A 144179-nucleotide genomic window follows, 5' to 3' on the forward strand; every position below is an offset into this window, starting at 1 on the left:
ATAACCAATAACTGTACTTGCCATCACATCGATTAACTCCATGAGGGTCTATGACACGTCGTGATACTATTTAATCATTGGGATGAGAAGCTTACAGTTCCTCTTCGTTCTTTCCACATTCTTGATAGGATTGAATACTAGTTAGATTGAATAGATTCAAACAGGTAAAGTATAAGAGAAAGTTAAATAGATCAAAATATGTTGAATGACTATAAGCCACAACCTCAGAAGAACTCGATGAAGAATTGCTACTGTAGAGGCGTGTAGGGTTACAAGACTATTTCCAAAGTTACAAAACACGGTGCATGCATGCACCTTAAATACTATAACCCTAATAATAAATGACGGGTGGACAAGCCCATGCCCGTTTACAAAGTAGACTAAATAAATAATCATAATGACGCAAGACATATTCCCAATAATCTCCACCTTTGCGTTAATTGAGGTGAGAGTCCATCAAGGCTGAGTTCGCTTCTGCACTTCAAAAACTTTCGGAATGACACTCAGCAGAACCTTGCGAACTTGGATGTACCATTGAATCATATCTGAAAAACACTTTTAGTCTCCCTTGTTGTTGCCCTTGTATTTGTTGACTATGTCCAAAATATACTCCAGGCAAGAGGTAGTGTACAAATGTTTATTAGGGATGAAGAAACAGGCCTTATGAAATTCTGCATCATTTCGTTCTCACGCCTGAAATACCACATACCATCCTTCTTTGTATATATTCCCAAGTTTCAACTTCTCAAAACCTTCTGGAACTTCTTTAGGGAGAACGGAGGGCTTCCTTCATAGTACACTAACAATTTCCACATCCATTTTGCCGACCTCTTGAACATACGAAACTATCATCAGTTTGAGGTGAGCAATAATGGGCTCGTACTTCTGTCCGTCTCTCAGCAATAAATTGTAAAGCATGATCCAATCATAGGGATTGAGGCAAGGTAGGTCTGCGAGAGTGAATTCGTGAACCTGTCTAGATGAACCTCTAACAACCTTAAACTTCGCAGTTGGGAAGCTATCGGTTTCGATTAGACCTGTGACCTTCACTGTTGTAATCTTGCTATCACTCCATGTTTCTTATTGTGGCTTCAAATGCTTGAGATAAAACGAGAAGATCAAATGATCAACGCCGCTATCAGTGTATGGGACATTCGCTACTTTCACAAAGGAGCAAAACTTGAAGGCTTTTGTAGTTATTGGCAGGTCCAACTGCGAATCTTGTCTATTCTGAATCTCAAATGACACAACTGGTCCCAGCCAATATTGACTTGGCATATCCACAGCTTCGTTCTAAATTCGCTTCAGAGTCCACTTTGGAAATAAAAGCTTTCGGCTTTCCAGTGTGACCTGAGCTTCGCGTTCTGCTTTTTCTTTCGCTTCAGCCTCGCGAATTATTCATTGATGCTAGTCCATTTCAGCTTCACGTGCTTTTCTTCTATTGAGATCGTTTTCATTAGGCTTTTCATCTTCGTTATTGTTAACAATTGGTTCTTCACTAAAAAGTTTTTCTTTGCCTTTAGGCTCATATTCGGTTTTGACAGTGTGCTTGAATGAAGGTTTGGGGTCTTCCTTTTTATATTGTGACACACCTTCTCCCCTTGTTTCAGAATAGAGCTTGATTCCAGAACACCTTCCAGTCTGTGAAGCATGGCGAAGACAGACCTTAGTTTCTCAGAAAGAAGCTTTTTCACTGTGATCGTGATCATTGAGTCTCGAGTCTCAATGATATCCAAAAGCATGCCAGTGATGTCTGCGATACAACTTTTCATAGCTACTTTTTCAGATAACAAATCACTGACTTGTTTTTCAGCATTCTCGAGTTTGACTGTCAAGACTTTCACCTTTTCAATCTTGACAGCAAGAACATCCATTATTTTTCTCTCCATAGCTAGGTCATCTTGAATCTTAGAGATTTGCGAGGAGATGAATGAATTGAACTGATCATGGTCAGTTTTAAGACCAGTGCGAACATCTTGAAGTTTTGCCATCTTAGTTTTAAGGGTTGAGCCTAGACTAAAATGACTTCATTAGCCTTCGTAGTGTTGGACTCAAAGGAGCTCTGGAACTTCTCCATGAATACCCTTGCATCCGTAATTAGTTTATTGACCTTTTTGGTCGTGTTGTTGCAAATAGCAGCATAATCATCTACCTCCTTGTTCATCTTTTCAAGGTTGGTGGAGTGCTCTTTTGTAAGGGTCTCTAGAAGGGAATTGACAGTTTATTGAGAATAATAATCATTAGATGATGCCTTTGAAGCGTGAAGCAACGAGTCCAGTTTTTCGTGTATTTCCTTGAGTTTCCCTCTCGTGACGGGAGCTTCGTCATCACTTTCATTCCTGATGTTGAATGGACTGTAGGTGAATCTTGCGAAGTCATCTTCATCATCACCGTATATCATATCTGGGTTATTTTGGCGAAGAGGGGAAATGGGTGGTGTGGAATGACCAATTGTGAAACATGAAGTTCCTGCCCCCGCATCAGATAATTTGATAGAAACAGGAGGCTCAAAAATTGTTGGTGTGGTGGTAGAATTAGTGACAATAGGTAGGTATTGCGAAACGCCCAAAGTGACAGGTGAGCATGGAGCTATAGTGATGGGTATGGAAATGGTGGCAGTGGGAGAGGGAATGGAGACATTCTCAATGAAATCAGTAGAAATTGGAACTGAGACAAGAATCTTAATAGTTACCTCAAGATTCAAAGAAATCGGCTGCGAAACCTCAGGTTGTGCAGTTGTTGCAGTGTCTTAGTTTTGTATAGGCTCATCCCCTTTAATGCGAACTTCTAATGCAGACTTCGAACCTTCTCTATCACTTGGAGTTAGATATCTGGGCTTGCGAGCTGCGTTCTTTATCTTTTGCTTCTTTGTTGAAGTAGGAGCTGGTGCAGATGAGCCAGCTTGTGCCTTTCGTTTCTTGGGGGGTTTAGCAGGTTCAGACGGACCCTCTTGAGCACTTTGTTTCTTTTCTCCTTTCTTACATCCTTTTTGCCCTCCTTTCTTTGGTTTGTCAGCTTCATCGATGATTTATTGCATCTCTAAAGTCAAAGGACAAAAGCCTGAAACTGGAAGTTTTCTATAGGCTTCAAGAATTTTGCTTGTTGTAGGAACATTACGAAACATGGCTTCAGGAATGGAGCCAACAAATAAGAACTTGGATTTGTCAGCAAGGATGATGTCGTTAGTGGGAAAGATTGAGATGGCAGACATGAAGGAGTCTTGCATCACATGAATTTGGAGCTTGTCGATTCCCCTTTGAACAAGGATTGTCCAGAAGCGAGCACTAGAAATTTCACTGTGTCGAGTTGTAGAATGGGTACTTTGGACCAATTGAGCCCAAAGAACAGCCCCAAAATCGATGTTGATTCCACTGTAGATCCATACATAATGGTCATAAATAACTTATTGACACATTCCAAGCCAGTCACATGCTTCAAAAAACTTTTGAACAAAAGAGTGAAGAGCCCATTCCATTGCGGTGGCAGATTGAGCTTCCTGAATTTTGAGATGCTAGTTAGGCTTTCTTTGTACCCCATTTGGTAGAACATCTCCATGATGGCAGCGATTGAGTTGGAATCAGGGTCTACCATATCATCTTTCTGAGAAAGCCCTAGTAAGGAGCAAATCGGGACTTGGTGATTGAGGTTTTCTAGTTGTGAACTTCAAAGGTGATCCTATGTTCTTCCTTGATGTAGCAAGCAAATAAGTAAGCCTTTGACATGAGAGACGTCAGAACAATCTCCGATGTGGTCAAAGCTTTAACTAGAGGTGAGTATTTCAAGCACTCGACAAAGGGTAGCAAAAAGTTGTCATACTTGAGAGGATCGAGATCAAGAATCAAGTTTTGATTTGGCTTGATCGCAAGAAGCGACGACTGAGCATATTGATCTTGAACTGAAGGGGTTTCTGATGAGGCGACCATGGATGCTTGTTAGAGAAGATGATGAACAGTAGAGAGAAAAATATCCTTGAGAGATTCTCAAATCTTTTGATAATGGTGAGGAACGATGAAGCGTCGAAAAACCCTAAAACCATTAACCAAGAGAGAGAAAATATGGTGATGGTTGCGTTTTCTCCTCTGAAATGTCGCCTAAAAAGACGCGATGTGACAACTGTTACATCAGAAAAAGGTGTCAGGAGGTGGATAATTAGGTGTCATTTCAAATGTCATGCGCCCATTTGAAACTCACTTAATGGGTCCCAACTTCCAAAATAACCATTAAGACTCTCTTAAATCCTCTTAACACATGCATGAAGAAGTCTAGATAACCAAGTTCTCATTTTTATTAATCAAGGCAAACCAATACACTTAAAAGGACAGGAGATTTGCTCTGGAGTTCACCAAACTCATAAAGTTCAAATGTTGGGACATACAACCCTAAAAAAGGACCCAACACAAGAACTAGCACAACAATGAGTAAGTTTCGCACTTTATACCTCTGGAAGATGCACCAACAAGGGTAGAACTCGGATCCACAAGCTAGAAGCACAAGCTATCCTCTTTCAATACTCCTTCTTCACCAAGAGCTTCACCAAAAACACTCAAATGAGCCACCACACTTACACAAGCCATGGAAACGAGATTAGGGTTTTGAGAGGAGTTGGAGGCTGGAAATGGTGGCTGAAAATGAGGCCATCATGTTCCTTAAATAGGTTCACCTGCAAAATACTTGGGTTTATATTCTTTGCCTAGTACGCCCAGCGTACCCTCTGGTACGCCCATCATACTAGATGGTCTTCGCGTCCATGTTACGCACATAAGTACGCTGAGCGTACAAATACTTGCACCCTACGTACTCATTTGCCACCCATTTCTCAATAAGGGCCAAACTTGCCAAAACTTCAAACTATCATAGCTTCTTCGTTATAAGTCCGTTTCCAATGAACCTCTTATCCACATAAAGGTGGCGAGAAGCCCTATGCTTCTAGTAACTCGTCGCAACCTAAAGGCTCCCTCATGCTCAAGTTACAGCCCATGAACCCAAAATCACAAACGATTCGAAATAGGATGTTACAATTCTCCCTCACTTAAATTTAATTTCGCCCTCGAAATTGCTTCTTATCATTACTCAGATCCCATTAATTAGCCCGAGAAGCGCAGCCGAATATTCGAAACATAAATGATCTTCCCAAGACAACCGAAACCAATCAGAACCCTCCGACCCGAAGAAGAACGAACCCTTCGCCATTGCAGAACAAACTCTGCCTCTCCAAAACTTGGAATCTATAGTGGTATGTCTCCCTGACTAACCACCCATGCGGAATATCCCCATGTCATTCGTTGATCGAATAACAGACCCGATAAAACGCGTCCAACTCTGATTACTTTGTCGCGACTGATGGAACAAGTCGTTGGCCATAATGAGCTGCCGAACACTTATGGCCGACATACCAATTGATTCTGACCGAAACCCAAAGAAACAGGTGTCGCCTCGCACTAAGGACCAACCACCGATACTTCTATCACAACCTATCTGAAGAGTGAACGTCAAAACTCTGCCCTCAACACTAAATGAAGACCAACCGATCCACATGGAAACCGAAACTCTACACTATGTCCAACCTCCCGTTAGACAGAATCATTTCACTACTGACCCCATGATGATTCAGCTCCGGCCCTGAACTCGATGACCATGCCTGACCGAACTATCCACTGATATCTGAAACATAACTCCAGCTGACTCTCAATGTTTGACACCAAATCCGAAGACAAGATCGACTCCCGACCCACTAGTTGGACCACCAAGGCTACTATAGCACATCCAACGATACGACTCCACAGTCGATTGATCCAACCGAGTTATCTCAACCAATCACACAGTACACGCAATCACTAAGTTCGATTTACTCCAAGCAAATATTACAACCAATCTGCAGTCACACATCACCTCCGACCTCTATCGTCTACCACTTACTAATTTCGGGCGTGGTGTGGTCCTCCTCAGGGCAAATGAACCAACTCAACCTAGGTCTAAACATCATATGGGGCCCATAACTGCTCAAAATGGAATCCATATGAAATCCGAAATTCTCAAATAATCTATCAGTCAAACAGGCAGAGCCAACTCAAACACAAAAGTTTGGCCCGACACAGAATTGGAACCACTCGTATCCAATCTGTTACTCAACTCAAAACCTAAGATCTGTGAATCCACATGTGCATTAATCCTCCTATCCTTTTGATTTGTGACAACTTCTCCCTCAATCGAGATAATACAGTTTCCTACCATCACAGAGACCCCAATCTCGCCCCTGGTCCAGCCACCAGGTTCCCGCAGACTCATTTGGCAAGGCTACACAAGCCTAAGAACCCCTTTGCACCATACCGTGACTAGTAAACGCTACGGCTCCCTATAGTTTTATAACAATCCTCACTAACTAACAAGTTCTACAGCTCCCCATATTTTTATGACACTCTCTTACTGACTAACAAATGCTACGGCTCCCCGCAGTCTTATGACACTCTCTCACTGACTAACAAGTGATACGGCTCCGAGCAGTCTCACGATACTCTCTTTCGCTGACTCATGAATGCTATGGCTCTCCATAATCTTACGATACTCTCTCTCTCTCTCTGTCTCTCTCTCTCTCTCTCTCTCTCTCTCTGACTCATGTATGCTATGCCATGGCTCCCCACAGTCATACGATACTTTCTCTAACTCATGTATGCTACGGCTCCTCGCAGTCATACAATACCCACTCTTTGACTAATATATGCTATGGCTCCCCGCAGTCATATGATACTCTTACTCACTGACTCGTGAATGCTACGGTTCTCTGTAGTCATATAATATTCTCTCACTCGCCATGGGCTCACCCCACGGTTTTTCCCTGACAGTCCTAAGTGATTACTCCCACCCGGATTTGCTCACTCTTTTATCACCGCACAATCTCATCATCAAGTTGTCACCACATTGAGTTCACTATCTCATGCTCCGCGGTCCAACATAGTTAGGTGCACATACCTACCCAGATTATGCATCACTACTCTTGACGAAAGTTCTCGTAGACAATGCATTTTCCTCAGTAAAGTCACACCCTTCATTAATCCCCATCTGGTGACAATTAATTGAGGGTCTCACATCTGGAAATATAGTTGCTTGATGTTCCACTTGCCGTCTAACAAACCCAAGTCTCATAGTAATCTAACAATTTAGGGCATCATACTCGGATACCTGGATACACCATCATAGAATCTCACGATGTCTTGCCACGACCACTAATCTTCTACCCACACAACTCGAACCCTTGAAGTACTCCTGTAATGTCGTGATTTTCACCATATTTTTTTTCTTTTTAAAACATTTATTTAAAACATTTATTTAACAGAATACGTTAGCGGAAGACTTAGTTTTTGTTCAAAAAAATTTCAAAACCACAACGTTACTTCAAAATTTCAAACATAATTCCAAATCATTTAAAATGTAAACAAAAGTAATTTAAAGTAAATAATCAAAAACATGTCCAAGAGTGGTATCCTTAATATAAATCTACTATCCATAAGAACCCCTCTCACCAAGGCTAATCTTCTAAACTGCCTACACCAATCATAAGGCACAAAAGAGAAAAGATAAAAGTGTCAGCATAAGCTAAGTGAGTCAATATTGTACAATGTTAAGAGAACACACATATCCCAAAAGGGTCAATCAAATATCATATAACGGACCATATAGAAGCCAACATCAAACCATTTGCATCATAATTCATTTCAACCATTTACAATACACCATTTCACCATATCATTTTAATTTCAATTCAACCGAATATAGTTATCAACTTAATGCAACCAAATATTATATATAATTCAATTCATCCTTTATTATACGTAATTTCTTTCAACCGATTATCATATACAAGTTCAATTCAACAATTTATTGTATATAATCACCTTTCAACCGATTATCTACTTTGGGGTTTCTTAGTGGCAGCCTACCCAACAACTTAACCTCGTTCACTACTCGTGTGTTCAGTCAGTTTGTGCTCTAAGTAGCTCATGAATTCCACCTGTGTTCAACAACCCCAAGACTTCTACTTTCGCCACTCTAACTTTGCAAAGTATAAGTACTTCGCGTTGTCGTTTAGGATCGGTACAAACGGAGCCAATTCTACTGATACACCTCCCGATTACCACATGATGCTTGATCCAGCCACACCATAAATCCAGCACCACTCCAGTCCTAGTACCCCGGGGAGCAAGCAAACCTCGTGTCACACGACCGTTTGGAAAGACCATGTAACTAATCACCATTATGGCTTAAGCTCTTTCAACCGATTAAACTTGCAAGGTCCTACCCATAACACCATTCTACCAAGCAAAACAAGCATCCACCAAAATAGTCATGTTACTCATACAACTTTAACGTGCCATAAACATTTAATAAAAATTCATCCTATTATCACGATACTATAACATACGACTATCAATTCATTAAACACTATAACCGAACTCAATTACAACTAACACATAACATGCATATATCAACCGATTCTAAGGCATAACCATACACAAGATGCAAACAACATATTTTGGAACAATTATCACAAGCATTTTTAATTCTTGCATGATTCCTAATTTGCATCAACAACCCACTTATGAGATGTAGTTTTCGGTTATGCACTAGAGCCAAGAAAATTATCGAATCACACCAAAAACTAGTTTGTCATATCAAATTCGTTAGAGTGAAAGCATCATAGCAAATAACTCATAATATGGAAATAACACAAAGCATACGGTTGCATCACAAATATCATACTATCATCAAGCACAAGTAATAACAAGGTCATCATAATGTGAATCAAATCATCATTTGTGGATTGCACGTTTAATTATGCACCTTGGTAAATTAAAACTATGAAGTTATTACATTTTACATCACACACTACTTTCATTCACAACACTTGAAAAATGATTATACAACACTAGCATGCTTTTCCTAAAACATCTTAAACAAATATTTTCAACATGTATTAACATGCTCACATTACATAGTATTTCATACACATCACTCAATCTAGCATGACCCTAGCCCACATCTCCTATCAAACAAAGAGGAATCTAGCATGCAACATCCTAGATATCATTACACATAAAACATTTCAACACTAATGACATAACAATCAATAATCAAAAGGGGCACATGCATCCTAGATAAGTAGGTTCATCCCTTTCCATTAAAAATATAAGATACTCCTAACAATGTACTTTTAAAACCACAAAGTTGACTCACCTTGATGTCGATTGAACCGTCAACATGAAGCCCTCATAAAGTCATTATGTCATAAAAATGTAGTGTTCAAGACCTCATCCTTGTTCGTTAAAACATTCTACGAGACCAAACACATATAAATATGACGTCTCGAATGATGTCATTTCTACCATTTGATCAATTATCGAAATCACTAATAATTGAATCCATTAATCCCATCACGTAGTTCATTCACAAAATAAAACTAGATAATTCCTATTAATTACTACCATATAATATTATGCCTTCCAAACATATCCGGTTGAAAGGATATAATAATTTTACATTAGTTAATATAAAATCATGTAGCTTCCAATAATATATAACCGAGCAAAATAAATTATATTAAATCTTCCTAATATTTCCTCACGTAAAAAAACATATTCATGGTTATATGTTTGTTTATATGATCTCATAATATTTACATAAAGCCTAAATCCCCTTACAGATTGCAACTTGATGTATAGTGATTTCAATGATTAATTAAATGCAAAAGCCAATTCTCATAATTAATACGTGTATCATATAGGTTAAAATTAGCATAAAATTTATGCCTTTTGTGATTAGTTCAAGCATGTAATGCATTGTCATCAATATGTTAAACTTAAAAGGACTAACAGCATGGCAACTAAACCATGACAGTAAAATACACCCTACTGAAGGCTAACAATAAAAAAGAGGTGTACCTTCACTGTAACCAAGTCATGCCAAGATGCTATACATAACCCCCCATGCAGTCGTAGAATCCTAGCACGACCACATAAAGAAAACACACACACTTCATTACATCAAAATATTTGGTCATGTCTTCAGCATGCATATTAAACCCTCATACCGAAACCTAAATCTGAACCTTGTCGGAAACTGGGTGCAACCAGTTGAAGCCTCAGCCATGCCTATCACCTTTGCACAAGGAGGCCCAGTTCCTCTCCCCATAGTGACCTGCCATATTTGAGTCCCTCCCTTGTTTCCTTTTTTGCAGCATAATACGACAACAGTCGGCAACTCTCTAACCCAAAGGAGAGATACGATCTATATGATGCAACCATAAAGAATCGAAACCACTCTTCTGTTGCGGCGAGAAAACCAAGGACGCCCTATCTCCTTGGGGGTTATACGTAATTACTATAGTCGAAGAAAACGGAAGAAAATAAGCTCATAAGTAACCGTTAGGCCTGGCAATGGAGCGGGTTTTGACTCTGATCCGATCCAAACCCTTAACAATTATACGGGTTTGGAGCATAGTTTTTGATCTGTTTACCCGTTAATGACCCGTAGCCGCTAACCCTTTTATTAAAAGGATCGTGTATGGATCATCACCGATCCGCCCCGTTTATAACCCGCCCCATATAAATTTTAGAATTATACATTTATAGTTTATATTGCCTAAAGTTTACATTAAATTCCAATCGGAAGTCCAAAGAGAAAAGGCCAAAGACTAAATTGTTTTTACATAGGACTCGAGGACTCAACTTCTAAACTTCCAGTTTTCTCTCAAGAGTCATGATTTCATTTCATTTATATTTCATCATGTAATCACCAATTTCATTTATAAATCAATAAGGTCATTTATCAATCGAAAGAAAGTTTGTAATTTCTTTTATCTATCAATGCAATCGACGGTCAAAAATCAATCGGAAGTAACTAAAAATAATGATTTTAATTCCAATAGAAAGTCCTCGAGTACATAATGTGTTTTCTAAATCAATACTTAGTTTTACTTAATAAATGTGATTTTATGATTTAAGTAAAATGTGTTTGATTATTCAAAAAACTTACGGGTTACGGGGCGGGTTTGGATATCTGTTGATTTGGTGGACAAAACCCTATGGGTTACGGAGCGGTTTTGGATCGGATTTTGAAATTTGTTAAAAGGGTTTGGATCAAGGTTGATTCGCTCCAAACCCGCCCCATTGCCAGATCTAGTAACCGTCGGTTGAATTGAATTCACAAAAGAGATGTTACATTTTAAGTACTTCAATTTATTTCAAAATAATTCTTTTAACCCTTTTAACAATTTATTTAATAAATCAAATTTCATCCAGTGACATTTTAACCTCTCTATGTCATTTATTCGTTTTAGTGAATTATATATATATATATATATATATATATATATATATATATATATATATATATATATATATATATATATATATATATATATATATATACCTTATTTTCTACAAAAATCAATTAATTGAATTATATACCCGTTAAATATGTCGATTAATTAATTTAGGTATTTATTGACACCCTTTTTGTTTAGTTTATTTCATTCTATACCCTTGCAATCGAAATATCTTTACAACAATTAATTTTCGGGTAAAAGAAAGCTAACATCGTTACCGAGAGGTTTTTCAGGTCGTTACAACTCCAACTCACAATCTGAAGCACGGAGGAATCGTCCATGACTGAGAACACATTGACGACCATCCAAAGCCCCATCCTCTACTGGTCACGCCCATGCGTAGCTACTCATACCGACTCTGAAGTTGATTGACAAATCAACTACTGCCCTTCTCGTAGTACAGATAACAATCTATACACCGAACTATCAATCTCTCAGCAATTGAATCTCGACCTCAGCAACCCAACCATCTCGAAACTCAAACATTGACACACCCGAAGAAACACGGACCCTAATCGGATTCCTGTCCAACGACCACCTGTCGTGAAAACACTCATTCTATCCTGAGCATGTGCAACATGCATCATCTCGCTCTGTATGTTGGCTTGACTACCACATGGTCCCAGTCTCATATACTCGAGTTGCAGATCCCCATAACCCAAACTTCTGTACCGCATCAGATTGAGGATCCTCCCTACATAATACCCATTTCTCCCCCACTTAGGGTTCGAACCATCGTCCATTGACATACCAAACAGACCACACTACAGACTGGCCCACCAGATGTACCCTTCCTGACCTGGAACGTACCACGTAGCACTCGATGACCTTCCAGATAATGACCAAATAACTCTAAGTATCTCGAATCTCAGATGAAAACCTCAGAATCCTCCCACTGTGACTGCCTCTAGTCACCCAAAATTTTCGTACTGACACACCACCGGACATCTCGACTGTCCCGAATTAGTTACGACTCTCAACCCTTATCGTCGATATACAACATAGACAACGAGGGCAACCGCCCTGATATACTAATCTTGATTACCTGAACTGCTGCTAAAATACGCATTACTATACTCACTAAGGCATATCCTTGTCCTCGTCCATCTCAGTCCCCTCTGATGACTCTCTCACGATATAAGAAATACCTCGCAGCAGACATACCACAAATACTCTGGTGAAAATATTACAACTACATGCTACCCCATGGGGTTTACCTCCAAACTTAGAAAACAAAAGCTCGCTATCTCTTTCGCTCCACAAAGAAAGCGAAAATAGTGTAATTCTCGTCACAAAAAGTGACATCTCAACCATCGTCCGTTCACTCAACCCACACCGCAATCCTCCACAAAGCATTATCTCCACTTCTGCTTGAGTCCTGCGACTCCAACTGGCAGCTCACCATTCAGACCCCTCGAGATCTAAACTCAATTTTCCTCGCAAGGTACACTTTGTTGAAGCCAGACCGACCTGGCCCTCTAGCTCCACAACTACCATATCCACTCTTAGTTTGAACAACCTCAGTGGGATAACTGGTAAGGACGGAAGCACTCTCTGCTCCACATCATGGTACCTGAACCATGTTATCCCCCCTCCATCTGCTACTTAGAACCTCTCTAATTCTCCTTATTTCGAGTATGGGTCCTCTACTTTCAGTAGTACGGGCTCATACTACCTGCCACATCTACTTATACTTTCCACACGGATCGTCCCATATTTCCTAAGTAGTTGCTCGACCTCCTAGATCACCCATCCCCTTGCACATGCTCGCTCTCCAGCAAATACTCACCTCTAAATAGCGTACTCACCACACTATAATTACTCCCTAGGATCTCCTAGATTCTCACACTTCCCTACCATCAGTTGCTGAAGAACTCCTCATGACGTCAGCCATCTACCTCATGAATATCGTCATATTCACTTAGTAGCTGACTCCCATCATCAAGAGTTCTACAAAGCACAAAGCAAGCAGCATTCAGGCATCAAATATCCTATACCAGCACATAAAGCCAATCTAGCTTACAACTCCACTTGCTCTATCCACAACTCAAAAGGCGTCAACGAAATCAGGCAACCCTACACCTTGTGAGTATCTAACTACTCTTTCAGTAGATTCCTCAAATGCACATCTAGGTATCTCTCTTAGATTACTCCTCTACTCAAAGCTCTCTCTAAAAGATTCCTGCTAGGCACTCATACTCATCACATACATAGAGCAAATAGCAGATGATATCAATCAATAGCATCCCCTAGGCTAACACATCATGAATCATGCAACTCTAGCTCTAATTTCTAAAATACCTAACCTATCCTTTAGCATGAAACTCTAAGATCTCATAATGTAAACAAGTAATGGTATTTTAGGAAATCACCGCTCGGGTTCTAGCTGATTGTACACACTGCTCCGTCTCATTTTCTCTTTAAACTCTTACTCATTTTAGAAAAATCATTTCTTTTAAGAAAATTTTCTCAAATCCTCAGTTTGAGTCCAGACATACCCGAGAGTACATCTGAATCCCTCAAACCAAGGCTCTGATACTAACTTGTAACACTATAAATTTTCAAGTATATTTTTTTTTTTCATTTTTAAAATCACATAAACTAAATATCACATTTCGCAAGAATCACAAAATGTATATGTTGTCAAAACACAAGTCAACAATGTTTGATAAAATCCTAGAATCCTCAAAATCATGTTCTCTAACTGGTGTATACAATCAAGCCGGCGCCTTCCCAAGATCCTGAAAATTACCTGAAACATATATCACACAACATAGTAAGCATGAAGCTTAGTGAGTTTCCCAAAATACCACACACACAAATAGTAAGCCTCTCATGACTATAGCTGGGCATGGACCCTCCGGTCATGCGTCTCGGTGAGGACCCTCCGGTCTCACGGCTTGGTGTGGACCCTCCGGTCATGTGTCTCAGTAAAGACCCTCCGGTCTCATAGCTCAGATTGGACCCTCCAGTCCTATATCTCAGTAAAGACCCTCCGGTCTCACAACTCGGTTTGGACACTCCGGTCCTAACTCAATAAGGCATAGAGTAATATAGCATATATCACAAATACAAAATGCATAATATCACATAACTCAGCATAAGCACATAGGACCCTCCAGTCGATAACTCAAATAGGACCCTCCGGTCACACAGTATTACCACTCAGGTAAGTATATTGAGAAGACTCACCTCAGATGATGAACAACTCCTATAAATGTTGTTGCTGCTGCACACCGACCTCTAACACTGGCCCAACCCCATAATTAACCCAATTAGGATCTAAGACCAAACGCTCACTCATTAGGTCTAAAGATAGTCGACTATCCGACCCATAAACAACCCAAGCCCATTGGGCCCACCAAGGCCCAATACTAAATGGGCCATCCTAGGGCCCAACCCTTAAACTTAAGTCCAAATGGCAAGACTATCACAAGGGCACAATACATATATATTCCTCTGATCCAAAATCTCCAATACAACAAGCCCAAAATCCAGGCCCAACACGAGATTTAGCCCAAAAAGCCCACAGCAAGATTACGCGGGGCGTACCTCCCTTGGTACGCTCAGCTTACACACAAATCCTGATTAGGGAAACTAGATCAGTACGTGGGGCATACTAGGACTTACGCTGGGTGTAATGCTCAGGTCCCGAAACTCCATTTTCGACTTAACCACTTCAGCCCAAAGCATCCAAACCTCAGGGAAGCTTCGTTACAAGCTCCTAACTGATGAAGTTGGCGACTTTATTAGTTTGCATGTCTTAATGGGACCTAACTTCCCAAATAACCATTAAGACTCTCTTAACTCCTCTTAACACATGCATGAAGAAGTCTAGACGACCAAATTCTCATTTTTATGAATCAAGGCAACCCAATACACTTAAAAGGAAAGGAGATTTGCTCTAGAGTTCACCAAACCCACAAAGTTCCAATCTTGGGACATAAAACCCTAAAAATGGACCCAAAACAAGAACTAGCACAACAATGAGCAAGTTTCCAACTTTATACCTCTGGAAGATGCACCAACAAGGGTAGAACTCAGATCCACAAGCTATCCTCTTTTAAGACTCCTTCTTCACCAAGAGCTTCACCAAAAACACTCAAATGAGCCACCACACTCACACAAGCCATGGAAACGAGATTACGATTTTGAGAGGATTTGGAGGCTGGAAATGATGGCTGAAAATGAGGTCATCATGTTCCTTAAATAGGGTCACCTCCAAAATATTAGGGTTTACATTTTCTGCCTAATACGCCCAGCATACCCTCTGGTAAGCCCAATGTACTAGGTGGTGTCTGCGTCCATGCTACGTACATAAGTAGGTTGAGCGTACACATACTTACGTCCTGCGTTGTCACAACTAGGAATTTTGATGCTTTGTAAACATTGAACAATGATAACATGGTGATTAAAACTTGAAATCATGTATGATGCTTATTCAATGACAACAAAATTTCATCAAATGCTCTATACAAACACTTCAAATAGTCAACAAAGAATTGGAAACCCTAGAAATGCCGATTTAGGTCTATTATGGACTAGGATTTCTTTATTGGGCATAATGGGCCAATAAGCTTCCAATTTGACTATTTTGGGCTTAGAACTCTTAAATGGGCCCTAATTGGACCCACATTCATGAAACTTAACATTTTGGGCCATAATGGATCTAAAATGAACTAGTTTATCTCTAATGGGCCTTATTGGGCCATAACAAATCTAACTAGCCCAAATGGGCCATAAAACTCATACTTTAATTTACATTGGGCCGAAAACAATCTTATTAGGCCTCATACTATCGAAATCAAGCACAAAAGGCGCAAAGCACTTCTCCTCTTTCTCACTCTCGGCCCAAAGTTTTAAAAAAAAAAGAGAGAGATTAGTGGAGGATTAAGGGGGAGATGACACCTCATCTTTGTTTAGGGGACAACCAAGTTTAGTATACAACATATAACTATGTAATCACACGTATCTATGCAAAATCCCTCTTTTTCTTCCTCCTTCCCCTACTCTCGGATGATACCAACTCAAGAGCACCCATACACTCTCAAAAATCTCTCTCAAACACATAAGAACACCCTCCTTCTTTTCATCCAAATTTTTGAGAATTAGAAGCATTCCAAGGAGTTTTTCATTCAAAAATCACTTCAAGTTACATTCTAATGGTAAGATCTCACAAACCTATATAACATATTTTCTTTCTACACTTATCACTCCTCTTACCACCTAAAATTCGTGATTTAGCCTCCTAGAGCTTGTTGAGTTCGGAATCCACTCAAGGAAGCTTGCTAAAGGCCAAAATCTCTCCATTTCTTCCTTAAAAATCGAAACAACAAAACCAAGGTGATTTCATACCCCTCTATTTTCTATTTTTACAAGATTTATGGGGGAGAATACAAGTAAAATGTGTAGATCTATGTGTTTTTGTATGATATGTGTGATTTCTTGAGTTTATTTGATAAATATGTGTGAAAAATCATGATCTAGCCGAGATCCTTAACCATGATTAGGAAATATATGTTCTAAGACATCTTAAACATGTTATTATCAAGACCAAAGTATTATACAAGTTCAAAATAAGCAAAACAAAACACAAATCCAAATTATGAACCATTTTTGACAAATAAGCAAAAGATGGGAAATAAATGTCATTTATGGTTTTATAAGGGTCAAAAAGGTCAAATCAGTTAAAATATGAGTTATTATAACAATCTTGATTTTTAAAGGACTAAAAATGTAAATTTAGCCTAATGGGCTAAACCTTGGGCTTTTTGGCCTTTAGGCCCAAAATTGCGAAAAAGGTGTTTTTCAAGGGGTTCAAATGGTAAAATTCTCAAAACCAGGGGAAAAAGGGTAAACAAAACCAATTCAGGGGTTAAAATGATATTTTTCCAAACAAGGATAAAAAAATGTAAAGTTTTTGGATTTTGGGCCAAAATTGTAAAAGTTGCAAAAAGTTTGGGCTTTAACTGAGAAACACTTCCAAAATTGTAAAAGTTGCAAAAAGTTTGGGATTTAACTGAGAAACACTTTTCTAGAAGGGTTGAAACTGCCAAAGAATAAATTTTAAGTTAAAAACGTCACTTGAACAAGTCTATGGTTCAAAAGTGTCAAGAAAATGGTTTAAGGGCTTAAAATGTCTTTTTTTTATATAAAGGACAAAAATTGTCATTTTTACTAAAGAAGGGCTAAAAGGGTTCAAACCAATATTTTTGAGTCAATTATTTTATTTTTATGATATTGAGTCAAAAACACCAAATTACAACTTACGAAAATAGAAAGACGAATATACATATAATTCTAAATATCGTTATAAACAACCGACCGGCCTCGTGGCGTTAAGAATCTAAAAATCAATCTTTCCGACAATTATACAATACCTAAAACAAGTAAATATTCAAATCTTTGGGCTTGAGAGTTCCTAATCATGCTTATTGGGCCTTTGTGACCCATTAACATGACTTTTGGGCCCAAATGATAATAATAAATGTTTATTGGGCCTTCTATGACCCAATTTCATACATAAGGGACCCTCAATGGCTTTCAAGTGCTATTGGGCCTTAGTGGCCCATTAGCATTGCTAGAAAGGTCCAAATAAATCAAATACGAAATGGGCCATCGTGCCCTTCGTATACTCAATAGTCATAAATAATACGTGGGATTAGTAGGACTTTGTAATCCTCTTCTCCTCGTTTATTAGGCCTACCTTCAATTCAGTAAACATATACAGGTCGTTAATCAATGGTAATCAAGTTCATGTTAGATTCAGTGAGTAATAGCGGGCGACACCTGTATGGGTCGTTTGTAATCTGTAGTTATAATCAAAGTCCCCTGGAAGGAGAGCGAGAGTTTGTGTATAGATCTATATGGGGGTGACTCCCCCACACCTCAGCTGTTCGCTACAGTTAGACTCGGTCAGTCTAGGGTGACAAATTCTTAAGATCAATTTCGGCGTTCGTTAGAATGCCAAGACAGACGAACTAGTCATTATCATGCATGGTTATAACGAATCACATAAAAAAATCTAATATTATCTGAGTAACCAAGGAAAAATCATAATCATTCGTTGTGACGGTATAACAATTTGAAACAATTATATTTTCTGATCGGAAAACATCAGGTTTTTCGAGGAAATCAACACCATTCATTTGTACTTTTCAATAACCATAATGCAAAACTTTTCATTTATACATGCTTTGAAATCATTCATGCATAAACCTATGGATCTTCCAACTTTGGTATAAACAATTGTCTTTTTCAGAAAATATCGGATTTTCTGGGTTTTATAAACTACACAAAACATTTTCATAACAACCATGCTTATGAACCCACGAACATTCTATATGTTGAGGTTTTTCAAAATAACTTGTATTCTCAGGTATCAGGTAAGCTGAGAAGTAACACCAAGTATGTTAGGGTATTATGCTTTTGGAAAACTATCAAACAATTTATGTTATGGATATGTAATGTTTAAACAATGTACTTGATGTTAACAATATCAGTTGTAATGTATTGATGCATGGTGATGTTTATATTATGATTCATGTATATTCATTGTGATGATATTCAATTTAAGTCACGCGAGACCTCAGACGTTTCCGCCGTCTGGTTCGGGGGTGTGACAAGTTGGTATCAGAGCTCTGTTTATAGTGAACTTGCATATCTAACCACATATTGATATGAAACTATAAACCAAAGAGGGACTAAAACAACTCTGAACAAAACAAAAAAATAAAACACAACGATAAAACACCTCTACTTGTACGATATAGGAAAAATAACCTAATACCAAATCAAATAAGACAATGTTGACATCTCGGTTAAGTCGGGACTGTTTATAGTTGTATTAAGGGGTGAATGTAGCCTGATCAACTACATTTCCTCCGAAGAACAACTATCACATGCCCCGAGGAAATCGCGATAGTCGGTAAACCTAAAAACATACCCCTTTGATTTCCAAGAAGAGAACATCAACTCAATTTATACAATAATTAAAACATCTTAGGAATAATATTAGTATATTTATACACTCTCGCAGACAGTATGGTCGGCTTCCATCACCACAGAGATCCGTATTTCCCTAATCAGGGGAATAACGGATGGTTGGAGGAGTCTGAAAAGGAACCTGAAGAAGACCCCGAGGAGGAATCGGAAGAGGAACCTGAGGCAGAAGTCGAGGGTAGACCTGCTGAGCCAGTGGTGGACCTGGAAGAAGAGGAAGTCGAAGAAGACCTCAAGGAGGAACCCAGCGATGACGATGACGGTGATTCGGACGCGGAATCCGAAGTCATCAACCCCTTACCTGATTAGGGTGCCCGCTCATCGGATGGGCCCAACTGGTCCTACACCCCGCTGAGGTATAGACCTTTGGAGGTGGAGCAGACAGCAGGGACAGTGACCCCCATTTGGCATGTCACGCGAGTTCTACAACTTAAGGGACGGAGGACCGGCTGATCACGTGCTTCCGGTCATGGTGAGATGATTGCGGAACACTGGCGACCTAACTCAGAGCACCGCCGATCAGATGCACCAGATGCGGACTAGATTTGAGCGTGCAGAACAAGAGATGTGAGAGGGTATTCGAGAGTTCCACATGAGGCAGGAGAGGTGGGAGGCTCGACTCTGAGATGTGGAACAACAGGTGGCTTGCCTTCTGGGAGCGTCCACTTCCTCAGCACCACCCCCTAGCACATCCCACCATGAATAGGACTAGTCGTACCCGTCTTTACTATTATGCTACTATGATCTATGCTATGTACCATCGACTCTATGTTTAAGTGATTACACTACTCATAGAGTCGTTACGCTGCCGAAGTTGCACCACTTATGTATGCTCTTTTGAGCAAATTTTCATGTATCAAAGTACGGATATTATTAGTGGAAAAATATATTTGTTCTATTGTGATGTTGCTATCTGTTATGTGCTATGATTGTATGTTAATATGTGAAACTACTTAAGTACATGCAATACCCTTAGTTTATAGGACCACAAACTCACAAAAATCATAGGCGCTCAACATCTTTCCGTTTCATGACAGAAAGATGCCTCAACGACCAACCCGTGGAAACCCTGGACCAACCTCACCCGAAGTCAACTCAGTTGCATTCCAAGCATCTGTATCTGCTGCGGTCACCGCAGCCATGGCGCAAATCCATCAAGGGATCAATAATGGAGGCAATGGACAAGGGGCTGGAAGTTCGAACAACGGAATGAATCAAGGACCTACCAAGACATGCTCTTACAAAGATTTCACCAACACCAAGCCACGAACCTTGGCGGGAAGTGCGGCAAGGGACATGATGGGGTCTGTCGATCGGGTGCTTGCTACAAATGTGGCAAGGAGGGGCATATCGCCAAGGATTTCCCCAAGGGATTTATGGTTTGCTTTCATTGCAACCAGACTGGCATCGGAAGGTCGAGTGCCCGCAGTTACCTCAGGGATCAGCACAGGGATTTGCACCTACTAAGGTTACCGAGGTTCGGCCAGTGAAGGCCGAGGCACCAAAAGCTCACGGGAGAGCTTTCTAGTTGACAGCGGAGGAGTTCCGCACAACGCCCGATGTTGTGGCTGGTATGTATTCTTTATTTATTTATACTGAGTTGAGATATTGTGATTATATGATGATATGCGTAGGTACTTTTCTTGCGAGTTCTGTACCTGCCTTAGTGTTATTTGACTCGGGTACGAGTCGATCGTTTGTGTCGATAGCGTTTAGTCGGCGCATCAGTAGTAGACAAGAGGCGTTGAGTCGACCTCTGTGAGTTTCCATAGCTAACGAGCGAGCGGTATTTGCTACGGAGGAGATACGAGGATGTGTACTCGAGATCTTCGGTGTTGAGTTCCCGATAGATCTGGTCCTGATAGCAATGGGGGACGTGTGTGTTATAGTGGGCATGGATTGGTTGAGCTGATTTGGGGCTGTGATAGACTGCGAGCGACAGTTGGTGACGATACGAGACCCTAGTGGGGGAGTACTTACAGTGTACGGCGAGGGTACTCGATGTGGGTCGACGTTCTGTTCGGCTGCCAGAGCGAGATAGAGTTTACAGCAGGGCTGTAGTGGGTTTGTTGCCTATGTGATAGACAAACGAGAGGCCGCTGGGAAGCCTAGTTCGATTGGTGACGTTGCGATAGTGCGTGAGTTCCCGGATGTTTTTCCCGAGGAGTTGTCGAGCATGCCTCCCGAGAGGCAGGTAGAGTACCGCGTTGATTTGGTCCCGGGGGCAGCACCTATCGCCAAGGTGCCTTATCGTCTTGCGCCGCCAGAGATGCAGGAGTTATCCTCGCAGCTTTAGGAGCTGCTGGAGAAGGGGTTTATTAGAACAAGTAGTTCCCCGTGGGGAGTGACGATCCTTTTTGTTAAGAAAAAGGATGGTTCACACCGGATGTGTATTGATTACTGGGAGTTGAACTAGCTAACGGTCAATAACCGTTATCCATTACCGAGGATCGACGATTTGTTCGATCAGTTGCATGGAGCGTCTTGGTTTTCCAAGATTGATCTGAGGTCTGGATATCATCAGATGAGAGTGTGTGATGAGGATATCCAGAAGACGGTGTTCAGGACTCGTTATGGACATTACGAGTTCGTGGTGATGCCTTTCGGGCTCACCATTGCACCGGCGGCTTTCATGGATCTCATGAACATAGTGTGTAGGTCGATGTTAGATCGGTCGGTGATTGTGTTCATTGATGATATATTGGTGTATTCGAGATCCAGAGAGCAGCATGAGGAACATTTGAGGGAGATCCTCGGAGTTCTGAGATCGGAGAGGCTGTATGCCAAATTCTCTAAGTGCGAGTTCTGGTTACGAGAGGTCCAGTTCTTGGGGCACCTCATTAACCATAATTGGATTTCGGTCGATCCGGCCAAGATTGAGGCGATCATGAGGTGGTAGGTGCCGAGATCGCCCACCGAGATCTGGAGCTTTCTAGGATTGGCCGGCTACTATCAGAGATTTGTCAGGGATTTCTCAAAAATCGTTGAGCCACTCACCAGGTTGACCCGAAAGGGTGTTGCTTTTTCATTGGGTCCAGAGCAACAGACCTCGTTTGATACACTTCGCCAGAAATTATGTGAAGCCCCTATATTATCCCTCCCGGAAAGGATGGAGGATTTTGTGGTATATTGTGACGCATCGATATCAGGGTTGGGTGCGGTGCTTATGCAGAGGGGACATAGGATAGTGTATGCATCGAGTCAGCTGAAGCCTCATTAGGCGAGATATCCCACCCACGATCTGGAGTTGGGGGCAGTGGTGTTTGCCCTCAAGATTTGGTGTCATTATTTATATGGGGTTCGGTGTACATATACACGGACCATAAGAGTTTGAAGTAGCTGATGGATCAACCCAACCTGAATATGCGACATAGGAGATGGTTGGATGTGGTAAAGGATTATGATTGTGAAATCCTGTACCACCCAGGCAAGGCTAATGTGGTAGCCGATGCGCTGAGTAGTAGGGCGTTGAGTGCCCCGATTCGAGGCACTTGTATGAGATTGACAGTGATGACCCCGATGTTGGACACCATTCGGGAGGCCCAGGCAAAGGCCGTGATACTGGAGAACCGCAAGAGGGAGCGGGTGATTGGGCAGGTGTCCAAGTTTGTTACCGATAGTCGAGGGCTGATGTTAGTCCCAAAAACTATAGATCCAAATCAGTAATCAGTGAAGTAATAACAATCAAAATAGAATGTAGAAGAAGTAGAAGAGAAATAACATCAAGCATGCACACATCTATTACAAATAAATGTCAAGTACACCTTGAAAGTACACACAGATAAATAACTGTTCATTCGTCACTCAGTTCTGACACACTGACACAAACTAAAGCTATTTATACCACCTGTAGCAGCACACAAGAGTGCAGCCGCACACGTGTGTACGGCCGCACACACCGTGTGCGGCTGCACACACAGGAATGGCAGCACACACTCACAGCTAAGCTATAACACACCAATCATCCTATCAAGACCAATACAAAAGAATGCCTAGCCCAAACCATAAAATCATAGACCATCGATCTCCCCCTTGGTTTGAGGCTAGCATGAATTCAGGTCTTCATTCTTCAGGAGCTTTGTACAACTTCATGTATGCTCCTCCCATAGCTCCCATCCATAGCTTTCCATTTATGATAGAGGCGACCATTCTAGTGAGTTCCTTCGCAGCAACCTCCATGACATCTTTTCTGCATATAATTTGGTGATGAGCTAGGGTTCAAATGTCTCTCTCCCTAAATCTCAGAAGATCCTTTGTACAGACGAGTCTCAGAACAGTGTCTCTATTTTTGAACTTGATAGCTGCAGTTGCAGTTTCATCATCAAAAGCCCAAAACTCCATATCATTAAGATATCCCTCCTGAAAATGTTGTGAAATGTGAATCTCTTTGACTTGATTGGTAGCGGGCCACAACATGATCTTCATTGGATGGTTAGTCTCAAGATCAAGAATATCTTTATCCTTTACAATCATGGCTTTTGCTGTCTTCATTGATGGGAAATTATCCTTAACCTGTCCGATCAGGAACTAATGGAAATTTGTAGCGCTTTGATTATTGGAGGGATTGATATCACCCTACATACATACACTTAGAAAATTATTCATGGTTTATATTGATTGTTATTACTTCACTGATTACTGATTTGGATCTATAGTTTGTGTTAGTGTGTCAGATTGCCGTTCCTGTATTCATGAAAATTATAAGGTGTACTTGTTCATCTACCGTGGATTAAACAGCAAATGACGGAGTGGTTAACATCCATAATCTTCTAGTCTCTATCAATGACATTAGCTATGAGATCCCTACACGCATTCAGCGCGACCATCAAATAGAGAACGTCATTGGACAGCTGGGCGATGGTGTTCAAACGTGAAGTCAGAGTGGAGACGTTAATACGTGTCTCTACTCTTGCTTTATTTCTCAGATAGAGCCCAAAAATTTCGAAATGGCTTTGAATGAGCCCAGCTGGGTTAACGCCATGCATGAAGAACTTAATCAATTCGAAAAGCTCGGGGTTTGGAAGTCGGTGGAGCTGCCAAAAGGAAAGAAATCTCTTGACACCAGATGGGTCTTTCGGAACAAGCAAGATGACTCAGGTGTCATTGTGCGTAACAAGGCGATATTAGTGGTTCGCGGGTTTCGGCAAATTGAGGGTCTTCATTATACGGAGGTTTATGCACCGGTGGCGCGATTGGAGGCTATTCGTATCTTCCTCGCATATGCTTCCTATATGCACTTTACAGTATACCAAATGGACGTTAAGACGGCTTTCTTGTATGGCAAGATCAAGGAGGATATTTATGTTGACCAACCGCCCGATTTCGTTAACTCAAAGCTTCCCAGCCATGTCCACAAGTTAGACAAAGCTTTGTATGGGCTACATCAAGCTCCTAGAGCTTGGTATGCTACCCTAACTCAGCATTTGCACAATCATGGCTATTCCCGAGGCACCATTGATCAAACCTTATTTATCAAACATGTCGGTCCGGATCAAATGCTTGTTCAAATCTATGTGGACGACATTATTTTCAGGTTAACAAGCCAACAACTTTGCAAGGAGTTCGGAGCCGTGATGAAGAAGCGATTTGAGATGAGTTCACTTGGGGAAATGACCACATTTTTGGGGCTTCAGGTCCAACAATCTTCAACCGGAATCCTTATTCACCAAGCAACGTATGTGGATAATGTATAAAATCCAAAACAAAAAAAAAACCAAACAAAAATTAGAAAAATTATAAAATCAAAAACATCAGAAAAATAAAAATCAAAAATAGTTCTGTGAAGTGATCATTTGGGAAGTGATATCAAGAAGTGATAACGGGCAATCTGAGTCTGTGTAATGTACCGAAGCTGAATTGTTTAGGCTCTGTGTTCGATGCGTTGGTAGGCACGAAGAATTTAATAGACTTGACTAGGTGCAGATGAACTTAAGGAATCTAGAGACTTGATAAATCTTGACCTAGATAGATCTGTTTAGCCTGACAATACGACGCTTGGATAGGTTGAGCAGGGACATATACAAGAGAATCCACCAGTCACACTAAAGAACCCATATCTAGAACTGTGGTTTTACTTTTCCTCGATGTATGGATTTTGTCGTTAATTCCGGTATTGACGGAGCGACTGGGGAATTCCGATAAAGTAGGTCTGTAGAAAATCATTTTCTTTCTCTCTTACTGTTAGTCATATGTTGTGTCCTCTGCGTGAATGGAAGAGATCCAACCTGGACTGCAACATATGCAACTCTGTCTAAACAAAATTTTATATATGCTATTCTTCCTGTCTGTTAGCCATATGTTGTCTCCTTGGCGCGATTCATAATCCGACCTGGTACACAACATATGCAACCTTCTACTTCTAAATCACTCTAAATCTCTGATTAATAATGAATATTATAGATCTATCCTCTCTATGAATAATAGTCTATTCACCTAAAGTAAGGAGTATCTCGGAAGTTCTTGATTATTGGGATATATCAGGAAGCAGGAAACATGTTCTAGTACATTTGAAATTGAACAATTCAAGATTGTCTGTAGATCTCGTTGCTCAATTTAGGTGGACAACAATATCCTTGTCTGTAGATCTCGTTGCTCAATTTAGATCTCGTTGCTCAATTTAGATCGACTAGATCTATTCATGAAAGGAAGGTGCTGATAAATTGAAAACGATTGTCTAACAACTTTGATCCCAAAAGATTAATCAAATTCAAGATAGAGGATTAAACTCTATTAAAATTAAAAAATTTAATTTTTTTTTTATTTTTTATTTTTATTGTTATTTTTTGTTTTTATTTTATTTTTATTTTTTAAGTCTTTAAATTTTTAAGGCTAATAATATTTTGAAAATTCTAGTCTATTTTATTTTTATTTTCATTTTGATTTTTATTTTTGAAATTAATCCCCAAAATGATTTATTTCAAAAATTTTGTCTGGCACTAAATCATTCGACCATATAAAAGGAGGAATGTGCGGTCATAACTCATTTTTACCCTTACTCGACCGCACACTCCTCTGATTCTCTCTCTTTCTCATCTTCACGATATCTCCTCATTTTCATTGAAAATTAAGGTTAATACTCATTAATATCATAAATCGACTGCCATAATACTGTTTTGGATCAAAATCGACATTAAAAAACGATATCATATGTACATGTGCGGCCGCACACACCATGTGTGGCTGGCTGTGTGCGGCCAACCGTGTGCGGTTGGTCTGTGTGTGGTTGCCACGTGTGAATTTGATTTGTGTACGGCTGCACCATCCGTGTGTGGTTGGACACGTGTGCTGTTAATCAAAATCTGATTTTAGTATGCAACCGTACACCGTGTGCAGCTGCACACCATGTGTGTGTGTGTGACTGAATCTAGGTGTATGGTTGTGTATATAATGATTGATTTTAATTTTTTTTGGAAATTTCTTAATTTTCTAATGTTTTTATTTTTTTATTTTTAGAAAATCATGGGAGACTCTGAGTTCGCAAAAGTGCATAACTTGGCCATCTTACTAGAAGATCCTCCTATGGCCCATCTCAATCTCAAATTTATTGTTGATGGTCTGAGAAGATGGTGTTTGGTCTCTGCTTTCACATTCAGTCCAACAATTTATCAATGTCTGATTAAAGAATTCTGGGGGAGCGCTTCTGTAAAGAGGAACAACAACGATGAAGATTATCTTGAGGCATATATACAAGGAAAGAAAGTGTTAGTTATAGAAGACATCATTTGAGAAGCCCTACAAATTGATGATAAGCATGAATATCCAAGAGAGATTAGTGATAATCAGATTAAGGAAGTTCTTGGACAAATGGGCTATGAAGGAACCTTTCCACTAACTCACAAGAAGCTATTGCCACCTTGTTGGAAATATTTGGCTCATGTTTTTGTGAGCTGTATTTCAGGACGCAGATCTGGTGCTAACGAGATATCTCTGGCAAATACTGGTGCCATCACTGCTTTGGCCTCTGGAGTAAACTTTACCTTTTCAAAATTTATCTTACATGAGATGATTTTGAATGTTGAAGGAAACAAAAGGGACAAGTTTCTGATGTATCCAAGATTTATCCAACTGATCCTTAACGCCATGCATCCACAAACTGAAAGAAAAGGAGAAACTCTGGATATCAAGTCAGTTGGCCCAAGTGCTTTTGGTTTAATGAAGCAAAAGAGATCAGTAAAGCTCAACTTTGAGGAAAATTTCCTTTAATCAGATTTGGTATCTTTGCCGAGGAGAATGATGAATCAGAACCCAATGAATCTTCTTGTCCTATAGAGACTGACAATGTGGTCATCTCTACTTTTGAACCTGAAATTGAAGGAGGTTTAAAATCTCTTGTGGCCAAAGTTGCATCAGAACATGATATGATATAGATTGTGGAAGATGAGAGTGATTCTGATGGAGATAGAGAAGAACATGAAGGAAATGACGAATTTCTAAATGAAATGGACTTCTCAGGCCTTGACAATGTTTCCATTCCCTCAACTTTGATTTTGAAAAGGAAATTGAACTTGACACAGATCTGGACCTCTCTGATAGGTTTTTCAAAAAGGTCGATGAAGTTGCACAAACTACAACCAAGACTAGGGCTGCAAAGAAGACTCTCAATCCTACGCCTCCTTCGTCTACCTGAATGGAAGAAAATTCAAGTCAACGGGATACAGATTCAAGGATTCCTCCCCTAGACTCTGCTACTCCTTCATTTATCTCGACACATGCACAGACCTCACTGCCTCCCGTACAAGGAATGGATCAGAGTTTGATGCAGGGAGTATTCACTCAAAACCAGTCACCACCTGTTTCAGCCACTATTATTACCACAGCTGCTGCAACACCACTTCTCCAAGCTCATGAAGGTCCAAGTACCGTGCATGACATAGGGGGACCATCTAGTATTCCAGCTTATTCTCCAACAAGACAATCGCTTGATGAGGCCTCTATCAGACTCGCCAAGAATCTTGCTCAACACAGTCCAACCTCTTCCTCTCGTGGCAAAGGTATATCTTTCAGAGAAGAGCATTTAGGAGATGACAAGTCTACAGTGTCAGAACTTTGAGAAGAGATTGGTGTTCTCAGGCAAGAACTGATTGAAAAGAACATTCAAATGGATCAACTCACTTCTCACAATGAAGTGATTAGAGAAAAGGATGAAGAGAAGTCTAAACAGATTAAGGATCTACACATGAATCTTGGCTCTATGACTGCCTTCTACTTCAATTTGAAGAATGTTCTGTATGATGCCTTTGGAGATAAAGTTAAAGCATTATTTCAGCAGCCACACAAAATTGAGGATCCTCCCGTAGCTCCCACACAATCTACTTCTGGCGACCTTCCAGTTGATCCACCTCCTCTTAGAAGAACTACTATTGTCAATAGATTTGAGAAAGAACTTGAAGGCAGCAGAGCTCGCATCACAATCAAACAGGGAAAGAGGACTGTTACGGCTAACAAAAGCGAAGGGTTGCTCTTCATGAAGAATTCAAACGAAAATTGGAAGTCACAGGATCTTGAATTGACAGTGACAGATCTTAAAAAACGAAAATTTGGTGACGAGTATGGAGATCGCTCTGGGATTAGAATGTGGGGTTATGATCCTGAGTCCAAGCTATGGGTGGTTAAGAGGAATTCTTGTCACTCAGAAAACTTCAACAACATCCATGATTTTCACTCATGGAAAAAAGTCGATCTCTCTGAACTCTCTAGAGCCCCATTCCACAATCCCTCCAATAATCAAAGCGTTGCAAATTTCCATCAGTTCCTGATCAGACAGGTTAGGGATAATTTTCCATCAATGAAGACAGCAAAAGCCATGATTGTAAAGGATAAAGATATTATTGATCCGGAGACTAACCGTCCAATGAAGATCATGTTGTGGCCCGCTACCAATCAAGTCAAAGAGATTCCCATTCCACAAAATTTTCAGGAGGGATATCTTGATGATATGGAGTTTTGGGCTTTTGATGACGAAACTGCAAATGCAGCTATCAAGTTGAAAAATAGAGACACTGTTCCGAGACTCATCTGTGCAAACGATCTTCTGAGATTTAGGGAGAGAGACATTCGAACCCTAGCTCGTTACCAAATTATTTGCAGAAAAGATGTCATGGAGGTTGTTGCAAGGAATTCACTAGAATGGTCGCCTCTATCAAAAATGGAAAGCTATGGATGGGATCCATGGGAAAAGCTGACATGAAGTTGTCCAAAGCTCCTTAAGAATGAAGACCTGAATTCATGTTAGCCTCAAACCAAGGGGGAGATTGATGGTCTATGATTTTATGGTTTGGGCTAGGCATTCTTTTGTATAGGTCTTGATAGAATGATGGGTGTGTGATAGCTTAGCTGTGAGTGTGTGTTGTCGTTCCTGTGTGTGCGACCATACACACGTGTGCGGCTGCACTCTTGTGTGCTGCTATAGGTGGTATAAATAGCGTTAGTTTGTGTCAGTGTGTCAGAACTGAGTGACGAATGAACAGTGATTTATCTATGTGTACTTTCAAGGTGTACTTGACATTTATTTGTAATAGATGTGTGCATGCTTGATGTTATTTCTCTTCTACTTCTTCTACATTCTATTTTGATTGTTATTACTTCACTGATTACTGATTTGGATCTATAGTTTTTGTACTGAATATAAATAGAACCGTGTGATCTCTTCCAATCACATGAGTCCAACCGCACACGGATGGTGCGGCAGTACACAGATCAAATTCACACGTGGCAACCACACACAGACCAACCGCACACGGTTGGCCGCACAAAGTCAGCTGCACACGGTGTGTGCAGCCGCACACGTACATATGATATCGTTTTTTAATGTCGATTTTGATACAAAACAGACTGTGGAGTCTTTCGACGTTCGTTGGCTTGAAGAAAATGAGAAAGACGCTAGAGTCGGTCCAGATTGGTTATTTGATTGCACATCTCTTTTCAAATCCTTCAATGTGTCATCAGATAATCAAGCAGGGTCTGGCTAAACGGATCTATCTAAGTCAAGATTTATCAAGTCTCTAGATTCCTTTAGTTCTCTGCACCTAGTCAAGTCCATTAAATTCTTCGTGCCTACCAACACATCGAACACAGAGCCTAGACAATTCGACTTCGGTACATTACACAGATTCAGATTGCCTGTTATCACTTCTTGATATCACTTCCCAAATGATCACTTCACATAACTATTTTTGATTTTAATTTTTCTGATGTTTTTGGATTTTATAGATTTTCTAATTTTTGTTTGTTTTTTTTTTTTTGTTTATTTCTCCCCCTAAAATTATGCATGGGTGAGAATGAAATTAAAATGCGCAAATTTAAACTAACCTAAAAAAAATTAATCCTCAAAGCGAATCATTTTTAGAAAATTAACCAGCACATCAAATCGAGCTTTGTTAAATGGCTTTGTGAACAGATCCGCTACATTATTATCAGAGCGGACCTATTCTAGCCGAATGAGCGAACACTCAAAACATTCTCTGATGAAATGAATTTTGATGTCGATGTGCTAGATTTTTGAGTGTTGGACCCGATTTTTGGCAATTTGGATCGCAGCCTCATTATCACAAAATATACGGGTTTCTTGAAAATTCAAACCGTAGTCCAACAGTTGATGTTCGATCCATATCACTTGAGAACAATAGGCAGACACATTGACATACTCCACTTCTGCTGTTGAGGTGGAGACAGTATGCTGCTTCTTGCAATGCCATGAGACCAGTCTATCTCCTTGAAATTGGCATCCTCCTGAGTTCGATTTTCTATCAAGCTCACACCCGCCATAATTGTTGTCTGCAAAAGCGTAAAGATCAAATTCTGGATTTTTCGGATACCAAAGACCCAGTTTTGGGCAACCTTTGAGGTACCGAAAAATCCGTTTAACAACATTGGAATGAGAAAGTTTAGGATTAGCCTGGTAGCGAGCACATTGACAGACCGCAAACATTACGTCTGGGCGACTAGCAGTTAGATACATTAGTGATCCGATCATTGATCGATAGTACGTCTGATCTAAGGATTCTGCTTCAAGATCAGGAGTCAGTAAAGGTCTCTCCGCCATGGGTGTAAGAGCAGGTTTCGCATCTCAGAACCCGAACTTCTCTATCACATCATCCACATACTTTGCTTGGTAAATAAGGACTCCGGTTGAAGATTGTTGGACCTGAAGCCCCAAAAACATGGTCATTTCCCCAAGCGAACTCATCTCGAATCGCTTCTTCATAGCTGATGTCATTGATAGAGATTGGAAGGTTATGGATGTTAACCACTCCGTCATTTGCTGTTTGATCCACAGTAGATGAACAAGGTTCGTTTGTCGGATCTGCTACAAACTCTTCAACAATGCTTTCTGGAAAGAGAAGTCCCATCAGATTTGAAGTTACAGCGGAAGTCTCTTGGTTCATGAACTCTCTTTCCATCGGAGTTAGAGTAGTAGAAACAGCATCAGGAGAAGATTGTTGAGGAGAGGACTCAGAAGAATCACTGTGAACAGAGGACACCATTGGAGGATCAAAAGAGACCAGAGGTGGTCTATAGACAACTTCCTCCTCTTCGTCTTCAATAATGATCTTCAAACTAGACGCAGACCCTGATTGATTATCTGACGACACAATGAAGGATTTGAAAAGAGATGTGTAATAAAATAGCCAATCTGGACCCACTCTAGCGTCTGTCTCATTTTCTTCAAGCCAACGAACGTCAAAAGACTCCACAATATGGTTTTTCTTCTTATTATAAACCATGTACGCAGTTCGAGCAGCATATCCAACAAAATAACAATCATCGGCTTTTGCATTAAATTTGGGGTTGGATTCCAAGTGGAGAAGGGTGCAAGGACAGCCAAAAACTCGGAAATGACTGGAAAATGGCTTGTGTCCGTATAGAATTTCGTACGGTGTTTTCATTTTTGCTTCGTTGACCAGCACGCGATTCTGAACGTAGCACGTCGTATTCAGTTCAGTTCTGTTCAAATCCTTCAAATACGCTATTCTAGACCATTTTGCGCTGAGAAAGGGATTGTGCGTCAATTCAGTTATGTTCGTACACCACAACAAAACGGTGTTGCCGAACGAAGGAATCGAACTCTTAAAGACGCTGCAAGGACGATGCTTTGTGATTCCAAACTTCCTGTGTTCTTTTGGGTGGAGGCGATTAACACGGCGTGCTACGTTCAGAATCGCGTGTAATTTGATTAACCAATCTTGAAAAGAGATGTGTAATCAAATAACCAATCGGTGTAATCAAATAACCAATCTGCCGACACATACGCTATTCTAGACCATTTTTGCGTTGAGAAAGAGATTGTGCGTCAATTCAGTTCTGTTCGCACACCACAACAAAACAGTGTTGCCGAACGAAGGAATCGAACTCTTAAAAACGCTGCAAGGACGTTGCTTTGTGATTCCAAACTTCCTTCATTCGGCAACACCGTTTTGTTGTGGTGTGCGAACAGAACTGAATTGACGCACAATCCCTTTCTCAGCGCAAAAATGGTCTAGAATACCGTATGTGTCGGCAAATTGGTTATTTGATTACACCGATTGGTTATTTGATTACACATCTCTTTTCAAAAATGGTCTAGAATAGCGTATGTGTCGGCAGATTGGTTATTTGATTACACCGATTGCTATGAAGAAGTGATTCGAGATGAGTTCGCTTGGGGAAATGACCACATTTTTGGGACTTCAGGTCCAACAATCTTCAACCGGAATCCTTATTCACCAAGCAAAGTATGTGGATGATGTGCTGGAGAAGTTTGGGTTCCGAGATGCGAAACCTGCTCTTACACCCATGGAGGAAAGACCTTTACTGACTCCTGATCTTGAAGGACAATCCGTAGATCAGACGTACTATCGATCAATGATCGGATCACTCATGTATCTAACTGCTAGTCGCCCAGACATAGTGTTTGCGTTCTGTCAATGTGCTCGCTACCAGACTAATCCTAAACTTTCTCATTTCAATGCTGTTAAACGGATTTTTCGGTACCTCAAAGGTTGCCCAAAACTGGGTCTTTGGTATCCGAAAAATCTAGAATTTGATCTTGACGCTTTTGCAGACAGCAATTATGGCGGATGCACGCTTGATATAAAATCGACTTCAGGAGGATGCCAATTTCTGGAAGACAGACTGGTCTCAAGGCAGTGCAAGAAGCAGCATACCGTCACCACCTCAACAGAAGAAGCGGAGTATGTCGCTGTGTCTGCATGTTGTTCTCAAGTGATATGGATCCAAGATCAGCTGTTGGACTACGGTTTGAATTTTCAAGAAACCCCTATATTTTGTGATAATGAGGCTGCGATCCAAATTTCCAAAAATTCGGTCCAGCACTAAAAAACCAAGCACATTGACATCAAAATTCATTTCATCATAGAATGTTTTGAGCGTTCGCTCATTCGGCTAGAACAGGTCCGCTCTGATAATAATGTAGCAGATCTGTTCACTAAGCCATTTAACAAAGCCCGATTCGATGTGCTGGTTAATTTTCTGAAAATGATTTGCTTTGAGGATTAATTTTTGTTAGGTTAGTTTAAATTTGCGCATTTTTATTTCATTCTCACCCATGCACAAATTTAGGGGGGAGAAATAAACAAAAAAAATGAAACAAAAATTAGAAAATCTATAAAATCCAAAAACATCAGAAAAATAAAAATCAAAAATAGTTATGTGAAGTGATCATTTGCGAAGTGATATCAAGAAGTGATAACGGGCAATCTGAGTCTGTGTAATGTACTGAAGTTGAATTGTCTAGGCTCTGTGTTCGATGTGTTGGTAGGCACGAAGAATTTAATGGACTTGACTAGGTGCAGATGAACTTAAGGAATCTAGAGACTTGATAAATCTTGACGTAGATAGATCGTTGGATAGGTTGAGCATGGACATATACATGAGAATCCACCAGTCACACTAAAGAACCCGTATCTAGAGCTGTGGTTTTACTTTTCCTCGATGTACGGATTCTGTCCTTAATTCCAGTATTGACAGAGCGACCGGGGAATTCTGATAAAGTAGGTCTGTAGAAAATTATTTTCTTTCTCTCTTACTGTTAGTCATATGTTGCGTCCTTTGCGTGAATGGAAGAGATCCGACCTGGACTGCAACATATGTAACTCTGTCTAAATAAAATTTTATATATGCTATTCTTCCTGTCTGTTAGCCATATGTTGTCTCCTTTGCGTGATTCATAATCCGACCTGGTACACAACATATGCAACCTTCTACTTCTAAATCACTCTAAATCTCTGATTAATAATGAATATTATAAATCTATCCTCTCTATGAATAATAGTCTACTCACCTAAAGTAAGGAGTATCTCGGAAGTTCTTGATTATTGGGGTATATCAGGAAGCGGGAAACATGTTCTAGTACATTTGAAATTGAACAATTCAAGATTGTCTGTAGATCTCGTTGCTCAATTTAGGTGGACAACAATATCCTTGGTCGTCGTCAGATGAATAGTCCTTAGGAAGTTTTATCTAGGAATATAGGATCATCTTGTCTTGTCATTTATAGCATGTCCAGGATTTGTCATAATTTTTCGCGCTTAAGTGGACCACAATATCGGTGATCGACCATATCTATTCGTGAAAGGGGAGGTGTTGATAAATTGAAAACGATTGTCTAACAACGTTGATCCCAAAAGATTAATCAATTTCAAGATAGAGGATTAAACTCTGTTAAAATTAAAAATTTTAATATTTTTTTTATTTTTTATTTTTATTGCTATTTTTTATTTTTATTTTTTTAGTCTTTAAATTTTTAAGGTTAATAATATTTTGAAAATTCTAGTCTATTTTATTTTGATTTTGATTTTTATTTTATTTTTGAAACTAGAAGGATTTCCCCCGCGTTGTGGGGGTTGGAAAGTGTCACTTTTGTGTGAAACTATAGTACGTAGGCCGAATTGGTAGTCACAGTAAAGTATGTTAGTATTCTTTACTACTGAAAACCACACACTATATAAAGAAATGTAAGCATTAACGAAATGAGTGAACTGCTATGTACGGATATTACTTAAAGATTGTAACCCTCCTTCAAGTTTCATTTAAAAGTGGTAGAAAATACAACACAAAATTCTAGCAAGTAAACAATAAGGTATTTCCAAAATCCCTGGTTCCAATACAAAATAAAGAGTCAATATTGAGATAAGATGACAGTTCAGACATTTCTCATAAAGAAATTACGTCTTTCTTTTGAGGATCAAGTGTAGTAAGCGCTTGCACGTGTATTTTGCATTTCCGTCAAGCTGGAAAGCATAACAATGAATAAGCATAACTCTCACATGGAAATCATTGTCACTAATATATTCTCTTTTCAATGAAGTTCAGACTGCAGCTAAAGAAAACTATTTACATTAATTAATTTTAACAAATAGATATTTTAAAAAATATTTCTGGGAAATCTAACCTTCGTTAATGCATTGGGTCTCCTAATCCCCTCTTCTATTAAAAGAACTTCATTTTACAGATTTTGTTGACTGGGACGTTTCATCAAACACATGCCGTGCAAAACAAAATACAATTACAAATAATGACAATTTCTTTGAATAGAACCAAAGCTAAAGGATGAAATTCTAAAACCTGAAAGAGATTATGAGCCCAAACCTATCAAAAGATATACTCCTAAGAACACACAAAAATACAATGACAAATATTTTCAATAGTCAGACAGAAAAGCTAAACATCAAAAGCTTATAATGGACCGTCATTAACCATTATCCAACAAAGGGAAAGATGAAAATTCAGAAGAAACACTAAGAAAAATACAACTTTTTCTCTCTGTACTCTGAATACAATTTGAAAGAGAGTTCTTATTATCTTTCATAACTTTCATCAAGAATGGAAAGTGTAGAAACGTGAATAAATAAGAGCTCCACTTCAAATTTCAACATCTCTACTCTTCCAGTTGTTTTTTGGATGTTCTTGGACTATTTTACCCCTGCTTTGTAGTGGCATTCCCACGCGTTGCGTTGGAGAGAAGGTGTTGTTTTTGTTGCTGTTATGGTTTGTCTACAGTAAAATGAATAGAAAGTACGTCATAAAATATATTTTCAATGTACAAATACAAGTATGTGCTATAAACTGTTTTGGAATCTGAAGGGCCAAAAGGGTAAATGGGTAAGCCCTTGGTGGTAACACATGAATTAAACACCAAAAAAAGCCCACGCCTTTGTTATAATGTCCCCCTATGCTTTTGAACTCAAATTCGCCAATACTCTCTATCCTTCTACCCATTTGTCCCCGAAAGTTGAACTCCAGCAGCTATAACAATCACATTTACCGATTTACTTGTTATTTCTACAAAATAAAATAAAAATGTGATTCTTAAATGTTTACTTTTTATCAATGAAGCCGCCACTGCAACACTTCCTGCAGCTATCCAACAACAAAACTACCACCTCCAATGACCAGTATAATGTTGGTGGTAAAGCGGTAAATCATGCAATAATTGTTGGAGCTGCTAAAAGGATTTAGGATATACTACAGTTATACTAACAATAATCGCCATTAAAGGTCACTGATTTAAACAACTCCAATAATACCTTTATGTCTCCAGTTAGCCCACATGTTTTTTGGTGGTTGCTTCTCTTCCTTTGCTTCACCTTGTTTCAATACAACAATTGCAGATAAAGCAACCATAATCTCAATGACTTAAACATTATAAGCATTAATATGTATGTGTAACTATAAATTTAAACATTATAAGCATATGTAGATTAAAATTTAAATATATAGTTGAATCAACAAACTAAAAAATTTACCTTCTATGTTGAAGTAGCAAATTCTACTGACACATTATATATTTGTAAAAAATCTTTTGCCCATATTCTGTGAGCTGCATCGTAAGCGGCAAACACCGCCTCCGTGTTTTCTCCCAATACATCAGCTCTGTTAATCACAAATTTTCCATTGTCAAAAAATTGTAACAAAAATTTCCTACAGTCAACATATGTAACAAATAAACAAATTCAATGGCTTTTTAACCTCACCAGATTGAAGTACGTGTGTCTGCATTCACTAATCGAATAAAAATCAAATTAAATTATGAAACAAATGAGCCCTACATTTGCCCTGCCAATGCACAAACTTTGATCCTTCCTAAATTAAAGTGCATAAAACAATCAAAATCAAATATCATAATACAGGTACCGTTTCTAGATAAGCATAGGACTCAAAACAATCAAAGACCAAATATTCTAATTAAATCAATAAAACGGATGGGGATACCTAGTGAACCTGTTTTGTTAGAGACGATGGAAAGAGGAATAAACTTTGATGACTTGGATAATATGAACTTCTGTAAATCGAAGTGCATAAAAGAATCAAAATAAAATATAATATAAATCTAATACAACTACTAGTCATAGTTAAGAAGATAAATAAAAAAAATAATCAAAAACACAATATTTTCAAATAAAACTAACATATGGGGATACCTAGTGAAACTCTTTTTTAGAGATGATGGAGAGAGGCAGAGAGTTTGATGATTCAAGGTGTGGATTTATTCATAGTTTTGGTCGTCTTCTCATTGATATTGAAAAAAAACGTAAAGTTATAATTATACACAGAATAAAAAGGTGTAGCTTTTGTGTTAAAGTATAGTACATTGCATTACAAACACATAATAGTCAAAGTAAAATGTCAACGAAATATTTGCCTTTCAGTAGGTCAAAGTGTAAGAAATCCATAAACATCTACAACTCTTGTTTGTAATCTCTGCAAAGTGAAAAGTATAATGCAGTAAAAATGCATTCATATAACTTTATGTTTTAGACTGATGAAAGACAGAGACATGGAAGGGGGTATTTTGGTCAACTATTCACAAAGCATGGCAACACATATCAATAATCTAAACATTGAAGTATTTGTGAATCAATTTGAAAGATATCCATTTTTGCAAGAAGCATCATAATCTTCATTAAACAGAAAAAAAAGCTCTGGAATTTAGTGAAATAAATTTTAAATACACAAACCACCTGATAGTAACTAAGTTGCAGCAACACCAGAAACAAATCACACAACTTTTGGCTGAATGTGTCAAGATGAAAAGTCAAATGAGGCAATGAACAGGTTATAAAAGTCTACACAAAATGCATCAGAAATTTAATTCTTTAACAATATCAAAACCAAAGTTTTTCCACTTTTCAGTAATTGAAGGATATTCATTACATTCATAAAAAATTTCTTACGGGTGAAGAAAACAAAATTGAAATTAATTCGAAATTGAAATTAGTTCATTCTGTCATAATTAAGAACCTAATAGAATACTAATGTTGGTGTTAGAACATACAATATTTCTATGTTACAATTAATAAATTTCTAAATTCTACAAATAAAACCCCTTACTCGTTTATTAGATGTCAAAATGAATGAACATATGAAACTAAGACTGTGAATTATTAAAAAATTAAAACAACAGAAGCCCTAAATTCTCCAGACCATCAATTTATCAATAGGAACATGAAATCGATCAGGAGAGGGTAGTAGAAAATGAGACCTGGTCTTTTACATCTTAAACGTTAAAGTAAAGAGTAAGTGTAACAGTAACACCCTGTAAAAAAAGTAAAGTATACAAAATATAATTTTTTTTGCCACATGCTTTAGAAAAAAGGTAGCAAAAGAGTACACTTTGAGTTAAAAATTACGGGTAGAATATTGTTTAAAGGAATTGCATTTACCTTCAGTGATCAAAGGAGCTATTTCCTCTGGAAATTATGTAAGCTTACGCCTGTAATTGATAAGCTAATGATTTATTCAAAAAGATTTGTGTGACAACCCAAATTGTTCCGTTACATTTCCCCGTTACCGTTAACGGAATATTCCAGTTTATAAAAGATCCGTTAATTAGAGGTCATCAATTAAATAAACATTTCAGTTGTTTATGTTTAATATGCCGTTAAGTCGTGATAAAAGGAAATAAAAATACATAACACACATTTCCATTTATTTGGAAAATAAGTTTTATTATTACGACCACTAAATCAGGTGCGACTAAAAGCCCCGTTTAACGGCAGTATTGGGTAAAATTCCACTGAGCCCCGACTCAAAACCCTATTTATAGATGAGTGGAGTCCTTTGGAGACTTTTTACACTCTCTCCCTATACTCTCTCTCTAGACTCGTTTTCGCCCCGAATCCGCAACCAAACGCTTCCAAATCGTAAGTCCGCTTACCCTAGCTTATTCTAAACATATTGATTTGTGTTTATAGCTAAAAATTCGGACTTAAAAGCTGTTAGAATGGAGTTTACGGCCTAAGCTCCTCCTTAGGCCGTAAACCCCAAAATAAAGGCCAAAATGACCCCCAAAAGTCCCTATAAGCTTGGAAATAAATAGAGGAATTAGCCTAGGAGTGTTTGCACATTTAAAACAATCATTTTGAGGCTTAAAAGAGAGTTTACGGCCCAGGCATATGCCAAGGCCGTAAACACCTCTTAAACATGTCAAAAAGCCCCAAAAACACTCCCAAACCACCCTTAGGCTTCATACATAATTTAGGGACTTGGTATTTTGGGTTTAAACCATTTAAACACATCAAAATGAAGGGGAAAAAGGAGTTTACGGCCCAGGTAGGTACAAAGGCCGTAAACACCCCTAAATGTGCCAAAAATGTGGTTTTTGCCCCCTAAATGGCCTTAGATATTTTTATAAAATGCTAGGAATGATTTAAGGGCTTAAAAATTAAGAGTTGTGGGTGTATGAGAGTTCATGGCCAAGCCATAGAGCTTACGGCCGTAAACTCTGAAAGATTGGTCATTTGGACCATAAACTCTAAAGGAATGCACTCTTGGAACCCCAAACACCCTTATAGCCTTGAATAAATTACTAGAAGTGATATAAGGGCTTGAAACTTCACAAAACTCAAGGAATGAGGGTTTACAGCCGTAAACTCCCTTAGGAGTTGTCCCTAGGCCGTAAACTCCCCTAAAATGCCCTTAGAAGCCTCAAACCCACTCATGCCCTTTTAGAATTGTACTTAGAAAAATCCCACTAACAATATTAAGCTTTGAAACACACTAGATACCCTCACCATGATTTTACGGCCTTAAACTCATGGTGAGATATCCCTGGGCCGTAAACATAGCTTTGAGAGTTTACTCTTAGAGAGTAAACTCCATTCCTTAGCCATACACACCTTTAGACGCTACCCGGGACACCCAAACGCTTAACCAAAGTGTTTTCCGCTCCTTTGAGTGCGTATATTTGTTTAATTAGTATTAAATATACTAATTGTATGTGAACATATGTTAACATATGTTAAATAGGTCATTGAGTGTGTTCGAGTCCTTGCATGACACCGAACGCCCAAACGGCACCTTCGTCGGACCTACTTACACCAGGTGAGTTCATACCCCTGAATGAACCTTTTAATGTTTTTACATGTTTTATAGGGGGAATACAAGTTAAACATGCCAGTTATCATATCAATCACATGTGATTGATAACCCGCATGCACAAGATTTTACCAATGTACACTGTTTTTACCGAGTAGGATGCTATAAATGGTTTTCCAAAAAGATTTTCACTTGTTCAAAACGCTTACTTATACTGTTTTATCTAAAATCATTTCAAACTGGTTTATAAAGGTTCCAAAGATTTCTAAAGGTTTTCACACTTATTTTACCAAAGAATATAAAAGGCGATTTTGCTGAATATAAAGGTTTTCCAAGGTTTTCATCAAATTCTCTTTCACGTAGAATACATTTACATGTTAGTTACTGCTACTTCGCTTATACTTATTTTATACTCCTACTTAGTAACGCCTTCACTTCTTGAAGCGTTTATACCTGTTATTGTCTCTATTTCACTTATACTTGTAGTCGCTTATACCTGATAGACGCTCTTACTTCACTTAATGTCGTCTTTACTTCGTGATACACTTATAGTTGTTCGACACTCCTACTTCACTTGCGACCACTCCTACTTCACTTTTTATCGCTTCTACTTTGTGATACACTTACTTTTGGCACACTAATACTTCACGATAAGAATCCACTTGTTACACACTCAAGCGTAGTTAGATGTATGTTTGTGCTTGTCTAGATGCATATAAGTAATGATTGAAGGACTTATGAAGGCTTGTCCGCCATATTTCCTTTTCTTCGTTGAGATGTGGTCTGGTGGGATCGGATGGCCGTCCGAAGGTCTTTGATTCATTAGTTATATATTATGTATACGAGCATAGCCATACAGGAATTCTCTAGTCAGTTCAGTTAAGAGTCTCTACCTCTAGTCTACACTTACATTAGAAACACACTACCCACTATTTGGAAGTCTCTACCCACTATTTGGGATGCATCTTCAGGACACGACCTTCTCCGTCGTCTAGTTGGTAACCAGAATCTCCTGTAGGGAGAGCGGACATTGTGTGTATAGATCTATACAGGATTGACAACCCCGCACCCAGACTGCTAGCTACAGTCCCGGCCTACCAAGCCAACGGGTGACAAATGTCATATTTTAGACGCTTGCAGGGCGTCTGGTACTCTAGTCAGTACGGTTACGAGTATCCCAGGTTACCATATAATTCTTTGGCTTTAAGGTAACGGTAATTCACCGGCAATTTACATTGTATGCTGGTAATTCATTTTCAGAGTCACACTGTTTTGACCTTACAAGACGTATCTTTCATTTGATACTGTCTGGGGTCTGTTTTCTCTATTTTGACCTTACAAGACGTATCTTTTATTTGATACTGTCTGGGGTCTGTTTTTCACTGTTTTAGACCTTACCAGCTGTACCTTTTATTTGGTACCTTTTGGGGTCTGAGTCTCTATTTGTTAGACTGAACCAGACGTGTCGTTCGTTCGATACTCTCCTGGAGTCTATGATTCCTTGCCTTAGTCAGCAGTCCTCACTGCTGAGGCATATGTTATTCCATGATGTCGTTTGCTTTCCTCAATAATCAAATTCAGTATTTTGATAATGATAGCAATTTAGGGAAAATGACTTTTTACCACATAACACTGACCAGTCTTGGTAGAAGGCTGCTTTATTAAAGAAAATATAGGATTTTCTGGAAAGAACTTTAATACACAGTAAACACTTAAACTACTACTTTATAAATTTATTTGGATAAATGTCACTAAATACTTATGAACTCACCACCATTTGTAAAAATGCTGATACTCGCTTTTCAAATAACTTGTATTCTCAGGTTAGCATTAGACAGGTACATCCCCAGAGCTGTTGATGAAGACGGCTTAGTACCTTGCTGTACTTATTAAATTTGTTTGTATACTTTGAATTGTTGTAATGTAACCATGTAAAACTATTACTATTAATGCAATGTATTGTTGTACTTTGATTACTATAATGCATGTGTTCTGATACTTGACATGACGTCATCCACCCCCAGAACGTTTCCGTCATTCCGGTTTTGGGGTATGACAGATTGGTATCAGAGCATTGTTTATAGTGAGCTAAGTATATCAATTCATAAAAGATATACAATCTATAAACACAAAGGGATAAAACACTCTGACCAAGAATTATACTTTAAAATATAACCATATTTTACCAAAGTATAATAACATCCAGAATCTAAACACTCAAACACAAGTATCACAAGAAGAACAAGAATAAAAGTCTTCGGATGTTGAACATTTCCGTCAAAGCTGGGCAGTTATGTAATCGTAAGCTGGAATAAATGTAACATGATCAACTATATTTATTCGAGATGCGATGAACGTGTGCTCGGGAGTGATAGTGGTGTGCAGCAGGTCCGAAACTTACCAACTAGGAATGCTAGAGCCAAACATAAAGTTAAAATACTATAGGAGTATTTTAGGAAACTAAAAGATCCACACTAATCCCAGAATGAAACTCAGAAGATAAGAATCAAACAAGAATTAAAATACCATAGGGGTATTTTAGAATCCATAAACAACCTTGTGTGAAGAACTAAAAAGATCCTTATTGATATACCTACAACTACAGAGGGTGTACTCCCAAGGTTATATATAATAAGGATCCCATAGGCTAAGAATGTGTGGTTTCACTCTATTTCCTTTTCCTCGTTGGGATGTGGTTCTAGAGTAGTATCACATATTCGAAGGCCTATCAGATCTAAGCTATATATGATTTGTATACCCTGTGTAATCGTAGCAGGACTCGGTATGGATCATCCAGTGAAATGTTAATAATCTCTTAGGATTCTTTAGACATTTCCATTCTCGCACGAACCCTGTAGACAACCCTATCCACTTCAGTGCTTGACAGAAGGGTTGATGCAGACCCAGAAGAGGTTCATTGAGAAGATTTCCTGTTCGGAAATAAATGAACTGGGTTGAGACTATTGAATTCACCAAGTGTCTATATCTTTTAGGGACAACGGTGAGAAATTCGCCTAAACTTCGGAGATTTCCAGTCATCCATCATGAAGTGGTGACACCCATAGTTGGAATCAGAAGGAAGGCGGAGTAGAAATTCAATATGTCCATACGAGGAGTGAACCCTAGGAAACTACCCGAAGGAAACCAACGCCGATTCCAGTCAAAGATACGAGGCAGACCGAGGGAGCCAGTACATGGAACCCGGGAATTGTCTATTCCTCGTGTTTGTCACGCTAATACACCCATAAAATAATTCAATTTAGTGAGTTAGTGGCTACACTACTCACGCTATGTGTTAGGTAAATCGTCGTTTCCCGTTGCCAGATACACGATTAGGGCGGATCCCCGCATATCTATTGAGAGAATATAGTCATTTGCCCTTGTGAGCCCTTCTTTTTGCAGTTTTGTTCCGAACTGTTCTCAAATCTATCCAGGCCGGAGAGTGAAACCTTTTCCAGTATAAAGGTAACTTAGTAGGAACGACTCGCATCTTATGGATTTTTTTTCCGATACTCATACGCCCACTTTGATTACCAGAACTACATCATAGGGATGTAGGTTGACACTCAGACGACCAGTACCCAAGGCACGAGAAAATTTATGCCTAATACGTTCAGGACAGAAATGTACGGGGTTAACCATCGTCTCTCATTACCTTGTATTTCTTTCCGTGTAGGAAAACCATGCCACCAAAGAAATGCAACCAGTCCACAAGCAAGAAACCTACACTCTTATTCGATGAAGCTACGTTCCAAGCTGCAGTCTCAGCAGCCGTAGCAGCTGTCATGGCTCACCTGAATGCTAACACCGCCAATGTTAGCAAGGGCCCTGTCGGGATTTCCAATCCTGGCAATGGACAGCAGCAACCAACACTTTCATACCCAGTCACCCAACAACCTTCACCGAACCCACTAAAGAGAAAACTCAAGATTGAGGAGGGAAGTACCTCGGCTCAAGGACCTTTCGAAGGGCAATGAGCTGAGACAGTTAAATTCCCTGCCAACCCTTCCGTCTCTACATCTAGGAGACCATACTTAGGAGACCTTCCCCACTGCAGCAAGTGCAGCTACCATCATCATGGTATCTATCAGGAGCTCTATTGTGCTAGGTGCCACATGTTGGGGCATACTGCTCGCGTCTGCAGAACCCCGGTTGACTTCATTACATCAACCACCAATGTGGCGACCCGTACAGTTTGCCACCTATGTGGTGAAATGGGACACTTCAAGAAGGACTGCCCAATCGAATGGAAAGACAAAGACACAAGAGGAGTCTAACTCTACTGCTTAGAGAGAAGCATCAAGGAACTCGGTAGATTTTGGTACGTCTCTCGATCTTAGATAACTTAACTAAATACATTAAAAGATTAATTCAAAATGTAAATTCTTCCCAGTAAGGCGAAAGTCGCAGCACTGTTATAAAATTTAAAAATTCATCAGGTAAAACTATAATGGCTAAACATATACGTTACGACCATGTATATTTAAGATGGACAGACCTAGAGTGAGCAAATGTCGCCTCATTTCCTGTTCCTCGTTTGGTTGTGGATTTAGGGCGGGGTCGCTCAATCAACAGTCCTCCCCACCTTAAATATACATGACTAGTATATGTGAGGCGATTATAGAAATGCCTTGTGAGAATCCATTCATGAAAAGATACTCTACTCAGAAACACTTAGGACTCTCTATAGTTCCGCATGGACTCTATCGGTCCAAGTATCTGCGGTAGTGATACATAGGATGAAACCCGAGATGCCTAGAACTTGTGTGCCTGTTCGGCACATGACTCTATCGATCTTCACTTTATATCATGTCGGAGTGTGCCAACTTCGACGACTCTATTGATCACGGTTTGACTCGTGTAACCGTGTGTACATCCTTAGTGTTGTGTAAAAAGAACTTTCTCCGTAGCCATGTCTGCGCATAAAGGTTCTCCCGAACCTAAACCTAACACAAATAATCAAACCTAATGCGATCTGTCAATCATCCCTCTTATCTCAATCCTTCCGAAGTACCCAAGAGAGGGTACCACACACCGTCAACCGACCCCTCGTAGCTAGATGAACACCGAAGCGAAGGACACTATAGAAACTCTAGTGGACGACAACCATCCGAATCATACTTTGTAGATTCCCCAGAAAGACCCTTCCCACCTCGCACGTCAGGTTCGTAAGCATAGAGATAAGAACTCATAAGGAATGACCACTATAACCAGGTATATGCATAAAGGTGGCATATAATTGAGATAAAAAAGATTTAAGGTGTGTGTTTCCTCCCTATTCCCTGTTCCTCATTGGGTTGTGGGTTTGGGGTGGAGTCGCACAGCTGAACATCCTGCCGACCTCACTTGTATACTGCTTGCATACACCAAGTACTGGTGGTTAAGCCAAGCATGAGCTCTACCACGAACCTCTTCGCAAAACATTTTCACCCTATTCCATAAAATAGGAGTCGGAGTCAAGAGAATCACTACGGGTTAAGCTAGTAAAGTTCCAAGTGATGAGCCCCTATACTCACTAGAATTGACCTAGACCGAGGAAACTCAGAACCTTCGGAAGAGTAGTTGCACTAGATGCTCTTACTACTCAGGCACCTTGCCCACCCTGTTATAGACAGGTAATGCCTATCACCCTCCCCCTCTCGCATGGAGGAAATCGTCGTCGCCCTGTAGACGATGAAATACACTCTCCGAAGTGAACACTAGGATACCGAGAACCAAAGAATAAACCAAAGTCTTAGAGGTTAATTGGACTATTAGGTGTTACACGAATACCATCTCACGCAGAGATAGTAGAACCACCTCTCGAGATAGTCCAACACTCGTCTGGTGAAACCCTATCTCCCCGACCCTCAGGGTTTCCGTATCTCAAGGATCGTTAGTGTAGGTTGATTTTGCACGAGCTTGAGATAGACACTCTACAGCAGACAGATAACCGCAGATACGCAATCCACTCGACGATCTAGAAAGTCTCTATCCAGGAAACGCAAAACCGAAACACGACTCGAGATTCCTAAGAACCAACCTGAAGGATTACACACACAGTACGAGTGAGAACGTTAGGAACTTCGGAATGGCGATCATGCCAGTGATGATCTTGCCATAGAAGTACACTATGTTCTGAGTATTGAAAAGCTCTACCATTCCGAGAGCTTAGGACCATATGAGAATTCTCATGGAGACTTGGTCCAACCCTTTTCAGGCCGCTACTACCTTCGGATATACCACAAGATTCACACTCGATCGATCCACTTCTTAGACTTGATATGTGATTTCCCGACAACACTCTTCGTGCCTCACTCATCTTGATAAAATCCATTGAGAACCCTAACCTTGTGGATACACCAGTTGGAACCCACTAGCTACACGAGACGAAATCCGCATCCCGTACGTGAAGGTCTGTTGGAATGACAAACACACACTAGAGTTCACTTGGGAATGCGAGGACAAATAGTATAGGAAGTACTCTCTTACCTTTACTTAACCATTCATACCAACTTCCTTGCCTAGACCTGAATTTCGGGACAAAATTCCCTCTAACGGGGGGATGATGTGACAACCCAAATTGTTCCGTTACATTTCCCCGTTACCGTTAATGGAATATTCCAGTTTATAAAAGATTCGTTAATTAGAGGTCGTCAATTAAATAAACATTTCAGTTGTTTATGTTTAATATGCCGTTAAGTCGTGATAGAATGAAATAAAAACACATAACACACATTTCCATTTATTTGGAAAATGTTAAGTTTTATTATTACGACCACTAAATCGGGTGCGACCAAAAGCCCCGTTTAACGGCAGTATTGGGTAAAATTCCACTGAGCCCCAACTCGAAACCCTATATATAGATGAGTGGAGTCCATTGGAGACTTTTTACACTCTCTCTCTATACTCTCTCTCTAGACTCGTTTTGGCCCCGATCCGCAACCAAACGCTTCCAAATCGTAAGTCCGCTTACCCTAGCTTATTCTAAACATATTGATTTGTGTTTATAGCTAAAAATTCGGACTTAGAAGCTGTTAGAATGGAGTTTACGGCCTAAGCTCCTCCTTAGGCTGTAAACCCAAAAATAAAGGCCAAAATGACCCCCAAAATTCCCTATAAGCTTGGAAATAAATAGAGGAATTAGCGTAGGAGTGTTTGCACATTTAAAACAATCATTTTGAGGCTTAAAAGAGAGTTTACGGCCCAGGCATATGCCAAGGCCGTAAACACCTCTTAAACATGTCAAAAAGCCCCAAAAACACTCCCAAACCACCCTTAGGCTTCATACATAATTTAGGGACTTGGTATTTTGGGTTTAAACCATTTAAACACATCAAAATGAAGGGGAAAAATGAGTTTACGGCCCAGTTAGGTACCAAGGCCGTAAACACCCCTAAATGTGACAAAAATGTGGTTTTTGCCCCCTAAATGGCCTTAGATATTTTTATAAAATGCTAGGAATGATTTAAGGGCTTAAACTCCAAGAGTTGAGGGGGTATGAGAGTTCACGGCCAAGCCATAGAGCTTACGGCCGTAAACTCTCAAAGATTGGTCATTTGGACCATAAACTCTAAAGGAATGCACTCTTGGAACCCCAAACACCCCTATAGCCTTGAATAAATTACTAGAAGTGATATAAGGGCTTGAAACTTCACAAAACTCAAGGAATGAGGGTTTACGGCCGTAAACTCCCTTAGGAGTTGTCCCTAGGCCGTAAACTCCCCTAAAATGCCCTTAGAAGCCTCAAACCCACTCATGCCCTTTTAGAATTGTACTTAGAAAAATCCCACTAACAAGATTAAGCTTTGAAACAAACTAGATACCCTCACCATGAGTTTACGGCCGTAAACTCATGGTGAGATATCCCTGGGCCGTAAACATAGCTTTGAGAGTTTACTCTTGGAGAGTAAACTCCATTCCTTAGCCATACACACCTTTAGACGCTACCCGGGACACCCAAACACTTAACCAAAGTGTTTTCCGCTCCTTTGAGTGCGTATATTTGTTTAATTAATATTAAATATACTAATTGTATGTGAACATATGTTAACATATGTTAAATAGGTCATTGAGTGTGTTCGAGTCCTTGCATGACACCGAACGCCCAAACGGCACCTTCGTCGGACCTACTTACACCAGGTGAGTTCATACCCCTGAATGAACCTTTTAATGTTTTTACATGTTTTATAGGGAGAATACAAGTTAAACATGCCAGTTATCATATCAATCACATGTGATTGATAACCCGCATGCACAAGATTTTACCAATGTACACTGTTTTTACCGAGTAGGATGCTATAAATGGTTTTCCAAAAAGGTGTTCAGTTGTTCAAAACGCTTACTTATATTGTTTTATCTAAAATCATTTCAAACTGGTTTATTAAGGTTCCAAAGATTTCTAAAGGTTTTCACACTTATTTTACCAAAGAATACAAAAGGCGATTTTCCTAAGTATAAAGGTTTTCCAAGGTTTTCATCAAATTCTCTTTCACGTAGAATACATTTACTTGTTAGTTACTGCTGCTTCGCTTATACTTATTTTATACTCCTACTTAGTAACGCCTTCACTTCTTGAAGCGCTTATACCTGTTATTGTCTCTATTTCACTTATACTTGTAGTCGCTTATACCTGATAGACGCTCTTACTTCACTTAATGTCGTCTTTACTTCGTGATACGCTTATACTTGTTCGACACTCCTACTTCACTTGCGACCACTCCTACTTCACTTGTTATCGCTTCTACTTTGTGATACACTTACTTTTGGCACACTTATACTTCACGATAAGAATCCACTTGTTACACACTCAAGCGTAGTTAGATGTATGTCTGTGCTTGTCTAGATGCATATAAGTAATGATTGAAGGACTTAGGAAGGCTTGTCCGCCCTTTTTCCTTTTCTTCGTTGAGATGTGGTCTGGTGGGATCGGATGGTCGTCCGAAGGTCGTTTGATTCATTAGTTATATATTATGTATACGAGCATAGCCATACAAGAATTCTCTAGTCAGTTCAGTTAAGAGTCTCTACCTCTAGTGTACACTTACATTAGAAACACACTACCCACTATTTGGAAGTCTCTACCCACTATTTAGGATGCATCTTCAGGACACGACCTTCTCCGTCGTCTAGTTGGTAACCAGAATCTCCTGTAGGGAGAGCGGACATTGTGTGTATAGATCTATACGGGATTGACAACCCCGCACCCAGACTGCTAGCTACAGTCCCGGCCTGCCAAGCCAACGGGTGACAAATGTCATATTGTAGGGCTGAAGTTTTATTTGTTGTTGCGTCTTTTGGGCTCGATAGTTTAGCCTTGTACTCTCCGGTTTGGGCCTGTCCAACCGTGAGCCTTTTATGTATTGTATATAAGTTAAATGCTTGCATGCATATTAGGTTAAGATTGCTGAGATTATCGATATAGCGATTCATCCAGAGTATAACATTTTTCTTTAATCGTTCTGGTAATCTTCTAATCCTCTACAGTTGATGTTCTTAATCGAGCTCTTCTGAGGATTTTATTTAATCATTCGACACGTTTGATTCAAGCTGTTTTGTTCTTATTATTGCGTTCTTGTTGTTTTATATTCATATACTTGTTCAAGATCTAATCGATCTTCATTGATTAAAAGTTGTTTTAATCCCATCAATTGGTATCAGAGCAGGAGGCTGTGTAATCGATACACATCTTTTCTGTGAAAAAGATTTCCATTAGGGTTTTTCGCAATCATTGACATTTATTGAGCCGTCATCTTAATTGACGTATCTTAATATTTATTGTTTTGCCCTAATCTGCTTTATTACAAGTCTGATCTTTGAACAGGTTTTTACGATCATAATGGACACAACGCAATCAAACCCTATTAATATTTCCAACAGCATCGGTTCGACGACAAAGATTCCAATCTTGTACACCCATGACTATGAAGTATGGGCGCATCATTTTGAAGATTACGTGATTGGATCGGAGGACAATGGTTATCTCATCTGGGAAGCCATCATCAATGGACCGTTTTCTCATTCTGCAACATCCAGAATCATTAAGACGCAAAAGGAGTACAACGATCTGCTTAAGGACGTGAAGGATATTGCACAAGATGAAAAAGACAATTCGGCTGATGACATCAAGTACTTCAATGATATGATCAATTGGTACATCCGGTTTAGACAGACCATCCTCTCCATAACCAAGTGTCTGTTTAGCACTGTGAAGAAGAAGGTACCAGCTTCAGCTGCCGGCCCAAGTAAGAAGTGAAAGTCTCGCTCCAAATTGACGCAAAGGGGGAGATTGTAGGGCTGAAGTTTTATTTGTTGTTGCGTCTTTTAGGCTCGATAGTTTAGCCTTGTACTCTCCGGTTTGGGCCTGTCCAACCGTGAGCCTTTTATGTATTGTATATAAGTTAAATGCTTGCATGCATATTAGGTTAAGATTGCTAAGATTATCGATATAGCGATTCATCCAGAGTATAACATTTTTCTTTAATCGTTCTGGTAATCTTCTAATCCTCTACCGTTGATGTTCTTAATCGAGCTCTTCTGAGGATTTTATTTAATCATTCGACACGTTTGATTCAAGTTGTTTTGTTCTTATTATTGCGTTCTTGTTGTTTTATATTCATATACTTGTTCAAGATCTAATCGATCTTCATTGATTAAAAGTTGTTTTAAAGCTCTAAGGTTGATCAGATTCGCTCTTCAGTCCGACACATTCAGACTGGTCAGCTCATGTACTACGGCAAAGGAAGTATGGGATAGACTTCGCGAACTGTATTCCACAGACGAAAATCTTGAACATTCTATCCAAACCTTGCTTCTATCTGAGTTTGGAGAATTCAGGCAAGGAGCCGAAGAAACGGTGACCCAGACGTTTGATCGCTTCAATCATCTTCTCAGCGAGATGATCAAACACGACATTGAAAGGAAGCTCATCGAACAGAAGGTTACTTTCTTGAACGGACTAAGATCTGAATGGAGAGCAGTGGTTTCCATAGTCAAAGCCCATGAGCAGTTTAAATCATACTCTTTGGCGAAACTGGTGGGTATTCTAAAGTCCCAAGAGAAGATTGTGGTTCAAGAGAAGAACGTTGTTTCTAGTCTTGGTTCGTTGGCCCTCCTATCTAAAAGTAAAGATGTGATGGAGGATGAAGAGCTCAACTTGGAGGAATATGACCTCACGACTGAGGATTATGCCATGATGGTATCTAATCCTAAGAGGTTCATAAAGAAGAGATTCCCTAGCAACAAAAACCAAAACTGGCAGGGGAGTTACAGCTCTGAAAAAGCGAACAATGAACCGAAGGCTGAGGAGCCCAAGAAGGAACCGAAGGCTAATAGCGATTCCGGAGTAAGCTGTTTCTACTGTGGTGGCAAGAACCACTATGCTAAGGACTGTGTTCTTAAGAAGATGGCTGAAAAGGACGATGGAAATGATGAGGAAGCCGTGCTGCAGAAGAGATTGGATGAGTTGAGAAAGAAGAAGTCTACAGCTAACCCTTCTATTAATGCTCTTATTGTGCAGGGTTCGGTTAATGACGATGAGTTCGGTAGCACAGAAGTTTGGTCTACTGACTCAGAAGACGAAGAAGTGAGGAAGCCTACTCATGGAAAGGCTTATGTGGCTAAGGAGGAAAGCAGTGGTGGAAAATGCTTCATGGTGACTGACGTATCTCAAATGAGGGGATACAATACAGATGGAGGAAGCGATGGACCGAAGGTACAGGAGGATATGTGCTTTACGGCCAAACCACTCAGCCAGCAGTTCAATGAGCTCGATGAACTGATAAAGAAGGTACAATCTGTTTTTATTTCATCTAAAGTACCACCATCCTCATATGAGAAAGAACTAAAAAATGTTAATACAAGAATTTCTCATTTAAATAGTAGCTTAACTCAAACTCGAGTCACCAATTCTAACCTGACTGATCAATTAAGCAGGGTGGCGTCGAAGAGTGAGGAGCGGCAAATGTGGATTGAGTTAAAAGAGTCGGAATTAGTTAAAGTTAAAGACGAAAACATTTATTTGCAGAGAGACAATCTGAAATTGTTAAAACAACGAAATGTTTTTTGTTTAATAGCTAAACGTTTATATTCCAATATTACTCAACTTCACTTGGATTGTGAGATAGGCCAAAAGATCCATCGCATGATTTTGCCCTTCCTAGAATTTAAGGAGGATGAAATCGATGTCGAAGCCTACAATTGTGAGAGTGTGATATCGTCTGATGATGTCAACCCAACCTATATGTATGGACTGGACAAAATTAAGTCCTTCATCAAATCCAAAGACCACAAGGACATGCTCAAAAATCTTTTGGATGAAAATGACAGACTTAAACTGAGAACCGAAACCATGCAAAAATTTGACTCTCTAAACGCCAACGTAAGCTCAGAAAATAAAATCGATGTTGAAAATGCATCTGAGCTTAACGAGGACGAAAACATGAGTGAAATTTCTGTAGAGGATATGGTTGACTGCTCAGAATTTGTTAAAAGCGAAACTGAAAACCACAAAAATCTAATTTCTGAAAATTCTGTGGAATTCGCTAGATTGTCCCAACAAAAGTCCCCGAAATTAATAGAAAAAGCAGTTGTGTATCAAAAGGTCAGGACCACTCCGAATCAAGTATACAAAGTGACTGGAGTAACCGAACATCAAACAGCTGAGCTCACAGATATTGTAAACGAAGACAATGCAGATGGCTGTGATGAGTACTTCTGGGAAGCTCCAATAGATAATGGAAACGAAACCGTTGGTCTATCTGAAAGAACCTCCTGGATGAGAAAAAGGAGATACATACCTGAACCATTGAATAAGCCTGATAATTTCAGTGAGCCAAGCACCAGTGGTACGAAAGATATTCCTCAGGAGGATGGGAGATCAGCAAAAGAAGACATTCCTTCCACTCCCTCAGCTCAAAGTGAAACCTCTTCAGACATTCCTTCTACTCCCTCAGTGCAAACTGAATCTTCTTCGGATACTCCCTCTGCTCCCTCGGCTCAAAGTAAATCTCCTGAAGTTCAAAAGGAACCAGCCAAGGAGACAACAAAAACGAAAGCAAACGTTCATCATCAACCTAAGCAGATGAGGGATAAGAAGATAGAAAGGAACCAAAGATACAGGAAAAACCTTTCTGAAAGGAAACAATTTTGGCACTCCCAGAATGCATACTACTCACACCAAGACAAGAATCTGAAGTATGAAAACAACCCTGTAAGAAAGCCTGAAAGTTCCAACAACCAAAAGCCAAGGTTCGGTTCACAAGAAAATACCAATCGAAAGCCAAGGTTCGGTTCACAAGAAGATACCAACCGAAAGCAAAGGTTCAGTTCTGAAAAGGATTTCAACCTAAACCAAAGGTTCGGTTCGAAGAACAACTCCAACCGACCACAGAGGTTCGGCTCTGAAGTCAAGAGAGAACAAGACTCGAAGGTCAGCCCCTCCAATAATCAAAAGCAAAAGGGTCACCTAGAGTCATCAGCCAGGAAATCCTCCCCATCCAAATCCTCTCTTTCTAATTCTTCTCGTTCTTCTACTTCCACCCATTCATCTCCATCTTGCTCTAAAGCTAATCTCGCTTGTTCTCAAAAACCTCATTCATCAGCTGAACAGAAGGGAAAGCAGAAGGTCGATGAATCCAAACCAGAGTCCAAAGCGAACACACCCAATCCTAACAAAATAAAAGTCTTTACCATTAAAAAGAAAGATGAAACAACTCTAATAAAACGAACATATCTAGTTGACATCTCTCTTACTATTCCTGTTTCCATGAAAAGCTCACATGGACCCAAGAAACTTTGGGTTCCTAAATCTGCTTAATTTTTGCAGGTTATAAGTGACGAGCAGTTTGACGAAGAATGGTACATCGATAGTGGCTGCTCGCGTCACATGACAGGGAGGAAAGAGGAGCTCAGAGAATACAGATCTCTTGCAAATGGTGGCAACGTTAAGTTTGGAAATAACTCTTTCGGCACCATAAAGGGATACAAGATGATAACGAATGGTGACTTTACAATAAGGAAGGTGGCTTATGTGGAAGGACTCCAACACAACCTCATCAGTGTATCTCAGCTTGTTGGAGGTACAGGTCTCAAAGACTCATTCGATGATGAAGGTTCTGAAATCATAGAGAAAAAGACAAAGAAAGTGATTCTAAAGTCAGAGCGAAATGGTGAAATGTTTCCTCTGAACATGAAACCCATCAAAGGAAACCCAACCATATGTCTGTTATCAAAAGCTCAATCCGACGAAAGCTAGTTGTGGCACCGAAGACTCTCTCATCTCAATTTCAAAGATATCAACCGACTTGTCACTGGAGGTCATGTTAGGGGTCTTCCATTGCTCAAGTTCGACAGAGAGCATTTGTGTGCTGCATGCGAAATGGGAAAGCAGAGTCGTCAAAGTCACCCATCCGTAATCAACACAAAAGTTGTTGAACCACTCGAATTGCTTCATATCGATTTGTGTGGTCCTTCATCTATCGAAAGCATCGGTGGTAGCAAGTATATTCTTGTTATCGTTGATGACTTTTCACGATTTACATGGGTGTTCTTTCTAAAGCTCAAATCTGAAGAGACTCAAAAGCTGAAAGTGTTTATCAAGCAAATTGAAGTCCAGCTCAAGAAGGTTGTTCGCAACATCAGGAGCGACAATGGTCTCGAATTCAAGAACAGAGAGTTTGAAGAGTTTCTTGCAGAAAAGGGAATTAGTCACAATTTCTCAGCTCCCTACACACCACAACAGAACGGAATAGTCGAACGACGAAACCGTCCTTGTGTGAAGCTCCCCGAACTATGTTAAGTTTCGCTTCCTTACCTCTTTATTTTTGGGCTGACGCTATTTCTGCTGCTTGTTATACACAGAACAGGTCCTATCTCAATAAGCGATTCACGCTAACACCATATGAGATAATAAATAACAGAAAACACAATGTGAAATTTTTCCATGTGTTTGGCTCAAGGTGTTTCATCTTTAACTCTAAAGAACACCGCAACAAGTTTGATGTCAAAGCCGATGAGGGAATCTTTCTGGGTTACTCACTCACATCCAAGGCGTACAGGGTCCTAAACAAACGTTCAAGAAGGATTGAAGAGACATACTATGTGACATTCGACGATAACTATGTCAAGAAGCTACAGGCCATAAATGATACTGCCAAGGAAATCTTTCCTCAAACTGGCCAAGTCACAGTCTCAATCGCCAATTTATACGAGAATTTTCTGGAACTCTTTGACGAACCGGAAAAAGCTTCTCTCTCAGAAGCAGGTGCAGCTGACAACAAAGTTGATCATATGAAGCAGATTGTCGAAGATGCTGCAAGAAGAATGCATGAAGGAGAATCGCCCACTGATGAATCTCCATCCAACAATGCTTCAGTCGAGGGGGAGCCAAGTTCTCATGTCGAGGGGGAGCCAAGCTCACAAGTCCAAGGGAAGCCAAGCTCTACAACTTCAACCGAAGGTCCTTCTCCAACCGAAGATGCCCCTCCAAACGAAGGTTTTTCAACGCCTGAAAGTCCAGCACCACAAGAAACCCCTGAACCTCATGTTTCTCAAGACTCATCAATTGAGGGGGAGCATGATGATATGACGCTTGATTACGATAGCCAATCTGAGCCAGAAGAAATGATCAATGCTGACCTTGACCCAACCTTTGATCCGAATTACCCTCCTCTTACCAAATGGACCAGAGATCATCCTATCTCTCAAGTAGTTGGTGATGTATCTGAAAAGGTTCTGACCCGATCTCAACTGAAGGCAAAATAGACATCCTTATTTTCAAAGGTTGAGTTTTGTATGTTTAATTCATTCGTATCAAAAGTTGAACCGAAGACAGTGAACACTGCCCTCGATCACTCTGATTGGGTTCAAGCAATGCAAGACGAACTGAACGAGTTTGAAAGGAACAAAGTCTGGCGCATCATTCCAACTCCTCCAGATGCTTCGGTTGTTGGTCTTAAATGGATTTTTAGGAACAAAATGGACAAGGAAGGTAATGTCATAAGGAACAAGGCTCGTCTAGTGGTCAAGGGATACTGTCAGGAGGAAGGAATAGACTATGAAGAGACTTTCGCTCTAGTAGCTAGGCTAGAATCTGTTAGAATATTTCTGGCCTATGCTGCTCACAAAAACTTTGAGGTTTTCCAAATGGACGTCAAGTGTGCATTTGTCAATGGAGAACTTGAAGAAACTGTGTATGTGGAGCAACCTCCTGGGTTTGTAAACGAAAAGTATCCAAATCATTGCTATATTCTGGATAAAGCTGTGTACGGCCTCAAACAAGCTTCGAGAGCCTGATATGAAACACTTACAAAATTTTTAAAGATGTCTAAATTCAAACAAGGTTCGGTTGACCCAACCTTCTTTCGCAAAAAGGAAGGTAACCACCTTATGATAGTTCAAATTTATGTCGATGACATCATCTTTGGCTCCACGAATCCCAGCTTAACAGTTGAATTCAGAAAGTTGATGGAGACTAAGTTTGAAATGAGCTCAATGGGTCCTATTAACTTTTTCCTTGGTTTAAACATAAGACAGGGACCCGAAGGCATCTTTATCAATTAGGAAGCTTACACGAAGACTCTCCTAGCGAAGTTTGGAATGATGGGCGACTCAAAAGTCAAAGTCCCAATGGCATTCGGCACCAAGCTTACCCCTTCACTAGATAAACCGGTTGTCGACATCACGCTCTATCGTCAAATGATAGGCTCACTGATGTATCTAACTGCTAGCAGGTCTGATATCATGTTTTCTGTGTGTTATTGTGCTCGATTTCAGGCTAACCCACGCGAACCTCACATGCTGGCAATGAAGAACATCCTACGCTATCTCAAGCGAACCACCTCCTTAGGTCTTTGGTATCCATCCAACTCAGGCTTCTTCGTTCAAGCCTATTCTGATGCTGACCTTGGAGGATGTGGACTCGACAGAAAAAGCACAACGGGTGGCTGTCAATTCCTTGATGGGAAATTGGTCAGCTAGCAATCCAAGAAACAAACATACGTGTCGCTGTCTACTGCCGAAGCGGAATACATTGCCGCTGCATCCTGCACATCACAAGTGATTTGGATCCAAAGTCAACTTCGAGACTATGGACTCAATATGAAGAAGATCCCACTATATTGTGACTCTGAAAGTGCAATTAGGATCTGTCATAACCCAGTGCAACACTCTAAAACCAAACACATAGCACTGAGGTATCACTTCATCAAAGATCATGTGGAAGATGGAAATGTCGAAGTTCACTTCGTAAGAACCACTGATCAACTGGCTGACGTGTTCACCAAAGCTCTTCCAGAAGCATCATTCAATAAAATATTGCAAGGGCTAGGTATGATGGAATCAGAGTCAGTACCTCACACTACCTCTCAAACTCAAACGTAAGAAGCGAAACCAACCGAACGTTCGGGTTCGGTTCAACCATCTGACTCGCTCATTACTTCAAAGGTAGTTTTTCTGAGTTGTATATTTTCTTTGTACAAAATGTGTTTTTCTTGTGTAAAAAGTTTTTCCAAATTGCATATCTAAACTCCTTGGTTTCTTAAAATTTTCGAAAACCAAAACCTCCAGAAGGTTCGGGTTCGGTTTTTCAAAATTCTGTGGAACCGAAACCTACCAAAGGTTCGGGTTCGGTTTTTCAAAATTTTGTGGAACCGAAACCAACCGAAGGTTCGGGTTCGGTTTTTCAAAATTTTCTAGAACCGAAACCAACCGAACCTTCGGGTTCGGTTTTTCATTTTTTCCAAAGTTTTTTTTTAAGTCTTATTTTTATTTTATGTCTTATTTTTATTTTATGTCTTATTTTTTTTATTTTTTTATTTTTTATTTTATTTTTATTATAAATTTCAAAAACTCCAAAAATATTTTATTTAATTTTTTTTTGTGCTCATTCGTTTATGGGGATATATTTAATGACTTACTTAAGTGTCCCTAGAAGCATGCTGCTGTATGTGTCCCAAGCCTCATAAGATTTTGAATAATAGCCTTCATGACCTGGTATACACAAACCTTGTCTTCCAAATAAGGCTAACTCATTTATTCTAATCGTGAGCTACCTCACTCTCTTCTCACATGAGTTAAGAGTCTCCTGCTTGGTCCTTATTTTCGCAGCAGAGGTACTATGTTTTCTTACACCATCCCTATTACACTTCTCCATTACATTCGTTTCATCACTGTAACCCTTGAGACTCTCAGAAACTACCACTGAGGTTTATGGTTACACAACATCTGTGTTTATGATCTTAGTTTCGTGCCACTACGAGCTGAGTGAAACCCAAAATTCAACACCAACGAATTGACGGTGACCAATTAATTTGATCAAGTTTTCACCAATGAATTGACGAATGTACCTTCAAGGAATCTCAATTTTTCTTTTGCGTGATTCCAATGAAATTGTTACTCACCATAACATTTCATCCCAAGGGATCCAGTTTTAAATTTTTATCTGAGATTTCATATTAATCCAAGCCACTATAAAATCAACTCCTACCTACTTGTTCAACAGACTACATCGGTCTCACAAGTACTTTGTTCACTTTCGTTCTTATATCAAGAATTGAATTGATGAATCAAAGCGAAACCACCCTTAATTAACCTAATTAAAAGAAGCCTTTCAACATTTATTTATAAATGTTTGATCGTAATTCAACAGGATACCACACTAACACTTTGAGGTCTTTCTTGACCTTGAAGGAAGAGATTCGTGCCCGGGATCATCAGTTTCGTTTCATTATTGACATCACAGATTATCCTAAAAAAAGTTGCTTTATTTCCTTTTCTTTTACACTCTTTGCACGAAAATCCTAGATTTTCAAAAACTCCGTTACTAATTATTTTACAGGCTGGATTATTACTGGATGGTTACTAATGAAGTTGTGGTCAAAAATTAGCCACGTGGGTCATTAATTGAAAACAGCCGTTTAAAAGGGGATAAGACAAAAGTTGCTGACTCGGCGGGAGTTAAAAGGATAGAAATTCAAACGACGGTACAAAGGAGGGCGCGTGAATTTTAACTGGCCGTGCTTTTTCTGACACTTATAGACGCGTGTGCGATATCGAAGAGTCATCACTCTGGCATTAAAGGCACGTGTGGAAATGGAAACGGTTCCTCTCTCTGAACCGGCGCTTATTGGGCGGCGTAATCCTAGGAAACTGACACTCTCTCTCCTACGTGATCATCGCACGCCCCAACTGTCACCAATCAGTCACTCAAAAAACCTGTTTCGTATTTCCATAAGAGATTTGAAACGATTTTTCTCTCTCTTATCACCCACTATAAAAGGCCGTCTACACCATCTTTTACCTCTTTACTGCCTCCATAATTCCCAAAGCAAAAATACTCCCACACTCTCTCCCGTTCATCTTCTTCTCCAAACCTGCAACAATGGCTGAATCTTCTTCTGTTCATGCAACTTCTCAGATTCTTCCCATTCGACCCCAACAATGCCTAGTCATTGATCTGAACCCACTGGCGTATGATTCCTATATGTCGCCAGTCATAGAATGCCTCAAGTACTCCCAGCTTGCTCCTGCATTGTCAAGAATTGAAACGGTGCCAATGGTGGCCTTATCACAGGTCTATGCGACGGCTTACTACGACAAGGCCGTCGACCGGGTATTCTTTAAAGTGGCAGAACACAAGACTTCGATTTCTCGCCCCCGTTTCTGCACTATGTTAGGGTTTGCTGCTGACCCATCGTGAGTTCACCCGGAGACGATTCCGGTTGGGATGTTGTACAACATGTTTTACAACATGGGCTACACAGAGGTTCTCACCTCCGTCGCCAAAATTAAGAAGTCCTGCCTACCGCCCCAGTGGAATGGGTTATTTACAGTTCTCTTCAAGGGACTGTCAGAGAGGAGCTCAGGATCTGACGGTGCAAGTCGTCTTTTCCTTTCGATAATGTATGGGGTGTACAACGGGATAAACCTGGACTATGGGTTTGTCCTATGGCAACAGCTGATTCAGAGCCTCTCTTCCTGATCCCGACACTCTGAGGTGTCGTTGGCCCGGTTCTGGATCTTGATCACAAGATGGGCCATGGACAAGTTCAATGTTCCAACAGCCGATGGTGCATCGATGTCTTCTATTGGTACGATTCATACCAAGAAGATCATCGTATCCGATGCATCAAAATTCTCATTCATTGGCTCTATCCCGGAGTCGATGTATGCCGATGTGCCCGCCGATAGCAGACTGATCAGGACGATCAAGGAGTTTAGGCCAACTGGTCCGAGGGAACTGACACCGGACATGCTGCGATCGATTCATGATGCCGATAAACCGGTGGCCAGGGGCAAAAAGGCAGAGAAAGGGAAGCAAGTGTCCAAAGCTCCAAAGGGACCTTCTCCCAAGAAGCGAAAACAACCGAAGACTGCTTCATCCCCACAGCCGAAAAGGAGGAAGATCCAACAGAAGCGAAAGCTCGTTATTCCCTCCTCTTCAAGCGAATCCGAAGGTGGGAGTTCGGACTCTGAAGGATCACAAGGAGACGAATCTCCTCAACGAGGCAACACACCACCTCGGTCCCCAACCCCAGAGATGGAACTTCATCAATCTCCTATTCCTTCACCTCCACCAACAATTCCTATTTCCATTCCCACCATAAACCCCACTATTCCCCCAACCTCTATCCCTATACCTCCACCCATATTCACCACATCAACCGAAACACCACCAGTTACCGAAACCCCTCCTGTAACCGAACCATCACAAACTCAAACACATACAACCGACCCTACCCATACACAACCACCACCCGAAACTAACCCCCCACCCACTCAACCTGAACCAACCAAACCAATAACACCCCCAGCTTCACCACCACCTCAATCTCCAGAAGACGCCTCCGATGGCGGTGATCAGTACCTTGGTGGTGATCACATGAACTTCGATTCGGTCTACTATAGTCCGTTTCAAGTTCAGAGTGATGAGGAGGATGCTGCTCCTGTAACAAAGAAGCATCTTCGCGAGCTTAACGAGAAGCTTGATCAACTTCTGGCCTCCTCTTCCAACCAGCAGTCATCTTTGTCTGAAGCTGCCCTTCAGAAGATTGTTGACGCCTTCTCCAGGGCTCAACATGATTCCGTGGCCTCAGCAACTGCTGCTATCGACGCCTCCACCCGAGCCTGTGAGGCTGCGACCCAAAAAGTCGATAAACTATTTAACGACGCTTCCATCCTGCTGAAGTCCTTGCAGGAGAGCACCGAAAGCCACCAAGACAACTCTGGAACCAGTTGTTAAACAATTGGCCAAGTTTGTCTCGACGGAGCTGTCTTTGTTCGCTACTCTCAGACAACATATTAGCGACGACAACTCGGCACTACGTGCCTCCATCGATGCCCGCTTAGCAAAGCTACAAGAGGATCTTGCAACTGAAAATTCTCTGATGGACGTCTTGGCGAGCAAGACTACCGCCCTTAAGGTCAAGAGCACGCAGCTTTCCATCTCCCAACAACAATTGGAAGCTCTTCGATCCGAGAGGGAGGTCATAAAGACGTGTGTTTCAGATGTCCACGCAGCATTATCAAACATCCTGGAAGCACACGACCCCATCCTAAACCATTCGGTGAGGCGCACCCTCACTGAAAAACTCTCTCCGGCCATGGACCTTTTAAGCAAGATTGAAGGCCTACCGAGTTTCGTGTCCATTCCGAAACAAGGGGGAGATGAGAAGAAAGGATCGAAACCACCTCCTTCCTCCAAAGCTACTCACACAACCGAACCACCCCCAACTGGTCATGCCTCGGGTTCGGGTGTGAAGAACAAGGGCAAAAACATAGCTGAGGGAGGAGATGAAGATGAAGATGAAGATGAAGACAAGGAGACCATTGCGGACATGTTAAAAAGAAAGAACAATCGCAATGCTGAAGACGATGCAGTCATGTGGCGCGTGAGGCTGAAGAAGCCGAACGAAAGCAAAAAGAAGCCCACGATCTCCTTGAGAGCCGAAAGTTGCTCTTCCCTGCCTGGACCAGGGATCGTTTGATAAAAGAGGCCATAGAGACTCCAAGCATACTATGGCTCGAGCCGGTTATATCATTCGACTGCAACAACTCTATCGATTCACAGTTTGATATGCCGCTGACTCGAAAGGCGTTCATCTTCCATGTCTTCTCTAACATTTTTGAAGTCCCGCATCCGAACGATGAGCTTGACAGGGAACTCATTGAATTCTATCTGGAGGCCGCTCGCCCACAATACCTCACCTGGAGCGCCCAGAAGATTGTTAATGTTCGGGTGCTGAAGCCTTATGCCGTGGGGAGATTCACAAACGTTAAGTTCAAGCTCATCCGAGGCGAAACTCAGTGATGTTCACTAGAGCCGAAGGACAGAAATGTCTCTTCGCTTTAGCTGACAAACACCTTTACACCACAGCTTGCTTGGAGCACGTCTTATCAATTATCAAGCGGTGTAAAGACAATTCGGCTGATGACATCAAGTACTTCAATGATATGATCAATTGGTACATCCGGTTTAGACAGACCATCCTTTCCATAACCAAGTGTCTATTTAGCACCGTGAAGAAGAAGGTACCAGCTTCAGCTGCCGGCCCAAGTAAGAAGTGAAGGTCTCGCTCCAAATTGACGCAAAGGGGGAGATTGTAGGGCTAAAGTTTTATTTGTTGTTGCGTCTTTTGGGCTCGATAGTTTAGCCTTGTACTCTCCGGTTTGGGCCTGTCCAACCGTGAGCCTTTTATGTATTGTATATAAGTTAAATGCTTGCATGCATATTAGGTTAAGATTGCTGAGATTATCGATATAACGATTCATCCAGAGTATAACATTTTTCTTTAATCGTTCTGGTAATCTTCTAATCCTCTACAGTTGATGTTCTTAATCGAGCTCTTCTGAGGATTTTATTTAATCATTCGACACGTTTGATTCAAGCTGTTTTGTTCTTATCATTGCGTTCTTGTTGTTTTATATTCATATACTTGTTCAAGATCTAATCGATCTTCATTGATTAAAAGTTGTTTTAATCCCATCACATATTTTAGACGCTTGTAGGGCGTCTGGTACTCTAGTCAGTATGGTTACGAGTATCCCGGGTTACCTTATAATTCGTTGGCTTTAAGGTAACGGTAATTCACCGGCAATTTACACTGTATGCTGGTAATTCATTTTCAGAGTCACACTGTTTTGACCTTACAAGACGTATCTTTTATTTGATACTGTCTGGGGTCTGTTTTTCACTTTTTTAGACCTTACCTGCTGTACCTTTCATTTGGTACCTTCTGGGGTCTGAGTCTCTATTTGTTAGACTGAACCAGGCGTGTCGTTTGTTCGATACTCTCTTGGAGTCTATGATTCCTTGCCTTAGTCAGCAGTCCTCACTGCTGAGGTATATGTTATTCCTTGATGTCTTTTCTTTCCTCAATAATCAAATTCAGTATTTTGATAATGATAGCAAATTAGGGAAAATGACTTTTTACCACATAACACTGACCAGTCTTGGTAGAAGGCTGCTTTATTAAAGAAAATATAGGATTTTCTAGAAAGAACTCTAATACACAGTAAACACTTAAACTACTACTTTATAAAGTTATTTGGATAAATGTCACTAAATGCTTATGAACTCACCAGCAATTGTAAAAATGCTGATACTCGCTTTTCAAATAACTTGTATTCTCAGGTTAGCATTAGACAGGTACACCCCCGGAGCTGTTGATGAAGACGACTTAGTACCTTACTGTACTTATTATATTTGTTTGTATACTTTGAATTGTTGTAACGTAATCATGTAAAATTATTACTATTAATGCAATGTTTTGTTGTACTTGATTACTATAATGCATGTGTTGTGATACTTGACATGACGTCATCCACCACAGAACGTTTCCGCCGTTCCGGTTTTGGGGTGTGACAATTTGAATATGAAAAAAATATATCGAAAAGATATATGATTTAATCATGAATCTTGGTCTATACGTATATGAAATAATATATTAACTAAAACAGAAAAAATACTATAAATGTTGTCTTTCTCTTTTCAACAAACTTAGCATTTTGTTCATTCATCCAGTTTCTTATTTTTCTATTTAAAATTTTCCAGCATTAAATATATATTTTTTAAAACTGAATTAAACTAAATTAATAATCTTTAGTAATCTTATTCAGAAGAAAGTATCATATCCTTTCAGTCCAAATACTTTTCATACCATTTCATCCAATACACCATATAGTGGTTGTATTTGGTGCACCAACAGTTGTCCCTATAATCATAAAAAAAAACAATGGAGTTAATAGTGAAAGAAATATGAGAAACATATGATTTGTAAGTGTAACATCAAAAACTATATTGATTCCTAACTCAAATTTCCAAATGTTACATTCAATTTAATTTTTTTCATTTAGACATTTCATCAAACACATAATATGCATCTAAACTTACAATTTCTTTTCAAAAACACAAGCCTAATCAAACAAACCTAAATGGAATTTCGAAATTTTGAGAAGCTGTAAATCAGATTATCAGAACGGATGATAATGATATGGAAGTTACCAATATACTCTGATACTTCATTCTTCATCCCCGAAACAACATATGAAATGCTTTCAAGTTTTGGTATTGATTACTTGGTTTTTCGGTGTTAAAAGAAAGGGTATATGTGTCATTGTCATTACCTTGTACAAATAACTTGTTCGTGTCATCGTGTGTTACTCTCGAACCAGAAAAGGATCATCTTCCTTAACTGAAACATTCAGTGCATGCTTTCATTAGTATTGAAAAAAAAAACAGAGCAAGACATTTTCTCAAACATCTGGTGTGCATGTAAATTTACAATTCTTTTCAAAAAGCAAGCTTGTTTAGATGAACCTAAAGGATGAAGAACGAACATCGATGTAAATATTTTTAGAAAAGAAAAAGATAATAACCTGGAAATTTAGTGCCCATGCTTTAATGAAATCTAGTTGTAAGAAATGTCTTAATCGGAAGGTGTCTACGATATTTGGAGGTATCACTGTACGATTTAAAAAAAATGTGATTCAATATGAGGATAAGTGGATTAAAAGAGACCAAAATGTTACCTTTTAGCGTTCTACCGACTCAAACGCATGAAGTTGAAGAGCGGGATTTCTCAGAGGTGGCGAAGACACATAAACCCATTAATGTACTTACTACAACCTTACGCTTCTTCGGCTAGATTTCACAGAGGCGATGAAGACGGTCGTAGAGGCGGGGTCAGTCAATTGGGGACACTCGTATTTGATTAACGTCTGGTGGCGGTGCTAGCAAAGAGGCGGTGGATATCGGATGACAGAGGAGGTGTAGGGGTCGGATGGCTTATGGTGGCGGTCGTGTGACGGTGAGTAACGGAAGACGCATAGTAGGCTGATGGTGGTGGTAAAAGATGGATGAGTGTGGGGAGAAATGGGTTCTGATACAAATCAGATTAGAAGAAGAAGAAGAAGTCAGTAGGTGGAACGGCGAGGGAGGATGGAGCGAACAGTGGAAGAATCGGGAAGAAGTGATAAGGCAGAGAAGGATATAAAATGGGAGACGGTGGGAACATCGACAAAGTAACACGTGAGCACACTGACCCCATTTTTACTGGTTACATTAGCGGTGGAATGAGACAATATAGAAAGGACCCGGCTGCAAAGAGAAAATAGAAAATAGACGGAAATGCACACATTGACATAAATAGGGGACCAATGTTGACAACCCTTAGCCACTTTACTGTAGCTAAGGGTGGAGAATTTTAATATATAGTATAATTAATCCTCAAAATGATTTTTTTCAAAAATTTTGAGTTTTGGGCTTTTATTGGCAAAAGATGAAAGATGAAGGGCCGGCGCTGAATCATCCGACCATATAAAAGGAGGAATGTGTGGTCATAACTCATTTTTATCCTTACTCGACCGCAAACTCCTCTGATTCTCTCTCTTTCTCATCCCCACGATATCTCCTCATTTTCATTGAAACTTAAGGTTAATACTCATTAATGTCATAAAAACGACTTCCATGATACTGTTTTGGATCAAAATCGACATTAAAAACGATATCATATGTACGTGTGCGGCTGGCTATGTGCGGATGACCGTGTGCAGTTGGTATGTGTGTGGTTGTCACATGTGAATTTCATCTGTGTACGGCCGCACCATCCGTGCGCAGTTGGACTCGTGTGTTGTTAATGAAAATCTAGTATGCAACCGTACACCGTGTGCGGCCGCACACCATATATGTGTGGCGGAATCTAGGTGTATGGTTGTGTATCTAATGATTGATTTTAATTTGTTTTGGAAATTTCTTAATTTTCTAATGTTTTTATTTTTTTTTATTTTTAGAAAATCATGGGAGACTCTGAGTTCGCAAAAGTGCACAGCTTGGCCATCTTACTAGAAGATCCTCCTATTGCCCATCTCGATCTCAAATTTATCGTTGATGGTGTGAGAAGATGTTGTTTGGTCTCTGCTCTCACATTTAGTCCAACAATTTATCAATGTCTGATTAAAGAATTCTGTGGGAGCGCTTCTGTAAAGAGGAACAACAACGATGAAGATTACCTTGAGGCATATATACAAGGAAAGAAAGTTTTAGTTACAGAAGACATCATTCGACAAGCCCTACAAATTGATGATAAGCATGAATATCCAAGAGAGATTAGTGATAATCAGATTAAGGAAGTTCTTGGACAAATGGGCTATGAAGGAACCTTTCCACCAACTCACAAGAAGTTGTTTCCACCTTGTTGGAAATATCTGGCTCATGTTTTTGTGAGCTGTATTTCAGGACGCTGATCTGGTGCTAACGAGATATCTCTGGCAAATAATGGTGCCATCACTACTTTGGCCTCTGGAGTAAACTTTAACTTTTCAAAATTTATCTTACATGAGATGATTTTGAATGTTGAAGGAAACAAAAGGGACAAGTTTCTGATATATCCAAGATTTATCCAACTGATCCTTAACATCATGCATCCTGAGATTGAAATGAAAGGAGAAACTCTGGATATCAAGTTAGTTGGCCCAAGTGCTTTTGGTTTAATGAAGCAAAAGAGATCAGGAAAGCTCAACTTTGAAGGAAAATTTCCTTTAATCAGATTTGGTATCTTTGCCGAGGAGAATGATCAGTCAGAACCCAACGAATCTTCTTGTCATACAGAGACCGACGATGTGGTCATCTCTACTTCTAAACCTGAAATTGAAGGAGGTTTAAAATCTCCTGTGGCCAGAGTTGCATTAGAACATGATATGATATAGATTGTGGAAGATGAGAGTGATTCTGATGGAGATAGAGAAGAGCATGAAGGATATGATGAATTTATAAATGAAATGGACTTCTCAGGCCTTGACAATGTTGCCATGCCCCTCAACTTTGATTTTGAAAAGGAAATTGAATTTGACATAGATCTGGACCTCTCTGACAGGTTTTTCGAAAAGGTCGATGAAGTTGCACAAACTGCAACTAAGACTAGGGCTGCAAAGAAGACTCTCAATCCTACGCCTCCTTCGTCTACCCAAATGAAAGAAAATTCAAATCAACAGGATACAGATTCAAGGATTCCTCCCCTAGACTCTGCTACTCCTTCATTTATCTCGACACAGGCACAAACCTCACTGCCTCCCGTACAAGGAATGGATCAAATTTTGAGGCAGGGAGTATTAACTCAAAACTAGTCACCACCTGTTTCAGCCACTATTATCACCACAGCTACTACAACACCACTTCTCCAATCTCATGAAGATCCAAGTACCGTGCATGAGATAGGCGGACCATCTAGTATTCCAGCTTATTCTTTAACAAGACCATCGCTTGATAAGGCCTCTATCAGACTCGCCAAGCATCTTGCTCAACACAGTCCAACCTCTTCCTCTCGTGGCAAAGGTATATCTTTCAGAGAAGAGCATTCAGGAGATGACAAGTCTACACTGTCAGAACTTCGAGAAGAGATTGGTGTTCTTAGGCAAGAACTGATTGAAAAGAACATTCAAATGGATAAACTCACTTCTCACATTGAAGTGCTTAGAGAAAAGGATGAAGAGAAGTCTAAATAGATTAAGGATCTGCAGACGAATCTTGGCTCTGTGACTGCCTTCTACTTCAATTTGAAGAACGTTCTGTATGATGCCTTAGGGGATAAAGTTAAAGCATTATTTCAGCAGCCGCACGGAATTGAGGATCCTCCCATAGCTCCCACACAATCTACTTCTGGTGACCTTCCAGTTGATCCACCTCCTCTTAGAACAACTACTGTTGTCACTAGATTTGAGAAAGAACCTAAAGGCAGCAGAGCTCGCATCACAATCAAACAGGTGGAGACGGTATGCTGCTTCTTGCACTGCCATGAGAGCAGTCTATCTCCCAGAAATTGGCATCCTCCTGAAGTTGATTATTTATCAAGGTTGCACCCGCCATAATTGCTGTCTGCATAAGCGTAAAGATCAAATTCTAGATTTCTCGGATACCAAAGACCCAGTTTTGGGCAACCTTTGAGGTACCAAAAAATCCGTTTAACAGCATTGAAATGAGAAATTTTAGGATTAGCCTGGTAGCGAGCACATTGACAAACCACAAACATTAGGTCTGGGCGACTAGCAGTTAGATACATGAGTGATCCAATCATTGATCGATAGTACATCTGATCTACAGATTCTCCTTCAAGATCAGGAGTCAGTAAAGGTCTCTCCGCCATGGGTGTAAGAGCAGGTTTCGCATCTGGGAACCTGAACTTCTCTATCACATCATCCACATACTTTGCTTGGTAAATAAGGACTCCGGTTGAAGATTGTTGGACCTGAAGCCCCAAAACATGGTCATTTCCCCAAGCGAACTCATCTCGAATCGCTTCTTCATCATGACTTCGAACTCCTTGCAAAGCTGTTTCCTTGTTGACCCGAAAATAATGCCGTCCACATGGATTTGAACAAGAATTTGATCCGGACCGACATGGTTGATAAATAAGGTTTGATCAATGGCGCCTCGGGAATAGCCATGATTGAGAAAATGCTGAGAGTTAGGGTAGCATACCATGCTCTAGGAGCTTGATGCAGCCCATACAAAGCTTTGTCTAACTTGTAGACATGGTTGGGAAGCTTTGAATTAACGAAACCGGGCGGTTGGTCAATATAAATCTCCTTCTTGACCTTGCCATACAAGAAATCCGTCTTAACGTCCATTTGGTATACTGTAAAGTGCATATAGGAAGCGTACGTGAGGAAGATACGAATAGCCTCCAATCGTGCCACTGGTGCATAAACCTCCGTATAATTAAGACCCTCAATTTGCCGAAACCCGCGAACCATTAATCTCGCCTTGTTACGCACAATGACACCTGAGTCATCTTGCTTGTTTCGAAAGACCCATCTGGTGCCAAGATATTTCTTTCCTTTTGGCAGCTCCACCAACTTCCAAACCCCGAGCTTTTCGAATTGATTAAGTTCTTCATGCATGGCGTCAACCCAGCCGGGCTCATTCAGAGCCATTTCGACATTTTTGGGCTCTATCTGAGAAATAAAGCAAGAGTAGAGACACGTATTAACGTCTCCACTCTGACTTCGCGTTTGAACACTATCGCCCAGTTGTCCAATGACGTTTTCTATCGGATGGTGATATGCGTAGGTACTTTTCTTGTGAGTTCTGTACCTGCCTTAGTGTTATTTGACTCGGGTACGAGTCGATCGTTTGTGTCGATAGCGTTTAGTCGGCGCATCAGCAGTAGACGAGAGGCGTTGAGTCGACCTCTGCGAGTTTCCATAGCTGACGAGCGAGCGGTGTTTGCTACGGAGGAGATACGAGGATGTGTACTCTAGATCTTCGGTGTTGATTTCCCGATAGATCTGGTCCCGATAGCAATGGGGGACGTGTGTGTCATAGTGGGCATGGATTGGTTGAGCCGATTTGGGGCTGTGATAGACTGCGAGCGGCAGTTGGTGACGATACGAGACCCTAGTGGGGGAGTACTTACAGTGTACGGCAAGGGTACCCGATGTGGGCCGACGTTCTGTTCGGCTGCCAGTGCGAGATAGAGTTTACAACAGGGCTGTAGTGGGTTTGTTGCCTATGTGATAGACAAACGAGAGGCCGCTGGGAAGCCTAGTTCGATTGGTGACGTTGCGATAGTGCGTGAGTTCCCGGATGTTTTTCCCGAGGAGTTTTGAACACCGTCGCCCAACTGTCCAATGACGTTCTCTATCGGATGGTCGCGCTGAATGTGTGCAGGGATCTCATAGCTGATGCCATTGATAGAGAATGGAGGATTATGGATGTTAACCTCTCCGTCATTTGCTTTTTGATCCACGGTAGATGAACAAGGTTCGTTAGTCGGACCTGCTACAAAATCTTCAGCAATGCTTTCTGGAAAGAGAAGTTCCATCAGATTTGAAGTTACAGCGGAAGTCTCTTGGCTCATGAACTCTCTTTCCACCGGAGTTAGAGTAGTAGCAACAGCATCAGGAGAAGATTGTTGAGGAGAGGACTCAGAAGAATTAGTGTAAACAGAGGACACCATTGGAGGATCAGAAGAGACCAGAGGTGGTCTGTAGACAACTTCCTCCTCTTCGTCTTCAATAATGATCTTCGAACTAGACGCAGTCCTTGCTTGATTATCTGCCAACACATTGAAGGATTTGAAAAGATGTGTAATCAAATAACCAATATGGACCCACTCTAGCGTCTGTCTCATTTTCCTTAAGCCAACGAAGGTTAAAAGACTCCACAATCTGTTTTGTCTTCTTATTATACACCCTGTACGCAGTTCGAGCAGCATTTCCAACAAAATAACAATCATCGACTTTTGCATTAAATTTGGGGTTGGATTCCAAGTGGAGAAGGGTGCAAGGACAGCCAAACACTCGGAAATGACTGACAGATGGCTTGTGTCCGTATAGAATTTCGTACGGTGTTTTCATTTTGGCTTTGTTGATCAGCACGCGATTCTGAACGTAGCACGCCATGTTGATCGCCTCCGCCCAAAATAACACAGGAAGTTTGGAATCACAAAGCATTGTCCTTGAAGCGTCTTTAAGAGTTCGATTCCTTCGTTCGGCAACACCGTTTTGTTGTGGTGTGCGAACAGAACTGAATTGACGCACAATCCCTTTCTCAGCGCAAAAATGGTCAAGAATAGCATTCTTGAACTATGTTACATTATCAGTACGCAACACTTTCACTTGGTTGTTGGTCTGATTCTCAATCATTACAATGGACCTTTTGATGAGATCAGCGATCCCATATTTGTTGGACAGAAAGAAAACCTAAGTGAACCGAGAGTAGTCGTCTATCACTGCGAGGCAGTATGAATTGCGATTGATGCTGAGAACGTTAACCGGACCAAATAAATCCATATGTAATAGCTCGAGCACATGACTAATGGAGTTGATCTACTTTGGAAGGTGTGGTTTCCGATGATGTTTTCCTTGAGCACATGAAACACATTTTTCAAATGTAATGAAATCTCTGACAGGTAGTCCTCGGACCAAATCGTTCTTTGCAAGTCGATTCAGGTTCTTTGCATTAGCGTGACTGAGACGACGATGCCACAACATCGCATTTTGTTCTGAGACTTTGGAGAATAGGCAAGTGACTTCGTTGGGGATGTTACTGTTCATGTATATGATGTAGGCATTCCTATCCCATTTAGATTTTACAAGAATCCACTCTTCCGGAATGACAACACCTGGCTTTAAGATCAAACATTGTTTATCTGTGAAATGAGTTGAATATCCTTTGTCGCAGATCTGGGACACGCTCAACAGGCTGTGTTTCAATTTAGGTGCATAGTTAACATTCTCAAAATTCAGCACTCCGTTTGAAACTGTTCCCTTTTGAGTTATCTTTCCTCCTTCGCCTCCCGCAAAAGAGACATATCCCCCATTAAATGTATGAATATCGTGCAATTGGGATATATCTCTGGTCATGTACCGGGAGCAGCCACTGTCGACATACCATGGTCTGACAACATTCCTCCGCAACTGTTCCTGCACGATGAGCGGATTTTTTTAGATTTTGGGACCGAGGTCATCACAGTCCTGGGCTTACCCTTCACTTTCACAGATTTTTCATTTGATTTTTCGTTTTCATGAGATTTCGAGGTAAATGGTGACTGTTCTAAATTCAGTTTGGGTATCCATTGAAATTTAGGTTTTGAAAATTTATTAGCTTGCTTTGAGCCGGTGGATTTTCTACTCGAAGAGTTTGAACATCCGTTCCTGCTTTTTGAAAAAATCGACTTGGGCTTAGCCTGAGTCGATTTTTGCAAACTATTGTTGAATTTATGAAAAACCTGTTTATTCTATTGAAAATTGGTCATTTTCTTGTTTGGTTTTGTGTTTAAGTCACCATTTCGAGAACGAGTTCCGGGGAATGTTCTAATTAAAGATCGTCCTCGAAATTCATTCTCTCCTCTTCTTGATGTGTGAGATACAAACATTCGATTCAAACAGTTTCTTGCAATATGTCCAACAGTGCCACAGTTAAAACAGGTTTGTTTCTTATCAATGATTTTGGCACTGCTATTTACAGATTTCTTTTGTTTATTGTTGTTTCCAACACTTTCACATTTGCAAGAAAGATCACAAGATTTTGAAGCATATGTGGAAGATGTAGAAACATTTGAATCATACATAAAAACATTAACAAGCACATTATTATCAGTTGCAGTCTTATCAAAATAAACAATACCACCAGACACAAAGTATTCTAATTTCGAGTTTAATGTGGACTCATTACATAAACTAACACCAAACTTTGACACATCATTATCATTAGACTTAAGAACATCAAAATTTTCATCTCTTTGCTCCCCCTGAGCTATGGACTTATCTGCACTCAAATTGGAAACGTTAGTACCCAAAACCTTATCATTTGACTGTATTGTTTGCTCAGAAGCTGACTCTTCGTATACCATGTAAGATTCTTAGTCAATTTCTTCTTGAGACAAAGGAATAGCAGTGTAGTTATGATTCAAGGGAGGGGGGACACTCTCAAATCCTAAACCAACTTTTATTTGATTTCCATGAGTGATATCTCTCCAATGAATTTGTCCCTCAATCATTTTTGTAATTGTTTCACTTGACCCATCATATTTTTTAAAATTAAATTCAGCATTATGAAAACGTGTTTTCAATGAGTCAAGTTCAGTGGACACAGCTTCAAATTTTCGTTTGAGATGATCATAATTCTCACATTTGTTGTTGTAGTCTTCTTGCAATTTCCTAAAATCCTTTATTTTATTTTATAGTTGAGTTTTTAAGGGCTTTTGGTTTTTCCTAAGTGTGTATCCCTCATATTTCAAGTCCTCGTCCTCTCTCTTGATTAATTCTATTGATTCTTGCAAATATTCAATGGTTTTAGCACAAGATGGAGAACAACCAGATTCACTTACCTTGGGTTTAGATGGCTCAAAAGTAGTTTGCACCATGAAGGCAAACTAGAGATTCATCATTTCTTCTTTAGGATCTGCCTCCGTCTCTTTCTCCTTACAATCCTCGATATGGGCCAAAAAGGTATTTTCAGGTCCTGAGATATTCAGGGCTTGAATTTGATCTTCCCAAACAAAGGATTGGGCCACCATTGCCAAATTTGCAGATTGATTAGTTGATGATGATCCTATGTTGTTGTTGCTGTGGAATTAGGTAACCGGCACCACGGTTCGATCATAATTTTCCCTTTTGTCAGGCTTTGGACATTCCCTAGCAAAATGCCCTGGCTCATGACAGTTGTAGCAGCGAAGTTTGCCTTTGTTAAACCCAACCTTTTTGTCATAATTTACACTCTAGTTGTTTTTACTAGTTTTCTTGGAGAACTCCTTTGTCCTGAACACAGCATTGGCCATTTGCCAGGTTATATCCATCTCTTCTATATCTTCAGGACGAATTTGATCAAGATCGGCAAACGAAAGTTGTGGAGAGAGTTATCCAGCCATGAAAGCATTATAGCAGTTTACCAAACCTGTAGCAAGAGCCATATTTTCTTCCTTTTCTTTCATCTGAGAGCTGAAAACATGAGACTGAGAAGGTACAACGTTAGATGATCCAGCATTGAGATTAACTTGTTGAGGCATGATTTGAGGTTGAGAGACTTGAACTTGTTGCATGGAAAGAGGAACATAGGATCTAGGTTGAATCGATTGATGAGTCATGAAGGGTTGAACTTGTGGAATATGTGTAGTTGGAGTAACTTGAGGAGCTTGTGCAACTGTGAAACTTGAAAAAGCATTGTTGTTTGAGGTTTGGATCCCCAGATTTGTAGTGGAATAAGAATTAACGTGATTAATCTCCCTCTGCTTCTCATCAAGATCACAAGCTTTGATGATAGCCATTGTTTCTACCAAACTCAGCCTGTTTAAGTCTTTTGTTTTCTTAATCACTGAGACACTCATGTCCCAGGATTTTGTAAGAGAGTTTAACAATTTCTTATTAATTTCTGATCTTGTTACTGAAACACCTGTAGAACTCATTTCTGTAGTGAGAGTAATGAGCCTTTGGAGCGGATTCTCAAGAGTTTCGCCCAGGACATAGTTGAACATGTTGAACTTTTGTCGAAGCATGTCCTGACGACTCTGCTTCATATCCTCATTACCCTCATAGACTTCGATTAAAGCTTCCCAAACCGCACAGTCAAAAACACTTCAATTGATACCGAATTGGCTCTAATACCAATTGTTAGTCCCAAAAACTATAGATCCAAATCAGTAATCAATGAAGTAATAGCAATCAAAATATAATGTAGAAGAAGTAGAAGAGAAATAACATCAAGCATGCACACATCTATTACAAATAAATGTCAAGTACACCTTGAAAGTACATACAGATAAATCACTGTTCATTCGTCACTCAGTTCTGACACACTGAGACAAACTAAAGCTATTTATACCATCTGTAGCAGCACCCAAGAGTGCATCCACACACGTGTGTACGTCCACACACACAGTGTGCGGCCGCACACACAGGAGCGGCAGCACACACTCACAGCTAAGCTATAACACACCCATCATCCTTTCAACACCAATACAAAAGAATGCCTAGCCCAAACCGTAAAAATCATAGACCATCAATATTGTTAGACCCAAAAACTATAGATCCAAACCAGTAATCAGTGAAGTAATAACAATCAAAATAGAATGTAGAAGAAGCACAAGAGAAATAACATCAAGCATGCACACATCTATTACAAATAAATGTCAATTATTCGTCACTCAGTTCTGACACACTGACACAAACTAAAGCTATTTATACCACTTGTAGCAGCACACAAGAGTGCAGTCGTACACGTGTGTACGGCCGCACACACAGTGTGCGGCCGCACACACAGGAACGACACCACACACTCACAGCTAAGCTATAACACACCCATCATCCTATCAAGACCTATACAAAAGAATGCGTAGCCCAAACCAAAAAAAATCATAGACCATCAATCTCCCCCTTGGTTTGAGGCTAGCATGAATTCAGGTCTTCATTCTTTAGGAGCTTTGGACAACTTCAGGTTAGCTTTTTCCCATGGATCCCATCAATAGCTTTCCATTTATGATAGAGGCGACCATTCTAGTGAATTCCTTCACAACAACCTCCATGACATCTTTTCTACAAATAATTTGGTGACGAGATAGGGTTCGAATGTCTCTCTCCCTAAATCTTAGAAGATCCTTTGCACAGACGAGTCTCAGAAAAGTGTCTCTGTTTTTGAACTTGATAGTTGCAGTTGCAGTTTCGTCATCAAAAGCCCAAAACTCCATATCATCAAGATATCCCTCCTGAAAATGTTGTAGAATGGAAATCTCTTTGACTTGATTGGTAGTGGGCCACAACATGATATTTATTGGACGGTTAGTCTCAGGATCAAGAATATCTTTATCCTTTACGCTCATGGCTTTTGTTGTCATCATTGATGGGAAATTATCCCTAACCTGTCTGATCAGGAACTGATGGAAATTTGTAGCGCTTTGATTATTGGAGGGATTGTGGAATAGGGCTCTAGAGAGTTCAGAAAGATCGACCTTTGTTCATGAGTGAAAATCATGGATGTTTTTGTAGTGTTCTGAGTGACCAGAATTCCTCTTAACCACCCGTAGCTTGGACTCAGGATCATAACCCAACATTCTAATCCTAGAGCGATCTCCATACTGATCACCAAATTTTCGTTTTTAAGATCTGTCACTGTCAATTCAGGATCCTTTGACTTCCTATTTTCGTTTGAATTCTTCATGAAGAGTAACCCTTCTCTTTTGTTAGCCGTAACTGTCACACCCCCAAACCAGATGGCAGAAACGTCTGAGGGCTCGCGTGACTTAAATTGAATATCATCACAATGAATATACATGAATCATAGCATAAACATCACCATGCATCAATATATTACAACTGGAATTGTTCACATCAAGTAGATTGTTTTAACATTACAAATCCATACATAAATTGTTTGATAGTTTTCATAAGCAAAACATCCTAACGTACGTGGTATTACCCTTCCGCTTATCTATTACCTGACAATACAAGTTATTTTGGAAAACGTCAACATATGAAATGTTGGTGAGTTCATAAGCAAAGTTGTGAATAAAATGATTTGTATAGTTTGTAAAACCCAGAAAAACCGATATTTTTTTAAAAGACATTATTTTATCAAAGTGTAAAGATCCATAAGTTGATGCATGAATGTTTTCAAACCATATATATGAAGGGTGTTTTGTATTATAGTTATGGAATTTCCGAACGAATTGTATTGATTTCCCCGGAAAACCCGATGTTTTCCGATGTCGGAAGATATACGTGATTACTAACTTTTGTACCGTCATATCGAATGACTATTGATTACTCCACCTTGATTACTGTTGAATAACATCCTAATTCCGTCTACTTTGATTACTTTTAAGCCTTAGCGAACGGAGAGAAGAGGAGCACTATGTCCTGCTACTATCGTAAGTACCTTAGCCTGCCAGGGATGCGAAAGACACAATGGTCCAACTCGCATTTGATTGCTTTGACCTTACTAGCAATACTAATGGGCCACTAGGGCCCAAAAGCACATAAAAGCTATTGAAAGTCCTTTTATATGGAATTGGTTCATACGAGGCCCAATAACATATAAGCGTTATCCCTTTGGGTCCAAAGATCATATTAATGGACTTGCAAGGTCCAACAAGCATGATTGATTAGTTGATGACAAGATTTTGAAGCATATGTGTAATGATACTTAGGGTTGTACGTGTATTCGTCTTTTGATTTTTCAGCAGTCGTGGTTTTTTTTTTGTATTTTGACTCAATGAAATAATTTGTTTGAAAGTAGAGGTTTGACCCTTTTTACACTTTTCGTTTAATAAATATACAAGTTTAGTCCTTTATATAAAAGAAAAGACATTTTAGTCCTTTAAACATTTTCTTGACACTTTGTATCATAAATTTGTTGAAATGATGATTTTAACTCAAAATTTATTTTGTTAACTGTTTTAGCCCTTTTAGAATAGTAATTTTCGGTTAAAACACAACTTTTCACAATTTTTACAGTTTTGGCCCAAAATCCAAAAACTTTACATTGTTTATCCTTTTTGGAAATAAAAATCATTTTTAACCCTTGAAATAGTTTTGTTACACTTTTTATCCCCTGCTTTGAAGAAAGTTTCATTTCAGCCCCTTTTATTGTCATTTTTCGAAATTTTGGGCTTATTGGGCCTAAACGCCCAAAATTAGCCCATTAAGCTAAAAATTTACATTTTTAGTCCTTTGAAAATTTTAATATTCAGAAAAAACAATTATTGAAACTGTTTTGACTCTTTTGACTCTTAAGAAACCGTGACTTGGCAACTTTTAACCCAAATTTAGTATATTTGACATTTTAAGCCCAAAAAAAATGGGTTTTATATTGAAGTATGTTTAACACAACCTTATAAGTTATTATTCTTGACTTTTTTGGTGTGAAATAACTTAATTCATGTTTGTTTACTTTCTCATGTCATAGATCTTGACATATCACTCCTTTTTGGTTACATGTTCATCACACAAACACATAAAATCATACATACATGCATAAAATCACACATAGCATACACGTACACATAGATCTACACATTTTCTTGTATTCTCCCCCATAAAAAAATTAAAAATCGAATAGAGAGGGGTATGAAGCTCACCTTGAGTTGTGGGTTCGGTTTTTGAAGAGAGAAATGAATAAGATTCGATCCTAGCAAGTATTTCTTGAAATATTTTGACTTAGATGTGTTCTATGATTCAACATCACGAGTTTGATTAGATTTAGAAGAGATTTTTGATGAAATGAAGTAGCTAGATCATGGATTAAACATCAACTTACCTTAAATGATGAATTTTGTGGTTTGATTTTCTTGAAAAGCCTCCTAAATTTCGATAATTTGATGAAGGATGAAGGGAGTTTCTTTGAGAGAGTTTGATTGAAATGTGTGTGTGTGCGTTTGTGTTGTTTCGGCCGAGAGAAAAAGAGGAGGGAGATAGAGATCTTGATGGGGTTTGCATGGAGATATGAGATGAATGCATGGAGATCCAAGGGGTAAATGTGAGGTGGCAATGCTAAAGTCAACCCTTTCTCTCTTGGGTTGTTGGGCCGAGAAAGGAGAGGGGGAAAGGAGGAAAATTGGGATTTTTGCCCTTAGGCCCATCTTGTGCTTTACTTAGATGATTTTTGGCCCAATTAAATCAAAGCATGATTTTTATGATCCATTAGGACTAATTTAAATTGGTTGTGACCCAATAAGGCTCAAAACATTAAGTTTCATGTATACGGGTCCAATTTGGGCCCATTTAAGAGTTCTAAGTTCAAGATAATCAAATTGGAAGCTTATTGGTCCATTAGGCCCGATAAGGGAATCCTAGTCCAAAATGGACTTAAACCGGGATTTCAAGGGTTTCCAATTCTTTATTAACTATTTGTAGTGCTTGAATAAAGTGTTTGATGAAGTTTTGTTGTTATTGAATAAGCATCATACATGCTTTCATATTGTTGGTTCATAATTGATATAATTGTTGTTGTTACAAAGCATCCAAATTTCTAGTTGTGACATCATCCCCCCGTTAGAGGGAATTTCGTCCCAAAATTCTTCTGAAAGCTAGATTTGAGGATGTGAGAATAGGTGAGGGTACTTCTTCTTCATTTGATCTTCGCGTTCCCATGTGAATTCTGATCCGCGTCGTGCGTTCCATCGAACCTTCACAATCGGAATGCGGCTCTGCTTAGTACGCTTCACCTCTCTGTCCATGATTTTGACTGGTTCTTCGATGAACAGATGATTCTCATTGATTTTGATTTCTTCTAATGGAATGATGAGAGTCTCGTCGGATAAGCACTTTTTCAAACTGGAAACGTGGAACACACGGTGTACACTGCTGAGCTCAGCGGGTAGCTGCAGTCTATATGCCACTGGACCGATTTGGGAAAGAATCTCGAAGGGTCCAATGTATCGACGGTTCAGTTTGCCCCGCTTTCCAAAACTAATCACTCCTTTCCAAGGAGAGACTTTTAGTAACACTCTATCTCCGACTCTGAATTCCAAGGGCTTTCGTTGTTTATCTGCGTAGTTCTTTTGCATGTCTCGTGATGATTGCAGTCGAGCCCTGATCTGAATTATCTTCTCGGTCGTCTTGCGTATGATTTCCAGTCCCGTTAAGGAATTGTTTGGCGTTTACCCTCTTGCTAGTTGGGTGTCTCCTACCTCAGCCCATCACAGCGGTGATCTACATTTACGCCCGTATAATGCTTCGAAAGGAGCGACTTTGATACTCGAGTGATATCTGTTGTTATATGAGAACTTGATCAGAGGCAAGTGGCTATCCCACGATTTTCCAAAGTCTATCACACACGTGCGGAGCATATCTTCTAGTGTTTGAATGGTTCGCTCGCTTTAACCATCCGTTTGTGGGTGGTAGGCAGTGCTCATGTCAAGTTGTGTTCCCATAGCTTTCTGAAGCGATTACCAAAAGCGGGAAGTAAATCTACTATCTTTATCCGAGATGATAGATATGGGTACTCCGTGGAGTCTCACGATTTCTTTGATGTAGATTCTTGTCAGACACTCCATCTTATATGATTCTTTTATTGGTAGGAAATGGGTGGATTTTGTTAATCTATCAACTATTACCGAGATCGTGTCCAAACCATCCGTCGACTTGGGTAGTTTGGTCACAAAATCCATGGTAATACTTTCCCATTTCCACTTTGGAATTACTGGTTGTTGTAGTAATCCAGAGGGCTTCTAATATTCCGCCCTTACTTTAGCACAAGTGAGGCACTTGCTAACGTAAGTGGCAATCTCTACCTTCATATTAGGCCACCAATAATGTTGCTTAAGATCCAAGTACATTTTGTTTGAACCTGGATGGATGGAGTATCGCGTTTTGTGGGCTTCATTCATGACTACCTCTCTGAATCCCCCAAGTTTAGGGACCCAGATGTGGTTCATGAAGTAATTTGTCTCGCCTTCCTTTACTTCAAAGTTCTTCTGCATTCCACGCAACGCTTCGCTTATTTTGTTTTCTGCCTTCATGGCATCGAACTGGGCTGCCCTGATTTGAGAGGTTAGGTGGGATCGAATGGTTATGGATAGAGTCTTCAAACGACGATCCGAGTATTCTTTCCAACTCAAGGCATCGACTACTACGTTAGCATTTCCTGGGGTGGTACTTGATTTCACACTCGTAGTCATTTAGCTGTTTGATCCATCTTCGTTGCCTCATGTTTAGCTCTTTTTGATTGAAGATGTGCTAGAGACTCTTGTGGTCGGTGAAGATGGTGCACTTAGTACCATAAAGGTAGTGCCTCCAAATCTTCAGGGCGAAGACCACTGCTCCCAGTTCCAGATCATGAGTGGTGTAATTCACCTTGTGCGTCTTTAGTTAACGGGACACGTAAGCTATCACCTTTCCATGCTGCATGCGTACACAGCCTAAACCCTGATTTGACGCATCACAGTAGACTATAAAGTCTTCTGTTCCTTCGGGTAGCAATAGCACCGACGCACTGTAGAGTTCCTGCTTCAGGGTTCGGAATGCAACTTCTTACTTGTCCATCCATTCGAAGGGTACGCCCTTTTGTGTAAGAGAGGTGAGTGGCTTTGCTATTTTGGAGAAGTTTTGAATGAATCTCCTGTAGTAGCCTGCAAGACCTAGAAATTGGCGAATTTCCATGGGTGTTGTTGGAACTGCCCATCCTTCGATGGATTGAATTATAGAATGATCCACATGAATTCCTTCCTGACTAACAACATGTCCCAAAAGTTCACACTTCAGAGCCAAAACTCTCACTTGGAGAGTTTTGCGTATAACTTTTCGGTTCGCAAGGTTTCCAAGATTTGTCGGAGATGTCGGTTGTGTTCTTCTTCGTTTCGAGCATAGATGAGGATATCATCGATGAAAACGATCACAAGGTTATCAAGGAATGGTCGGCAGATTCGATTCATTAAGTCCATGAATGGGGCAGGAGCATTCGTTAGACCGAAGGGCATTACAACAAATTCATAATGTTCGTAACAAGTTTGGAAGGCGGTTTTAGGAATATCCTCCTCCCAGACTTTGCGTTGGTGGTATCCAGATCACATATCTATCTTTGAGAAGTAACTAGCTCCTTGGAGCTGGTCAAATAGATCATTAATTCGCGGAAGTGGATAACGGTTTTTGACAGTGAGCTTGTTAAGTCTGTAGTCGATACACATCCTGAAGGTACCGTCTTTCTTCTTGACAAAGAGAATCGGAGCTCCCCAAGGTGAGAAGTTGGGTCGGATGAATCCTTTGTTCAAAAGATCGCTAAGTTGACTGGACAACTCTTGCATCTCCGCAGGAGCCAATCTGTAGGGCGATTTGGTGATGGGAGTAGCTCCTGGCACTAGATCTATTTAGAACTCGACTTGTCTTTCAGGGGGGTATTCCCAGAAGATCATCCGGGAAGACATCTAGAAACTCACGAGCTACTGGAATGTCTTGAATGTTGACCTCTTCATTAGACTTGTCCACTATATGAGCCAGAAACGTGAAGTCCTTCTTTCACAGATACTTTTGCACCTTAATACAAGAGATAAGACGAAGGTTCGTGTTGGGTTTGTTTCCGTAAATAACTAGGGTTTCGTGATTTGGGAGATGAAGGCGAATGGCCTTCTCATGACACATAATTTCAACATGGTGGGGGCTTAACCAATCCATGACGATAATCACATCAAAACTCCTAATGGAAACAAGCATTAAGTTTATTTGAAAGACGTGATGATTTAAGGTCAGGGTACATCCGATGTAGATTTCCCTAGTGGATTCTGTCTTCCCATTAGCCATTTCTACCGTGAAGGTTTCATTAAGCTTCTGGGGTTGTTGTTTTAACAAGTGTTTGAATTTATTACTCACGAAAATTTGTTCTGCCCCGGTCTCAAATAGGATACATGCATAAGTGCGGTTTAGGAGAAACGTACCAGTAACAACAACGGGATCCTAAACCGCTTCTCCCTGGCCCATAGCTAGCACCCTTCCTGTTCCTCCGTTTCCGGGGTTGTTGGTGTTGGGGAAGTGTTGACGGATATGCCCAGTCCTTCCACATCCATAGCAGGTGGGGCTTGATCCTGTAATATTGCCTCTATTGAGGGTGTTTTTTTTGTTGTTTTTGTTGTTGCGGTTGTTGTTGTTGTTGTTTCCTTGTGGTTGGTTTTGGGGAGGATAGGTCCTGCAATACCTTGCCGTGTGACCCTTCCGATTGCAACTAGTGCATTACATATCCTTGCATTCGCCATTATGATGGTAATTGCACTTGTTGCACTTTGGGGGATTCCTAGAATACTGCTTGGGAGTGTTTGGATTAGATGAGGCTGGAGCACGTGGTGTGAAGGGTACTTGGGTGGTTGCAGCGTTGATTGTCACTGTTTGTTGCTTCTTTGTCGACTCCGAGCCTTGTCGCCCTTTTCTCTTGTTGCTCTTTCCTTTCTTGTTGTCACTCTCCTTCTTGCCTTCAATTTCCGTTGGCTTCTCGCCCTTTTTGTTGTTGTGGTCGTACAGTTTCTTGGCTAACCTCTTGGCACCGTCGAAAGTTTCAGGTTTTGCAGCGATCACATTTCCTTGAATTGAGGAGTTCAATCCCCAGATGAATCGTTCGATTTTCTTCCCTTTAGACGTAATCATACCAGGGCACAGCAATGACAGCTCGCTAAACCTTGATATGTATGCATCTATATCTGAGTTTCAGACGGTGAGATCCCACAACTCTTGCTCCATCTTCTGGATTTTTCCATGAGGGCAGTACTCAGCCATCAACATTTCTTTCAGCTCCGTCCATGGCATATCATTGGCTACAGGGAGAGTCATGGCCTCTATATGTCCATTCCACCAAGTGAGAGCCTGGTCGACGAACGTGCACGCGGAAAACTTCACTTTCACCTCCTCGGGGCATTCACATATTTCGGACGCTGATTCCATATTTTCCACCCATCTCTTAAGGGTTATCACTCCACCCATGCCATTAAAGGTTTGTGGCTTGGCATTGGTGAAATCCTTGTAGGAGCACGTTTTGGTAGGTCCTTGATTGATCCCGTTGTTCGAACTTCCAGCCCCTTGTCCGTTGACTCCTCCATTGTTCGCTTGGTGAATTTGTGCCATTGTTGCGGTGACCGCAGCAGATACAACCGCTTGGAATGCAGCTGAGTCGACTTCGGGTGGGGTTGGACCAGGGTTGCCGCGAGTTGGTCGTTGAGGCATCTTTCTGTCATGGAACGGAAAGATGTTGAGTGCCTATGGTTTTTGTGAGATTGTGATCCTATAAACTAGGTGTGTGGCACAAACTTAAGCAATTTCACAAATCAGCATACAATCATGGATATATAACACATAGCAGATTACAACATCACAGTAGAACACATAAAATTTTCCATTAATATTATCCGCACTTTGATACATGAAAACTTTTCTCGAAAGATCATACATAAGCGTTGTAAGTTTGGCAGCACAACGGCTCTATGAGTAGTGTAATCACTTAAACATAGAGTCGGTGGTACATAGCATACATCCTAGTAACATAATACTAAAGACGGATACGACTAGTCCTAGTCATGGTGGGATGCGCCAGGGGGTGGTGCTGAGGAAGTGGACGCTCCCTGAAGACGAGCCACCTGTCGTTCCGCTTCTCGGAGTCGAGCCTCCCACCTTGCCTGCCTCATGTGGAACTCTCGGATAACCTCTCGCGTTTCCTGCTCTACACGCTCGACCCTAGTTCGCATCTGGTGCATCTGATCAGCGGTGCTCTGAGCTAGGTCGCCAGTGTTCCGCAATCATCTCGCCATAACCGAGAGTGCGCGATCATCCGGTCCTCCTTCCCTCAAGTCATAGAACTCGCGTGACATGCCGAACGGGGGTAGCTGTTCCTGCTGCCTGCTCTACCTCCAAAGGTCGATACCCCAGGGGGTGTAGGAACAGTGGGGCCTACCCGATAAGCGGACACCCTAACCAGATAAGGGGGGTTGATGACTTCGGACTCTGTGTCCGAATCACCATCTTCGTTATCGCTGAGTTCCTCCTCGAGACCTCCTTCGGCTTCCTCTTCTTCATGGTTCACCACTGGCTCGGCAGGTCCACCTCGGCTTCCGCCTCAGGTTCCCTTTCGGATTCCTCCTCGGGGTCTTCCTCGGGTTCCTCTTTAGACTCCTCCTTGGGGTCCTCTTCAGGTTCCTCTTCAGATTCTTCCAACCATCCGTTATTTCCCTAATTGGGGAAATAAGGATCTCCGGGGGTGATGGAAACCAGCCATGCTGTCTGCGAGGATGTATAAATATACTAGCATTATTCCTAAGACGCTTCAATGCTTGTATAGATTGAGTTGATGTTCTCTTTTTGGTGATAAAGGGGTATGTTTTTAGGTTTTCCTACTATCGCGATTTCCTCGGGACATGTGATAGTTGTACCTCGGAGGAAATGTAGTTGATCAGGCTACATCCACTCCTTGATACAACTATGAACAGTCCCAACTTAACCGAGATGCTAGCATTATCTTGTTTAGTTTGGTATTATGTGTTGGATTAGTGTCTAAGGATGTAACTATATTTGGTAAGTACTTGACCCGATTGTGCATGGTCCTTTTGGGTTGCCTTCACCATAGCAACTTGATAGGGTGATTTAGAGATAAGAGATATTTTTATTAATGTATTATAAGAATAATATGTTAAAAGAATAATAATATTATTTGATTAATATAAGTCTTAAATTAATTAGGAATTAATTTGGTGACTTAAACAGATTAATTGAATAAAGGGGTATAAACTGTCAAATGTGTGAAAGTTGTATTTTGAGCTGATAACCCTTATGGATATGGGTTGGACGATTTTAGGGATCTGGATCACCTAGAAATCATCCAAGGCCTTATCTAGAAGAGGATTTGGATTGCTTTGAGGCTAAGTTATCCAATTAGGGTTTTAAGGTGAAACCCTAGGAGCTCACAATATAAATAGACCCATAGGGTTGAGGAAATCGGCCAGCCTTGCTATTGGAGTAACCCTAGAGCCGATTTCCCTCTTCCTCATCTCTCTCAAATCATCTTCTTGCTAGTTGGTGTTTGTAAGCCATTAGAGGAGTGACATTTGTGACTCTAAGCTCCAAGAAGAAGAAGGTTTTCAAGCAAGTAACTCAAGGTATTATTCTAGATCTGTTTTCATATGTTTTGATTGTTAGTTTACATTAGATCTAGCCATGAAAGTCTTGGATATGTTGCATGTTCAATTAGTGAAACCTAGATCCAAAACCCATCAGTGGTATCAGAGCCATGATTGGTTTCAATTGAATACGATGCTTAACTGTTTTGCTTGCTGAAAATCGTTTTTCTTGCCCTCTGTTGACCCAACTCGGCGAGTCAATTTTTGGACTCGGCGAGTTGGCCCTACTCGGCGAGTCCAAAGCTTGACTCGACGAGTCCGAGCGTCAGACAGAGGATAATTCGGGATTTGGTTGCTGTTTTGTCTTGGATTGATACCTAAATCATTTTATTATGTAAAAATCCGAATTTTAACTTAATTTAATGATTATCCTTGACATAAATATAGATAACTTCAAATCTTTTAAATATTGATTATTTATATGATAAATATTGGACTATTTAAGATTATTTGGTAATTATCTAATGACTAAAATTTAATTAGGTCAAATATAGATAATTATGAAATTAACTGTTTAATTTGAATTATTTGTTATTTGATCCCTATTGTTTTGAAAAGTTCAATTTCTATCCCAAAGTTTTGAAATTTGAATTTTGTGATTAATAGTTTAATTTAGAAGAATTTAAATTTCAACCCCTAGAGTTTTACAAGTTTAAAATTCAACCCTATACTATTATATTATTAAAAGCTTAATATATATATAAGTAAAATTAAAATGCTAGTCTTACCGTTAGTAGGCCTCATTCACAAAGCCAGTCTATAAGGTGGGTATAAGGTTGCGGCCTATAAAATGGCGCTTAATGGGTGTACACTCACACCCACTGCTTGCTTGACCAGTGGAGGGTCGTTAGCCGAACGGGTAGAATAGGGCAACTCTCTCTCCTCATTAATAAGTATAATGAAGATATAAAGTAACTAAACTATTTTATAAAATTTTCAATCTTAGTTACTTTAGAAAAAGTGAATTGATGCAATCCCATGAAATTGCACTTTGCACCCTTGCTAAGAAGTTAGTGGAGCGTGTGTGGTTTACCGGCACACTAATTGGTTCGAAGAAAAGGTGGCAAAGGGTGATTCATTGTTTATCATAGTTCGATGGAGCGTGTGTGGTTTACCGACACATCGAATAGATGATTGTAACAATGAAGGAACCATGTAGATTTGCATGGTAATTCACACCCGCTTTGTGATCCTCGGTATCCCAGTCACAAACTAGAGGGGCATATCGAGATTTAAACATGCCATTGAAGAGTTCAATGAATCTCTAAAATCTAGGAATTCTCAATAAAACTTAAGGTTATGTTTTCGTGGTGAAGAATTAGTGAATCGTCATTCACTTACCTCCAAATTATTTGCATGATTGGATTACGACATCCCTTTTCTAATATGTAAATAATGTTGTTGGGTCCTAGCCCTAATGTTTCATTTTGGGTGTTTAATTAGGGATCCAATTCTAATCAAACTTTGTCCTTTCTTTTATAGATGTCGAACGCAAACAACGCTGCTGCTAACTCATTCACGCTAATGAGTCTTTGCCAAAAGGTGACCTTCGATAGTACGAACTTTAGCGAATGGATAAGATACATTCGCACAATTGCTCGCTACGAGGACAAAGAGTATGTCCTCGACGAAAAGCTCGAGAAGGTCAACCCGGAAATCGCTACTCCCGAAGAGATGGCTGTCTTTGAGACACACGAACGTGATGCAACGAAAGTTCATTGCATCATGATAGCCATTATGAACCAAGAATTCCAAAAGTCCTATGAGGACATGTATCCGTATGAAATGCATCAAGACTTGATGGAGAGGTACCACCAAAGCGCGAGGCAAGAGCGCTACGAGGTCATCACCAATATGATCACCGCTAAGATGGGAAATGGAGAATCATTGACTGTGCACTTGCAAAAGATGCAACGATATGTTGATCGTCTTCGCAAGTTAAATGTTAACTTTGGGGAGGATTTGGCCATTGACATTGTTCTTCATTCCTTGCCTTCATGCTACAACCAATTTAGGATGACCTACCACATGAACAAGGAATAGGTCACCCTAAGCAAACTCCAAGGACTCCTTAGGACTACTGAGAGCAACCTAAAGGACAAGTCTGTTGCACCATCTCCCGCACCAACCGTTGTTCCTGTTTTGGCTATAGGGCAGGGAAGGGGCAAGAAGAGGAAGGCTCCGTCAAAGAGCCACCGCAAGGGAAAGTCCCAAGATGGTTCCTCCTCTTGTGGAACCAAAGTTGATCCTGCTAAGCCCAACCCTAACCCGAAGGAGGCAGAGTGCCATCATTGCCACAAGATAGGGAATTGGAAGAGAAGTTGCCCGGAATATCTGCAAGCCATCAAGGATGGAAAGATCAAGCCATCTTTTGCAGGTATATACACAATTAAATCTAGTAATTCATCTCATACTATTTCTTGGGTTCTTGATACAGGATGTGGTTACCACATTTGTTCTGATTTGCAGGGACTAAGAAGAGATAGAGATGTGGAGCAAGGAAGAATAAATCTAATCATGGGAAACAGAAGATTGTCGCTTGTCACCAAGATTGGAGTGTATTCTTTAGTGCTTAGTAATGGATTAGGTCTAGATTTAAATAATTGTTGCTACTCGCCTGATATGGCAAGAAACATCATTTCATTTCATGGTTTGTTTGGACAAGGATTTAGATTTTCGTTTAATAATATGAATGGTTCTATTTATGCTTATCTAAATGGTGTTTTATACTCTGAAGCAATGCCTTGTAATGGAATTTATGAAACTGTTATGGTTGTAGATAACCTAGGAAATGATGTGTTGTGTATGGATTCTTCCAATAGTATGGATAAAGCATCTTTGTGGCATTGTCGTATTGGACATGTCAACAAGAAGCGCATAACCCAACTCCAAAAGGATGGAGTGTTGGAGTCATTCGACCTTAGGGAAGATGACACGTGTGAATCTTGTTTACTTGGAAAGATGACCAAGTCACCCTTCACTAGCACTTGTGAAAGGGGTGAGGGTTTATTGGATCTCATACATACCGATGTATGTGGGCCCTTTAGATCCACCACAAAGGATGGAAATCGCTTCTACGTGACTTTTACCGATCATTATAGTAGATATGGGCATATTTACTTAATCAAGCACAAGTCTAAAATGTTTGAAAAGTTCAAAGAATTGAAGAATGAAGTGGAGAATCAATTGGACAGGAAAATCAAGATGCTTCGATCCGATCGAGGAGGAGAGTACCTAAGTCTTGAATTCCACAACTATCTCAAGGAATGTGGAATAGTTTCGCAATTGACGCCACCTAGGACACCGCAGTTAAATGGTGTGGCAGAAAGGAGCAATCAAACCTTGTTGGACATGGTTCATTCTATGATGAGTCATGCTTCACTACCTATCTCATTTTAGGGGTATGCCTTGGAGACTACCGCCCATATCCTTAACCGAGTCCCTACAAAGAAGGTTGCCAAAACACCTCACGAGATGTGGACAGGGAAAGCTCCCTTGTTGGCACATATCAAGGTTTGGGGTTGTGAAGTTTTCGTAAGACGAGAAACTCATGACAAGCTCGAACCTCGTAGTGAGCGATGTATTTTCATCGGCTACCCGTAGAAATCCTTTGGATATCTTTCTATAGACCGAGTGACAATGTTGTCTTTGTTGCGAGGAGAGGGGTTTTCCGAGAGAGAGAGAACTCATAAGCCAAGGAGACAGTGGGAGGCAGATCGATCTTGAAGAGATTCAAGAGTCGAGTGATGAAGGAACCTCTACCGCTGGCACTCAACCCGAGGAGGAAACTCCGGTTGAACCGATTGACGAGTCATTACCTCTTAGACGTTCCGAAAGAGTTAGAGTTCAACCCCAGTTTTATGGTTTTCATATTACTACTGAAGGGGACACGTATATTAGTGATGGTACACTAATAAATCTAGATGAACCTAATTGTTATAAGGAAGCCATGGCAGGCCCGAAGTCTGAGAAGTGGAAAGAGGCGATGGACAGCGAGATTCAGTCCATGTATGACAACCAAGTTTGGAATTTGGTTGAAAATGTGCCCGGACGTAAGACCGTTGGGTGCAAATGGATCTTAAAGAAGAAGACCGAAGTGGATGGAAATGTGCACACGTATAAAGTGCGATTGGTGGCGAAGGGCTTTACTCAAACTCCTGGAGTTGACTATGATGATACCTTCTCACCAGTTGCCAAAATAAAATCTATTAGGGTGATGCTAGCTATTGCCGCATTTCATGATTATGAGATATGGCAAATGGATGTCAAGACAGCTTTCCTTAATGGAAAGTTGGCTGAGGATGTTTACATGGCTCAGCCAGAGGGTTTTGTCGATCCGAAGCATCCAAATAGAGTGTGAAAGCTTGAGAAGTCCATCTATGGACTTAAGCAAGCATCTCGCAGATGGAATATTTGCTTTGATGAGAAAGTCAAAGAGTTTGGATTTGTACGAAGCGAAGATGAACCATGTGTATATGTCAAAGCCAGTGGGAGCATAGTTAGCTTTCTCGTTTTGTATGTCGATGACATACTGCTCATGGGAAACGACATCTCGAATCTACAGGAAGTTAAGTCCTGGCTCAGGAAGTGTTTCGCTATGAAGGACCTCGGAGAGGCTTCCTATATTTTGGGAATAAGGATAGTAAGAGAAAGAAGTAAGAGACTAATAGGACTTAGTCAGAATACTTACTTAGATAAGGTACTAAAACGTTTTAGTATGGAAAACTTGAAAAAGGGAGAACTACCGATACAGAGTAATACCAAGTTGAGTAAGACTCAAAGTCCGAGTACCGAAGCCGAGATAGCTGAGATGAGCCGAGTACCTTACGCTTCCATAGTTGGCTCGATCATGTATGCTATGACTTGTACTCAACCTGATGTGGCCTTTGCTTTGAGCATGGTCAATAGATATTAAGGGAATCCTGGAAGAGCGCATTAGATTGCGGTGAAGAACATCCTTAAGTACCTTCGGAGGACCAAGGAATGGTTTCTAGTCCTCAGAGGGAGTGATGACTTAAAGGTGCGAGGGTACAGTGACGCCAGTTTCCAGACCGACAGGGACAACTACCGTTCACAGTCGGGATGGATATTTACCCTTAATGGAGGAGCGGTAACTTGGAAAAGTTCCAAACATGAAACTGTAGCTGATTCAACGTGCGAATCAGAGTACATTGCAGCGAGCGAAGCGTCAAAGGAGGCAATATGGTTGAAGAACTTCATTGGCGATCTTGGAGTTGTGCCTGCCATAAAAGAGCCCGTGGAAATTTTCTGAGATAATGAAGGAGCGGTTGCCTTAACCAAGGAACCGAGGGATCATGGTAGATCTCAGCATATCGACAGAAAATATCACTTTATTAGACATCGAGTAGAAGAAGGACACCTCGTGGTTAAGAGGATATCATCAGAAGATAACCCAACAGATCCGCTTACGAAGGGACTGAGCAGGGTTAAGCACTTGCAGCATGCTAGGAGTATTGGGCTGAAGGATGATATTAGTTTAGATTAGATAGTTTTAGAAACATGTAATAGATAAATGTAATTGACATTTGATGATTAAATAAAAGAGTATTATTTATAAGTAAAGTTGTTGTCTTATGTTAATTGTTTAAGCTATTGTTTCACTTTGCATGTTTTGACTTCCAGAATAATTGAGTTTATTAAGAATAATCAAATTATTCAAACTGTCCACAATCGTTCATATGTTGGAAGTAGGTATGAATGAAGATTTTCATGAATTGGTGTGTAGATTGTCTAAATGGTATTAGACATAGAAAAGGTTTGCTTCAACGTTCATGAGTGCTTATGAACAAGTTTTGAGCATTGGAATAAACCCACGCTTGCTGGAATCACATTGGAGTGATCGCAAGACGATAATATCATATGGTCTTAAAACCTAGATATATGGTTTATTATTTATTAGTTGGTTGTACATTGATAATGTGAAACCACATTAGTAAATTGATGTCATAAAACGCATTGTTGTGTATAGTTGATTAGTCGATAAGTAAATGCATATAAGTTGAAGTTTATCTGTTACTTTTATCCTAAGAAGGTAAAAGCGATATCACGGCCGCTCGATGATTTGATTTGACTTATGTGTCGGGCTCGGTCAGGACTGAATTGATGTGTTCAGTTAAGTTCTATGTCAAATAAATCTAAGATCTAGAAAATAGTTGCTAGACGACAAGTATGATGATCGTCTGCACGATATCAAAACAGAGGACTGTATGATCCCTTATCTAAAGGAAAAGTTACTGATAACATCAGTGTTGACAGCGTCTTCGAGAGCTATGATTTCTAATCGGATTGTGTTTGCGTTTATAGTTACTAGACTTATCCAAGTGGGAGACTGTTGGATTAGTGTCTAAGGCTGTAACTATATTTGGTAAGTACTTGACGCGATTGTGCATGGTCCTTTTGGGTTGCCTTCACCATAGTAACTTGATAGGGTGATTTAGAGAGAAGAGATATTATTATTAATGTATTATAAGAATAATATGTTAAAAGAATAATAATATTATTTGATTAATATAAGTTATAAATTAATTAGGAATTAATTTGGTGACTTAAAGAGATTAATTAAATAAAGGGGTATAAACTATCAAATATGTGAAAGTTGTATTTTGAGCTGATAACCCTTATGGATATGGGTTGGACGATTTTAGGGATCTGGATCACCTAGAAATCATCCAAGGCCTTATCTAGAAGAGGATTTGGATTGCTTTGAGGCTAAGTTATCCAATTAGGGTTTTAGGGTGAAACCCTAGAAGCTCACAATATAAATAGACCCATAGGGTTGAGGAAATCGGCCAGCCTTGTTATTGGAGTAACCCTAGAGCCGATTTCCCTCTTCCCCATCTCTCTCAAATCATCTTCTTGCTAGTTGGTGTTAGTAAGCCATTAGAGGAGTGACATTTGTGACTCTAAGCTCCAAGAAGAAAAAGGTTTTCAAGCATGTAACTCAAGGTATTATTCTAGATCTGTTTTCATATGTTTTGATTGTTAGTTTACATTAGATCTAGCCATGAAAGTCTTGGATATGTTGCATGTTCAATTAGTGAAACCTAGATCCAAGCTATAGGGTTCTATGTGCACATAGGGAAAGTTCTTATGTCCAAAACCCATCATTATGTTCTTTTTCCTATATCACACAAGTAAAGATGTTTTATCGTTGTGTTTTATTTGTTTTGTTTTGTTCAGAGTTGTTTTGTCCCCTTTTTGGTTTATAGTTGCATATCAATGTGCGGTTAGATATGCTAGTTCACTATAAACAAACCTCTGATACCAACCTGTCACACCCCCGAACCAGACAACGGAAACGTCCTAGGGCTCGTGTGACTTAAATTGAATATCATTACAATGAATATACATGAATCATAACATAAACATCACCATGCATCAATATATTACAAATGGAATTGTTCACATCAAGTACATTGTTTTAACATTACAAATCCATACATAAATTGTTTGTTAGTTTTCATAAGAAAAACATCCTAACATATTTGGTATTACCCTTCCGCTTATCTGTTACCTGAGAATACAAGTTATTTTGGAAATCGTCAACATATGAAATGTTGGTGAGTTCATAAGCAAGGTTGTGAATAAAATGATTTGTATAGTTTGTAAAATCCAGAAAATCCGATATTTTCTGAAAAGACATTAGTTTATAAAAGTGTGAAGATCCATAAGTTGATGCATGAAAGATTTCAAACCATATATATGAAGGGTATTTTGTATTATAGTTATGGAATTTCCAAACGAATAGTATTGATTTCCCCGGAAAACCCGATATATTCCGATGTTGAAAGATATACGTGATTACTAACTTTTGTACCGTCCTATCGAATGACTATAGATTACTCCACCTTGATTACTGTTGAATAACGTCCTAATTTCGTCTACTTTGATTACTCGTAAGCCTTAGCGAACGGAGAGAAGAGGAGCACTATGTCCTGCTACTATCGTAAGTACCTTAGGCTGTCGGGGATGCGAAAAACACAATGGTCCAACTCGCATTTGATTACTTTGACCTTACTAGCAATACTAATGGGCCACTAGGGCCCAAAAGCACATAAAAGCTATTAAAAGTCCTTTTATATGGAATTGGGTCATAGGAGGCCCAATAATATATAAGCGTTATCCCTTTGGGCCCAAAGATCATATTAATGGACTTGCAAGGTCCAACAAGCATGATTTGAAACTTCTAAGCCCAAATTCTGAATATCTACTCATCTTAGGTTTCGCATATCTATTGGAGGGTTCGATTTTACGGTTGTTGTAATAGTATCGATTCGAGACTGATCGATTCGTTTGTAACGATATTTGGGGTTGTACGTGTATTCGTCTTTTGATTTTTCGGCAATCGTGGTTTTTTTTTTTGTATTATGACTCAGTGAAATAATTTGTTTAAAAGTAGAGGTTTGAGCCTTTTACACTTTTCTTTTTATAAAAATACAAGTTTAGTCCTTTATATAAAAGAAAAGACATTTTTAGCCCTTTAAACATTTTCTTGACACTTTTTGATCATAAATTTGTTGAAATGATGGTTTTAACTCAAAATTTATTTTGTTAACTGTTTTACCCCTTTTAGAATAGTAATTTTCGGTTAAAACCCAACTTTTCACAATTTTTACAGTTTTGGCCCGAAATCCAAAAACTTTACATTTTTTATCCTTTTTGGAAATAAAAAGCAATTTTAACCCTTGAAATAGTTTTGTTACACTTTTTATCCCCTTTTTTGAAGAAAGTTTCATTTCAGACCCTTTAATTGTCATTTTTCTCAATTTTGGGCTTATTGGGCCGAAAAGCCCAAAATTAGCAACTTTTAAGAAACCGTTTGACCCTTATTGAAACTTTTAAGCTAAAAATTTACATTTTTAGTCCTTTGAAAATTTTAATGTTTAGAAAAACAATTATTGAAACTGTTTTGACTCTTTTGACCCTTAAGAAACCGTGACTTGGCAACTTTTAACCCAAGTTTAGTATATTTGACATTTTAAGCCCAAAAAAATGGGTTTTATATTGAAGTATGTTTAACACAACCTTATAAGTTATTATTCTTGACTTGTTTGGTGTGAAATAACTTAGATCATCTTTGTTTATTTTCTCATGTCATAGATCTCGACATATCACTCCTTTTTTGTTACATGTTCATCACACAAACACATAAAATCATACATACATGCATAAAATCACACATAGCATACACATAAACATAGATCTACACATTTTCTTGTATTACCCCCCCCCCCCCATAAAACAATTAAAAACCGAAAAAAGAGGGGTATGAAGCTCACCTTGAGTTGTGGGTTTGGTTTTTGAAGAGAGAAATGAAGAAGATTCGATCCTAGAAAGTCTTTCTTGAAAGATTTTGACTTAGATGTGTTCTAAGATGCAAGATCACGAGTTCTAAGATGCAAGATCACGAGTTTGATCAACTTACCTTAGATGATGAGTTTTGTGGTTTGATTTCCTAGAAAAGCCTCCTAAATTTTGAGAATTTGATGAAGGGTGAAGGGAGTTTCTTTGAGAGAGTTTGAGTGAAATGTGTGTGTGTGTGTGTGTGTGTGTGTGTGTTTTTGTGTTGTTTTGGCCGAGAGAAAAAGAGAGAGGGAGAGATAGATCTTGATGGGATGTTTGCATGGAAATATGAGATGCATGCATGGAGATCCAAGGGGTAAATGTGAGGTGGCAATGCTAAAGTCAACCCTTTCTCTCTTAGGTTGTTGGGCCGAGAAAGGAGAGGGGAAAAGGAAGAAAATTGGATTTTTTGCGCTTAGGCCCATTTTGTGCTTTACTTAGATGATTTTTGGCCCAATTAAATCAAAGCATGATTTTTATGACCCATTAGGACTAATTTAAATTGGTGGTGACCCAATAAGGCCCAAAACATTAAGTTTCATGTATATGGATCCAATTTGGCCCCATTTAAGAGTTCTAAGTTCAAGATAGTCAAATTGGAAGCTTATTGATCCATTAGGCCCAATAAGGGAATCCTAGTCCAAAATGGACTTAAATCGGGATTTCAAGGGTTTCCAATTCTTTATTAACTATTTGTAGTGCTTAAATGAAGTGTTTGATGAAGTTTTGTTGTTATTTAATAAGCATCATACATGCTTTCATATTGTTGGTTCATAATTGATATAATTGTTATTGTTACAAAGCATCAGAATTTCTAGTTGTGACAGTAATAGTCCTCTTTCACTTTTTGATTGTGATGTGAGCTTTGCTGCCTTCAGGTTCTTTCTCAAATCTATTGACAACAATAGTTGTTCTAAGAGGAGGTGGATCAACTGGAAGGTCGCAAGAAGTATATCGTGTGAAAGCTATAGGAGGATCCTCAATTTCTTGCGGCTGTTGCAATAATGCTTTAACTTTATCCCCAAAGGCATCATACAGAACGTTCTTCAAATTGAAGTAGAAGGCAGTCACAGAGACAAGATTCGTCTGCAGATACTTAATCTGTTTAGACTTCTCTCCATCCTTTTCTCCAAGCACTTCAATGTGAGAAATGAGTTGATCCATTTGAATGTTCTTTGCAATCAGTTCTTGCATGAGAACACCAATCTCTTCTCGAAGTTCTAACACTGTAGACTTGTCATCTCCTGAATGCTCTTCTCTGAAAGATATACCTTTGCCATGAAAGGAAGAGGTTGGACTGTGTTGAGCAAGATGCTTGGTGAGTCTGATAGAGGCCTCATCGAGCGATGCTCTTATTGATGAATAAGCTGAAATAATAGATGGTCCGCCTGTCTCATGCACAGTACTTGGACCTTCATGAGATCGGAGAAGTGGTGTTGCAGCAGCTGTGGTAATAATAGTGGCTGAAACAGGTGGTGACTGGTTTTGAGTGAATACTCCCTGCCTCAAATTCTGATCCATTCCTTGTATGGGAGGCAGTGAGGTTTGTGCCTGTGTCGAGATAAATGAAGGAGTAGCAGAGTCTAGGGGAGGAATCCTTGAATCTGTATCATGTTGACTTGAGTTTTCTTTCATTTGGGTAGACGAAGGAGGCGTAGGATTGAGAGTCTACTATGCATCCCTAGTCTTGGTTGCAGTTTGTGCAACTTCATTGACCTTTTCGAAAAACGTGTCAGAGAGGTCCGGATCTGTGTCAAGTTCAATTTCCTTTTCAAAATCAAAGTTGAGGGGAATGGCAACATTGTCAAAGCATGAGAAGTCCATTTCATTTAGAAATTCGTCATTTCCTTCATGTTCTTCTCTATCTCCATCAAAATCACTCTCATCTTCCACAATCTGTATCATATCATGTTCAGATGCAACTCTAGCCACAAGAGATTTTAAACCTCCTTCAATTTCAGGTTCAGAAGTAGAGATGACCACATCGTCAGTCTCTGTAGGACAAGAAGATTCGTTGGGTTCTGGCGGATCATTCTCCTCGGCAAAGATACCAAATCTGATTAAAGGAAATTTTCCTTCAAAGTTGAGCTTTCCTGATCTCTTTTGCTTCATTAAACTAAAAGCACTTGGGCCAACTAACTTGATATCCAGAGTTTCTCCTTTCCTTTCAATCTCAGGATGCATGACGTTAAGGATCAGTTGGATAAATCTTGGATACATCGGAAACTTGTCCCTTTTGTTTCCTTCAACATTCAAAATCATCTCATGTAAGATAAATTTTGAAAAGTTAAAGTTTACTCCAGAGGCCAAAGTAGTGATGGCACCAGTATTTGCTAGAGATATCTCGTTAGCACCAGATCTGTGTCTTGAAATATAGTTCACAAAAACATGAGCCAGCTATTTCCAACAAGGTGGCAACAACTTGTTGTGAGTTGGTGGAAAGGTTCCTTCATAGCCCATTTATCCAAGAACTTCCTTAATCTGATTATCACTAATCTCTCTTGGATATTCATGCTTATCATCAATTTGTAGGGCTTCTCGAATGATGTCTTCTGTAACTAAAACTTTATTTCCTTGTATATATGCCTCAAGATAATCTTCATCGTTGTTGTTCCTCTTTACGGAAGCGCTGCCCCAAAATTCTTTAATCAGACATTGATAAATTGTTGGATTGAATGTGAGAGCAGAGACCAAACAACATCTTCTCAGACCATCAACAATAAATTTGAGATCGAGATGGGGCATAGAAGGATCTTCTAGTAAGATGGCCAAGTTGTGCACTTTTGCGAACTCAGAGTCTCCCATGACTTTCTAAAAATAAAAAAATAAAAACACTAGAAAATTAAGAAATTTCCAAAAAAATTAAAATTAAAATCAATCATTAGATACACAACCATACACCTAGATTCAGCCACACACACATGGTGTGCAGCCGCACACGGTGTACGGTTTCATACTAAAATCAGATTTTCATTAACAGCACACGAGTCCAACCGCACACAGATGGTGCGGCCGTACACAGATCAAATTCACATGTGGCAACCACACACATACCAACCGCACACAGCCAGCCGCACAAGGTGTGTGCGGCTGCACACGTACATATGATATCGTTTTTTAATGTTGATTTTGATCCAAAACAGTATCATGGCAGTCGTTTTTATGACATTAATGAGTATTAACCTTAAGTTTCAATGAAAATGAGGAGATATCGCGAGGATGATAAAGAGAGAGAATCAGAGGAGTGTGCGGTCGAGTAAGGATAAAATGAGTTATGACCGCACATTTCTCCTTTTATATGGTTGAATGATTCAGCGCCGGCCCTTCATCTTTCATCTTTTGCCAATAAAAGCCCAAAACTCAAATTTTTTGAAACAAATCATTTTGAGGATTAATTTATAACAATTCACAATCCATAATTAATCCAACGTGACCGGGTCTCAACGAATACACCTATCGTAACGAAATAACAAGATATAAATCATTTGATGCAAAGTATTAGGAAAACATCGGGTTTTCCTAGGGTTTTCAATTAATACACCTACGAGTTACATACCAAGTTTTACAAATTGTACTTTTACATTTATAGAAACAAACAAGCATACTTACGGATCTTCACACTTTTTATACTAAGTTCTTTTCAGAAAATATCGGATTTTCTGGTGATTTTCAAAACAATACAAACCACTATATTTCAAACACTACTTATGAACTCACCAACATTTCATATGTTGACGTTTTTCAAAATACTTGTATTCTCAGGTAACAGGTAAATCGAAAAGGAAAAATGTACTCAGTAACGTCTTGCTGTTGTTTTAATTAGTACCGAACAATTTACTTTTGGGCATGTAATATTATGGATCAATGTAGTGAATGTAAACGCTACCAGTTGTAATATTATGGATCAAACCATGAACTTTTAACGGCACAGGAGGAGTGATCACTCTGAAGCGATGGATCGAGAAGGTGGAATCGGTATTCGAGATATGCGATTGTCCTGAGCAGATGAAAGTGAAGTTCGCGGCCTGCACTTTTGTCGATCAAGCGCTCACCTGGTGGAACGGACATATGGAAGCCATGACACCCCCTGTAGCCAACTCCATGCCATGGGCGGAGATGAAAGAAATGTTGATGGCTGAATACTGCCCACGAGGTGAGATTCAGAAAATGGAGCAGGAGCTGTGGAACCTCACTGTGTAGAATGCGAATATCGATGCCTACATATCGAGATTTAGTGAACTATCTATGTTGTGCCCGGGTATGATCACCTCGGAAGGAAAGAAGATTGAGCGATTCATCTGGGGACTAACATCACCAATCCAAGGAAAAGTGATAGCTGCAAACCCCGAAACATTTGACAGTGCAAAAAGATTGGCAAAGAAGCTGTATGACCATAACAACAAAAAGGGTGAGAAGCCAGCGGAGGCTGAAGGAAAGAAGGAAGGTGATGGCAAGAAAGGGAAGAACAACAAGAGGAAGGGGCGTCAGGGCCCCGAGACCTCTAAAAAGCAGCAGACAGTGGCAGTTAATACTGTCACCGCACCAGTTCCAGCCACACCACATGCTCCAGCCTCAGCTGCTTCAAATGCTCCCAGACCTTATTCCGGTAATCTTCCCAAGTGCAACAAGTGCGGTTTCCATCACAATGGAGAATGCAAGGAGTTGCAGTGCACCAGTTGTAACCGAAGGGCACACACGACGAAGTACTGCAGGACCTACCCTCCCCAGAACCAACAACAAGGAAACAGCAACAACAACAACAATCGCAACAACAACAACATCACTACTGGCGGCCACAATGCAGGGCCTAACCACACCTGTTATGGGTGTGGGAGGACCAGGCATTTCCGCCGAGACTGCCCTAACAACAACAATCCAGGAAACGGAGGAACAGGAAGGATGCGGACCATGGGTCAGGGAGAGGCGATTTAGGACCCCGCTGTTGTTACCGGTACGTTTCCCCTAAACCACACTTATGCATGCATCCTATTTGACACCGGAGCGGAGCGAAGTTTCGTAAGCAATAATTTTAAACATTTATTAAAACAACAACCCCAGAAGCTAAATGAGACCTTTAATGTGGAAATGGCCAATGGGAAAACCGAATCCACCGGGGAAATCTACATCGGATGTACCCTAACCCTCAATCAACACGTCTTTCGAATAGACTTAATTCCTGTATCAATTAGGAGTTTCGATGTGATTATTGGCATGGACTGGTTAAGCCCCCACCATGCTGAAATTATGTGTCACGAGAAGGCCGTTCGCCTTCGCCTTCCTAATCACGAAACCCTAGTAATTTACGGAGACAAACCTAGCATGAACCTTCGCCTCGTCTCGTGCATCAAGGCACAAAAACATCTAGGAAACAACAATTTGGCGTTCCTGGCTCACATAGTGGATAAAATCAAGGAAGAGGTTAACGTTCAAGACATTCCCATAGCATGTGAGTTCCCAGACGTGTTTCCCGAAGATCTTCCAGGAGTACCCCCAGAGAGACAAGTGGAGTTTCGAATAGACCTCGTTCCAAGAGCAACTCCTCTCGCTAAATCACCCTATCGGCTAGTGTTGGGTTTTGAGCAATCTAACACTTCCTAAGTGTTCATGCAACCCTAATAAACCTTGGATCTATGTTTGTCTAAATACATGCAAAATAATAATTTTCCAAGGTTCATAACCTATCTAACATGGCATGGGGTACTTTTAAACATAAAAGAATTAGATGAGATTACGTACCTTTTGATGTTGAGTTCAATTCCTAAGGAGTTTGAGGGCCAAGCACCAATAGTGTGAATGCCTCAAATGGAATCACAAATCACCACAAACTCTTGGAAAATTTTGAGAGAGTACACACACTTGTAATTTTCGGCCACACACAAGCACACACACTAGTGTCACTAGTTGCCATTTCATGCTCCATAAGCATGCTTATATAGCGTGCATGGTTAGGGTGAAACCCAAATAACCCATGTCTTTTCCTTTCCAAGGATCCATGGGTTAAAAGCTCCATGGATCATCCATGGACTTCCATATAAGCCTAGCCCATTAACAAATGAGTGTTAGCCCACACTATATAGAACCAATAGCGCATAATCTAATTAGTCTTCCTTTTAATCTCTAAATTAATTCATAATTGTTGGGCTGTAGTTATGTTTTGTATTGCGTCTTTTGGGTTCGTAGATTAGCCTTGTATTCTCCGGTTTGGGCCTGTCCAACCGAGAGCCTTTTATGTATAGTATATAAGTTATCGCTTGCATGCATATTAGGTTAAGATTCAAGATTTCAGTTTTAGCATTCCAGAGTTTTACGATATTGCTCTCTTGTAATCTTCCAATCCTTTACAGTTGATGTTCTTAATCGAGCTCTTCTAAGGATTTTTATTTAATCATTCGACACGTTTGATTCAAAGCTGTTTGTTCTTATTATTGTGTTCTGACTTGTTATTAATATTGTGTTCTTGCTGTTTCATATTCATATACTTGTTCAAGATCTAATCGATCTTCATATATTAAAAGTTGTTTTAATCTCATCAATTGGTATCAGAGCAGGAGGCTGTGTAATCGATACACATCTTTTCTGTGAAAAAGATTTCCATTAGGGTTTTCCGCAATCATCGATATTTATTGAGCCGTCATCTTAATTGACGTATCTTAGTATTTATTGTTTTGCCCTAATCTGCTTTATTACAAGTCTGATCTTTGAACAGGTTATTACGATCATTATGGACGCAACGCAATCAAACCCTATTAATATTTCCAACAACATTGGTTCGACGACAAAGATTCCAATCTTATACACCCATGACTATGAAGTATGGGCACATCATTTTGAAGATTACGTGATCGGATCGGAGGACAATGGTTTTCTCATATGGGAAGCCATTATCAATGGACCGTTTTCTCATTCCGCGACATCCAGAGTTATAAAGACGCAAAAAGAATACAACGATTTGCTCAAGGACGTGACGAATATTGCGCAGGATGAGAAAGATAAATTCCAGTGCAATATTAAGGCACTAAGGTTGATCAGATTCGCCCTTCAGTCCGACACATTCAGACTGGTCAGCTCATGCACTACGGCGAAGGAAGTGTGGGATAGACTTCGCGAACTGTATTCAACAGACGAAGATCTTGAACATTCCATCCAAACCTTGCTTCTATCTGAATTTGGTGAATTCAGGCAAGGGGCCGAAGAAACTATGACCCAGACGTTTGATCGCTTCAATCATCTTCTCAGCAAGATGATCAAACACGACATTGAAAGGAAGCTCATCGAACAAAAGGTTACTTTCTTGAACGGACTGCGATCTGAATGGAGAGCAGTTGTTTCCACAGTCAAAGCCCATGAACAGTTTAAATCATACTCTTTGGCGAAACTGGTGGGTATTCTAAAGTCCCAAGAAAAGATTGTGGTTCAAGAGAAGAATGTTGTCACTAGTCTTGGTTCGTTGGCCCTCCTATCTAAAAGTAAAGCTGTGGTGGAGGACGAAGAGCTTAACTTGGAAGAATATGATCTCACAACTGAGGATTATGCCATGATGGTATCCAATCCTAAGAGGTTCATAAAGAAGAGATTCCCCAGCAACAAAAACCGAAACTGGCAGGGGAGTTACAGCTCTGAAAAAGCGAACAATGAACCGAAGGCTGAGGAGCCCAAAAAGGAACCGAAAGCAGAAGGCGATTCCGGAGTAAGCTGTTTCTATTGTGGTGGCAAGAACCACTACGCTAAGGACTGTGTTCTTAAGAAGATGGCTGAAAAGGACAATGGAAATGATGAGGAAGCTGTGCTGCAGAGGAGATTGGATGAGTTGAGAAAGAAGAAGTCTACCGCTAACCCTTCTATTAATGCTCTTATTGTGCAGGGTTCGGTCAATGACGATGAGTTCGGTAGCACCGAAGTTTGGTCTACTGACTCAGAAGACGAAGAAGTGAGGAAGCCTACTCATGGAAAGGCTTATATGGCAAAGAAGGAAAGCAGTGGTGGAAAATGCTTCATGGTGTCAAGCGCATCTCAGATGAGGGGGTACAATACCGATGGAGGAAGCAATGGACCGAAGGTGCAGGAAGATATGTGCTTCACAGCCAAACCACTCAGCCAACAGTTCAATGAACTTCATGAACTGATAAATAAGGTACAATCTGTTTTTATTTCATCTAAAGTACCATCATCCTCATATGAGAAAGAACTAAAAAACGTTAACACAAGAATTTCTCATTTGGATAGTAGCTTAACTCAAACTCGGGCCACCAATTCTAACCTGACTGATCAATTAAGCAGGGTGGCGTCGAAGAGTGAGGAGCGGCGTATGTGGATTGAGTTAAAAGAGTCGGAATTAATTAAAGTCAAAGACGAAAACATTTATTTACAGAGAGACAATTTGAAATTGTTAAAATAACGAAATGTTTTTTGTTTAATAGCTAAACGTTTATATTCCAATATTACTCAGCTTCACTTGGACTGTGAGATAGGCAAAAAGATCCACCGTATGATTTTACCATTCCTAGAATTCAAGGAGGATGAAATCGATGCCGAAGCTTACAATTGTGAGAGTGTGATTTCGTCTGATGATGTCAACCCAACTTATCAAATTGGACTGGACAAAATTGAGTCCTTCATTAAATCCAAAGACCATAAGGACATGCTCAAAAATCTTTTGGATGAAAATGACAGACTTAAACTGAGAACCGAAACCATACAAAAGTTTGACTCTCTAAATGCCAAAGTAAGTTCAGAAAATAAAATCGATGTTGAAAATGCATCTGAGCTTAACGAGGACGAAAACATGAGTGAAATTTCTGTAGAGGATACGGTTGACTGCTCAGAATTTGTTAAAAGCGAAACTGAAAAACACAAAAATCTTGTTTCTGAAAATTCTGTGGAATTCGCTAGATTGTCCCAACAAAAGTCCCCGAAATTAGTAGAAAAGGCTGTTGTGTATCAAAAGGTCAGAACCACTCCGAATCAGGTATACAAAGTGACTGGAGTAACAGAACATCAAACAGCTGAACTTACGGCTATTGTTAACGAAGACAATGCTGATGGATGTGATGAGTTCTTCTGGGAAGCTCCTATTGACAATGGAAACGAAACCGTTGGCCTATCTGAAAGAACCTCTTGGATGAAGAAAGGGAGATACATACCTGAACCCTTGAACAAGCCTGATAATTTCAGTGAACCAAGCACAAGTGGTACAAAAGATACTCCTCAAGAGGTTGATCGTTCAGCAGAAGAAGACATTCCTTCAACGCCAACAGCTCGAAGTGAAACTTCATCAGATACTCCTTCCACTTCCTCAGGGCAAACTGAATCTTCTTCAGATATTCCCTCTGCTCCCTCGGTTCAAAGAAAAACTCCTAAAGTTCAAAAGGAATCAGCAAAGGTGACATCAAAAGCGAAAGCGAACGTTCATCATCAACCTAAACAGATGAGGGATAAAAAGATAGATAGGAACCTAAGATACAGGAAAAACCTTTCTGAAAGGAAACAATTCTGGCACTCCCAGAATGCATACTATTCACACAAGGACAAGAATCTGAAGTATGAAAATAATCCCGTAAGAAAGCACGATGATTCCAACAACCGAAAGCCAAGGTTCGGTTCGCAAGAAAATTCCAACCGAAAGTCAAGGTTCGGTTCACAATAAGATACCAACCGAAAGCCAAGGTTCGGTTCGCATGAAAATACCAACCGAAAGCAAAGGTTCGGTTCTGAAAAGGATTTCAACCGAAACCAAAGGTTCGATTCCAAGAACAACTCCAACCGAACTCAGAGGTTCGATTCTGAAGTCAGAAGAGAACAAGACTCAAAGGTTAAACCCACCAACGATCAAAAGCAAAAGGGTCACCTAGAGTCATCAGCAAGGAAGACACCTCCATCCCCATCCAAATTCTCTTGTTCTAACTCTTCTCGTCATTCTACTCCTACTCATTCATCTTCATCTTGCTATAACGCTAATCCCACTTTTCCTCAAAAACCTCATTCATCAGCTGAACAGAAGGGAAAGCGAAAGGTCGATGAATCCAAGCCTGAGCCCAAAGGAAACCAACCTAATCTTAACAAAATAAAAGTGTTCACCATTAAAAAGAAAGATGAAACAACTTTAATTAAAAGAACATATCTTGTTGACATCTCTCTAACTATTCCTGTTCCCATGAAAACCTCACATGGACCCAAGAAACTTTGGGTTCCTAAATCTGCTTAATTTTTGCAGGTTATAAGTGACGAGCAGTTTGACGAAGAATGGTACATCGACAGTGGCTGCTCGCGTCACATGACAGGAAGGAAAGAGGAACTCAGGGAATACAGATCTCTTGCAAATGGTGGCAACGTTAAGTTTGGAAACAACTCTTTCGGCACCATAAAGGGATATGGGATGATAACGAATGGTGATTTTACCATAAGGAAGGTGGCCTACGTGGAAGGACTTCAACACAACCTCATCAGTGTATCTCAGCTTGTTGGAGGTACAGGTCTCAAAGTTTCATTCGATGATGAAGGTTCTGAAATCATAGAGAAAAAGACAAAGAAAGTGATTCTGAAGTCAGAACGAAAGGGTGAAATGTTTCCTCTGAACATGAAACCCATCAAAGGAAACCCAGCAATATGTCTGCTATCAAAAGCTCAATCCGACGAAAGCTGGTTGTGGCACAGAAGACTCTCTCATCTCAATTTCAAAGATATCAACCGACTTGTCACTGGAGGTCATGTTAGGGGTCTTCCATTGCTCAAGTTTGATAGAGAGCATTTATGTGCTGCATGTGAAATGGGAAAGCAGAGTCGTCAAAGTCACCCATCCATAATTAACACAAAAGTTGTTGAACCACTCGAATTGCTTCATATCGATTTGTGTGGTCCTTCATCTATTGAAAGCATCGGTGGTAGCAAGTACATTCTTGTTATCGTTGATGACTTCTCTCGATTTACATGGGTGTTCTTTCTAAAGCTCAAATCTGAAGCGACTCAAAAGCTGAAAGTGTTTATCAAGCAAATTGAAGTTCAGCTCAAGAAGGTCGTTCGCAACATCAGGAGCGACAATGGTCTCGAATTCAAGAACAGGGAGTTTGAAGAGTTTCTTGCAGAAAAGGGAATTAGCCATAATTTCTCAGCTCCCTACACACCACAGCAGAACGGAATAGTCGAAAGACGAAACCGATCTCTGTGTGAAGCTGCCCGAACTATGTTAAGTTTCGCTTCCTTACCTCTTTATTCTTGGGCTGACGCTATTTCTGCTACTTGTTATACACAAAACAGGTCCTATCTCAACAAGCGATTCACGCTCACACCATATGAGATATTAAACAACAGGAAGCCCAATGTGAAATTTTTCCACGTTTTTGGCTCAAGGTGCTTCATCTTTAACTCTAAAGAACACCGCAAACAAATTTGATGTCAAAGCCGACGAGGGAATCTTTCTGGGTTACTCACTCACTTCCAAGGCGTACAGGGTCCTAAACAAACGATCAAGAAGGATTGAAGAGACATACTATGTGACCTTCGACGATAGCTATGTCAAGAAGCTACAGGCCATAGATGACACTGCCAGGGAAATCTTTCCTCAAACTGGTCAAGTCACAGTCTCAATCGCCAATATGTACGAGAATTTTCTGGATCTCTTTGACGAACCGGAAAAAGCTTCTCTCTCAGAAGCAGGTGCAGCCGACAACAAAATAGATCATATGAAGCAGATTGTCGAAGATGCTGCAAGAAGAATGCATGAAGGAGAATCGCCTACTGATGAAACTCCAACCAACAATGCTTCAGTCGAGGGGGAGCCAAGTTCTCTTGTCGAGGGGGAGCCTAGCTCACAAGTCCAGGGGGAGCCAAGCTTTACTACTTCAACCGAAGGTCCTTCATCAACCGAAGGTAACTCTCCAACCGAAGATGTCCCTCCAAACGAAGGTGCTTCAATGCATGAAAATCCAGCACCACAAGAAACCCCTGAACCGCATGTTTGTCAAGACTCATCAATTGAGGGGGAGCATGATGATATGACGCTTGATTTTGATAGCCAATCTGAGCCTGAAGATATGATCAACGCTGAACTAGATCCAACCTTCGATCCGAATTACCCTCCTCTTACAAAATGGACGAGAGATCATCCTATCTCTCAAGTAGTTGGTGATGTATCTGAGAAGGTTCTGACCCGATCTCAACTGAAGGCAAAACAGACATCCTTATTCTCAAAGGTTGAGTTTTGTATGTTTAACTCATTTGTATCAAAAGTTGAACCGAAGACAGTGAACACTGCCCTCGATCACTCTGATTGGGTTCAAGCAATGCAAGATGAACTAAACGAGTTTGAAAGGAACAAAGTCTGGCGCCTCATTCCAACTCCTCCGGATGCTTCAGTTGTTGGTCTCAAATGGGTTTTTAGAAACAAAATGGACAAGGAAGGTAATGTCATAAGGAACAAGGCTCGTCTGGTTGTCAAAGGATACTGTCAGGAGGAAGGGATAGATTACAAAGAGACATTCGCTCCAGTAGCTAGGCTAGAATCGGTAAGAATATTTCTGGCCTATGCTGCTCACAAAAACTTTGAGGTCTTCCAAATGGATGTCAAGTGCGCATTTCTCAATGGAGAACTTGAAGAAACTGTGTATGTGGAGCAACCTCCTGGGTTCGTGAACGAAAAGTATCCAAATCATTGCTACATTCTGGATAAAGCTGTGTACGGCCTCAAACAAGCTCCGAGAGCCTGGTATGAAACGCTTACAAAAATTTTAAAGATGTCTAAATTCAAACAAGGTTCGGTTGACCCAACCTTCTTTCGCAAAAAGAAAGGTAACCACCTTATGATAGTTCAAATTTATGTCGATGACATCATCTTTGGCTCTACGAATCCCAGCTTAACAGCTGAATTCAGAAAGTTGATGGAGACTAAGTTTGAAATGAGCTCAATGGGTCCTATTAATTTTTTCCTTGGTTTAAATATAAGACAGGGACCCGAAGGCATCTTTATCAATCAGGAAGCTTACACAAAGACTCTCCTAGCAAATTTTGGCATGATGGGAGACTCAAAAGTCAAAGTCCCAATGGCATTCGGCACCAAACTTACCCCTTCACTGGATAAACCGACTGTCGACATCACGCTCTATCGTCAAATGATAGGCTCACTGATGTATCTAACTACTAGCAGGCCTGATATCATGTTTTCTGTATGTTATTGTGCTCGATTTCAGGCTAATCCACGCGAACCTCACATGCTGGCAGTGAAGAACATCCTACGCTATCTCAAGCGAACCGCCTCCTTAGGTCTATGGTATCCATCCAACTCTGGCTTCTTTGTTCAAGCCTATTCTGATGCTGACCTTGGAGGATGTGGACTCGACCGCAAAAGCACAACTGGTGGCTGTCAATTTCTTGATGGGAAGTTGGTCAGCTGGCAATCTAAGAAACAAACATGTGTGTCGCTGTCTACTGCTGAAGCGGAATACATTGCCGCTGCATCCTGCACATCACAAGTGATTTGGATCCAGAGTCAACTTCGAGACTATGGACTCAATATGAAGAAGATCCCTCTATATTGTGACTCTGAAAGTGCAATTAGGATCTGTCATAACCCGGTGCAACACTCTAAAACCAAACACATAGCACTGAGGTATCACTTCATCAAAGATCATGTGGAAGATGGAAATGTCGAAGTTCACTTCGTAAGAACCACTGATCAACTGGCTGACGTCTTCACCAAAGCTCTTCCAGAAGCATCATTCAATAAAATTTTGCAAGGGCTAGGTATGATGGAATCAGAGTCAGTTCCTCACACTACCTCTCGATCTCAAACGTAAGAAGCGAATCCAACCGAATGTTCGGGTTCGGTTCCACCATTTCACTCGCTCATTTCTTCAAAGGTAGTTTTTCTGAGTTGTATATTTCTTGTGCAAAATTTGTTTTTCTTTATGTAAAAAGTTTTTTTTATTGCATATCTAAACTTCTTGGTTTCTTAAAATTTTTTTCCAAAACCGAAACCTCCAGAAGGTTCGGGTTCGGTTTTCCAAAAATTTTGTTGAACCGAAACCAACCGAAGGTTCGGGTTCGGTTTTTCAAAATTTTCCTGAACCGAAACCAACCGAAGGTTCGGGTTCGGTTTCTCAAAATTTTCCTGAACCGAAACCAACCGAACGCTCGGGTTCGGTTTTTCAACTTTTTCCAACCGAAACCAACCGAACGTTCGGGTTCGGTTTTTCAAATTTTTTTCCAAAGTTTTTTTTTTTTCAATCGTATTTTCTTTCTTTTAACTCTTTTATATTTTTTTTACGTCTTATTTTTAATTTTAATTTTTAATTTTTTTTTTCTCTCAATTTCAAAAACTCCAAAAATATTTTAATTTTTTGTTTTGTGTGCTCATTCGTTTATGGGGATATATTTGATAACTTACTTAAGTGTCCCTAGAAGCATGCTGCTGTATGTGTCCCAAGCCTCATAAGATTTTGAATAATAGCCTTCATGACCTGGTATACACAAACCTTGTCTTCCCAATAAGGCTAACTCATTTATTCTAATCATGAGCTACCTCACTCTTTTCTCACATGAGTTTAGAGTCTCCTGCTTGGTCCTTATGTTCGCAGCAGAGGTACTATGTCTTCTTTCACCATCCCCATTATACTTCTCCATAACATTCGTATCATCACTGTAACCCTTGAGACTCTCAGCGACTACCACTGAGGTTTATGGTTACACAACATCTGTGTTTATGATCTTAGCTTCGTGCCACTACGCGCTGAGTGAAACCCAAAATTCAACACCAACGAATTGAAGGTGACCAATTAACTTGATCAAGTTTTCACCAATGAATTAACGAATGTACCTTCATGAAATCTAAATTTTTTTGAGTGATTCCAATGAAATTGTTACACACCATAACATTTCTTCCCAAGGGATCCAGTTTTAAATTTTTATCTGAGATTTCATATTAATCCAAGCCACTACAAAATTCATTCTAACCTACTTGTTCAACAGACTACACCGGTCTCACAAGTACTTTGTTCACATTCGTTCTTATATCAAGAATTGAGTTGTTGAATCAAAGCAAAACCACCCTTAATAAGCCTTATTAAAAGAAGCCTTTCAACATTTATTAATGAATGTTTGATCGTAATTCAACGGGATTCCACACTAACACTTTGAGGTCTCTCTTGACCTTGAAGGAAGAGATTCGTGCCCGGGATCATCAGTTTCGTGTCATTCTTGACATCACAGATTATCCAAAAAAGAGTTGCTTTATTTCTTTATTTTTTTACACTCTTTGCACGAAAATCCTAGATTTTCAAAAATTCCGTTACTAATTATTTTACAGGCTGGATAATTAATGGATGGTTCATAATGAAGTTGTGGTTACCACTAATCCACGTGGGCGTTTTATTCAAAAGATGGCGTTTAAAAATGGGATAAGTCCAAAAGGTTGCTGACGCGGCGGAAGTTCAAAGGATAGAAATTCAAACGACGGTACAAAAGGAGGGCGCGTGAATTTGAAGCGGTCGCGCTTTTTCTGACACTATTGGACGCGTGTGCAGTATTGAAGCGTCATCCATCTGGCATTAATGGCGCGTGTGGAAATGGAAACGGTTCCTCTCTCTGAACCGGCGCTTATTGGGCGGCGTGATCCTAGGAATCTGACACTCTCTCTCCTACGTGATCATCGCACGTCCCAACTGTCACCAATCAGTCACTCAAAAACCCTTCCGTATTTCAATAAGAGATTTGAAACGATCTTTCTCTCTCCTATCACCTACTATAAAAAGCCATCAACACCACCTTTTACCTCTTTACTGCCCCCATAATTCCAAAGCAAAATTACTCCCAAAACTCTCTCCCGGTCATCTTCTTCTCCACACCTGCAAAAATGGCTGAATCTTCATCCGTTCATGCCACTTCTCAAATTCTTCCCATCAGACCTCAACAATGCCTTGTCATTGATCTGAACCCACTAGCCTATGATCCCTACATGTCGCCGGTTATTGAATGCCTCAAGTACTCCCAACTTGCTCCGGCATTGTCCAGAATTGAAACGGTGCCAATGGTGGCTCTATCTCAGGTCTATGCGACGGCCTACTACGACAAGGGTGTCGACAGGATCTTTTTCGAAGTGGCGGAACACAAAACGTCGATTTCTCGTCCCCGCTTCTGCAACATGCTTGGGTTTGCTGCAGACCCATCGCGTATTAACCCAGAGACGATTCCGGTTGGAATGTTATACAGCATGTTCTACAACATGGGCTACACGGAAGTTCTTACCTCCGTCGCCAGGTTCAAGAAGTCATGCCTACCGCCCCTGTGGAATGGGTTATTTACAGTTCTCTTCAAGGGACTGTCTGAGAGGAGCTCAGGATCGGACGGGGCCAGTCGTCTTTTCCTGTCAATCATGTATGGGGTATACAACGGGATCAACCTCGATTATGGGTTTGTCCATTGGCAACAACTGATTCAGAGCCTTTCTTCCACTTCTCGACACTCTGAAGTGTCGCTGGCCCGGTTCTGGATCTTGATCACAAGATGGGCCATGGACAGGTTTGAGGTCCCAACTGCTGACGGTGCACCGATGTCTTCTGTTGGTACGTTCCACACCAAAAAGATCATCGTATCCGATGCTTCGAAGTTCTCCTTCATTGGCTCTATCCCGGAGTCGATGTATGGAAGTGTGCCATCAGACAGCAGTATGATCAAGGCGATCAAGGAGTTAGGGCCATCTGGTCCGAGGGAACTGACACCGGACATGCTGCGATCAATTCATGATACCGACAAACCGGTGGCCAGGGGTAAGAAGGCAGACAAGGGGAAGAAACCATCCAAAGCCCCAAAACCTACTCCCAAGAAACGCAAACAACAAAAGGCTGCTTCCTCCCCACAACCGAAAAGGAGGAAAACCCAACCGAAGCGAAAGCTCGTCCTTCCCTCAACCTCCAGTGAATCCGAAGGTGGGAGTTCGGACTCTGAGGGATCACAAGGAGACGAATCTCCACAAAGAGGCAACACACCCCCTCGGTCCCCAACCCCGGAGATGGAACTTCACCAATCCCCAGTTCCTTCCCCTCCACCCACAATTCCTATTTCCATTCCCACCATAAACCCTACTATACCACCAACCTCATTCCCTATACCACCACCCATATTCACCACATCAACCGAAACACCACCTGTTACCGAAACCCCACCCGTAACCGAACCTCCACAAACCGAAACCCATACACCACCACCACCCGAAACTAATCCCCCACCCACTCAACCTGAACCAACTAAACCCATAACACCCCCAGCTTCACCACCACCTCAATCTCCAGAAGACGCCTCCGATGGCGATGATCAATACCTTGGTGGTGATCACCTGAACTTTGATTCGGTCTACTATAGTCCGTTTCAAGTTCAGAGTGATGAGGAGGATGATGCTCCTGTGACAAAGAAGCATCTCCGCGAGCTGAATGAGAAGGTTGATCAACTTCTCGCCTCCTCTTCCAACCAGCAGTCATCCTTATCTGAAGCTGCCCTTCAGAGGATAGTTGATGCCTTCTCTAGGGCTCAACATGACTCAGTGGCCTCAGCAACTGCTGCGATAGACGCCTCCACCCGAGCTTGTGAGGCGGCGATCGAAAAAGTCGATAAACTATTCCATGACGCTACAATCCTGCTGCAGTCTATGCAGGAAAGCGCCGAAGCCACCAAAACAACTCTGGAACCACTTGTTAATCAATTGGCCCAGTTTGTAAAGACGGAGTTATCCTCGTTCGCTACTCTCAGACAAAACCTTAGCGACGACAACTCGGCACTCCGTGCCTCCATCGATGCCCGCTTGGCAAAGCTACAAGAGGATCTTGCGGCTGAAAATTCCCTGATGGACGTCCTGGCGAGTAAGACTACTGCCCTCAAGGTCAAGAGCACCCAACTTTCCAACTCCGAACAACAATTGGAGGCTCTTCGATCCGAGAGGGAAATCATCAAGACGTGTGTTTCGGATGTCCACGCCGCTCTATCCAACATCCTGGAAGCACACGATCCCATCCTCAATCACTCAGTGAGGCGTACCCTCGCTGAGAAACTCTCTCCGGCCATGGACCTCTTGAGTAAAATTGAAGGTCTACCTAGTTTCGTGTCCATTCCGAAACAAGGGGGAGATGAGAAGAAAGGATCGAAACCACCTCCTTCCTAAAAAGCAACTCACACAACCGAACCACCCCCTACTGGTCATGCCTCGGGTTCGGGTGTGAAGGACAAGGGCAAAAACATTGCAGAGGGAGGAGATGAAGATGAAGATGAAGATGAAGACAAGGAGACTATTGCGGACATGTTAAAGAGAAAGAACAGTCGCAATACTGATGACGATGTCAGTCGTGTGGCACGTGAAGCTGAAGAAGCCGAACGTAAACAAAAAGAAGCCAACGATCTCCTTGAGAGCTGAAAGTTGCTCTTCCCTGCCTGGACCAGGGATCGTCTGATAAAAGAGGCCATAGAGACTCCAAGCATACTATGGCTCGAGCCGGTGATATCGTTCGACTGCATCAACTCGGTCGATTCTCAATTTGATATGCCGCTGACTCGAAAGGCGTTCATCTTCCACGCCTTCTCCAACATTTTCGAAGTCCCGCATCCGAACGATGAGCTTGACAGGGAGCTCATTGACTTCTACCTGGAGGCCGCTCGTCCTCAATACCTTACATGGAGCGCCCAGAAGATTGTCAGTGTTCGGGTGATGAAGCCGTTTGCCGTGGGGAGATTCACAAACGTCAAGTTCAAGCTTATCCGAGGATCTGCAAGAACTGCTCACATGATCTCTCTGGCGGATCTGCCCAATCTGAACCCTCATGATTGGATAGTCTTGTACAACATCTTGCTGACAAACGAAGCCGAATATGGTCCCATCTTAGACCATGTCAAAAGGATGCTGGCATGCTATATCATGGAGGTGGCCCTAATGGATTAGGAGGTTGCCACAGTGTTTAAGAAGAAACCGAAAGTCAAGCCTGTGGGATCGGCCAGTGATCTAAACACGATGAAAATGGGCAAGATAGATTCGAGGCGAAACTCTGTGATGTTCACCAGAGCCGAAGGACAGAAATGTCTGTTCGCGTTAGCTGACAAGCACCTCTACACCACTACCTGCTTGGAACACGTCCTATCAATCGTCAAGCGGTGGAAGGACAATTCGGCTGATGACATCAAGTACTTTGAAGATATGATCAATTGGTACATCCGGTTTAGACAGACCATCCTTTCCATAACCAAGTGTCTGTTTAGTACCGTGAAGAAGAAGGTACCAGCTTCAGCCGCCGGCCCAAGTAAGAAGTGAAGGTCTCGCTCCAAATTGACGCAAAGGGGGAGATTGTTGGGCTGTAGTTATGTTTTGTATTGCGTCTTTTGGGCTCGTAGATTAGCCTTGTATTCTCCGGTTTGGGCCTGTCCAACCGAGAGCCTTTTATGTATAGTATATAAGTTATCGCTTGCATGCATATTAGGTTAAGATTCAAGATTTCAGTTTTAGCATTCCAGAGTCTTACGATATTGCTCTCTTGTAATCTTCCAATCCTTTACAGTTGATGTTCTTAATCGAGCTCTTCTAAGGATTTTTATTTAATCATTCGACACGTTTGATTCAAAGCTGTTTGTTCTTATTATTGCGTTCTGACTTGTTGTTAATATTGTGTTCTTGATGTTTCATATTCATATACTTGTTCAAGATCTAATCGATCTTCATATATTAAAAGTTGTTTTAATCTCATCAATAATTAATTTAAGACTAATACTAATTAAATAACATAACTTCATATTAATATATTATAACTAATAATATAATAATAAACATATGTGTATAACTCTCATAAAATTATCCATAAATAGTTCGGGTGAGATGCAACCCAAATGGACCATGCCGGGTCGGGTCAAGTATATACCAAATAAGTTATGGACTTAGACACCTTATCCAACAGACTCCCACTTGGATAAGTCTAATAACTATATTTGCGTATGTTACTTCAGGAACCAACCAGCAATCGTAGCTCTCGAAAACTCTGTTGAACTATGAAGCAACATTTTAGATAAGTGATCGTATAATCCTCTGTTCTCATGATATCAGCCGAACAAATACACGGAACAACATCGTACTTATTGTCCAGCAGTTTGTTTCCCGATTTTCGATTTGTTTGACAAAGAACTTAATCGAACACATCAATTTAGTTCTGACCGGCCGGTACATAGGTCACAACAAAATCATCGAGGGGCCCAGATATCGCTTCTATTTCTAGAAGGAACAGATAAACTCCGACTCATATGCTTGTTCTACTACTTGTTGAATTGTACACAAAGGCACGTTTTATAACATCAAGTTACTGATGCGTTTACGTGCAATCAATGCACATCCAACTCATAGGTAACAACTCATATCTCTAGGTTTGAAGATTTATATGATATTACCGTCTCACGATCACTCGAGATAAATTCCATGAAGTGATACAAGTGAGCGTGGGTTTATTCCAATAATCATAACTTATGAGCACTCATGAATGTTGTAGCAACCATTGGTATGACTAAACCCATTTAGCCATCTACAAACTTGATTCATGACAGTCTTGATTCATACCTACTTCCAACATATGAACGACTGTGGAGTGTTTAAATAACTTAGTCATTCGGAAAGAATAACCTAGCTATTTTGGAAGTCAAAACATGCAAACTGAAACATAATAATAATCGAATCCAATATGGTCTCAGAACCCTTTTGAATATAAATAGAACCACCTTTTATTTATCACCATATTGAATACACATTATTCATTGTATAATGTTTCAAACAATCAACTTAAGACTTGAATAAAAAACAACAGTCATCTCACGCTCTTAGCATGTACACTTTGTTTTTCTAAACAATAGTTTTGCCATACTCCAAGTATGCACACTATGTTTGTCTATGATCCTTACATTTTGATGTAGATCAATTGAACATGATTCCAATGATACTTATTTCACAATCCCAAATCCTTATTGTAAATGTGAGAATCCCCGATTCCTATCATTTACCAAAAAATCTGTTAGATTTTAAACTTTTATGCAATGTTCCTCTTGTAATGATTATTCACAAAGTCATCAAAACCTTGTCACCAGTCGTTACAGATTATTCCAAAGAAGCTCAACCTCTATGGAACGGAAGTCTCATATTCAAAGTACATTGCTTTGAACATCCTTCTTGCATTAAGGTTTTCTAATCTTACATAGATTGAATAACTTCCACCTATGGAGACATTTCCATAGTCCCATTTTGACTATCACTTCCAAACAAGAGTTACTTCCTTTCAGAATATGTCAATATGGTCCTTTCCGACAACTTACATCATACTTCCAACTTTCCCTGAGCAACCAATCTTTGGCGAACCTCAGATTGTCCTCGACAATTGCTTAATCACTTTAGTCATATCCAGTTCTAGACTTTTCCCTTCTCAATGCCTTAAGCATTTGGAAAATTTAGAAAAGATGAATATTATAGCACATGCAATCGATCCTATATCCGAAGCATATGGGACACGATTCATGATGTTTGACATAAAGACATGATACTAGACCAGTCTTTTGCTACAATATTTTTTTATTTCCCATGTTTTCAAAATTTAACTATGAAGAGGGATGCCGTAATCATAATCAAAATTTGAAAACACAATATATATAGAATTTCTTCAAGTTGAACCATTCCAACATAAAATTCATATATATATTCTTGACTAAAGATGATTAAAATCTCAATCTAAGCTTTTAGAATTGAAATGAAGTATAATTTCCTCTCCCTTAATTATAGCAAAACAACTTTTCAACCCCTGCAGCTTCATGAATTGAAACTTTGTTTTCTATAATTAACATTTCTAACTTACCTCGCTTACACAAAAGGGCGTACCATTCAAATGGACGGACAAACAAGAAGTCGCATTCCGAACCCTGAAACAAGCTCTCTGTAGTGCCCCGGTACTATCACTACCGGAGGGAACGAAAGATTTTGTGGTCTACTGTGACGCATCAAATCCGGGCTTATGTTGCGTTCTCATGCAGCGTGGAAGGGTGATAGCCTACGCATCCCGCCAACTAAAGACGCATGAAGTGAACTATACGACCCATGACCTAGAATTGGGAGCCGTGGTCTTTGCCCTAAAAATTTGGAGGCATGACCTTTACGGTATGAAGTGCACCATCTTCACAGACCACAAGAGTCTCCAGCACATCTTGAACCAGAAGGAGTTGAACATGAGGCAACGGAGATGGGTTGAATTACTAAACGATTGTGAGTGTGAGATCAAGTACCACCCAGGCAAGGCCAACGTGGTAGCTGACGCATTAAGTCAGAAAGAGTACTCTACTCGTCGTACGAAAACTCTCTCAATAACCATCCAATCTCACCTAGCCACTCAAATTGCAGTAGCCCAGTCAGAGGCCATGAAGACGGAAAATAGAGCAAGCGAAGCATTGCGCAGAATGGATAAGAACCTAGAGGCAAAGGCGAATGGAATATACTATTTCATGAACCGTCTTTGGGTCCCTAAGCTCGGAGGATTTAGGGAGGTAGTTATGAAGGAAGCCCATAAGACGCAATACTCCGTTCATCCCGGCATAGACAAGATGTATTTGGATATTAAACAACACTATTGGTGGCCTAACATGAAGGCGGAAATTGCCACCTATGTTAGTAAGTGCCTTACGTGTGCCAAGATAAAGGTGGAGTACCAGAAGCCCTCAGGGTTATTACAACAATCGGTAATCCCTGAGTGGAAATGGGAGGGGATTTCTATGGATTTCGTGACCAAGCTACCCAAGACGTCGGATGGACTGGACACCATATGGGTAATAGTCGACCGACTGACGAAATCTGCCCATTTCCTGCCCATAAAGGAATCCTACAAGATGGAAAGATTGACACGTTTATACATTCGAGAAATCGTGAGACTCCACGGAGTACCAGTGTCTATTATCTCGGATAGGGACAGTAGGTTCACTTCATGTTTTTGGCAATCTCTCCAGAAGGCACTGGGAACTCATCTCGACATGAGCACCGCTTATCATCCACAAACGGATGGTGAAAGTGAACGAACCATTCAAACGCTCGAAGACAGGCTCTGCGCATGTGTGATAGACTTTGGGAAGTCTTGGGATACCCACTTACCCTTAGCCGAATTCTCATATAACAACAGTTACCATTCGAGCATCAAGGTCGCTCCTTTCGAAGCACTATACGGGCGTAAGTGTAGATCACCGTTATGTTGGGCTGAGGTGGGTGATACCCAACTAGCAAAAACACATACATCGGACAAGGCGCTAACGGGACCGGAGATCATTCGTGAAACCACGGAAAAGATCATTCAAATCAGAGCACGATTACAAGCATCGCGCGATCGACAAAAGAGCTACGCCGATAAACGGCGAAAGCCCTTGGAATTTCAGGTCGGGGATCGAGTACTGTTGAAAGTCTCACCCTGGAAAGGAGTTATTCGTTTCGGAAAACGGGGAAAACTGAACCCACGATACATTGGACCTTTCGAGATCGTCGCCCGAATAGGTCCAGTGGCGTATAAACTGCAGCTACCCGCAGAACTAAACAGTGTACACCCCGTGTTCCATGTCTCTAATCTAAAGAAGTGTCTATCGGATGAAACACTCGTCATTCCCCTTGACGAGATTGAAATCAACGAGAATCTCCTGTTTGTTGAAGAACCGGTTGAAATCATGGATAGGGAGGTGAAGCGTACTAAGCAAAGTCGCATCCCGATCGTGAAAGTACGGTGGAACGCGAAGCGTGGGCCAGAATTCACGTGGGAACACAAAGATCAAATGAAGCAAAAGTACCCACACCTATTTTAGCATTCTCAAATCTAGCTTTCAAACAGAATTTCGAGACGAAATTCCCTCTAACCAGGGGATGATGTCACAACTAGAAATTTTGTGTCTTGTAATCACTACACTCAAGTAAAATGTAGAATCAAAAACTTAAGAGCATGTATGATGCTTACTCTATGACAACAAAACTTCAATCCAATACACCATATAAGTACTACAAATAGTCAACAAGCAATTGGAAACCCTAGAAGTTATTGTTAGGTCCATTTTGGGCTAGGACTTCCTTATTGGATTCATTGGACCAATAAGCTTCCAATTTGACTATCATGGGATTAGAACCTTTAAATGGGCTCTAATTGGACCCACATTCATTTATTTCAACATTTTGGGCCATATTGGGCCTAGAATGAAATAAATTAAATATTATGAACCATAATTAACCTAAACTAGCCCAACAAAGTATAAAAATCATATTTATATTTTTTTAGGCCAAAAATCATCCAACCTAACTATAATATGGGCTTAGGGGCAATAAAGCCCAATAATCTCCTTTTCCTTCCAAAATCTCGGCCCAAAGCCCAAATCCAAGAAGTGAAGAGTTGACTTAAGCCTTGCCACCTCACTTATACCTCACATACCTCCATGCATGGACCCACACACACACACTTCCATCACTTTTTACTTATCAAACACTCTCAAGAACACCCTCACCTCTCTTCACTAAATTTTCGAGATTTAAGGGCATTTCAAGGAGATTTTTCACAAGAATCACCATCCAAGGTAAGTTTATACTTAAATCTATGATCTAGGTTCCTTGATTTATCAAACATCTCTTCTTAAATCATAAGAAATCATGATCTTGCATCCTAGAATCACCTCAAAGTCGAGATCTTCATCAAAGTGTGCTAGGGCCGAAAATCACCTCATTTTCTTCCATCTTTTCTCCAAAACCAAAACCACACCCAAAGGTGAGCTTCATACCCCCTATTTTTCGGTTTGTATAAGTTTTGTGGGGGGGGGGAATACAAGCAAATGTGTAGATCTATGAGTATATGTATGCTTTGTATGATTTCTATGTTTGTTTACATGTTCTTATGTGATTATGGTGTTGAAACTAGTCAAAAAGTCCTTAAAATCGAGATTTGCATTAGAATGTATGAAACAGTTGTTAAACATATTATTACACACAAATCAATTCTAGAAAAATAACCAAGTTGGTTAATATGAACTCATTGGGCTAAAAATCCCATTTTTGGACTCAAAATGTTGAAAATATAAAGTTAAAGGGCCCAAAATGACAAAATACAAATTCTGATGGATGAAATGAGTCAAAACAGTTTCAATAAGGTATTTTTCTGGAAATATTCTCTTTGAAGGATTAAATGTGACATTTTTAAGCATAATGGGCCAAAAATGAATTTTTCGGCCTAATAAAGCCCAATATGCGAGATTTTCAAATTAGAGGGGCTGAATAAGTGTTTTTCTATAAAATAGGGGACTACTAGTGCTCCAAGTCCATTTCAAGGGTTAAAAATGCTTTTCATATTTAAAAGGGACCAAAAATGCAAAAAATTTCTATTTTGGGCCAAAAGTGTAAAAACTACGAACATAAGGGTTTCAGCCGAGAAAAATTTCATTTGGTGGACTAAAACTGTTTTTCAAATAACTTTGGGCTGAAAAATTACTTTTCTACAAGTTTTGATACTAAAGTGTCAAGAAAAATGGTTTGAGGACCAAAATAGAAATTTATTTTATACAAAGGGTTAAATGTGTAAATTATCCAAAAGAAAGGGGCTGCAATAATGAAACATCCTAATGTTTTAAATAATAAATCCGTCATGATGAAATACTAGCACCTCGACTATCGGCAAATTATAATACACCTTCAACACCAAAATCGTTATCAAACGAATTGATTCGGTCTCGAATCAATAGTGAATCCGAAATTACTAACACGACGAAACTTCAATACACACACGGAAATTTCGGGAAGTCAATAGACACGTGAGAATACACCAGACGTCGATACACCGTCTTTGGGCCCAAAAGTTTCAAATCGTGTTTGTTGGGCCTAGCTAGCCCAATGGCATGATTTTTAGGCCCGAAGGAAACTCGCTTACATGTAGTTGGGTCTTATATGACCTAATTTCGTGTAAAAGGACTTTTACAGGCTTTGTGCTGTTGGACCCCAAGGGCCCTCTGGTGCTGCTAGTAAAGTCGAGAATTCACCAAATACGAGTCGGGCTAAGGGCCCTTCGCATTCACGATAACCTTGAATGACTTACGGGAAATATCGGGACTTCGCACCCTCTTTTCCTCCTCGGTTGTGGGGCTACATGAAGTCTGGGTGTTTGGATTAAGTGAATAGTGCGAGCGACGCCTAAGGGATCATTTGTATGGTTGTAAACTAGTCATTTTCATTAATGTGTGTTTATAACAATTCACAATCTATAATTAATCCAACGTCACCGGGACTCAACGAATACACCTGTCATAACGAAATAACAAGATATAAATCATTTGATGCAAAGTATTAGGAAAACATCGGGTTTTCCTAGGGTTTTCAATTAATACACCTACGAGTTACATACCGAGTTTTACAAATTGTACTTTTACATTTATAGAAACAAACAAGCATACTTACGGATCTTCACACTTTTAAAATACTTGTATTCTCAGGTAACAGGTAAATCGAAAAGGAAAAATGTACTCAGTAACGTCTTGTTGTTGTTTTAATTAGTACCGAACAATTTACTTTTGGGCATGTAATATTATGGATCAATGTACTGAATGTAAACGCTACCAGTTTTAATATTCCAATGCTTGGTATTGTATGATGTTATGTTTCATGTATATTCATTGTGATGGTATTCAATTGAGTCACAATAGCCCTCGGACGTTTCTGCCGTCTGGTTCGGGGGGTGTGACAGAAGGCTCGGAGAGCGGTCCAGATTGGCTGAAGGTTCTGAGAATGGTCCAGATTGGCTGAAGGCCTGGTGAGGCGGTCCAGTCATGCTGAAGACTCTGCAGGTATTGTTGGATCGGTTCGAGGATATGGTTTGTGTATGTTGCGGTGTGATAGCATTTGAAGGTCTGGCCCCGGGTAGTGATCTTGATTAGTTGAGATAGTGCATGGGCTTGAGGGTCCCTACGATCAAAGTCAGAGCATGTGTGTTGGATGGATAGCGGTTACGCTAGGAAGGAGTGGTGCAGCGTTGGGCGAGCACCGTGGCACTTGTCGGAGTCACAAGCCGGCCAAGTGGATTCCTTGGTAAAGGAATGAGAGAGGAGTGTAACTCCAAGAGGGAGTGCAAGTTCACGAAAGTGAAAGCGACAGAGCAGAGTTATGATTAGAGTGATCCGAGTATGGCCATTGAGCAGCATGGTTACGGCAGTGGAATGGAATCACATCCGGTTTGGGATGTCTGCTGAGGTCGCGGAAGGAATTCCGCGGGTGTAGAGCCAAGAGGCTCGGAAGGGATGCAGGGAGGGAGTCTCGGGCTCTCAGTGTGATTCTGATCAGGGAAGTGCATATGTAGTGGTGGTTCATCCTGGGGATATTTGGAGATGTCGTCAGTATGACAGGTTTTCCCAACTCGAGAGTGTGAGGGCTGGTTCAGCATGTGCGTGTGATTGCAAGAAGAGAAATCGTGGGAGTTGCTCTGAGATTGAGGGATGTGTCTTTCTGTCAGCGGAATGGGTAGAGTTGGACTCGAATCGAGAATCCGGTGGTGCATGGTTATTTCTAGCTCATATGGGTCGAGTGATGGTTGTGATTTGGAGTAGTGTTGCATCATGAGTAGTACTCAGTTGTTAAGTGGAGTTATCAGAGGGTAAAGCCGGTGGCCGGCTTGAGACGGTGGTCAGGACACCGCAAGAAAGGAGGAAATGAGTTCCGGTTTCGATGGTTGTGTTTTGAGGAACCTGGTTGGGTTAATGCCAAGTGGCGAGTGGCGGGAGTATTCCAGGAGTTGAGTTGCCGTAGGCTTCGAGGACGAAGCCTAATTTAAGTGGGGGAGAATTGTAACATCCCGAATCTAGGGTTTGCTAGTTCAGGGTTCAAAATGAAAATGTATAAGGGCAACTCGGTGAGTCCATGGGTGGACTCGGCGAGTAGAGTCGCGACTATGGTCGCGTGTTAAGTTGCCAACTCGGTGAGTCGGTGGCTGGACTCGGCGAGTTGGTGCTGGGTGAAGAAAACCCTAATCTTCGGGGTTTGCCCCCTATTTAAAGGATGTTATACCCTCTTTTCAGCCTCTATGCCCCCTGAGAGTTCCAGAGAACACCCCCAAACGTGAGAAACTACATTATTGAGAGGATTGAAGCTTGGAAGAAAGGATTTGTGAAGAGAAGTGGGAGGGATTCGAGGATAGCATCAAGAGAGCTTGGGGATCTGGAGTCTACATCAGTTTAGGCTCATCTTCGGGGTAAGAATCCTCTGTCTTGAGCTCTTTCCTCCTTATCGTCTTCCGTGAGGGTTGTTTTAGGGTTTTCGGGAGTATTTCATGAGTTATTCGGGATTGGAAGATGGATCTGAGGATGCTACCTCAGATTTGGAGTAGTGAGGATCCAAATATGCATAAAGTCCCTGTGTTTGAGTGTTTGGTGAAGTCATCTTGTCCCAAACCCTAGCCCTAGAGTGTAAAAGGCCTAGATCTCTTTGGATTCACGTAAAGTTTGCCACTTTACGTGATGGATGGCCTTAGGAAAGGTAGATATATGGCTTGGATCATCTGCATGGCTTGGAGAGCCTCTGTATGGATTCAGACCCAGTGGTACTCGGCGAGTCACATGGGTGGACTCGGCGAGTTGCTTGAACATAGGCTGGGACTCGACGAGTTGGAAGAACAACTCGACGAGTAGGTTGAAGATAGCCTTAGACTCGACGAGTCTGTTCTTGGACTCGGCGAGTCTTGTCGAAGAGTCCCAATCTTTTCTGGTTGAGCCGTGAATCGGTGAGTCAAGGGATGACTCGGTGAGTTGTGTGTGAGTGGACTCAGACTTGTTGGACTCGGCGAGTCTCGGGGTGACTTGGCGAGTTGAGTCGCGGATTGGGGGAATTCTGAGCATGGGGACTCGACGAGTCATCGGGTTGACTCGGCGAGTAGAGTTAGTCAGGGGTTGACTTTGACTTTGACTTTGACCAAGGGTTGACCAGTGATTTCCAGGGGCATTTTGGTAATTGTTGGATATTGTTTTGAGTTCAGTGCCTTGGTGGTTGTCTAGTGGTGGAGGTCGTATCAATAATCGGAGCAGCTTGGGTTATCTGTTCAGTCAACAGTTTCGAGGTGAGTTATCCTCACAATATCAACAGGGTCTAAGGCACCAAGGCCGGCCCTTATCGGATTGAGATCCGGGTATTTGTTGTTATGTTATTACTTTGATATGGTTGCATCCTGGTGGCTAGGATGGTATATGTTAGAGACCTGGTTGAGATAGGTATCCCGAGATGTAGGGTGATGCTATGCTAGTGACCGGTTAGGTCGGTATCCTGGTTAGGATGATGATATGTTATGTGATCTGTTTTATCGGTTTGTTGACTGTGAATTGCTATATGATTGTATGTTTATATGCACATGGTTGTTTGGACTGGAGTTGGGTTGAGGCGGGTCCTGCTTTGTGCTGTAGGCAAAGATACCCAGGGCAGACCGGTTGTCCCGAAGGCCCAGCGAGAGGTCCGGATAGGCTGTAGGCCCCAAGAGGGCGAACCAGACATGCCAAGGCTCGAAGAGTGGACCAGGCCGATTGAAGGCTCGGTGCGGGCGGACCAGTCATACTGTAGACTCAGAGAGTGGACCAGGTGGATTGAAGGCCCGGTGCAGGCGGACCAATCACACTGCAGACTCGATGTATGTGGTTAGATTCGGAGAGTGGACCAGGTGGATTGAAGGCCCGGTGCGGGCGGACCAATCACACTGTAGACTCGAGGTATATGGCTAGACTCGGAGGGTGGACCAGGTGGACTGTTGGCCGGTGCGGCGGACCAGTCCCACAGTAGACCCGAAGTGCATGGTTGTTCTGTGATCAAATATGTTATGGCATGTTATGCGTGTATGGTATATGTGGTTGGTATTTTGGGGATATATCACTAAGATTTCGGGCTTAAAGTTGTAGTTTAATGTTTTTCAGGTTCTTTAGGAGACCGTGGCAAGGCGAAGGCGTGATCGTACCGCTCCTCGTGTTCATATTGTGATGAGATTCTGGGAATGCTTAAAATAAATTGTATTGAAAACCTTTTTGTAATAACTTTAATGGAATCGGGTTGCTTTCGAAAATTTTAAATTGGTTGGAATTTTTGGTCGTTACATCAAGAGCCTAGTGCCCCAAGTGTGACACCTCAAATGCTTCACACAACATCAAATACACTTAGAATAACTTGAGAGAAGATAAGACACTTCATGAAATCGGCTAGCCCTCACCATTCCTTCATAGTACCCGATATTTGGAAGAATAAGATGCTTATATAGTGTGACACAATTAGGGTTACACCATGTAAAACCTAATTGTCATGGCCTTTCATTTCCATGATCCATGGGTACAAAAACACCATGGAGCATCCTATGGGTTTTAGCCAAATTTGATAATCCATGGAGCATTAGCCCACTATATAAGTATCGATGATTTACACGATCAACCCATGTATTTAATTAGTCTCCTTTTGATCACTTACTTAATTCCAAATTAATTCTTGATCAATACTAATTAAATAATCTTATTAATATATTCGAAGTTATAATATATTATTAAACCTTGAGTGTTATGCACTTAGACACTAATCCAACAAGAAGTTCATATGTCAAGAGGTCAGTGAGAGTCTTAAAAATCTTGGAAAAGTTTCAAGAACTAATGAAGAATAAAACATGTAGGTTATCACTAGCACATGACTTAAGGCTTGTAACCTATCGTGTTGACACATTCTTATTTTTGTGCCCATTCCAGTTAAAGTTGTCTATGCATCTGAGTTCTAAAAGTTCTCAATTGATTTCATAACAACTTGGAAGAAATGGTAGGCCCTTGTGCTGCCAGGTGGCAAGAATTTAAGATTGCACAAGTTCTGTCCATATGAGTTTGGATAGGAACACATACACCGTAAAATCTAAGTATCATAAGGTTTCTCTCCGATTAATGAAAATGATGGTGAGGAAACGCTTTCACTAAATAGATTTTAAGTAGATAGCAAGTGTGATATTTGCATTCTCAAAGTCGTTATTGGAGTGTGTGTGGTTAACCGACACACTAACATGGACTTGTGAGAAATGGCAAAGGTCTAAACAATTGGGACTATGATTACGACATCCCTTTTCATAGTTCTAAAAATTATTTAGGCACACATGTGAGCTATCTTAGAAAAGGTGTATGATTTTGATAAAGTCTTATCAAAACATCTCATATCAGAAATCTGAACTTTGGTAAGAAAGTCAATAAAGTATTGATTTCTAGAAGTCCAACTAATTTTTGGATACATGTCAAAGCTAGTGGGAGCATAAGTCGTATGCTAATGTTAGTGGGACCATGATAATTATGATAAGTGTTGCAAGTTAGCAATGTTAATTATAGAAAACAAAAGTTTCAATTGGGAAAAGTTGTTTTGCTATAATTAAGGGAGTGGAAACTGTACTTCATTTCAATTCTAAAAGCTTAGATTGAGATTTTACTCATCTTTAGTCAAGGATATATATATATATATATATATATATATATATATATATATATATGAATTTTGTGTTGGTATGGTTCAACATGAGGAAATTCAATATATATATATATATATATATATATATATATATATATATATATATATATTGCGTTCTCAAATTTGATTATGATTACGACATCCCTCTTCATAGTCGAATTATGAAAACATGGCAAATTAAAAAATATTATTTCAAAAGACTGGTCTGGGATCATGTCTTTATGTGAGACATCATGAATCGTGTCCCATATGCTTCGGATATAGGAATATTCACATGTTCTAAATTTTTTCCAAATACCTAGAGCACTAAGAGGGAAAAAGTACTAGAACTGGATATGACTAAAGTGATTAAGCAATTGTTGAGGACAATCTGAGGTTTTCTAAAGATTGGTTGCTCATGGATAGTTGGAAGAGTATGGTGTAAATTTTTGGAAAGGACCATATTGACATATTCTGAAAAGAGGCAACTCTTGTTCATAAGTGATAGTCAAAATGGGAATATGGAAATGTCTCCATAGGTGGAAGTTATTCAATCTGTGTAAGATTAGAAAACTTAATGCAAGAAGGATGTTCAAAGCAATGTACTTTGAATATGAGACTTCGTTTCCATGGAATTGATCTCCATTGGAATACTCTGTAATGTCTGTTGACAAGTCTTTGTGACTTTGTGCATAATCATTACAAGAGGATCAATGCATTTGAGTTTAGAATCTAACAAGATTTCGGTAAATGGAAAGAAGTTGGAATGCTTACATTTACGGTAAGGTTTTGGGATTGTGAAATGAGAATCATTTAAATTATGTTCAGTTATCTATTCCACAAAGTAAGGATCATAGAAAAACATATTGTGCATACTTGGTGTATGGCATAACTATAGTTTGGACAAATATAGTGTGCAAGCTTAGAGCATATCGTGACTATTGTTTTTATTCAAGTATAAAGTTGATTATTTGAAACATCATACAATGAATAATGAGTAATCAATATGGTGTTTAAATAAAAGGTGTTCTATTTACTCTCAAAGGTGCTTGGGGCAATATTGAATTAGTATTATTCTTGTGTTTCACTTTTCATGTTTTGACTTCCCGTAAGTTATTCAAATTCTCCACAGTCGGTCATATGTTGGAAGTAGGTATGAATCAAGACTGTCATGAAGTTGGCTTGTAAATGTCTAAGGTGTTGGACATATCAAGAGTTGCTACAACATTCAGGAGTGCTCATAAGTTCTGAGTATTGGATTAAACCCACGCTCATTTGAATCACTTCTTGGATTTTATCACGAGTGATCATGAGACGATAATATCTTATATTATTCAAACCGAGAGATATGAGTTGTTGACTATGAGTTGGTTATACATTGATTGTACGAAAACGCATTAGTAACTCTATGTTATAAAACTTGCCTTTGTGTATGATTTAACAAGTAGTAGAACAAGCATATGATTCGAATTTTATCCATTCCTTTTACCCTTGCAGGAATAAAAGCGATATATGTGGGACCCTCGATGATTTAGTGATGACACCCCTAAGTGCTTGGCAAAGCCTGGATAGATTTGATTTGTTCAATTAGTCGGTCGTCATAAATCGGAAATCGGGAAACAAAAAATGGACAGAGAGAATGATTATAATGCATGTCTCGGTCCATATGATATCTAGAATGGAGGAATATATGACCCCTTATCTAATGGACAAGTCATTGACTGTGTCAGAGTTTGACAGCGACTTTAAGAGCTATGATTGCTAGTCGAGTTTTGGAATCATACGCAATAATAGTTTTAGACTTATCCAAGTGGGAGACTGTTGGATTAGTGTCTAAGTCCATAAATATAATTGGTATATACTTGACCCGATTTGGCATGGTCCATTTGGGTTGAATGGCATCGGAAGAACTGGATAGACAAAATGAGAAAAAGGATACTTATGATTTATATTAATATATTATAAGTTCTAATATATTAATATGAAATCACATTATTTAATTAGTATTGATCAAGAATTAATTTAGTGATCAAAAGGAACTAATTAAGTATGGACTCTTATATATATATATATATATATATATATATATATATATATATATATATATATATATATATATATATATATATATATATATATAGGATGGGCCAAGTTCATTTAGGTTGGGCTAAGCTTTCATGTATAGTCCATGAAGTGTTTAACCCATGCATCCTATGGAAATGAAAGGTCATGGGTATAAGGGTTTACATGAATGCGACCCTAATCCTCCACACTATATAAAGAGGTCTCTAGTTCATGAAATGGGCACTAGTAGGGGTGCCAAAAAAACCTAAACCCGATTAACCCGACCCGACCCGAACCCGAATAAGGTAGTTAGGGTCGGGTTTAATAGGGTTAGAACTCTTAATCGGGTTATTCGGGTTAACCCGACTAACCCAAATTATTATTGGGGTCGGGTTTAGGGTTGATTTTTTCAAAACAATTCGGGTTTCGGGTCAACCCGAATAACCCGATTAAGAATTTATTACTAAAACTTTTTTACTGCCTTGAATGATATGAATTCAAGATCCCATGAGATTTTACAACTAATACATATTTCTTATTTAAACAAACCAGATTGTAAAATTACTATGTATAGAGATGTATAAAATGATATAACTTTCCTCTCTTCTTAGTGCAGTAAGGTTGTGTTGTAACAGTTTTATGAATTTTATTCACTGTTTACATTACTAATATGGTAAAATAAACTCCAAAAATTCATATCGTATACCAACTTTACATTTTAAGTCCCTATACATGTGGATTATGTATTAAAATGGCACAACATAAATTCATCTTACATTTCAACTTCAACCCGATTAACCCGACCCTACAAACCCGAACCCGACTAACCCGTACCTTATTAGGGTCGGGTTTCGGGTGAATATTTTTTCAAGAAAAACCCGACTAACCCGAAACCCGATTGGGTTAACCCGATTAATAGCCCGAGGCACTAGTGTGTGTACACAAGAGGGAAAAACTGATTTTAGTGTAAGTATCCTTATTCTCAAGTTATTCCAAGGGTTCTTGGTTTTGTGTGAACCATTTGAGGTGTAACACTTGGGGCACTAGGCTCTTAAAGGTTAAAGACTTCAAGCTCCATCCAAAGGTATGTCATTTTATTAGATTCTTGCATTGTATATACATCTTGTTATGCTAGTTAGGATTAAACCTTGGAATATTGAATATTTGCATGTATAGGGTTGCATGTACACCATAGGAGTGTTAGAATGCTCAAAACCCATCAGAATTCACATAAAATGGGAAATCTAAGTACACTATCCCTCAATTATACTTGTTTCCAAGTTTCTACTAGGTTATAACTTAGCTTCTAGTTACAAAGTCTAGAATGCGTTGTGCCTATATGTGAAACTAAGTTTATTCAAATCTAGAACTATCTCAAATTTTGATGGTTGTCACAATAAGTCAGTTGCAGTGGTACATTGAAGTTAGAGATTTGTTGTACCGGGCTTACGTCTTCATTAAAGAAGATTCGAACTAAAAGACTAGATTGCTAAGTTCACTTAAGGGGAGATTGCTAGTACCTGAAAGTGAACCTCTAGCAATCATTCAATAAGAAGATCCGAAATCAGTCTCTGGTACCAAATGAAGTGGTAGTTCGGAATGCTTTCTAGTGCGAAACATAGATGATGTCCGAGAGGGTGATTTAAGTTAGAAATGAAGTTGTGTGGTGCGAACTGAAGAGATGTTCCGAGATAGTGTATCCATCTAAGCATTTATTATTCTTGTCTTTTACTTGATGTAACCTTACATATAACTTAGTGTTTTTGGAAAAATGGATAATCAGAGTGTCAGGAGTTATACTTTTATCCAGTCCTTTGTATGCTCAAGGTATGTACAATGTAACTCATTTTCCTATATAAGGAGTGTTTAATATCAAGAATATATGACAAATTGTTGCTCCAAAAGTTAGTTATATTCACGTTTATTCACTTTCACCTTTCTCTTTAATCATACTCTTTCAAACATTCTAATTGTTCATTTATTGTCTTTACTTTGATAATACTCATAGTACCATATTTAATACTTGAATTACTTTGTTGATTCACATCTTCAATCTTGACTAGTCTTGCAAGAATTGACTGGAAAAGCTAATTAGAAACAGACATTGATCTTAAGCATTGACTCAAGGTTTGAGTTTTCAAACCTTGTCCCTACGCAATCAGATCCTTATTCTCACAAATACCCTTGGGTCAAACTTAGTCAAAGTCAACAGTCAAACTCAAAGTCAACTACAATATGTCGCCATGTCGTGGACATTCTTGGCCATGCTATGGCCACTAAATGACAAAATAGGCGAGTCTCAGGCCAACTGCCACGCCGTGGAGACCTACATCATGCCTTGGGCACCGGGATCCCAACAACTTAATCGATTAACTTGATTTCCTTGATCTTAAGGGCTCCAAAGCCCAAATCTGGTCCATTCTAAGATCCAAGTGCATAAATTTTCCAACTTTATTCCTTTCAACTCTCTAAGGTATAGAGAACCCATTTCTAGATCTAAATAGGGCAAAAACATAACTTGGCTTAGCCCATTAAGCCCTTTCTCTTGATGACTACTATATCCCTATTTCTAGAACGTTTCTAGCATCAAATAACAACATAAAAATCCTTACAATATAGACATGCATGTCCAATGCATTTCTTGGACTCTATTAAGTCAAATGAGGGTTTTTGGCCAAATCTTCCATGCATGATGCTATAACTCAATATTGCTCCAGATCTAAAGCATCAAAGGCCCAAAATGACATGGAGATTCATAAAGTTGCAGACTTTATGAGATCTCACCACCCAGTAATCAAGGACATGAAGATTAAGGCATAAAAACCTAGATCTATGCACAGTAAACCAAAAAGCTTGGAACTTGGGGCGTTATAAGAGTCCAAAAGATGCAAAATAAGATGGTGAAAAGAGTTGCTTGTTGAATCCATGTCTACACGTCACCTCCTTCTTTTTCTAATCCCCCAAAAATCAACACAAAAAGCTTTGAGAGCAAAAATGGAGATTTGGGATTGCTTGGAGGCTGAGTGAGTGTGATGGAGGCTGAGGGTGAGCAACCCTAGTCATCACACTCCCTTAAATAGGGTGCAAACTCCATATATTAGGGTTTCTCATTAAAAAGCTGATATGTCGTGGTTATAGGCTACCATGTCGTTTCGGTAATTTAAAACCCGAGATACATCGACCATCACTACGTCGTAGGATGCCTTCACCACGATGTGGTACCGCTTAAAATTCAAAATACATTATATTTAAATACCTCTAAGAATAAGGATGCTACATTTCTCCCCCCTTGAATCATACTTCGTCCTCGAAGTCTGCTGCTGTAAAAAACTCTAGGTAATGCTCTCTAATCTCTGCTATGGGTTCCCAGGTCCACTTGGAACCCTTCTGATGTTTCCACTAGACGTGGACTGAAGATACCACCTTGTTACGCAAGGCATTTTGTCACACCCCCAAACCAAGGATGGCGGAAACATCCGGGGGTAGAGGACTTCATGTGTAGTATCATAACAATAATGGCAATTGTGATGAAAGTAAACACAACCAACATATATATAATTGAAGGAGTTACATCATTGTATGAATTACATGTTTCAAAATCAATTACAATATGTTGACAAAATATGATAAGTTTGACGCCTCAACGTCCCATCCTCAAAAGCACTTTGTTACCCGTTTAGCGATTTCCTGAGAATACAAGTTATTTGAAAAAGTGTCAACATAATGGTTGGTGAGTTCATAAGCTTTTGACAGTAAGAGTTGGAAAATCGATCTTTATAATGAGTTGTATGTTACCAAGAAAATCCAATATTTTCCTTATAAAAGTTATGTGATCCTAAATACCAGGACCGAGAATGAACAAGTAATTTCCATAGTTAATGATATGAACGTGGTTTTAAATCAGCATAAAACCCCTTTTGACATGAAAGCGCACAAGTATTATTCCATACTTCAAGTAATTTCTGAGAGCTAAATCGACATAACTCGCTAATTTAAGAGTAGAACCTGTAAATCTTATGATTTGTTAATACCACATGTGAGCTATTATAACCATACTTGACAAGGATGGCCTCGTAATACGACGTTCTTCAGGCGTCGCCGTTAAATGACACTTGTCACCACAGACCTGCCGGTCTAGCTGTTGCAAGCAGCTCTGGTGTGGATTTGTCAAACCCAATATAGATCTATACACAACTATCACGTTCTCCCTACAAGAGACTTGATTACAATTTACAGGACTTTTTTGACCTTGTTACTTTGGAAGTAACCCGAAGTGAATGACTCACAAATTTATTCATTAACAGATTTACATGAACTAAACTGGAAAACCTTGATAAATAAGTTTGAGAAGTAAATGATACATAAACTATACCTATTATAGTCTATCCGAAATGTCTGTAATGTATATGGACTGTTTTATGAAAACACATTAGTGTTATAAATCCATAAATTATGCTTATTATAGCTTAATATACGTGTTCTAAATGAATGAATAATCTTATCATGAATGACTAAGTTTCAGTTTATAATGATAAACTAACAAAGAAACACATTCAATATTTAGAACTTATTGTTATACACTTTGCTCAACATAATACAAAGTGTCATGAAAGTTATAATGTTGTTAACTAAATTTAACCCTTCTGCGCTGTTTTAGAAAAGTCATAGAAAAATCATACGAAGCCAAAAACTAAATCCGTAAATTCTGAGAGTTCCCAAAATGTGTCTAGTTTACTCATAATTTTTATCATGATTTATAATGCCCTCCAACTTGGGTGAAAAAGTCCATAATCCCAGACTGGTCCGGATTAGTGTTTGAAATGATAGGCAGTTTTGTAAAAATCACCATAATTTGTAGAAAAATCGTAAGGAGATGTGCAAGTAGTCATTGGAAATCTAAAAACGTGAACTACATGCACCTAAAACAGTTTTAAAAACAAAAATGTTTAAGTTGGCCAAAACAGTCCGTGAATGGAGTCCAACTTTTCTGATGAAAGCTGTTAGAAAATTGTAGTTATGTTCTTGGTGTTTTAACTTGTATTCTCCCCCTTAAAACTTAATAAAACATGATAATAGAGGGTTATGAGCTCACCTTGAGTGATTTCAGGAGAGGATTTATGAATAAAGGAAGTGAACAACTCAAGTACACTTGAAGATGCTTTGAAGATTTTTGAGAATCTAACATCAAAATGATGGAATTTGTGTAAGCATTCAATGGTTTGAGTAGAATGAAGAGTGATAATCACAAGGAAGGTGTATTATACTTACCAAGAGAAGAAATAAGCTTGAAGATCAGCCTTGAAGTCTTGAGATAGAGAGAATAAGTTAGAGAGAAAAGTGGTATTTGATTTTTGGTGAAATGAGATAAAATGAGAGAAGTGAGGAGAGAGGATGTTTTGTTCCAGCTCTAAAAACGTGGGAATGGGTGGTAATTAAGTGTAAGGGACATTGAAGTGACCTAGGTAAGGTGGGGAGGTGTGGCTGGCCATAGAGTGGGTGTGGGGGTGGTTGCTTATGTCATAAGATAAGGCAAAGTCAACACTCCACCTTAAATAAATCACCCATTAGATTTTATTATTTAAATAATGATTTTTATGAAAATATGATTAAATTATGAATATTTGGGGCTTATTTTGTTAAAATATGAGTTTGGGTGAAAATCCCGCATTAAAATCTCGAAAAACGGGCTTAAAATGTTAAAGATATCAAAATTGGGCGAAAAACGTCAATTTTCTGAAGTTTGGCCGAGGTTTCGGTCTTCTGCTGCCAAAACCGAGAGAAGAGAGGGGAAGAACCGAAATGGGCAAGGAACCGAGAGGAGAGGAGCAGAGACCGAGAGGCGAAGAGCAGAGACCGAGAGGCGAAGGAGGACCGAGGCTCGGTCTCGGCTACAGGAGTTCGGTTCTCTAGTTTCGGCCACAGAGGCTCGGTTCCGGTCCTGGTTACTTTCGGTCCAAGGGGCTCGGCCCTAAGAGGCTTCGGCTCCTTGAGAAGGGTTTCGGTTCCTAAGGTCCATTTTTCTCGTTTTTACCCCGTTTTAAGCCGTTTTTGACCCGGTTAAGGGTCGGGATGGCCCGAAAGACTATAAAAAGTCCAAGGAACTTTTGAGAGAGATTTGAGAGAGATTCCACATACTTAGAGAGATTTGGGAAAGATTTGACATTCTTGGAGAGATTTCTCATACAAAGAGATATTTGGGAGAGATTTCACATACTTAGAGAGATTTGGGAGAGATTTGACAATAGAGAGAAATAGAGTGAAAACGACTGAGAGTGGTTTCATGTGTGACAATAGTGAGTATTTGGCTCCACAACGCAAGGTCCGTGAACCCCGTTAAGCCATGTTTTAGGATCTTACACACTCCCGATGAGTATGCAACATTGTTTTATTGTTCTTGTTCATTGCTTAATACTAAGGTTAAGAAAAATTAAACACACAATTTTTTTTTCCAAGTGATATTTTCTCATTAAGATAGTGAGTTATACAGAAATTACATAATACAAACCCTAATATACAAGGTTTAATTGAGTTGACCGGTTTGACTCGTTGACTTTGTCCGGCTTAGACTTGACCCGAATTTGACTATTGTCACACATTTTTCTTTCTATCCAAAACCACCACGGGCATCTCAACATAGTCCAGACAATCATCAACCTGAATGTCGTCTAAATGGACCACTACTGGATCATCAACTACACACTTCCATAGCTGAGAAACATGAATGTTGTTGTGAATTTGACTAAGCTCCTCATGAAAATTTAGTTTGTATGCTGCCTTGCCAACTCTGGCAGTCACTCAAAATGTCCCAATATACTGGGGCCCCAACTTGCCCCTCTTCCTGAAGCATATTACAACCTTCTAGGGTGATACCTTCAGCAGAACCATGTCTCCAACCTGGAAGTTCAACTCAGATCGACGCTTGTCGGTGTAACTCTTTTTCCAACTCTGAGCTATCTGTAATCTCTGTTTAATATGTTGTATAATCTCTATCAAATAAAGGACTACCTCAGTCCTTCCCATGAATCTATGACCAATCTCTCCCAAAGAAACTGGGGTACAACACTTCCTGCCATAGAGGAGCTCGAATAGAGGTGCATCGACACTGGAGTGAAATATGTTGTTGTGAAACAACAAAATGTCACATACCCATACTCCCTTTAACCACTTCAAGTCATAACATCTTAGTCATAAAAACTCGAGAGACTACACGGGAACCCACAACTACCAATAAATAATAACTAGAATTTACTCAATTACACAACTATCTTTCTCCCTACAACTGAAGATCTAGATTCCAATGAGAACCCAACAACCAGAAATTCTCAAACTACACTCACAACGAACTCCGTAAACATACTTCCGCGAACCGAGAACCCATCAGTCCGATTGTCGTAGCTACCCCTAGTATCTGACTAGGAAGACTATGAAAACATAAGGAAAGAATACTCAACATATAAATGTGATGACAAGACCTAAAGGGAAATTAGTCTGCCGCACACCAAATTATCCCAAGCACTCATTCGGATCAACATCCCTGTCATCCATTGACCACACTCGAGCCAACCCTCGATCCGCCTAACCAATAACTGAACTCAGGCTTGAACTTGATCTGATAATCTATAAATGCACTCAGGCTTACCCCTGATATGATAACCAATAACTGTACTCGCCATCACATCGATAAAATCCATAAGGGTTTGTGACATGTCGTAACACCATCCAATCATTGGAATGAGTAGCTCATGGTTCTGTACCGTTATTGCCACATTGTCACAACCAACCAGGGTATGACCTAACTCATCCCATAGAATGCTACAACTAAATTATAGACTTACCATTTTTATGTGTGCGGATATCACCTAGTGACCACTACGGTTACCCCACGGTCTCACAACACTCCCTCAATTTCCATGGGCCCCGCCCATGGTTTTGTCATCCATCCACAAGAATACTTAATCGAAGATCAATACGAGCCAGATCCTCTAACCGACATAATCCAAATCCCTAGCCTCAAATTCCCCGAATTATGACCAAAACCAACTATTCTATTATCCTTAGATATGAGTTCCAAGATAATCCGCATTTGAAATTATTACCGATATTTCCAAGCAGTTCTTCCCCACATGGAATTAGTCTCTCTCTAAAAATTTCAAGACTTTTACTATTCATTCACAATAAGTAGCATCCAGATTGTAAGATTTTCAGATGGATCATCATCCATATAACCTTCTCGAAAAAAAAATTGAGCTTTAATAACCGACCCGATCCTACATTTGCTCAACCGACTGAACCCAAACTTTTGAATTCCATCAAAACTAAGGTCAGACTGACTCCTTTCCACCCTACCACCCTTAATTGATATTCAGCCTGAGCAATGCACACTCCTCTTCATGCTATTTTGTTGTCCTAGAAGGGACAGTCGGCTGCAACGAGATCTTGTCTAGAAGCCTCCGACGCAAGAGCTACATGCAAAACCATGAGAGCAGAAACTTATGATGACTCACCCTACACCCGCTTCAGATCAATCACTCAATCATATTTATCATAAAATATCTCCACAGTCTGGAATACTGAAAATCCAAAGAACGTGCACTGTGACTTCCTTCGGTTAATTGCGCGGAACGCATCAAAATCGATCTAGTTGCTGATCCTCCGAGCAGAATGCTTAGTACTCCCTCGCTCAGCTTACTCCCTCAATGGACGACATTCTCCCCATCACAAATTAAAAATTGGTTCATCCAGATACTCTCTAAAAAAAGCTCTCGGTATACAAAACGACATATGACCGTTTCCGAATAATAACTAATAATCGTGAATAAATCATGAACCCTACATGAGTATGTCAGAAACCTTCACTAATATTCTACTGACTTGAGTAACCATGCAAGGTTCAATGGACAAAGTAATGCTAATACGCTAAGTCAGATAACAAAAGTTTTCGACAATCTTCACTGCGATAATGATTGTGGATCACTACGGTACTCAGAGTAACTTCTTCAACATTAGTTGCAATAGACACACATCAATTGCGGTAGCATCTCCAACTGCGGTAGAAACAAAATACAATTGTGTATCCTTAAAGTTAAGAAGGCCACTTTACGTAACAACAAGAGGGTATTTAGTTGTGAACGGGAGTGATTGATGCAAAGGGAGTATCCAGATGCAAATGAGGGTTTAGATGCGAACGAGGATACTCGTTGTAATGGGTGTTTCGATGCGAACACGTGATGGTTGTTCCAAAAAGAGAGAGTAGGTGGAGCATATACTACTTGCGCAGTGCATAATTCATCAAATATGGCGGGGACTTCATGGAGTTCGATGGGCGTACATAAGGAGTACATAGGGCATACTCCTGATGATTCTAAAACCCTAAAAATTAGGGTTGATATCCTATTTAAAAACCTTAAGTCCCTTGAAGCCTCTTCATACTCAACCTCCACCCTCCCAAAAATAGTCATTTCAAAACCCTCGCCTCTTTGTGATGATCTTGATCACCTTGAGTGAGTTTTTGGTTGTTTTGTGAAGAAGGAAACCATTAAAGAAGCATTGGTGATCTTGAAGCTAGCAGATCCACAACATCCATCTCATTTTCAAGCCTCGGAATGTATAAAGCTTGAACCTTTATGGTCTTATAGCTTAGATCTAGACTAACCTTGACATTTGTATGCTTTTTGTCCCACAGTTTGGTTCTTGTGAGTAAAATTACTCTATAGCTCAAGTTTTTTTTGCTTTATGACAGTTCTGAGGATCTTGGATGATAAAAATGGATTCCTTGTTGCTATTTCTCACTCATGCAAGAGTTTGAGGTTATTAAAGTGTGTTATTGATCAAGGGTTTCATTTTTAGATCCCATTAAGCCATGAAAAGTCATAAATTCAGGAACTTTATGACTTAAGGTGGCCATAAGAATCAGATCTGGGTGTTAGGTGTTTAGTTTCAAGCTATTAAGATCTTAATAAGATGGTTGGCAAGCTACTCGAGTATACATGGCAAAACTGTGACAACCCGTAAATTGTTCCGTCGCTGTAACCCATTCCCGTCGGTTAAACCCGTTTGTCTTTCAATTTTCCCGTTAACATTTTGGATTAGGTTATTTAAATTAAGACATTTTAGAATGACCTTGTAAGTATCCAAACACGTTAGAAACACATGAAAACATCCCAAATTATTATTTAGAAAATTTATAGTTTCGACCACGTCGGGTTACAACAACTTAATCGGGTACAACCAAAAGCCTCGTTTAACGTCAGTATTGGGTAGAATTCCACAGTATCCCAAAGTTAAACCATATAAAAGTTGAAATCACTTCATTTTGAAGCTTTTCACCCTCTCTCTACTCTCTCTCCTCAAATCCAAATTCTAGATCCCAAAATCACTCAATTCAAGCTCCAAATCGATAAGGTAACTACCCTAACTCATAGATTAGCATCCTTAGCCTTCAAATTCGTGTTCAAATCATGGAATAGGACCAACATCATGTGTTTACGGCCCTATAACAGGCTTGGGCCGCAAACACACATAAAAGGGGTTTTTGAGCCCCAAAACCCTCCCAAATATTTCACTTTTGGAGCTTGGAAATGACTTAAGGGCTTATTTGAATGGACTAAGAACACCATAAACTCATCATTTAAGGGGTAAAGGTGAGTTTACGGCCCAAGATCATGCTTGGACCGTAAACCCCCTTTCTTAGGTCGTAATCACCATTTTAGGTGTTAAGATGCCCCTTAAACACCTCTTAAGCCTTGAATTAATGTCTAGAAGCAACCACAAGTGTGTTAGGTACCTTAATCATCAAGGAAACTACTCCCTTAGGAGTTCACGGTCGTAAACCCCCCAAGGAAAGGTTCCTGGGCCGTAAACTCCTATATCTTGGTCAAATGATGCCCTAATTTCATTCCATGGGTTGTATTTTAACTTAGAATCACATATGATTGATCTCGCACCACCAAAACATCAAAGAAAGGGTCATGAGGGAGCTTATAGCCGTAAACTCTTAGTTTATTGCCGTAAACTCCTTAAAGTGGTCCATGTGTTGGTTTAATCCCTTCCTAATGCCCTAGAACCAAACCTAGCATCATCCCTCAAATGTTTTAAGGCCAATTAGCACCCAAGAGCACCACCCATGAGTTTACGGCCGTAAACTCATGGGGATGTGGTCTTTAGGGCCAAAAACTCCTCTAAGAGTTTACTAATGAAGAGTAAACTCCATGCCTAAGCCATACACCCCCTTAGATGCCACCCGGGTCACTCCAAACACTTGAATTGAAGTGTTTTCGCGTCTAGAAGTGTTTATTCTTATTTAATTAATAGATCAAGGTCTAATTAGATAAAAATTATGTATCTCTTCATATTACATAGGAACCTCGTGTGTTTTCAATCCCCAAACTGACAATTAGCATCCAACTGGCACATCTCTCGTCTGGTGAGTTCATACCCCTAGGCCTTTTTCCGTGTTTTTCAATGTTTTCAGGGGGGAATACAAGCAAATTATAATTGTTTTCTAAACATAAAAACTGATGCAATTCTATAAATATCTAGAAAACTTTTAGATATCTTTACCCCTTATGTATTATGCGGAGCGGAAGGGATGTTTTATTGAATATAACTACATGGATTTCAATTACAGTAAAGGAAACAATCAAACCAATCAAATTATTATGGGAATAATTTGGGATCTTCAGTTCTTGTTTTATGGATTCGGATTTCATGCAATGTCAATAGATAAACTATGTCTGATTCAGTTTATCTCTGTTTATAGTAGAGTATTATGCCAGATAGTTTCTTTGTATTTAATTGTTTATACTTTATTATGTTTCAAAACGATTATGATATTCGATAACGACCGAGTACACCGTGAATAATTTAATACTAGCTTGTGAGATTAGTCTTCATTATACCCTTCGGGTTATCAGTAATCCTCCCCGGAAGTATAACCAAAGTCTCATGGGAGAGCGTGGTTTGTGAATAGATCTATTCGAGACTGACAATCCCACACCTTAACTGCTAGCTACAGTTAGGCGGGCACGCCTGGGGTGACAAATTTTGGATATCGTCCGACTCCTGAAGAACGTCAAGGAGGTCTCGTGTCATATTAGCATAGTTATCCGACTCACGATACGTATTAAAAATAAGTTTATTCACGGATTTTATATCTTTCTTTGATTAATAGTTTTATGTATTAAAAACTATCTACTATTGTACTGGATGGTATTTCCCAGGGATTTTATATTTTCCTTTAATCTATAGTTATATGTATTAAAACTACCTACTATGGTACTTGATGGTAATCCAGGGTTTTCAATCTATAGTTTTACGTATTACACTATCTCATATTGTACTGAACGGGATTTCAGAAGTAATAACCAAACTATGTAACATTTGATAACTATACTTTCATAATAAGAAAATATGGGATTTTTTTGGATAACAACGGTTTTCAGAAAACTAAAGGAAACTTGTTCTTTTTCATAAACAAACCGCTTATGAACTCACCAGCTTTATGCTGATTTTTAAACTGCTTGTATTCTCAGGTTCTCCTTAGACAGGTATCCCGCATTCTTTTGCAGAAGATGGAGCGTATGGAAGTCTCATCTTACTTTTGATTAAACTTTTGTATTTAGAAAACTTGTATTATTTTACTTTCAAACAAATGTAATGAATCTATGTAATGTAATGTTTTGTGTTTACTATGCTTACTATGTACATTGGTTGCGATACTTCATGACGTCCTCCGCCCCGGAACGTTTCCACCTTCGGTTTCGGGGTGTAACAGATTGGTATCAGAGCCCTTGTTTATAGTAAACTAGTATACCAAACCTTACATGATATAAGACTATAAACAGTAAGGGGCCGAAGTGATCTGAACTAAAAGTATACATGTATACCTAATCGCCGTAATCCCTAACCTCGAGTAGAACAAAACATAAGTAAATGGGTGTTGTACGCTGGGGTTAAACCTGGGCAGTTATGTAGTCGTGTCTAGGGTCAATATAGCCTGATCAACTATATTCATTCGTGACACGGCCAACATGTGCTTGGGAGTGACTGTGGTGTGCAGCATGCCTAAAACTTACCTAATACCCAAACAACAAGCCGTTGTCACAACGAAACATAAAATACTATGGGAGTATTTTAGCCAAAGCCAAGTACATTGTAGAAATTCATTCCGAGTATTGCTACTCGTTCCTTCTTTAGCGATAATTTATCTGCTTTGATAACTCTTTCCTGCTTATCGCTTATGGAACCCTATATCTATCATAATGAGATATCCCATGTTTCATATCTCTTGATTCAATTCAGAGGACTTACCATCCTCTTTTTCCTAATCATTTTAGATTATCATGCCTCCAAAGAAATGACCCAGCTCTAGGAACAACAACTCCCCGCCACCATATTCTCCTCCATTCGACCATGTCTTATTTCAGGCAGCTGTTACTGCTGCAGTGACGACTGCGATGACGTTGTTGAACCCTAGTAAGTCCAGTGGACCAGGAAGTAACACCTATCCTCAAAACCATGAAGATGATCAGGAGCACCAGAATGAGTGTGATAAGAGTAAGAAGGTTATCTGGAAAAAGCGAAAGGGTCAGAGTTCACAAGGACCCTCCAAGAGGCATGAAACTGTGGCAGTTCAAGCTGCCACTACTCCTGTTGCTGCGTATACAGCTCAAGCACCTATCACTAGGTATGCTGGTAACCTCCCTTGGTGCAACAGATGCAATTATCACCATCGTATCCCTGGACCGTGTCGTGAAAAGTTCTGCAACAACTGTGGCAATAAGGGCCACCTTGCGCGAAAGTGCAAAGCACTGGCTCAACCAACCAATCAAGCTTCCGGATCGAGTACCGATCAGGCCTGCTATGGCTGCGGTGAAATCGGACATTTCAAGCGAAACTGCCCCAAGACAGCAACAGCTAGCAGCGCTGGGATAACTCTGGCTATAAAACAGGAGGAGGCAGTCGTTGATGCCACCATCATCGCGGGTACGTTCCCTTTCGACAATTCTTATACTCGCATCGTTTTCGAATCTAGTGTCAAAGAAGTTTTATTAGTCATTCATTCAAGCGTCTTCTTAAACATAGTCCTCGTCTAGTAACCGAAACATTTACCGTCGAGATGGCTAACGTTGAGAAAGAACACGTCAACGATAGATTCATAGGTTGTACCCTTATCCTGAACGATCATTCCTTTCCCATCGACCTAATGCCAGTTTCCATAGAGAGCTTTGATGTTATCATTAGCATTGATTGGTTGAGTTCCAATCATGCATATATCCTTTGTTACGAAAAATCCATCCGTCTTAATCTCCCATCTGGTCAGACTCTCATAAATCTACGACGATAAACTTAGTTCCAATCTTCACATCATTTCTTGCATTAAAGCTCAAAACCTTCTGTGAAAGGAGTGTCACGCATTCATAGCTCATGTAATCAATGAGGAACGGGAAGTTAAAGACCTCGAGAGCATCCCCGAAGTCTGTAACTTTCCTGGTGTCTTTCCTGAAGAGCTTCCAGGAATTTCTCCCGAATGTCAAGTCGAGTTTCGCATCAACCTAATTCTTGGAGCTACCCTCATAGCCATGCCTCCGTATCGATTAGTGCCAGCAGAAATGCAGGAGTTATCCAGTCAGCTTAATGAGCTACTCAGCAAAGGATTCATCAGACCGAGTTCCTCACCCTGAGGAGCTCCGGTATTGTTGTGAAGAAGAAAGATGGATCCTTTCGGATGTGGATAGACTACCGCGAATTGAACAAGTTGACCGTCAAAAACCGATATCCTCTTCCTCGAATAGATGACCTTTTCGAACAATTTCAGGGAGCCAAATTACTTCTCGAAGATAGACCTTAGATCAGGGTACCATCAGCTTCGAGTTCACGAAAACGATGTTTCCAAGACAGCATTCAGGACTCGATATGGACACTCCGAGTTCGTAGTGATGCCCTTCAGCCTAACTACTTTCCTTGGCCACGTGGTAAGCGAGGAAGGCATACACGTGGACCCGTCCAAAAATCCAGGTGATAGAAAAATTGTCAGCACCGAAGACACTCACAG

General features: G+C 40.1%; 1 long non-coding RNA gene across 1 annotated transcript; it reads right to left on the reverse strand.

Moving 5' to 3' along the window:
• Positions 1 to 65181: 65181 nt before the first annotated feature.
• On the reverse strand, positions 65182 to 66133 carry LOC128133912 (uncharacterized). The gene is made up of 3 exons (XR_008232219.1): positions 65696 to 66133; positions 65543 to 65628; positions 65182 to 65358 (listed from the first exon to the last, which is right to left on the reverse strand). It is a non-coding gene; the product is annotated as an uncharacterized LOC128133912 (long non-coding RNA).
• Between the last annotated feature and the right edge of the window lie 78046 nt (positions 66134 to 144179).

The sequence above is a fragment of the Lactuca sativa genome, chromosome 4 (assembly GCF_002870075.4).
Source record: "Lactuca sativa cultivar Salinas chromosome 4, Lsat_Salinas_v11, whole genome shotgun sequence".
NCBI classification, from domain to species: Eukaryota; Viridiplantae; Streptophyta; class Magnoliopsida; order Asterales; family Asteraceae; genus Lactuca; species Lactuca sativa.